Here is a 127,644-nt window from a genome sequence, read left to right on the forward strand (position 1 = left end):
TTCTCGTAAATTGTGTAGTGTTTGAATCAGTTTTTCGATATAATCGGGGTATGTTTTTAAATTGTCAATCGGTTTAATACTTGACGGCTGTCGAGCTTTCTTTCCGAAAACTAATTCGTATGGTGTAAATTTGGTTCCTTCGTGGATGCTAGTGTTGTAGGAAAACATTGCTTGTTGTAACCATTCGTCCCAATGTTTTTCTTTTGAAATATAATGTTTTAAATATTCAATTAAACCATAATGGCTTCTTTCTAGTGATCCATTTGATTGTGGATGGGATGAAGATGTTCTGTATGTTTTGATTTGGAAGGCTTTAGCTAATTTCTTCATTAATGATCCTGTGAAACATGTACCCTGATCTGTAAGTATGGCTTTTGGACTACCAAATTTGCATATAAAATGTTCTGTAAAAACTCTTGCTACTTCTTCACATGTGGTTGATACTAAGGGTATTGCAGCTGAGTATTTGGTCAAGTTATCCTGGATGGTAAGTATATAGCTGTTTCCTGTTGTAGTTATTGGCAATGGTCCTAATATATCTAAAGATACTTTGTCAAATGCATCAATAGGGGTGTCAGTGATGACCATAAGTTCCTTGTTCTTCATCCTTACTAATTTTACTTTTTGACAGCTAATGCAAGTTTTAATATAATCAGTGATTTCCTTTTTCATGTTCTTCCAATAATAATTATTTCTGATTCTGTGGTAAGTCTTCTTTATTCCTTTATGTCCTCCTACTGAGCTTTCATGGTTTTCTTTAATGATTTGTCTTCTTTCTTCTTTAGGTGGTGTGATTAAGGTTCCTTTACAGAGTGTGATGGAAATGTCTGAATCTGCAAAAGTTACTTGTAGGAGTTCATGTAATCCTTTTAGTTCAGGTATAGAACACTCTTGAATTTTTCTTTTATGGAATTTTTGGCAAAGTATTTTCAGTGTTTTAGGTAGGACTTCTCTTGAATGTGTTACTAGGCCAAATATTTCTTTGTTTTTCTTTTTTAGATGTATGATAGTTTCTTCTTGGTGAGGTATGTGTATCTTTATTTTCTCCTTTTGTAAAAATTCTCTTGATTGATTGTCTATTGGTTTCCCTTCTTCATTTAGGAATACAATCACAATCCCTTTCTTCATCCAGAGGTGGTCAGTTGTCTCTATTATCTTGGATGTGACTGGTAGGTTACTGATTACTCTTGGTTGTGTTATTTTATGTGTGGTAAGTTGATCCTCTTCTTTTATAATTTTAATGGGAGTTATTGGTGCTGTTGATGTACTATCTGAATCACTTTTATTTTCTTTCTTTTTCAGCTCTGAAAGTCCTTCTTTGGTTCCTGGAAATGCCTTTTTTGTTTCTGAAAATGCTTTTTTTTATTTCTGGAGATGCTTTTTTGGTTTCTGAGGATGCTTTTTTAATCCCTGAAGATGAATCTATTTTGGGTGGTTCTCTATATGTGTGTTTGGGTAGAGTTATTCCTTCTTCAAAATCTTCAATTTCATCACCAATCATTACTGGTTCATGTTTTCTTTTGAGTGGTTTAGGAGGTTCATAAATCAGTTTTTCTTTAGGTGGTTGATGAATTTCTACTGTGATTTTTTTCCCAATTTGTCTTCTCTTTTTAAATTGTTTGTTTGCAAAGCTTGATGTTTCTCTTCTTCTCTTCCTGAATTGTTGGTCTTGAAATTCATCAGTATCACAATATTCTGATTCGCTGGAGGTAGTATTTTCTTTAAGACGTTTTTTATTTGTTTGGTGTAGACTGCTGCTTGTTTCATGTGGTCTTTTGTAATGTTGTGTAATTTTTTCTTTTTTAATTTCTCTCACAGAATCAGAGGAAGTACCTATGTATCTCGCTGACGTATAGGATGCTGATGTGTTGTTTTTCTTCTTACAATACTTCTTTCAGATTCGGAAGAAATATCTCTTTGTCGTGTGGTGTGTTGATGCGACTGTTTTTTGATGGGTTTTTTTCTTCTTTTTGACTTCTCTGGAACCTGATGATGTTGTTGGTCTTGGTCTTGTAGGGTGTTGATGGGTTTCCTTTTTTTTTTTGTATTCCCTAGAATCGGATGCTGTCGATAGTCTAGGACGTGTTGGGTATTGATGCGTTTCCTTTTTCTTCCTTGTGCTCCCTAGAGTCGGATGTCGTCGATGATCTAGGACGTGTTGGGTATTGGTGCCATTCTTTTTTCCTTTTCATTATTTTTTTAGATCCTGTGGTTGATGTACTGCTTCTCGGACGAGTTGGATACTGATGCCATTGTTTTTTCTTCTTAATTTCTCTTGATTCAGTAGTTGAAGTAGTTGCTCTAGGTCTGGTTGCATATTGGTGCCATTGTTTCTTCTTTTTAACTTCTTTTGAATCCGTAGTAGAGTGTTTTCGTTTCGCTTGAATTGGTAATGTAACTTTAGGATTTCGGGATAGTGCATCAGCATTTATATTTTGTTTTCCGAGTTTATATTTGATCTCGTAATCGTATTCGCTTAATTTTAGTTTCCATCGCAATTAATCTTGATGCGCGTCTGTTAAATTATGCAGCCACGTTAATGGTTTGTGGTCAGTTATTAAATAAAATTTTCTTCCGTAAATATAGGGTCTAAAATGAGTTACGGCGTATACGACTGCCAATAGTTCTCTTTCTGTAGCAGAGTATTGGGTTTCTGCCTTGTTTAACACTCTTGAAGTATATGATACTGGTTGATCTTTTCCAATTTCGCCCTGGCTTAGTACTGCTCCAATGGCGATTCCAGATGCATCCGTAGTGATGTTGAAAGGTTGTGTGAAATCCGGATATTGAAGAATTGGTTCCTCGCATAATTTATCTCTGAGGATGATGAAAGCTTGTTGTTGCTGCTGTGTCCATTCGAATTTTCGTTCCTTTTTTGTTAAATCTGATAAAGGTTTAGCTATTTCTGAAAAATTTTTTATGAATCTTCTATAATATCCGCATAAACCAAGGAATTGCCTAATATTTTGTACTGTCTTTGGAACTGGAAACTCTTTGACCGCTTCTATTTTCTTCGGATCAGGTTTCACTCCATCTTCTGTAATAATGTGTCCCAAATAGGCTACTTCCTTTTTCAATAGCTTGCATTTTTCTGGCTGGAGATATAAATTTGCTTCTCTCAGTCTTGCCATAAGTCTGTTGAATTTTATTTCGTGTTCTTCTTTTGAGCTAGCATAAATTACTATATCGTCAATATACACGAATGCTTCGACCCCTTGTAGTCCATCCAGAACGTTGTTCATAAGCCTCTGGAATGAATCTGCAGCGTTCTTTAAACCAAATGGCATTCTTTTAAATTGGAAGTGTCCAAATGGCGTTGAAAAATGGGTATCTGGTGGAAGCTAGACTTTAAGTCGAATATTGAGAAGTATTTTGCGCTTCCCAAGTGATCTAAAATGTCGACTATGTTTGGCAAGGGATATGCGTCGCTAATGGTTTTTTCATTTAATTTTCTGAAGTCGATGACTAATCTCCGTGATTTGTTTCCTTGTGTATTTTCCTTTTTTGGAACTATCCAGATTGGAGAATTATAAGGTGATGATGAATGTTCGATGATATCCTTTTCTAATAATTCATTCACTTGTCTATTTACTTCTTGTTTTAATGCTTGCGGGTATCTATACTGTTTTATATTAACTGGAACTTCGTCATTTGTTTGGTATTTGATGGAAAAATTTGTTTGTTACTCCAAGTTCATCTTCGTTTAAATAGAATCTGTCAGCGTTGTTTGAAATTAAATTTTTTATGCTTGATTTTTCTTCTTTGTTTAAATGTTCCAGGCGAAGTGACGTAAATAGTGTAGTGATGCGTTTGGTATAGTCTGATGGTGCTTCTTCTTCTTCTTCTATTTTAATTTCTTCATATGGTTCTAATTGTACGGTAGGCATTTGGATTTTGATGTCTTCAGAAGAGACATTTGTTGCATGAAGGAAGGCTATGCCAGTTCTGTTTGTTACTACGGCGTGTATTTCAATTTTTGGTATAAAGCCTGTCTTTTCTTCCGTATTTTTTACTTTAATAGGTATTGTTGTCCTAGTCCTTGATAGTATTGTGATTAATGGTTTTTGGAATGGTATAATATAATTATTGACTATAAGCATAGATTTGGCGTAGTCAATGTTTGCTCCGCTATTTTCGAAGAATTCCGTTCCTAGTATTCCATCGTGCGCTATTGGAAGATCCTCCACAACATGGAATGTGGATTCTGTATCCAGCGCTTTTACTTCGATGTTCCTGAGTTGTAGTTTGTTGCGGTTGGTTTTTAATCTTCTCTTGATACGCTTTCTTTCTGCATTGCTCGATAGTATGGCCAATGTTTTGGCAATAAGCGCATATTGGAGGTTGCCTTCTCCAGTTTGCAGTGCCTTGGTACCAGTTATTAGGAGGTTGGTTTACCGGGGGTTGAAAAGTCGGATTTGCCAAAGGTTGATTTGCCGGATGTTGAAAAGCCGGTGGTTTTCCCGTTCCTTGACGTTGGTTTGTTGGATTCCGACCTATGTTTTGCCGCTGATTCACCGGGGTTTGGTTTTGTGGAACCCGGTTAGGTTGTATCGATTGATTTCTTTGTTGATTATAATTGTTGTAATTGTTATAGTTGCTATTGAAGTTGTTGTTATTGTTGTTGAATCAGCAATTTTGAATTGTGTGTCCCGGGCGCTGGCAATGCTGGCAATATCTGGGCTGCCATTGGATTGACAATACCTGCTGCCTTTGGAATGAACGGCTACTACAGGTGTTAGTACTGTGGCCGTACCCAAAACAGTTGCTGCATTGAACGGCCTGGGTATATCCCTCGGTTAATTTCATCCTCATCATATTTTCTTTGTATTCTGCTTCGCCTTTAATAGCTGCACTGATTGCTTCGTCCAAGGTGTCGAATTCGCAATTACGCATTCGACTGAAGATTTCTGGTTTTATCCCAGTCAAAAATGCTTTGACTGCATTGGCTTCTGCAGATACATTATACTGCTGCGTATGTTCAGGAACTTCGATTTCGTTGCAGTTCTGAATTTGCAGCGAAATACTGGAGACTCGGCTGCTATAGTCGACGACTGCTTCGTTCGGCATCTGAGCCAATTTCGACATGACTCCGTATAATTATATTGATGAGTAAAATGGAGCAAAACGTAATTTCAATGCCGTAATCAGCTGCTCGATAGTATTGTAGTCACCGCTCAGTACTACTCTCGAAGCTTGTCCATATAATTTATTTTTAATTAATTGGACTAGGCCGTATTTGGCGTTCGGTGAAATCATGCCCCTTGCATTAAGGCAATTCTTCGTGAATTGATATACAGAGATGTTGTGGCCATCGAAAGGTGGCACTATATCCGCTGCATCCCTTATGCTTATTGGTCGGTTGCCCTCGGCTGGTATGTTGGCTTCGTTATCCATGTTTGTTGGTTATTATTTATTAATATATATATTTTTTTTTTCTTCTTATTTTTTACGTATGTTTTTTCCTTTTTTTTTCTTATCTATATTTTTTTTCTTTTGTTTATTATATATATTTATAAAAAAAAAAATTTTTTTTTTATTTATTAGTATTTATTTAATTAATTATACCTATACTTATTTTCTAATCTGTTTCAAGAAAGGTATTAACGTCCGCTAAGAATTGTATTCTTTTACCACTCTGTCGAACAGAAAACTTGAATGACCCGAACTGTCATGAAGAATGACTCGACAGATTCTACCTGTTACAGTGACTCGACCTATCCCACCGCTGTCACCAAATTTATTCTATACTATACGTGTAACGTCCCGGAATTATTATCGCAAGTACGCTACTGCACCGACGCGTAGGGAGAGCGGTTCCCTTGCAAGAAGGCGACTCGTATAATGAAGGGATTATAGGTTCAGGTGGCATGCGGTAAAGGAGTAAAATCCAACGTTAATTCCTTTCTCAAAAAATAAATAATGAGTATGTTTATTCAAGAAAAATGATGTGTTTGTTTATAATATATATTGTCACGTCCTGTGACGCATTCTATATGCATATAAATAAACATAAGTTTCCTTAATTTTGGGATTGATTTCACAATTAAAATCAGTACAATATATGTATTGTCACGTCCTGCGACGCATTCTTGAAACTTCTATTTCATCACCCAAATTCTTCAAACTTCTATTGCACCGTTCAAATTCATCGTTCCGCAAATTCTGAGTGAGCAACTCAGCCGGGTCGTCGTATGGCGAGAACGCTGACGATCCGAACGAGGTGGTTCACCCGAATTGCCAAATCAAATGTCGACCTCATTCATCAATATAAAATAACGCGACCGGGCCCGCCCGCACGCAGTCAGTTTTTACCAATAGTTCTCGTAAGAAGTTCTCATAGGCGCAGATCTTATCAATGCATCTAAACGGTTCATCGACTTATCAATATAGTACGAACCGAAAGTATCGCGATCAGACTAGATCACTCAGACCATCTGTAAATCATTAAATCCGCGAAGATAATCCGCGAAGTACCGCTCAGAGTTCGATACTCTAGAATCTACACGACTCTGCTACGAAGCTCAGTACTTCGACAGAGCAAGGTTCCGGTAATATCAATAAATTAACTAAGTCTAGCGTTTATGACTCTGCTACGAAGCTCAGGGCTTCGACAGAGCAAGATTCTGTAAGACTCGATTGTAAACGTGCGTGAATCAAGAACTGTACCAGTAACGAATAAACATACATTGTGATCGGAAGTGCGTGATCTTCACTCGAAACATCTACCCTACCGTTCCAACACCTGGACGACACACCACCACAGGTTCCGTCCATAGATAGGTTCTACCCATCCAGCGAAAGGTAAGTGAGAACCTCTATCTACCTGACAACGCAGATCAAATTACATAAAGTACGCCGAGGACTCAGTGAGAGAGAGAACTCAGCGACTTTACAATATAAAAAAAAGGTAAGTAATTATTTGAATTATATAAAAGGTAAGTAATATAATATATAATGAATTAAGTAATATGATTTAGTTAATCAATGTATGTGCAAATGTTGCGCCCTGTTTTGAAATACAAGAAGAAAATAATTATATTAATTGAGTACAGTGAGTGCGCCCTGGATTAGAAAATACAAAAGAAAATAACAATCGTGTTTGTGCTAAAATGAAATACAATAAAAGAAAATTCAGATTATTAATCACAAAATAATTCGTCCTAAAATGAAATACAAAGGAAAATAAATTAATTAGTGAACGCGACTCTAGATACGATTATCAAAACTCTAAATCTATAACTTGAATTTATAATATAATATTATCTAAATGAATTGATCGATTGTCGGAAAATTGGCGAGGATCCGTTCCGACACTGTAGGAGCTAACTCGTTCGGCCGCAGTACGATTTCTGGGCAACTTAGCCGTCACTGATAGGCCGCATCCAAGGAGCTTCTGCTTTCGCTCGCTCGTTAAGCTTGGTTGCGAACCTGACACGTATGAGAACCGCTGCGAACCGGTGCGGTGGTTGAGCGCTCCGGGTCCGACGCGGAACCCTTGCCGCCTTGCCATCAAAAGAATCTATGCTACTGAATTCTAAGTAATAATCGTACCATAGACCCGTGTCAGACTACGATCAGAATCGAAGTGAAACAGCTCCGCGCGGCACGCTCGTATTTATACCAGAAATCTGCTGACGTAGCAGTTTTTTCTACACGTACTTTTGATACCGGAAGTGTTTCGACTTTGACCGGAGTGTACACTGAGTTGCATTGAACTTGTCGCAGTGAAGTTGGCTACAAATTCACTAACACATTCACGCTGCGTCGGTGAGCCGATGGCGAGATCGGTTACGTGACTCCGCGCGTTTCGCTATCTTTGTCTATACGTTATTGCTATCTCTCTCTATTCTGCGCTCTATTGCTATCTCTTTCTATGCGTTATTGCTATCTCTATCTATTATGCGCTCTGTGTCGATCTTTTATCGATGCGGTAGTTTTATCGACGCGACAATTATCGATGTTGTTACCGTCTTATTTTTGAATTTATTTTTGAGTTTTGATCTTTCCAAAGGCCGATGGAGAAGGAACAGTGGTTACCTTAATGATTGACTCTTGATACCTGATAAGATTTGACGTTTATTCAATAAGCTAGAATAAGTTGAGATCTTTTGAATATACAGATTAGAAACTATACTTTATCCCTGAGTTAAGGCGAGATTGCGAGGTTCTTAGAATACTACAAACGCAGTTGTGCTTACAATAATTAAATCTAGATCCGTTTATGTTTGAATTTGAATACACCCACCGAAGAACTTCACTAGAGTTGCTTGTAGATTTTGAAATAATAATATATGTTGAAAAACGCGCGATCGTTATCGGTTGCGCCCGTCTCTAACACTGAAGGTGAGAGTTTTTGTGTATGTATTTACTGGTGACTTGTTCTTCCGGGTCGCGAAACGCCGTCTTTGTGCTACGCCAACCGACGTATGATACAGGAAGTCTTGAGATATTGACTATTGCGTTTTATGGGCAGTGAAGTCAATGCTCAAAACAGGCTATATCATCGCAACCCAAATTGACAGTGCATGGATGGAAGGTACCCTATAATTGTGTAGGTTCCGGCGTCACTGCAATTGAATATACGTGTTCAAAGAGGGTATCTAACGTAGGTATCTGAGCGTAGGAGTAACTGCACAACTGACTTAAGGGCACAGACTCCTTGTACCATGACCTGTATGCGTGCGCTCACACAATCAACGGAAAGCATGCACGTATATGCCATGCGTGAGAGAGACACTCGATTTCGTAGATTTCGTTTTTTGTCTCGATAATTGCACAAATGAAATTTTCGCGGGTACAGCACCCACGGGTAGACTTCACCACAGGGTGGTCTGGTCCGTTTGAACGCTAATAAACACCATACGTTGAGAAAAATGATATTTTCGACACTGTAAGATTGAGACAGACGCTGTCGTAAGCAAACAACATGGCTGCCGAATGCTGCGTTCGGCTGCATTTTAGCAAATATTGGACGATTTAATGGTTTTTTCACCCATAGCACACCAGATCACCCTTCCTTGAACTAGCACAATGTCACTGAAATTCGATTTTTCACAATTTATCACTTCTGGAAGACGTAAAACGAAATTTACGATTTGCACGCATCAGACGTCAAATAGACGGAAGAATAGTTCACTGATTTTCCGACAGAGGCATTGATGGTATATTTGACCACGTTATCATCAGGGTCGATAAAAACAGAAATCAATCGATAGATGTAAATTCTAATTTGACATCACAAACGGCTACGTGAATATAGCCACAAGTAAGGCATAGTTGCCGCAACGTATTAGACTTCTGTCACGCTGTTCACACCTGTTACAATTTTAACCATCAGCACAATGAATCGGCTCGAGTCGAGAAAGAAGTCCGAGAATAAAACAATACATATATTAATGTGTGCAACCATAAATCTTTTTTATTCATATCTATAATCATGTTTTTTTATCAATGAAATTACAGAGATATGCCAGATAAATGAATTGTAAAACTTGCACATTTTGTAATATTTCGCATATTCTATATGCGAAAAGACATAGAAGGCGATATAAATGTGCTGTTTGTATTCCTATTTATGTATCTATCATTTACTGACGAGATTTTGATTCTTGCCGGGCATACAAAAGGACAGCGCGAACGAAAGAGAGACAGCAAGAACGAAATAATACACATAACGTACGCGACTATAAAACTTATAGGAATGAAAACTACAGGACATTAATAATGTCAACAGTTTCACTTCAAACTAATTTATTGACTAACTCTTACACTACACTTATACATTACAGTTACACCAACCCCAAACGCGTCTATAAATACAAAACAAAGAATCAGCGGCCGATGCTCGCCGGTGACAGCTGATCGCGCGGACGGCGTAATGCGTGTAAGTGCGAGTGAGAAAGCAAGCTGACGATAGCGATGGCTTGGCGAGACGGACTGTGTTTTGTCGCACGGAACATGCTTTTGACTTTCGCGAATATTCTCGCCCGCGGGTTCGTCGCGATCATTCGCCGAAGATTCGGTACAAAGGGAATAAGAAATAAGCAGATATGTAATAATTTAGATTCTTTATTATAATAATCAATTTAAAAATTAAAAATATAAAATATTTATCGACAAATAAAATTATTAAAAAATATTAAAAATTACACGCCGCCCGCCGCCTCTTCTGCCGCCCCGGCGTCCTCCTCTCTCACCACGACGGCCACTCCATCGCCCACCTGACGAGAACTTCGCGTCGCGAACAGTCACAAATACGTTGTTGTACAAATAAATACTCGTTGTTACAAGCGCCTTAGTCATTTCGTCTCCTGGTGTCACACCCCACAGTGTTGTTGGGTTGAAATAAATGGGATAAAGTGCATAATAAAAAAAAGTGTAATTATGTTTGTAAATCGCATTGTGTATGGGAATGTATAGTATATCTGTAAAAATAATAAATAATACATTTGATGGCGTTCCTGAGAATCAACACGTGTTCTCCACCTAACTCGACTTCAACAGCAACCGTAAGTGAAAATATAATGTACATAAATCGCAATTCAGCATTGTGCTTTTATTACCAATATAAAAACATAAAATAGTGTATTAAACTTACAATACAATTTATAATGGAAAATGAAGGAACATGTCTAGGAAAGGGACCGTTTAGTGATTGCGACGGAGGTATACATACGTCGTTGAATTCGTTTTGGCGAGTACATTACTAATTTGAGTATCATTATTTGTGGAAATTCATTTTTTTCGTGACTGTAAACTTTCAATAAAAAAATGAGGTTAAGTACACTTCGACAGATCTATGGGCAGAAATTGTACTTTATTACTCTACAAATATTTATTCCGAATCATCTAAATTATGCATATTTATATTTTCTCTGGAATCGAATGACATCTTTGCAATTTCTGTTAAGATTTCGTCGAACAAGACTGCATTTTCGCTTTTGACATTTTTTGTGAAAATATAATGGCTTAAATATCTCATAAAATTGTCCTTCTTGCTAGAAATAGAAAATATTAATAGCATTATAATTTATAAAAAAGACAATACATTAAAAAAATGCGAGTAAAGTTATAAATAATAACTGATAACATTCTGGTAGAAAATGTTTGGTATGTGCCGAGTGCTTCCTACAGTATTAATGCATGCATCTATTAGAGGATCTTTAAAATTTATGCTATGGTTTATTTTCAAATGTTTATATCCCCCTTTCTCTAAAATATTGTAAAGCTTTACAGCTATCGGATGTAATTGTCTTTGGGGACCTAATCCATTCCTTTATAATTCCTACTAGTGTGAATCTCTACTTTCAGCAGGCACTAAAAATACTTTGCTGCTCTCTCTCTCTCAGTGCCTCTAAACATCAGATGATCCCTCAACATAATGCCTTTTATGATATTTCCGTTTGCCGAATTTGGACTTGTCAATTTCTATAATTTTTCCTTCGCCAATTCCTACCAATCAGTTCATAAAAGTGATAACCAATCAATCATCACTTGTACAAAATATAACCATTGTTTCTATTCAGTTCCAATTCCCTTATAATATAACATTGGTCGTAGTTATACACAGGCATTAAAGTTAATTTTAATACTGTCTTGTAACTCACTTTAGTTTTTTAAAAAAACGTTCCTTTTTTCCTGATATTTTAACATTGCAAACTTTCTTCTTTTAGTTAGGAGTAGCAGATGCTGGAATAGTCAATGTGGAACGACAATTTGCATCTACTATTTTCATTGAATGTCCACATTATGGACAATTCATTTCTGTTTTAATTAGCATCATATTCTGTAGAAATTTGAATAATGAATTTTGATCCTGGCAAAATTCATGAACATTAATCAAATTCCATTTTTTTGGAATTATACATATGTTCAGTCATTGTGATTATGGAACTCGCTACAATCCACAAAGTACAAAAGATGAAAAAAAGTCAGCATTAGTAGTTTGAAACCAAAGGAAGACACATTCTTCATTTATTAATTATTTGAAATTCACTTTTCAAATTCCTGCAGAATAAAGTGTTAATAAAGTAAGAAATGAATTGTCCACAAAGTGGCAATGCTACAAAAATGAAAACCGAATCTCTCATACTTGTTGAAAGTAGGAATACTAATATTGCTACCATGAAAGTGCTAAAAATTTTAATTCAAATGTTAGTGCCAGCTGGCCATTAATATAACCTATCTTGACCTCATCTAATTTAACTTAACCTGCTGAATATGTAGTTCGTTTCCTAGGAATATGCTAATTCGAGCTAAGAAAAACGGAAAATGCTGCATAAGTGAAACTTATTCCATTTCTTAACAACACAGAAATGATTTTAATCATTAAAGTGCAATGAAAAATATTTATTATATTCTAGCAGAAATAATAAGTATTTACTATCTATGGTAATATGTAGACAATATTACTTTTTATATAACAAAGAGCTCGTTTTGTTCAGTTAACACATTATCCATCAGCCATAAATAAAATAGATAAGCACTATCACCTTACAACTTCACAGTAATTAAAGATAAAGCATTGTAATTCTTCTTTTTTATTTCTTCTTAATAGAAGTACATCTAACTTTCATTATTTTAACTGAGTTATATGTATGCAAATTTGTAATAAACAGAAAGTTAATAATTCATTTTCCATCAACAGCCCATGGTGTTGAAGAAACTATTAATAGGCTTCCTGTAGATAAAGTGTTAATGGAACAATGCATGTAGATCATATTATAACATCTTGTTTTTGCTTTAATTATCATATGGTAATAATAATACATGTAGGTCATTTATTACAGATAAAATAAATTATATGCTAATATGCTACGTTGTTTACGTCATAATCTTTATGACATTAACATATTTGCAAACGTAAATGAGAAACAAATGTTGCATGTATTAATGAAATTATAACAGTGTAAGGGATGTTAATAGTAATTTAATATTACCAACTTAAGAAACTGTATTTTGTTATTAATTAACATTATTCAATATCTGTTAAGAACAAAGTGTTCTGCATTAAAAACTAACATATATTATTGTTGCACAGTGGGTTGCGGAGAAGGTTTATTTTACACTCACTGTTGAATAACCTTTTTATAATGTTTTATTCTCAGTTTGCTTAATAATAAAATGTAACATAAGTTTGAACCTTTTTATGATATAATTAACTAAATAATAAATGATAGACTTTCTCTTTATGGGTAACGCTATTTCTAATCTCTCTTCTTATCCTTACTGTTCTCTAACGAATAACCGGAAGTACGTACGCGTGGGACTATCTTTACTATATAATTGGCGCTATTATTTGAATTTTGATTGTCTTATATTAACAATTATTATTAGTCAGGGATTTTAGTAACGATTCGCTTTTGCAAAGAAACACTCGTTTTCGGTTTTCGCACGTACACATTTTATTCTACATATACAGCCGCGGAGACAACAACCACGGTTAACACTCTTCACTCGTGGGGGTACTTAAAGACCCAAAACGTATATGATGTCACGCTTTTTTGTCTATATGTTTACATATTTACATTTGTACAGAGATGGCTGGATCAGTACGTCTGTGAAGCTGGCCCCTCATTATCAAAAACTTGAAAAATTGATAAGAGTTCTGAATGCCCCCTAAGAGTCATAGAGTTCTCTATCAGTTTTAAAAATAGTTCCGTCGGTTAAAGTATCGAAAATAGCATTTGAAAACTTTGAAGAGCTATAACTTTTTTGCTTTCAACTTTAGCATTTTGGTTGTTAAGGATGATTGATAGAACTGTTCGGGGGGCTACCAGAACTCTCAGCAAAATGGTCGATTACAACAAAAAAAATTTTTTTGTTAATTTTAGGGGTGAACAGTTCTGACAGCCTCCCGAAAAGTTCTATCGATAATTATTAACAGTCAAAGCGCTGCGATATGAAATAAAAAAGTTCCCGCTGCTCGAAGTTGCAGGATCGAAAATTATTTGTCCATAAGGGTGAAAATTTTTCTTGATAATTGACAATTCTGTTGAGAGCTCTGGTTGCCCCCCAAAGAGTTCTATCAATTATCCTTAACAACCAAAGTGCTAAAGTTAATAGCAGAAAGGTTATAGCTCTTCAAAGTTTTCAAATGCTATTTTCGATACTTTAATCGATGGAACTATTTTTAAAACTGATGGAGAACTCTAGGCCTCTTAGGGGAGTACATTCAGAACTCTTATCAATTTTTCAAATTTTTGATAATAAGGGGCCAGTTTCACAGAGGTTGGATCGGTATTAAACTGACGTCGGTAATCTGACATAATTCAAAACTAATATCTTTATTTTTAAAGTCACTAATTTCATCCAGAGGCATATGTTCTTCCAAATTTTTGGATAAAACAGATGGAATTTGGTAATTATTTAGATTATGGACGGTAACTCCGATTTCGATGATTTTTGAATATGTTGTAGAAATCAACATTTTGAACAACTTTCTCCTATACATATAACCGCCGCTCGGCCTTAGTTTTCGAGATATTTTCGAAAAACTGTCGAAACTAACACATTGAATTCTGGCCATCCATGTGCGTCCATGACAACGTACGCATTAGTATGGGATTGCCGCTTTTCTACTGTTTCTGCAGGCAACAGCACGGCGACCGATGACCAATATATACCTTGTGTACTTCTGCATTCATGATTTCAATGTATCGTAGCTATGATGGCAGCTGGGAATTTAATATAGCCTAACCTAACCCAATCTACTCTACCTAATGAGTGAATTAAGTTAGGTTGGGGTAAAGTGATATTCTGGTCGCCGTTAGGCGACCAGACGCACATACTGAGATTCAAAATCATGAAAATTAGTTAAATTTAATTTTTAAGCCCACCTGTTATTATATGAATATATATATTGGTGTCGGTCACCGTGCTGCTGCCTGCAAAAACAATAGGAAAGCGGCGATCGCACACTGACGCGTAAGAAGTACACGGACGCACACGAACAGGCAGAATTCAATGTATTAGTTTCGACAGTTTTTCGAAAATATCTCGAAAACTAACGCCGAGCGGCGGTTATATGTATAGGAAAAAGTTGTTCAAAATGTTGATTTCTACAACATATTCAAAAATCATCGAAATCGGAGTTACCGTCCGTAATTTAAATAATTACCAAGTTCGCTCGTATCCTTGCAAGGTCAGCGGTAGTACATTTATGGGATAGAGGTAGCTAACGAAACCTCCTATCTTATAAGTGTTGCCGTTTGTGATCATTTATGGAACAGTGGAAGCGTCCCGTTTGAGAATTAGCTACCTCCTATTCCATAAATGTACCAGTAACTCGAATCCGTCGTTCTTTGATGTTTCCGAACATAGAAAAGGATAGCGCAAGAAGGATAAAGAAAGAGAAAAAGACTCGCAAGTATAACATTTAACTCAATATTATATCACTAAATGTTGACCGATTTATATCGTGTTTAGCTTCATTTTAATCAGGAAAATCTCCCCCACATGATAGTGAAATCTTTATTAACAAAAAATATAAAATAAAAAATTTTATTCTGTGCATTAGTATGGTCACACTGACACGGGACATTTAAACGAAGGCAATAAATTCCGGTCTCATTCCCTCTTTCGTTTTTAGCTACTGACTCTTTCTACGTTCGACGGTGTCGGCAAACTACATATAATCAAATTCGAAAAACGATTCTCCTATTCCATAAGAGTTGCGGAGCGGACCCGTATAGTAACATTTATCGAGTTTTTACTGTACATCGTCGTGAGGAAGACGATTGCGTATTTTATTACTTACGGTAACGTAGAATCGTAAGCAATTTTCGCGGAAGTTAATAATTTCACTTTCTATTACACCGTTCTGTAATACCTCTTCCAAGTGCAGTTCACACTCAGTTCCAAGTTCTACTTCATTTAGTGGAACTTGGTTAGATTGGCAGGAGAAATCCATCTGCCTAACTAAATCTAAACGTTTAATTAGAGCAGGTTTCAAAAACCTGCACAAGAAAAATTGAAGCAGCCTCGCTGATGCAGGCTGCAATTCCGGGATCATAGTTTCTCTACCCTGGAAAGAGATATTATTGATATTTAAAATGATTAAGGTATACTAGTGGAACGCCCCGTAATCAGTTAAAATATAAATTTGACTTTGCCCACCACCCACCCCAAGCTATAATTCTATGATATTAAACCAAATGAAACTTTTAATTAAAAACTTCGTTGTAAACTACATTGTGTTGTAAAAATACATCAGTTTGATTTGTTAGAAAATTTGTTGCCCAGGATCCGCTATTATCTCACGAAAACTTTGACCCCTGCGCAGTAGTAAACCGTAAGAGATAGACATGCGCAGTAGATTTTTACAAAGAAAGTAATCAAAGAAAAAGTAGTCGAAGCACCCATAATGATGACGTAATTAGTTTTTATGTATCCTTTAAAAAGTGTCCCTTAATAAGGGTTTTACTGTACTATCATTGTAAGAGTACATATAATATTTTTCTGCCTTGTTTTCGAGCATGCGTACAACGTCTCAGCGTAACTCACGGACATGTTTGTGCGTTATAATATCATTCGAGAAAATAAAAATACCCTATCATAACAGGGTTATTGAATATTAATAAATAATTTTCAGCGACATTAGATTTTTCGGAAAACACCTGTTCTGTGAAGAATCTAATCAAATCGTCCCAAATTTCCAAAAATCGCTGAACGCACTGGTGCATCGCCAACCAGCGCGTGTCCGATAATTTCAGAACTTTCAGCGGGCAGTTCTGATAGCTTTCCTGAAACTGCCGGAAAATTGCAGCTCGTTTGGGGCTGCTATTTATAAAAGAAATCACACCCCGAAGCAATTTGAAGCATTCCTCTGGAAGTGTAGCGCAAGCAGCACTCGTTGCCAACGCTACCGAATGACATACGCAAGGGAGTGTAATTACATTACTGTTTTTTTCCAGCAATTTAGTTTTAAAAGAAGAATTCCTCCCCGTCATTACAGAAGCATTATCGGAACTAAGGGCCGCGATATTTTGCAGCGGAATTTGCGGAACTATCGGAAAGATTTGAAAATCTTTTCCGCTGAACAATCGCTGGCGTCCAGATGAATTAGTTGCAATAATTCTGTACGCACTACAAAACTACATGGCTCCACATACCTCACCGCTAAGGTAAGTCATTTATCGTTAGTCGAGTCCGACGTTTCGTCCTCGTGTATAGAAAATTTCAACGTTCGGTTTCCCGAACGCATAAAACATTATTGATAATTTGTGTACATTTTGTACGACCTACTCGTATTCTCTCTAACACCCCTAGCTCTTTTCCTATATCTTGCATAAGAGCAAGAAAATCTGTCGCGATAGATAATGCAACATTATGTTCCGCGAAGAATGCGGCATACCTAATTTCCGCGATCTTGACTTTGTCTTGAAGGGACGACGAAGGTACCGCACTTTGCTTCACTATCTCACATCCTAATTCCTCTGATGCCGAATATCCTACACTTAAATCTATCCTATCCACGCTACTTGAAATATTACTATTATGGAGCATTTGCTCCATATTACACTCCCTCGCAAAATTAGAGGAACACGCACTTTTTACGTAGAAATTATGCGAACTTCGAATGGACGTAACTTCGGTCCGAAAAGTTGTATTGAAGTGAGCAATATAGCAGGTAAAAGAGCAAATGGTCCTCTTTCGAAACCTGTTTGTGGAATTTTCAAATTTAGTAAAATTTTGAAGTTATGTAGCTTTGAAGAAATATTAACAGTAATTGTAATTTTTTCAATCGATTTTCTCTGTCTCTGTCGGCTCAGCAGAATTTTTTTTCTTAGCTGTAACAATTAGACAGGAAAGTCTGTTTCTTTAGCTTTAATTCCCTCTCTTCAAACACCTTGTGTGATTTTTTTTGACCGAGTTATTCAAGTTTAAAATAAACAAATCATTCTCAACTTTCATGACCTGTATTTCACGACCAGTTCCACTTACAGGAATTAAAAGAAATGCAAATTAAAGGTCAAACAGTCAGCTTCGACACTGTATTATTAGATATTGTTGCGCCGGGGAGTGGAGCTAGCACTTTCCATCGTAAAATAAATAGAGACGAAGCAAACTAGACTGTCTATATTTCGATTACAAAGGAGTTCTTAAGCAATAGATCCGTACAGGTCGGGTTCCCGAAACATTCTAATTATCAAAAGCCGCGCGGTTGTCTAAGAGACCTCAAGCATCCGATGACGTGTTTCCGCTCGAAACTTGGAATAGCTTCACATCGTGATTCGTTGACAGCTTCGGACGGAGCAGTCGATGGCTCTTTCGATACATCAAGAAGCAGTCGATGCATCGAAAGAGCGGAAACTTCTCATCGTCGCAACAATATCATAAGGAGACCCTTCCACCCTATTTATTTTTGCATTAATTGACATCATACAAATCTGCGAAATTGAAAGTTGCAAACAAAGCGCGATAAAACATTCAAATGATGGTATTCAAGTGGCACCATTTGATACCTTGAAGCAGAAACCATACCCTTTCAAATTCCGTCGGAATTTTTCGATTATTGCGATCTGGTGCAGTGATATTGCATTGTTATACATATATTATCATCGTACCCACTTTTTACATGTGCCGCCCGCAAATGCAGCCACTGGGCCCCAAAACTACCCAGACCGTACCGCGGCCCGCAACGCAGTTTTGTGCACTCGGCCCACCCAGGCCGCCGGTACGGTTGCGTTGGCCGCGACTGCGGTTTAGATTGGCCTGCCGCCGCAGCTGGCGGCATTCCCTAACGCGCTGCTGCTCCAACCGCCGCTGCTCCATTGATATGTATGTCTGGAAAAATAAATATTATGTTATTATATACGAACAATGAATAACAGAAATAACGTGCAAAGAGGAAAGTAAAGAAACTACTTAGGATATACCCAGCATGCTGCTCTTGTGCCGGCGGCTGCAGTTGCTGATGTACCGGCCGGTACTGCTGGAAAAATAAACATTATGTTATTATATATAAAGAATAAAGTGCAGAAATAACGTGCAAAGGAGGAAAGTAAAATAACTACTTACGATATACCCAGCATGCTGCTGCATATAATCTTTCATTTGCAGCATGTCTTGATGCAGCTGCAGCTGCTGCTGCGGCTGGAGTTGCGGCTGCGGCTGCGCCCCCAATGATTTTGCTTTTCTTTGTTCTAAAAAAACATTGATAATACACCGGAAAACAAAAATTGTCTCTGCACAAGTTATCGCGCAAAATTGAAACAGAATATGTACCTCAAATTGGACTAAATGACTTGATTAATTTACAAAGGTATGTACTTTTGTCGTTTTACAAAATTACAATTTTTCGAAATCGTGAAAAAAATAGTAAAAGTGTAGACGCGTGTCCGCGAGACAATGAAACAGACGACTATTCCAACGGTTTCTGTAACAATTGCTGCAGAAACCGTTGGAATAGTCGGCTGTTACATTGTCTCGCGGACACGCGTTTACAAAAGGCAATTTTAACTTTTTCATGTGAGCCTGTAATGAAAATTTAAAATATGACATTTCTAAATTTAAGTTGTTATGTGCATGCTGAAAATTACATGTAATTAATTTCTAAAAATCGTGACTTTTCATGTAAGAACGTGACTAGTTATGTTCTTAGATGAAAAGTCGCGATTCTCGGAAAAGTTAATTACTTGTAACTTCTAAATGCATTGACCGATCTCAATGAAATTTGTAGCATGCATATAACTCATTTGAATCTACGAAAGACATATTTTACATTTTCATTATAGGCTCACATAAAAAAGTTGAAAAATTACCCCTGAGTATTTTTTCTCACAGTTTGAACAAATTGGAAAGACAACAAAAGCACATATCTTGTACATTTTTGTATAGCTTCTCGAGAAACTTCAAGTCATTTGGTTCAATTTTAAATAAGGTATTCTGTTTGAAACGGTTAGGTAAAGATGAAAAGAAACAATTACTGCGATTTCGTAGATCCATTTTCGAAGTATAACTTGCAGCACGACCTCCCTCATTCGCAGGACGTATGGAACTGTCGCTACCAGTGAAATTTGGAAACGTCACAGCGTTGGCGTTTCGTTTTTGTTTCACACGTACGTAGCGCGTTGTTATGGCTCGCGTTGCGATGGCCCGCGTTGTCATCTACATACTTTTTTCTAACAATAAGACGTCTTCGCGGTAACGTAGAAGACATTATTGAAAACATTTCCAAGCATTTGTGAAAAAAATAAGCACAAATGGGAAATAAAAGAAATAGTAGTCGTCACAGGTTTGCGGGAAGTAAGAGGCTCTCCTTCAAAAGTAGTTGTAAAAAACTGTAAGTGTTTCACATTTATGCATTTCAAAAATTTGTATGAATTATCCTACAAATATTTCCAACTTTATGCGTTTTACCTTGCAGGCGACATAAACAACAGCAATCGTCGGCAACGACGATTCAAGATGCTGCAGTTTTCGAAGAGAGATCTTCTGTACCAGCGAAATGTGTAGAAAAAAATGTAAAGGGGGATAGTCAGACAGATATGTCAGACTATCTACACATTTGCAAATGTTATAATGAAGATCCGTTATTTTCCTCAAATAATCCTAAAGTTTGTAACGTTTTTGTCTTTTGCTACTTTTTACGAAGGAGAATGAACGCGAGTAGTACGAGCGTACGATTTCCCCTACGATTCTCAAGGAGTGGTTCGCGTTCGCTGCGCGTGCTCGAAGGCAGAAGGAACGGTGAAGTCAGTAATGAGACGTAGGTTGGCGGTGTAACAAAATACTAATTTATTCAAAAAAAATAATAGTGACTGGAGTATGGCAAAAGAGCCTATCACAGAATGGTGGAAGCACCGCAAATATTATGGCAGTTTACGCGCTTAATAATCAACGGAACGCAATTTCCATCTACTAGATGTTCAATCGACGCGCTTATCATAAAAATACAACATACATCGGACCTGACTAGATTGATCGTCAATAGTTCGTACCAAGCACGCAGATCGGATTTACACGAATCGGAAATATAATACAAGAATGGTAACGCAAAAAAAAATATTTTAACCAGTCGAGCGACTTTAACGCGACTCAAAAAAAAACTCAGTCTTCTTTTATACGGAAAAATGACTGGTTGAATAACGCACCTTAAGAACCGCGGAATAATTATTGTTGAATAAAATATAATCTAAGAAAATAGAAGGAAATATAACGCAAAGAAAAGATGTCAACCAGTCGAGCGACTTTAACGCGACTCAAAAAACTCAGTCTTCTTTTATACGGAAAAATGACTGGTTGAATAACGCTTTTTAAGAAAATATAAGAAAATATACGAAAATATAAAAGAATATACCAAAAATGACCAGAACGCAATACCGTGACTCTAATCGGAATGCGAAAGGTAATATACACGACGGTTACAAAATTTCGTCGGTCGTCTACGATTTAAACGGCTTTCACCAAGGACGAGTTATTGTTCGCTCGATTCGTCTTGAAAACATACACTGAAGTCACGACGCACGAAGGTCGCGTGATCGTGGAGCGCGTAGGCAAAAAAAAAGGAACGTTTAAATTTACTAACCGTACAGCGAAATATTAACTTTTACGCGCCTCTCAAATCGCAGAATGGCGAGCCAGTGGATTCCGAGGATACTTCCGGTCCAGCGAGGTTTTCACCTGCGAACCTCAGATCGACAGGGGCACTGACTTCACGATTTCACTCACAATCAAAGGATGAGAAGGTCGCGCACTAAGTCCCGACCCTCGACTCCTTTGCAGATTGAAATACGTGACTTTAAGAGTATCCGATAACCGTGGATTTGCCGGAATCCGTCAACGTTCTTCCTGTCGTACACGGCGTACTCAAGGAAGAAATTAAGACTGCCAAGAGCGAGATCATTGCAATGTAAAATTGCCAGAGCACAAGCAAAACGATGATGACTCGACTAGGTTTCCCTAGGAATCAACGATGTCTCGGATATGCCTGTGTAGAGCGATTTTTCGAGGGTGCTGAGTCCCAAGATAGAAGGCCACTACTAAATGAAAGGGAGATGTCCAAGCTCGGGCTCTAGTCACGACTTGCTGGATCGCAATCTTAAGACGGCTGTCTCTAGGAAGAGAGCTGTAGGCGAAAGCGTCCGTTCTGCTTGTCGTTTGGGACCAGAGTGTCGATCGATGGATCGACACTGAGCTCCTTCGATCCGGCGTTCGAAGGAGGGGATTCGCGCACGCGCTCCACTGAGACAAATAAGTAGGGATAGCACATACCATCGCTATAGTTCCGATCTCCCAAGAAAAATCTATACTACTTTGTACTGTACTATGTAACTGTACAAATGTACGGTTACAAGTTGTAGGGCGCATCTGAGATCACATTCTTCGCGAAAATACAGATGTAGGGCGCATCTCAAATCACGTCCTTCGTAAAAACGTTGAAACTGTCGTTGTACAATGCGAATCTACAAGTGTGAGACCCACTGTACAAAACGTCGCCTGGACGATACCGACGACAATCTCGTCGTAGACGTCGGACACGTTGATATAGGACGTATTTCGGAAAATGTGCCAGATGGCCGCCGTATTGTTGACGTACAGTTCTTCTGGAATGAAATACACAGAACGTTCGACAATCATGCGCGAGGTATTGAATGTCATATTCGCGATTGGAAAATGATCGGTACTCGCCAGCATGGGTGTCTCACACAGTTTTTCTTCAAGTGCCAAATGTACAATTACGAAGATACTATTTGGTCGGAACTTATGCATTCAGATATAATGAATGTAAATGAGGCTAAGACGACCGCGACTGTTACAGTCGGAATCGTCTATGCACAATTAGAAGAATTATGCGCTGCCCTGAACATGCCCTGCATGGCTGAAACGACGTACCGCAGGTACCGTGAAAAACTTGTAGATGAGTTTATGAAAAGCGCAATGCATACCATGCAGGCAGCAGGTGAAGAACAAAGACGATTAGCTTCTGAAAACAATGAAGTCGTCAACGGTATCCCATACATAACTGTCATAGCGGATGGTAGCTGGATGAAGAGGTCGTATGGTACGAATTATAATTCACTTTCCGGTGTTGGTGCCATTGTAGGTTCCCGCACAGGAAAAGTTCTGTTTATCGGCATACGCAATAAATACTGCACAATATGTGATATAGCGGAACGAAAAGCTACATCCCCAAAACATTATAAATGTTATAAAAACTATGATCGATATGCCAGTTCTAGCAGTATGGAAAGTGATGCTATTGCTGAAGGTTTCAAATGCAGCATTAAAATGCATGGCTTGATATATAGAACGGTTGTTGCTGATGGTGATAGCAACATCTATCATACTATTGTGAATAACAGACCTTACCGAGAGCAAAAAGTAACCGTTAGAAAAGTTGAGTGTACCAATCACTTACTTCGTAATTTATGTAAAAAGTTAAGACACGTTGCGGAGAAAACACAAACGAAGGGTCACAGAGATCGTTGCTTATTTCGTACCGAAATATAATAAAAAAAAATATTTTAAATATTCGTAGAGCTGTCGTTTTAGTAGTCAATGCGCGAAAACATGAAAAAGGGCCTCAGCATATCAAAGCTAGAGAACTTCAGAAGGACATTTTAAGTATTCCTAGCCATATATTTGGTGAGCACAAGGAGTGCAATAGCCGCAGCCATACATGTATGTGGGACGAAAACAGAGTTGAGAAAAATTACGTTCCATCTTTGAAATTATACGGTCTGTATACCGAAGTCGAGAAAGCCATACGATTCCTCAGCTGCTATTCGGATAGTTTGTTAATGAATGTGACAAACAATCCTGCAGAACCATTTAATTCAATTATCTGTAAAGAGATTGGTGGAAAACGTATTAATTTTGGTGCAAGAAGTTCCTACAATGCTAGAGTTACAGGAGCTGTTACGCAATACAATACGCAACAAGTACTTACAGAAATGCATAAGAACATGTGTAAAACCGTTCCACCACTAGTAAAGAGATTAGAGGAACGGCGGTAGAAAAAAGTGGCGAACACGAAAGAATTGCGAATGACCCATGGCAAGAGAAGGAAATTTAAGCCGATGCAAGGAACGGATAAATATTATGGTCCAAACTCGCAAAGACCAGATCTTCCGAGTGATATGCTGCTTCAACTTCGCAAGGAACATTTTGAAAAGCTTGCTGACAATGCAAAAAATCGTACACTAATAAAAACGAACACAAGAGAGTAAAACGATTCAGATTTATGGAGAACTTTAAAGGAGGAAATGCTAACTGCTTCGAATTTTGGAGCAGTATGTCGCATGAGACAAACAACGTCCTGCGCAGCAATGGTAAAAAACATTTTATATCCTCCATCTGTCGATACCGCTGCTATGAAATACGGCCGCGATAAAGAACACATTGCAAGAAAAGACGTAGCGAACGCAATGAAAACAAGAATTCGAACTTGTGGCTTGTTCATTGATCGCAACATTCCATACTTGGGTGCCTCTCCTGATGGACTTATCGACGATGACGGTTTAGTGGAACAGAAATGCCCACAATCTGCTGAGAATTTGACAGCGATAGACGCAATAGAAACAATACGTCACTTACGAAACATCTTCGATAAGAGAGATATACAAGAAATGAACAGAAAGCACCAGTATTTCTACCAAGTACAAGGTCAGTTGCATATAACGCAGCGGAAGTACTGTATTTTCGCTATCTGGACACCTAAAAGCATACATATGATCCGCGTGAATAGGGACGACGCGTTTTAGACAAATCATATGGAATCTTTCCTAACGCGTTTCTATGAAGAATGCATGTTTCCGGAAATATTGGACAGCCGCCACAATAGACACATGCTTATTAGAAATCCAGAATACATACTACGGGCAAAAGAAGACACCGCATCCATTCAAAAATGTAGCAGACAAATCGCAAAAAAGCGTACATACGAAAACATGACACAGAACAGTGTTGTAGCATCAAATATTACCGGTGAAGTAGTAACTAGCGAGTGTGTCATTGTCAGTCATTCAGACCAAGAAGAAAACTTCATAGATGATGATGTAGAATACTATATATTGGAGACTATTGTTTCTTCCGTAACTGACGTACAGAAAAATGTACTACCTGTGCAAAGTAAATTAAACGATGAATCGTTAGATCGATTTTTGCGAGTCGTCAGAGAAACTACTTCTTTTGAAACGCAAAGTGTCCTATACTTACAGTTTACAAAATTTATCAATCCCTGCTGTACTGACAAAAGCGTGCATATAATTGGAGGCAACTGTGCTGATCACTGGCGAAGTATCTATTTTGACGGCCACAAACTCCATGTATACGACAGTTTACCTGACAGTACATATGATAAGCTCGTAGAGGAAGAAAAAAAATATATTGCATTACGATTTCCTCATATTCGCAAAAAGGATATACTTTTTGAAAGAGTTCAAGCGCAACCGGATTGTTACAGTTGTGGTGTATACGCGGCGGCATACATCACTACCATAGTTTTGGGTGGAAACCCTTGCTCAGAAAACTATTTCCATGACGTACAACGCCTGAGACGTCACTTTGTGAATATTATTGAAAATAATATACTCTTGCCCTTCCCGACAGAATAAGAGAATAGTAATATATTATGCACTGTTGGAGCATAGGCTTATTAGCGAGGTCGTCAAGGCAATTAGTCCGACAATGCGTTAGTAAAAGTTTCATTGAGTAAAAGTCAAAAATAAAGAAGCATCTGTCACACCGATACGTTTCGGCTCCTAGCTTTGAATCCTTGGACCTCTCTCTTCTCCACTGTCTGTCCCTTTCTACGTTCGCGCCTGGCTCGCGCCGCATGTTAACACAGAGTTGACACCACTGTACATTTTTTCTTTACCTCTTCAATGTATATTATTTCATGTATATTACTTCCTGTAAAATGCTCTTTTTATTCACGGCCACCAGCAGCATAAAAATATGAAAGTACAGTAAAATCTTGGTTAGTGTATTTCAATCCGAACCGAATGCGAACTCGAATCGTGTATGTACAGAACACGTTTCTCGAGTGAATTCGGCTCGCGTTCGATGTGGTGACAGCCGAGAATCGAGGCAGAGTACAGTAAAACCTGGATAAATGCAACGAAAGAATGCTTGGATAAGTGCAACATTGCTATCCCCTCCACTTGGGGGGATCACCCTAGACAAACCGAGCCTCTCGACGAGAAAACCGTGTAATATGATCCGACCGTAATATCGGTGTGACTAATACTAATTGAACGATAAAACCTTTTTATTTTTAATTTTTTCTTAATGAAAGTTGTTCCGTACCGAGGAACACGTTACTGAGAATTTCGAAAGTTAGTTTATGACGGTTTCGCTACAGTAAAGCTATTTTTGAGTTAAGTATTTTCATATTGCCGGCAATCGTAGTTTACCTTTTTTTGTACAAGAATTTAGAGTCTAACGTCTACATCGTTCTCAATAGCTAAATTATGTCATAAACTGAGTCTTCCCGAAGGGTAAGTCGACAGCGGTCAACTAACGGTAATTGGCCTTCGAAGGTCAACCTGGACGAAAAAACTCGCGCTAAGGGCACACGGAAGGGCGGACACAAGTACCTGGGAACGCACTGATTGGCAAAACGACATTTTGTAAAAGCCAATCCAGACCTTTTCCCCCGAACCGGAAAACCGGGAAAGCGAAAAGGTGGGTTTCGAATCGTCTCCGAATGCACTTATCGATCAACATTAGACGCGTAAAGATCAACGATCAAACAACCAATTCTTTCGATTTAACGTTTAAAGAATTACGCCGCGACGACCGTGAAGCTAATATAGCACTTCGAACTTTACAAACTCGAACGGGAATAAAAATCCGCGCGGTCAGCCAGTGGCGCGTGTGACGTGCAACGTTCGATACGACACAAAAGTTTTACTAACGCATTTGTGAGATTTTTCTGATTAAAATGACACCAAACATGATATAGTTTGAATTATATTTATAAACAATAGTAATAGAATAAACAACATAGAATTGACACCACGACTGAATATAAATGATGTCGGCTGAATACAAAAGATGTGTACGGACACAGAATCGGCATGTCGGCTGAATACAAAACATGTGTACGAACGCAGAATTGACACCTCGCTTGGATAAATGCAACATTAAATGCCCAGAATCGACACCTCGCTTGGATAAATGCAACATTAAATGCCCAGAATCGACACCTCGCTTGGATAAATGCAACATTAAATGCCCAGAATCGCCACCTTGCCTGGATAAATGAAACCTTTGAAACCAGAGCCGACACCACGACTGGTTTTGTTTTCGACCTCTTTTGCTTTTCGCCAATCTTTAACATCAATTTTAGCAAGTAATTATAATTGAAACTACATCGTGTTTGGTTCCATTTTAATCAGAAAAATTTCACCAATGCGTTAGTAAAAGTTTCAATAAAAAAAAGTCAAAAATAAAAAAGTTTTATAGTTGAATTAGTATTAGTCACACCGATACGTTTCGGCTCTTTCCTTTCATCATCGGATCTCTCTTTTTCCGCCACTGTCTGTCCCTTTCTACGTTCACGCTTGGCTGGTCGTCGCGTGTAACCCGAGATTCGACACCTCGCTTGGATAAATGGAACCACTGGGTCCCAATCTTGGTTGCATTTATCCAGGCTTTACTGTACAGGAAAAAAAGCAAAATACCCGGATGCGTGTGAGACAATACTAACGCAATCAAAATTTTTGAACTTTTTAAATGAAAATGTTGCTATTTGTGAGATTTTTCTGATTAAAACAAGATCAAATATGACATAATTTGAATTATAATTATTTCTTTACTTATTTATATCTAAATAAGTAAAAATAATGCAAATTATATGGTGTTTGGTCTTATCTTAATCAATAGAACCTTACAATTACATTGGTGAAACTTTGATTTAGGAAAAATGAAAAATAAATAAGTTATTGTTGAATTAATATTGTCTCACTCAAATGTTTTTTCTCGGGCCCTTTAATTCTCGGACCTCTTTCTCTTTCGCTATTTGTCCTTTTCTACGTTCGCCAGCATTCAAGAACTCGCTCGAGCTATGTCGTTCTGCCAGCGTCACATTTTCGTTACCTATTCATCGAATATTTGGGCGTAACGCAAAATCAAGAGAGTCCAGTAAAAGTACACATTCTATACTGAAAGAATATACTAAGTTATCTGTCTAAAAAAATTTTAAGAAATCTGACAACAGATTTTTTTCGGGCTGCTTTTCTTAAGTAATCAGCATTTTACCAGTCTGCTGTATAGAATCGTGTGTTTTAGTTTGTAACAGAATAACTTAACGTTTCGCATAATAGAAATAATTAGATCGTACAAATAAAATAGGAACCAAATTTCAACCACATGGGTTATGCCGATATCCGACAGATCAGCGAAGTTAAGCCTACGTTGACTGCGGTTCACAGAAGATGGGTGAACGCCCGGTTTGCTGTGGTTTGTTTGAAATTAGCAAAATTAGCAAAGCAAGCCAAAGAGCAAAAAAAGGGAGAGGAAAAATAAAATTAAATTGATTGTGGTTGGGATTATTAAATCTTCGAGGAAGATTGAAGTATGCGAGAAATGTGATTGAAATTTGGTCGCTAAGAAATCGGACTTAAAATACTTCCAGACTTACGAAGAGAGAGGAGACAAAATTTTAAATTTAAATATAATGTATACTATCCTTGAAACAGAAAAAAAATCTATCAGTTCTGGAGGTCCGATTTTTTATAAAACACAATTTTATTTTTTATGTATCCTATACATTTATGAATGAATGTATGTACATATGTGATACGCACAGAAGTTATATTTTCAATTAAATGTTACTTCAACTATTACAATACTTAAAGGCGAGTATAATGCGTGGGAAAATTGGTTGGGTTAGGGTTAGGTTAGTTTATAAATAAATCTATAATCTTTTCAGGTTTGTTTCTTTTATTTATTTTTTATTTTTGAAAGATACAAAGGTACTAAAATTGTATTGTTCAAGTAATATTCAGTATATATCATGTGATGTTTGACAACCTTTGCAGCTGACCAACGCACGGACGATGTTTGACGGTCTTCTTCCATCCTATACATAAAAAAAATACAATTTAAATCTTGAATGTAATGATACATGTTAAAAATATATAAGTTGCTATAAACTTATCTTTTTTTCGTGCGCAGAAGCCGTGCCTGCTTCCTCGCTTCGTTGTGACCACCACGGTTGCTCAAACATGCACGCACACGCTGCTCCATATTTCTTGATATCTTCTCGCCGATGTTACGAGTGGATTTAATTTGGTTGAATGCATATTCAATCCGTCGTTTCAATTGTGGGACCGATGTAATTTCCCCACCTGAGCGATAAACGATGTCTTTCACGGCTCCCCAGAGGAAGAAATCCAGTGGTGTCAAATCCGGTGAACGGGGAGCTCACATATGGGAAGCAGGTCTTCGTCCTATCCACCGCGATCCAAACATTTGATTTAGAAACTGTTGCATCATTCGGCTGGAGTGCGGTGGAGCACCATTGTGCATAAAATAGGTTGAATTATGTTTTATTGAATCGCGCTGCGGTGGAGTTGCTACCCGCTTGCCTCACGCGGCTCGTCTTCTCGTACGCCGAGGTAGAACCGAACAGCGAACGAGACGACGACCAATCCTGGCCAGCCTGGGTAGCGCGACGAAGCTGGACGGAATCGGCTGCCAAAGGCAGAATGCGGTGCCGAGTAAGCTAGCGTTCGGAATCCCCGCGGAAGCACCGGCAGAGATTATGAACGCGCACTAGCTTGGTCATCCCGGGTCAACCACGGGACTGACGAGGCTAGACCCCTACGGACGCTGGACCTATGGGAGCTGCCAGGTCGTAGCGTAGTGCAATGCTACGGCTCGTTGGCCAGAGATCTTTTCGCCAGGTCAGCCATGGCGTCGACAGCTCTGGTGCTCCGGTCCGGACGTCCGAGGAGGTCCCCTCGGGGCCGAAGCCCCGAGGCAACTCATCGACCCGCGCATCGATCGGTCCTACTTATAGTCTAATCGCCCGGGAGTGGGGGTGCCGCCTCGGTGGGGGCCCGCGATGCGCGACGCCGATCCGCGGCTGTCGTCGCACTTTGCCGGTAATGATTTCATAGGATGCCGACGCCTGGACTAAGATCTTCCTAGTAGAAGAAAAGTTTTTAATTTTGCGCCGCCTCCGAAGAGGTTGAAATGTATTTAGTATACTATTTAACGAGTAAATAGATTTTATTAATAGCTGTTGGGTATTTGTATAAATGAAGTAGAAATTATTTCATACTTTTTAGTGCATTTCGAGGGCGGTTGTATTTTTTTTTTTAAATTATTTTATTGTATGCTAAATATGAATTAGTAAATCGTTGTTTCCTAGTAATAATTTTTCATACAATTTTGTAGTTGTACGATTTTAGGTATGAGCCGACTTTCGTACATGTCATTATAATTATTTATTTTCACCTAAATATATGACAAAATTCGGATTATTTTTTACATAAAAGCAGAGAGTAATTCACATGGAATATAATAACGTGTATTACAAAGCCATTAGGTTCATACAATTTAATTATCAAGCACAGTGAGAAGAGAATTACGGTGTACAATTTTGGCTGTGGCTCATTCTACGTTTCCCAACGCATGTTTCCATAACAACAATACATACTTCCCGGCTGTAGTGACACGCAACATTGCTATGATAATGTTTCATATAATAGAACATTAAAAACGGATGTTCTTCCGTTTAATTCTAAAGCTAATATAAAGTGTTACGTCCGGATTATTTTCAATAATCCGACCGTGGTTAACATTTATTTTCATTTTCTTTTTGATAGTGTTGAATAGTTTAATCGTATAATATACTGAATTTGTGTACCTCGTCGGTGCGCAGCACTTGGAGATAATCCCAGGCGAGGCACACAAAGGAGGCTGTAATTAGTTCTTTTCAAACAATAAGAGGTTAACCTTCCTTGGGACGATTGCCTTGTCGAAACTACGCAGCGACAAAAACTTCGAAAGTCGAAACCGTTTAGGGAGAGGTACCATAAACATCCTTCGCCGCGCGGTTAAGCAGTGCGACGCACTTGGAAATTTCCCAACTTAACCGTGCAACATAAAGAAGAATTTTCTTCTATTTTATTAGCTAGGTACCTCTCATACCTGCAAAGCATGCGTCAGCCGACCCTTCCACCAAAGAATGAATGCAATTAAGAACGAAAGCAATTGAAATCTAACGGAATGAAACTATTTGAATGATATTAGAATGCGAGGGTTTGCGTGACAACCGCTGTAGTTCGAAATCGTTCACGAATGTTCGAGACAAAGGTCGACCGAGTCTATAAACATCGTCGTTAAACGTTAAACGTAGAACGTTCGAATATACATAAATCGTCGAGATACGAATAAGAATGTTAATAACTAATAAGAGCGAAATGAATGTTAACTAAATGCGACACGCATGTATCCACAATTGTCGACGATTATAAAACACCGGCTGCATCTCGCGTAAACCGCTAAACAACAAAATTAACAGTACAATTAACGCATGAGTAATAATTAACGACATTCAACTAATGGTCATTCAAACTAGTAAACCAAATATTTTTAATAAAATGAAGACCTCTTTCGATACCGGAAATATCATGATAAAAGCCTCTTTAACTAGTAAATTCAAACAAATTAAGTCGTACCAGATTTCGAATATTCGAGAACTTTAGAATTGCGACGCATGAAATCCGTTGTAGCGTTAGAGGGGTAGAAAGAAATGGACAACCTTAGACGAAGGTAGTGTTGAAATATTGTTTAGGGTACTCTAGAATAATATTTCTATATTGTAAGCAAAAATGCCTAACGTTCAATTTAAACAAAGGCGATAGAAGGACGACCAGATGTGTCTGGATTTCGTCACCCAAGTCAAGGGACTGCATCGCCAGGCAGGGCCATAAACGCTTTTGTTTAGAAAAGCGGACCCCAGCTTTCTTATGGGAGTCGAGTCACTTGCAGTCAAAATCTAAGAAGCGTTAGATGTGTTTTTCCGTTCCGTTTAATAAAGTTAGTTTTTCTAAAGTAAAACTGTGTAATTTAATCTCCCATAATCCAATAGGTTATGGGCCCAGATTACGAATACAAACTAATTTTTTTTATTAAGAAACTGTAAAAAAAAACTGTATAATTAGTGTAAACAGTGTATTATAGTGTCTAGGCTAAATTGAAACAATTATTAGAAATTACGTCGGAAATTAAGCTATTATTAGTCTAGTGTATTATTTTTATTTTTATTTAGTGCGTAGTGATTTAGTGATTAAAAAAAAAATAAGTAAACGTATATAATAATAAATATGGAAAACTTGAAAGTGAAGAGGAACATTAAGCCTTTCGACGGTGAAAGGTATAGTGTGTGGAAGTTGAGAATACGCGCACTAATGAGTGAAATGGACGTAATCAAAGTGATTGATGAAAATGCTCCTGATATGTTGAATGTCGAGTGGATAAAGGCTGAGCGTGTGGCAAAAAATATTATTGTGGAATACTTATCAGATTCATTTTTGGGCTTTGCATCAACCGGTAGTACCGCGAAGGAGATTTTACAAAGTTTAGATACTATTTACGAGCGGAAAAGTCTAGCTACTCAATTAGCTTTACGTAAAAAATTACTAAGCTTAAAATTGCAAGGTGACATGCCATTGGTGAAGCATTTCACAATTTTTGATGATTTAATCACCGAATTATCAGCAGCGGGTGCGAAGTTAGAAGAAACTGATAAAGTTTCACATTTATTATTGACTCTTCCTGCGGCATATGATGGTGTGATCACGGCCATAGAAACATTATCCGAGGACAATTTAACAGTGGCTTTTGTTAAGACAAGGCTGCTCGATCATGAAGTAAAATTAAAAACTGAAAGTGCTTGTACGAGCACGAAGGTACTTAATGTACAAAATTTCAAAGGAGTTCAAAAATCATTTAAGAAGAACAATTATAATAAAAAACAGAAATTTTATAATAAAAAGGGGCCAGTTATGAAATGTCACCATTGTGGAAGACGAGGTCATAAGATAAAAGACTGTTTTTATCATAAAAGGAATGTGCAATATAATGAAGAGAAAACACGTACGGTTCAGACTGTGCAAATTGCAGAGCCAGGTTCTTCGAAAGAAAATTCGTCTGGTTTTGCATTTATGGCTGGAGACCATAAAGAGGAAGTGACTGACAAACTAACTTTTCTGCTGGATTCTGGTGCATCTGAGCACATAGTGAAAGATGATAAAGTGTTTTCTAGTTTCATCCTATTACAACCACCACTGAAGATTTCAGTGGCGAAGAATGGACATTACATTACAGCAACCAAAAAGGGATTGATCAAGGTGACCAGTAATATGGGAGTGGACGGAATACTTGAAGAAGTGCTCTATTGCCCCGAAGTACCATATAATTTACTGTCCGTGAGAAGAATGCAGCAGGCTGGATTAAGCGTTATTTTCAATGAGGAGGGAGTCACCGTAAGCAATAACGGTAAACCTGTGATGATTGGTAAGCCCTTAGAAAATTTAACTGCAATTCATTTTAAAGTTCATATAAAAAGGGTTAGTAATAAAATTATTCATGTTTACAATGTAGCTAGTAACAATTATGAACTGTGGCATAGGCGCTTAGGCCACATCGGTAAATCGAAATTTTTAAAATTGAGGAATAAACAAATGGTCGATGACATAGAATATATTAATAAAATTGTACCTACTGACAGTTTATGTGAAGCTTGTATAAATGGCAAACAAGCAAGACTATCATTTGAAAAGTCCAAGGATAAAAGTCATATAAAACGACCATTGTTTATTGTTCATACTGATGTTTGCGGTCCTATCACTCCATCTACTATTAATAATAAAAATTATTATGTATTATTTGTGGATGAGTTTACTCACTATTGCGTTACATATCTGATAACATACAAGTCAGATGTGTTTTCAGTCTTCCAAGACTTTGTTGCAAAAAGTGAGGCTCATTTTAATTTAAAGATTGTAAATTTGTATTGTGATAATGGAGGAGAATACTTATCAAATGAGATGAGAGACTATTGCGTGCAAAGAGGTATTAGTTTTCATTTAACAGTTCCACGAACCCCTCAATTGAATGGTGTTTCAGAACGAATGGTTAGAACAATAACAGAAAAGGCACGCACAATGATAAGTGGTGCTAGTTTAGATAAAGTATTTTGGGGTGAGGCAGTGCTCACTGCTACGAAGTTAATTAATTTAACCCCGACTAGAGCTTTAAATGTAAATAAAACACCATTCGAATTGTGGCATAGTAAGAAGCCTAAATTAAGGTATTTAAAGATTTTTGGTTCAACAGTCTATGTCCATAATAAAGTAAGAAAGACTAAATTTGATGAAAAGTCTTGGAAAGGAATATTAATGGGCTATGAACCGAATGGTTATAAAGTATGGGATGTGGAAAGTGAAAAATTTCTCGTAGTGAGAGATGTAATAGTAGATGAAACAAATTACTTGGAAACTCGACCAGTATTGAGACTTGAAAAGGTTAATGAAAACACTTATAACAAAACTGATGCATCTGACATACAGTCAAAATCAGTAGAAATAAGTGAAAAGTCTCATAAATCTGATAATGATAAATCAGATGTAGTGGAATCGAGTGCAAAAGTAAGTTCGGAAATAAAATCAGGTAATGAACTTGATAAATCTGTAACAGAAACAGATGCGCGCAATAAGTCTTCGTCTCAAAATGATAATGATAAAATACAAGAGAAATCTGAGCTTAGAAGAAGTGATAGGATTAAGCAGCGTCCGCCTATATCATATAGTGAAAATGACACACAATATGATCTTCTCATGTGTGCACAATCTTTCATTAATAAAATTCCCAATTCGTTTGAAGAAATTGAAAGTAGTAAAGATAAAGATAAATGGGAAGAAGCAATTAATGATGAAATAAATTCACTTTTGTTAAATAAAACTTGGACCTTAGTAGAGAAGCCTGAAAATATAAATATTGTCGACTGTAAATGGATATTTACTATCAAAAATAATGAACACGGAAATCCATCGAAATATAAGGCACGACTAGTTGCTCGTGGCTTTAGTCAGGAATATTTAATTGATTATAATGAAACATTTGCTCCAGTTGCAAGAATGGCTAGTTTTCGATTCATAGTTGCTTTTGCAAATCAATTTGATTTATTAATACACCATATGGATGTAAAAACTGCATTTTTAAATGGTGAATTGAAAGAGGAGATTTATATGAAAGTTCCTCAAGGAGTAAAAAGCAAAAGAAGGCAAGTTTGCAAATTGAATAAAGCCATATACGGTTTAAAACAGGCAGCAAGGTGCTGGTTTGAAGTATTTGAGAAAAGTCTTGTAGATAAGGGTTTCCGAAGTTCATCAGTCGATCGATATATTTATATTTTAGATAAAGGAAGTATATATAAAAATATATATGTTGTACTATATGTGGATGATCTTGTGATTGTTACTGCAAATATGGAAACAATGACCAATTTTAAAAGGTATTTAATGAATAAATTTAAAATGACCGACTTGAATACCATTAGTTTTTTCTTAGGAATAAAAGTTGAACGTAAAAATGATAGAATTACACTAGATCAAACTGGTTATATTAATAAAGTTTTTAGAAAAATTTAATATGCAAGAATGTAAGCCAGTTAGCACACCTTTGCCTAGTAAATTAGATTATTCAGCTTTAAATTCAGATGAGAAATATGAGGCACCGTGTAGAAATTTGATTGGGTGTTTAATGTACATAATGTTATGTACAAGACCCGATTTAAGTATTGCAATAAATATTTTAAGTAGATATACGAATAAAAATAATAAGGAACTTTGGCAACTTTTGAAACGGGTGTTAAGATATCTCAAAGGTTCGGCAAAGATTAAATTAAGTTACGTGAGAGGTAATTATGTAGAAATAATAAATGGTTATGTTGATTCTGATTGGGGAGGTCATGATGAGAGTGATAGAAAAAGTACGTCAGGGTATTTATTTCAATTATTTGAACGATGCACAATATGTTGGTCAACAAAGAGACAAGCATCGGTAGCTGCTTCATCTACTGAAGCAGAATACATGGCATTGTTTGAAGCTGTAAGAGAAGCGTTATGGCTAAAATCTCTAGCAGTTAGTATTAATATAGAAATTTCAAAGCCGATTTTAATATATGAAGATAATAACGGCTGTATCAGTATTGCAAATAATCCGAGCAATCACAAGAAATCGAAGCATATAGACATCAAATATCATTTTTCAAGAGAACAGATAGAGAAAAATGTTATTAAGCTTGAGTTTGTTTCCACAGAAAGTCAGGTAGCTGATGTGCTTACCAAACCACTACCTGCGCCCAAATTTATGGAGTTCAGGACAAGGATGGGTCTGGAGTGAAGGAATTAAATATATATAATGCATATTTAAAATAAAAAATAAAAAATAAAAAAAATTAAAAATTAAAAAATATAATGAAAATATTTGTAGCTTTAATTGATAAGTATTTGTTATGGTCTGATTAGGTTTTTCTGGGTTTCCCTAATCCTTTGCAACAAATGTTGGATCATGTGTAATTTCCCAGGGCACGGCAAGGAAAAGCATGTCTACTATATTATATTTGTATTAAGTATTAATATTAAAGTTTAGAATTAGTTTTCAATAAGTAAAGGTAGTACCTATTCGTTTATTGACTAAAACGTTTGACTCATTTTTGAGGGGGCGTGTTGAAATATTGTTTAGGGTACTCTAGAATAATATTTCTATATTGTAAGCAAAAATGCCTAACGTTCAATTTAAACAAAGGCGATAGAAGGACGACCAGATGTGTCTGGATTTCGTCACCCAAGTCAAGGGACTGCATCGCCAGGCAGGGCCATAAACGCTTTTGTTTAGAAAAGCGGACCCCAGCTTTCTTATGGGAGTCGAGTCACTTGCAGTCAAAATCTAAGAAGCGTTAGACGTGTTTTTCCGTTCCGTTTAATAAAGTTAGTTTTTCTAAAGTAAAACTGTGTAATTTAATCTCCCATAATCCAATAGGTAGAAGGAAAAACCAGGAAGTCATGAGGGAACTAGGAAGAGCGGCCAACTAGCCCAATACGCGCGGGATTTCCCCTCCGTCACGTGCCCCGATTTGCCAAATGATGTCCCCACTTTGGGCCCTTGATCGCGGGTCGAACCCTGAGACACGATCGCTAGACTGAGGCAAATCACTCTTCGTCGAAAAATCGTGAGGTACGTGACGGGGAGCCCGTGTTCGCGTCGAGCAATAGTTTTCGCGTGAAATTGTCGTAATTAGCTGACCGGTAAAGTCCTTGAAAAAGGCAGAGTGCCGGGAGATTGCGGTTCGCGTTTTCCGCGTAAAGGACTCATACGAATACGTTAAATTCTTTTCACACTTTTCAATGATCTATCTTTTCTCTTTTGTTTTTAAACCGTCCGCTAAATTAATTATTATTTTCCTTTTTTTTTTCCTTTCGCGTCGCGTCGTCTTTATAATACTTTTGTGCTCGTTTCGTACTTAATCGTTCCGTAATACCGTAATAAAGGCCGATCGCGAACGCGTAGTGCATTGACAGTTTTCCTCATCGTCTTCTTTGATTTCCAGATTTCTCAACGATACCAGCAAAGAAAGCGTTTATCAAAGCTATTATTAAATATCATTTCATCTTGTTTCCTGGTAAGTTGTCCATTTCCTTTTATCTAATACGACGAATCTGGACGTAGCGAGGCAAAACGGGCGATCTACGAAACCGCGTATTCTGGAAAGTTTCCCTCTAGATCGTTCCGTTCACAATAGAGACATAAGGTATCGAATATCTAATATATTTTGAAAATTCCGTTTCTCACACAAAAGAAGGCGGCCCCACGAAACCGTGATTCTGGTAGTTTACCCTCTGGGACCGTTCTTTCTTTTTGTTCGCGTTCAGTTCTGTATACGACATCGTCGCTCGAATCGTCGAATCGTTTAATCAAACATTAATTATTCCATAATCAATAGTCTCACTTTCATATAATCTAAACCTTTCTTAACAATGCATTTATTTTCCTTTGTATTTCAAACAGCTCGCATTTTCTGTTAACCAACCATTTATTGTCACGTTTACTTTTTTTGAGATTATATTTTTGTTACGCCTAAACTGTTTCGATTCATTTACGTTTTGAACCACTTCCTTTTTCCTTCATTTTCACGCCTACCATCTTCGTACAAATTCACACGAGGGGCCCGTATGGGACTAGAGCATTGACGAACCCAATTAAATTCTTAATTAACTATTAATCTATCTATCAACTCTTTTATTGTTCTAATCGCGAAGGATCTAACATCGTCTCGAGCGATTAGGACTGGTGGCAGCGCTAATACCGTTCTCAACCGCGTATCAGCCAACATAATAAAACGTAGTAAAACCCTCGTTTTCTGTTTTTCGGTTTTTTTTATTTTGTACGTCGCGCGCCGTCTCTCTCTCTCGCTCGCGACGTAACAAAAGTAATGGGTTTCTAATACAGGTAAGTCTCGATTAACCCTTTCGCGACGGGTACCGTCTATATACGGCAGTTACTTGGTGCATTACAGCGACTGACGCCAACTATATACGGCACAGATTGTGTTAATAAATATTATAGGTTTTGCACGAACAGTGCGTGCAATGGTACCATTCGCCGTCGCGAAAGGGTTAATGCTAGTTCACATAGTGCGATATTCGATTTAGTGCGATTCTTAAAATGATACCAGGTCGCATTTAATGCAAACAAAAATTCAGTTAATGCAAGACCTGCGAGACTTCTTTCGATTCAGACATGGATCGAAGCATGCAAGTTAACAGAGACTTGGATAAAATACTGCGGGTTTATCATCACATATACGAAGATATGAAAAAGCAGAATAAAGTTTAATCAACACTGTTAAAATACCTTAAAAAAGTAATAAACATGTTTATGCTATTATAATTTAATAATATACGTATGAAAGGTATATTTCAAAATTTGGATCGAGATTTATTACTCGCACTAATCGAGACCTACCTGTATTAGAACAATTCAACTGATCCGGATAAACGGAGTTTTAAGAGGGTCGTCCGGTATGTCGGTACGACTGAACTTCGGAATAGTTCCCACACCCGATTTTCTTTATCTTGATATACAGGGTGTCCGCGCTAAAGAGTGACAGGTGTTTTATTGCGTAACCTTTCATGACACGAAGAATTGTTTATATGGAAATTGCACGGTACAATGGGGCCTATGTTTTGGCGTGAACGAAAATTTATTTACATTATTAGTTTAAAAGATATGATGGTCAAGTTTCGTTTTTTAAATGGAAGTATATATTTTTTTTCAGATCATGTGATAATGCTTTTCAAGACGAATTTATTAAGCTTTAATGTATACACCCGATTTTAATTAGTTTTCAAGATATACGTTTACAAATTTCCCGATTTTCAGTAGAAAATCGGTTTGAGTGGCAAGTCGTAAAAGCGGCCCTATTGTTGCGCTAAGTGCCACAGCGGGGGTCTACGCTAGGAACGGCAAACCCAAAGAATAAGAAACCGCAACAATACAGTCGCTTCTGCGACTTGCTACTCACACCGTGACGTATAGGATCGTCGATGTAAATGTGAGATGAAGCCTGAAATGGAAAATGTTCGATATACGCGGCGGAAATACACGCGGAGAAACTACACGCGGCGGAAATACACGTGGAAAAACTATACGCGACGAAAAAAATACATTTGTAATTGTATACAATTTCAAAACTAACCCGCCAATACTACAAAAAAACCTATGACATCCTACTTTAAATCGTCACTATGTAAAGTTAACTGTTGGAAATTAATACTATCACTACGCGGTGTATACATAAAATCGGCGGTTTTCGCCCGTGGTACACCTCAGCCTGAGAAATTCTCGTACCTCTCGAAAGAGCTGGACTAAGGCGCCCTTTTGATGACGGAAAAAGAAATTGGAATTTCGAGATGTAATAAACAAAAAAATTAATACTGAAATCAGTTGATACCTGGTACGGTGGAACGATCTGACCTGAGTCACTCTCGTAACCCCGAAGGGCTGGACCAGATCGCCCGTTTTGCCAATTGATAAACGTCGTGATTGAAAAATGTAATTGAAACGACTTACCGTTATGCTGTACAATAAAATACAAGATAACTCGCTTGCTAAATTCGCTTTGTGTTCGCTCGATGATCTGGAACATCAAAGAAACGGTAAGATGTCGATCACTGCACTTGTCGCGGCGGAAACGGATTATTACGGACGAGTACGTCGAGGAAAGACAAACGAATATCGAATTACGAATTACGATTAATTACAGAAACAATCAATATATAATTTACGCGGAATGAAGTTAATACGAGAACTACGCGAGCAAACGATTTAAAATCAGAAAGAAAAGATAGAATTTTAGGTAGAAGGAAGATTTAACGTGCGCGTCTGTGAGTCCTTATTCAGAATTCCGATTATTTTAACTACCACGGCACTCTGCCTCGCTACGCGGAGGACTTTACCGCAGAGAGAATATCGCGAGCTTCCAAATAACTCTGTCTCTCGGACACACGGGTTCCCGATCACGTACTTACGATTGATCGATCAAGAGTGACAAATTTCGTGCGCGATCGATGGTCGAAGGGCCCGTCGCGCGAACATCGTCCTTGGGGGGGACGGTTTGGCGAATCGTAGTTCGTATTCGGAAGTGTCGCGTGCCCGGTGATTGACTAAGACGCGCGAGCTAGACGAAGATCCTTCATCCCCTTTCTTTGGTGTTCCTTCCGTTTCTAGTTCGTCGCCATGATAGTTTCAACGGTTTTCAGAAACTGCGCAGTATTTATCTTTATACGTATAATTAACTAATCGCATTGAATTGTAGTATGACTTTTGCATTGAATTAATTCATAACTATCGATTTGATTGAATTGTAGAATGAGGTTTAAAATTGAAATAGAGGTTTTGATAGAGGAAACCGTCATCCGTATATCATGATCAAAATTATTCACTTTCCTGATTTGCAATAAAGATAGTCTGATCTAATATGTTTAAAAGCGGACAATGCGCTTACGGTGGTTGTAATGCCGTGGCGAATTACGCATTTTACAACAATCTATCGTACATTAAAACTATCGCCTTGATGCAACAATTCTTAAACAATTCTAAATCTGGCGAACGTTCCTTTGTTCAAAATTTGCCGTTATCGCTAGGCAGTTCTTAGAATACAATAGTGTTTATTGCTTCGAACGACCCTTGATTTTCGAACGGCGGTCGAACGTTCGCGACGTTCGCTTTCGTAAGGCGACGCTTTGTGCAACAGAGTGAGAAAGAGGTTTCTAACTAAAGAGTTATTACGATTTTCCCGTTTTTACGCAGTTAGCAAGGGAGATTCCCGGAATGCGAAGCACTGGCTAACTGCGTAGCGCTGGTGTTATTGCTACGGCTCTCTCTCTCTCTCTCGAGCTAACCCAAGTTTTTGTGCGTATTACTGTCTTATGTTACAATGGCTGGCGACGATAGTTTCAAGGAGGGTCACGTAAACTATTGAAAAGAGGAAAATAGAAACGGCCTTTCCTCGTGTACCTCGCATGAGAAATTCTCGTAACCCTCGAAAGAGCTTGACAAGATACACGATTCCAGGGTAGAGCAGGTAAAGAAGAGAAAGCGATAGAGGAAGTCAAAAATAGAAAAGAATTAAACTCAAACTCTTCCTTGTACATCCCTGCATGAGGAATCCTCGTAACCTCGAAAGGCTTGACAAGAATATACAAGGTTAAGGAGGAATGAAAAGATTGACGAAGAAACCGAAACACCCGCCCGTACGCCCCTTACATGAGAAATTCTCGTAACCCAAAAGGCTTGATAAGGGACGCGAGGCGGATAAATTTTAAATTTTCCGCCGGGACGTAACACCGCAATCAAATCGTTATTGGAGGCATCGTTTGTTCTGGTATTTTTAATTTTGCGCCTGTAACGACCCGTTAAGAACACCCAGCACCTTTTTCATTTCGTTGTTGTTGTTATGATTTATTTTTGGTTTAAATATTGTACGAAATAGTTAAGTTAATTTTTACGTTTAATTGAATTTATAAAAAAGTAATTAGTTTGATTTGTATTATACTTCTTATAATAAATAAATTTCATTTAATTGATAATATAGTCTGATTGAATAAGTCGATAAGCGATAAGTCGATAAGCAATTAGTCGGTAAGTCGGTCGGTAAATAGATTATCGATAAATGATCGACAAACGAATGCATACGCGCCAGCGCAACCCCGATGATCTCGCGGTGGGGTGAGATTCTAGAGTAGGGTGACCGCGTAGACTAAGGAGCAGAGGTGCTCGGCCGTCACGTGATGGGGAATTCCAGAAATTCAGAGGAACCCTATAATAAAAAAAAACGCTAAGTCAGCAGAATCTGACTATAAATAGAGGCGTTCCACGCAGAGCCAGATCAGATCTTCCCTGGCTTCGGTCAGATGCAGACAATACTCTGGAAGTAGAGGAAAAGCTTGCGCTGAATTGCCTAGGCAACTATAGAGCGCGAGATTAGCTCTATCCTTCTCTTTCAGTAGCGACGTACGAGAGTTCGGATCTGTGGACACCCTACTCATGGTACGCAACGTGTTGAACACGTGCTAATACTAAGCCACACGTTCAAGTGTAAAGAGCTAGCGAAGAGCGGAGCTCCTTGAGCAGGCCTGTATTAGCATAGCTCTGGCTAGACCAGAAACCGATTGCGACCTGTAGGTATAGTCCGCTCGTGTCCGAAGGTATCATACAAGCTACTAGAATATAGTTTTCCAGTACTTAGTGTAACTTGGCAAATTGTACAGAGTATTGGCTGTATTCGAAGATCAAGTCGCGTTAATACTTACTAACCACTAATCATATATTTTCCACTGTATTTCATTATCTAGGGCGTACCTATTATAATTTCTTATTGTATTTCATATTATAGCCGTACCTATTGTTATACTTAATATTATACTTACTTAGAGCAATTATAGTTAATTTACTTACTTAAATAAAAGATAATTTTTAGTTTGATACATTAATGTTGGATTTCACTCCTTAACCGCACACCACACGAACCTATAATCCCAATTCTCATTCATACGAGTCGCCTTCTTGGGGAACCGCTCTCCCTATGCGTCGGTGCAGTGACGTACCTATCACTGGGTCGTTACACGCCGCCTCCGAAAACGTTGAAATGTATTTGGTATCCTATTTAACGATTAAGTAGATATTATTAATAGCTATGGAATACTGGTATAAATGAAATAGAAATTATTTCACACTTTTTAGTGGAACAGTATTTGTAGCATGCTGCAAGGTGGTTTACCGTTCTTATTGGATAATTACAACAACAATAGTTATTAACAATAACGAATACCATAAATGTTTGCAAGTGGGATCATCGTAGAAATATCTATTAGATGTGAAAGGTGTTACGGTCAATGTGTTCAACGTGGGCTTTTTGTAAAATGACCGGACATTGTGTAGATTGCACATTTTTTTGGGCAATGTATATAATGGGCAGGTGTTTCACAAATGGCCCGGATATTTTATATAATATCTACGGTTCGTTGACATTAAACTTATTACTATTATTATTATTATTATTATTATTAAAACCATATATAGATGTGATAGGTTAGAATAGGCCACACACTTAAATCCGGCCGCCGTGAAGCGGCACACAATGCCCTTGTCATTTTACAAAATGCCTACGTTAAACATATTGCCCGTTACAAACGGTTTCATCGCGATTGGTTCATTCCTTGCAAAGTAACACCAAGAAATAAGCTTTTCACTATAACAATAGTTATTAACAATAATAAATTCCATACATTTTCGGAAGCGAGCTCATCGCGGAAATATCTCCTACTAGATCGAAAAGCTTTCATCGCGATCGGTACATTTCTTCCAGAGTAGCGCTAAAGAATAGAAGTTTGCAATAACAATAGTTATTATATATGTACAGGTAGGTCTCGATTAGTGCGAGTAATAAATCACAGAAATTGTTCGCAATATTTGAATTCGTACTATTCGAATATTTGGAATATGGGAATTGGTTCTTAGTTAAAGAAAATATACGATTAAAATTTTGAAATATACCTTTCATACATATATTATTAAATTATAATAGCATAAACATGTTTAATATTTTAACAGTATTGATTGCACTTTCTTCTGCTTTTTCATATCTCCGTATATGTGATGATAAACCCGCAGTATTTTATCCAAGTCTCTGTTAACTTGTATGCTTCGATCCATGTCTGGATCGAAAAAAGCCTCGCAAACCTCGCATTAACTGAATTTTTGTTCATATTAAATGCGACCTGATATCATTTTAAAATTCGCACTAAACCGAATATCGCACTATGAGAACTAGCATTAATCGAGACTTACCTGTATACTGGTTTTTGGTCGATGCGATATGTGTATAGAAACAGTAGAGACAGGCGAGTGCATTCTGACCCATACACCGCCAGAGTAGGCGGTAGAATACACGTAGGCATACGTAGAATTCAATGTAGTAGTAACAATAGTTTTTCACGAATATCTCGGAAACTAAAGCTTTCCGATAATTATGCATAATAAAAAAGTTCTTCAGCATCATGCCCCCGACATCATATTAAAGGGTCATTGAAATCAATATATGTTGAGATTAGAAACTTTCTGTTTGTTGCAATAATAATCCTTGGCAATGAAAAAATGCAAAATGTTTTTTTAACGGTACCAATCGGGATTCATACTCTACAAGATGCAAAAGGTTTCGTTCCAATTGAGCCATCTGTTACGTCCCTAGGTATAACCCATTTTCGTCTTTCGCCATTCCAAGGAGGTCTTGCTCTGGAATCCGCGAAACATCAGCGTTTTTCGCCTAGCGACGCCCGCGATACGAAATCAGGGAACTCGCGGAATGCGATGGCGAAAACCCTTTGCTTGCAGGTTTTCGCAAGCAAAGAAGGTGACCTACTCCCCTTTTGGGAGTATAAGTTATCGGCGCAACGCAAGTATGGCAATTCCGTGATAGCGTAAAGCAGAGACGAAGTTCTGCTCGTTTGCAACCCGCGTTTTGGCTAAACTCGAAACCAGGAAGATCATCAACGACGTGCTCGGCCGACGGTTCAACACGAGTGTATCCCCGAGGTCTGACGTTCCAGGCCCATAATAAGACAAGCTCCAGGAGTGCACCCGTGTGCTGTGCAGGACCACCACCAACCGCTTGCATCTTCCAAGGTCGAGTCGTAGCCACGCGCCGCGAGTCTAGTGTTCCGTCGAATCTGCCTACTAAGTGTAAAGCGAGACCTCTTGTGTGAGTGACCGACGCGTGCAAGAGAAACATTTGCTGACAACACCCGAAGACAGCGATGGGTATGTAATATAAGCCAAATTGAAATACACTTACACATTCGAATAACCTCAATCGCGTATTTTGATCACCGGTCTCCCATTCTATACCCCTTATCTTTGAAAGGTAGGTCAAGGTGCGCCTTAGCGTTTTAAGCGGCAGAACCCGTATATAGTATTTAGTATATAATAAACGCCCCGCAAGACGGGACGTAACACATCCGTCTCGGAGTAATCGGCGAATATACATTAAGAAATAAGAGTCGTTAGGAATGAAAAAATGCAAAATATTTTTCTACGGGACCAATGGAGAGTTATTCTCTATAAGGTGCATAAAGTTCCGCTCCGATTGGTCCATCTATCTTTGAGTAATCGGTCAACATACGCCGAACGTACATGAAATAGTACGTTTTTTTGCAACAAAAACGGTTTGGAACGAAAAAATATAAAATGTTTTTTTTAACGGGACCAATCGGGGGACATGCTTTAGAAGGTGCAAAAGGTTTCGTTCCGTTTGGTCCATCCGTCTCGGAGTAATCGGCGAACAAATGCAGAACAAATAAAAATAGTTTTTTACCAATTTCTCGAAAACTAAAGCTTTAGGATAATTATGCATAATGAAAAAGATGATCCGAATCATGCCCCCGAAAATATATTAAAAGATCATTGAAATCATTCTATGTTGAGTTTAGAAACTTTTCGTTTTTTTACAATAAAAATCGTTCGAAATGAAAAACTATAAAATGTTTTTTTAACGGGACCAATCGAAAGACATACTCTACAAGATGCAAAAGGTTTCGTTCCGATTGGTCTATCCATCTCGGAGTAATCGGCGAACAAATCCAGAAAAAAAGAAAGAAAAAAAATATACTGATCGAATTGAGTATCCTCCTCCTTTTCGAAGTCGGATAAAAAAGTACAACGAATCCCATTCCCTTTCTAAAGCTTCAATATCGAAGTGACCTAATCTACGCGCGATCGCGACTACAGTGAATAAAGTTTTGTTTTTATCGCTACTCCTGAAAACGTTGGCATACGTGAAAGTAGTTAAATCCCATAAAAATACATTGTTGCGGGGAAGACGATTGCGTATTTCATTACTTACGGTAACGTAGAATCGTAAGCAATTTTCGCGGAAGTTAATAATTTCAGTTTCTATTATACCGTTCTGCAATGCCTCTTCCAAGTGTAGTTCACACTCAGTTCCAAGTTCCACTTCATATAGTGGAACTTGTTTAGATTGGCAGGAGAAATCCATCTGCCTAACTAAATCTAAATTAATTAGAGCAGGTTTCAAAACCCTCCACAAGAAAAATTGATGCAGCCTTGCTGATGCAGGCTGCAATTCCTGGATCATAGTTTCTCTACCCTGGAAAGAGGCATAGATATTTAAAACGTTTAACGTATACTCCAGAAAATAAAAGTACCCTTTAATAATAGGGTTATTGAATAATAATAAATAATTTTCAGCTACATTTGATTTTTCGGAAAATACCTGTTCTGTAAAAAATCTAATCAAGTCGTCCCAAATTTCCAAAAATCGCTGAACGCACTGGTGCATTGCCAACCAGCGCGTGTCCGACAGTTTCAGAACTTTCAACGGACAGGTCTGATAGCTTTCCTGAAACTGCCGGAAAATTGCAGTTCGTTTAGGGCTGCTATTTATAAAAGAAATCACACCCGAAGCAATTTGAAACATTCCTCTGGAAGTGTAGCGCAAGCAGCGCTCGTTGCCAACGCTACCGAATGACACACGCAAGGGAGTGCAATTACATTACCGTTTTTTTCTAGCAACTTCGTTTTAAAAGAAGAATTCCTCACTGTAATTACAAAAGCATTATCGCAACTAAGGGCCGCGATATTTTGCAGCGGAATTTGCATTTTCAGCATTTGATTTTCGAAAGATTTGAAAATCTTTCCCGCTGAACAATAGCTGCCATCCAGATGAATTAGTTGCTATAACTCTGTACGGACTACGAAATTACATGGCTCCACATACCTCACCGCTAAGGTAAGCCATTTATCATTAGTCGAGTCGGACGTTTCGTCCTCGTGTATAGAACATTTCGCGTTACGAATGCTATCTACAATGCGTTCGGGAAACCGAACGCATAAAACATTGTTAATTATCTAAGTACATTTTGTACGGCCTACTCTCATTCTCTGTAACACCACTCTCTTTCTAAAGCCATGCATAAGAGCAAGAAAATCTGATGCGATGGATAATGCAACATTATGTTCCGCAAAGAATGCGGCATACTTAATTTCCGCGATCTTGACTTTGTCTTCAAGGGACAACGAAGGAACTTCACTTTGTTTTACTATCTCACATCCTAATTCCTCTGATGCAGAATTTCCTACACTTAAATCTATCCTATCCACGCTACTTGAAATATTACTATTATGGAGTATTTGCTCCACATTAGGTACATGCACCTGTCTCGATAAATGCTTTCTTATTTCTGAAAGGCCGCAATCGAAGATTTTGTTGCAAGCCTTACAGAAAAATTTCGATTCATCTAAAGAAACTAGTTCCAACCATACCTTTAAAGAATCATCACTGTCCAACCAGTGCTGCTGAAATTTCCTATTATTTTTTTTGGCGGGTCTGCAATCCATTGTTGATACAATTACACCTGTTTCATGTTCACTGTTCAATAGATATATATATATATTTTTTTTTTTCTTTTCTTTTATTATTTTTTTTTTTTTTCGATATCATTTTACACCGCGAGGATGGTACCCATGATGTTCGCCCGGGTCATATCAACATCGCCTACCGGCGAACAGTCCGGTGGTACCGGGCGTACTTCCGACGCACTCTCCGGGAACTTTGGGAGTGGGATGAGGAGGCGATCCTGAACATCGCGCCATTGTTCCTGGAGCGGAGCTGAACCTATATTTTATAAAACTTTCTTTTAAAGGAAATAAATCATATATATTTTCCTTTACGTAGTGCATGTTTTGTTTCTCTCCGTTCCTTAGTTTTAGTAATAAAGAATTGTTTTAGTTTTAAAGGCGGGATTTGTTGTTCCATCTTGTTGTTGCGTTTCTGGTGAGTCTGCTATTTGCAGATCTGAGGGCCACGATGTTGGGGTGACGGTCGGTCGGTTCTGCATTTCGACGTCTTCCGGCGTAAATTGGCGGCGTCTGGGTTGGTTGTCGTTCCTGGTTCGTTTTCTGTAGTATCGGTATCCTATTGCCGCTATTATTATCGCAATAACAACGCTTATGGCTGATAATGAACCATAGGTGATGTGGGCTGTGTGGGTTAGAGCCCAGTGGTGTTGTGCTATATCCTGCGCTTGATTGTCTATTTCTTGCAAGGTTAGAAGGTTGTCTGGGTCTATATTGATAGGTGTGAATTTTGGCTGATTTTCTTGGAGTTTGGTCAGGATTTGAATATGGTGTGGGGTTAAATCTGGGATGAGGTTCGATATACTGAGGCCGAAGCTTGGTTTGAATGTGTAGTTGTATTTTTGGGTTTTTATTACGGATGCCATGATTCTGGTGTGATCGATGGTTGCCTCGCAGTGGCTTTGCAGCTGTATTATTCCTGCACCCTGTATTTGTTCGTAACCGGCCGATCTTTTATTGCATTTGATTTGGATTGCTTCTTTGTGTTGGATCGAAAATAGCCAGGTACTGGGAGCCTCCAGCTTCGTAATTTGGATGTTGTTTGCTGGAGCCGCTTTCACATTGCATTGTTTCCACTGTAGGTGTTCCGGACGCAAGATGAGGTCAATTTCACAGATATGACTTTGCTCATAGTTTTGGAGCGGGAGCGTGGTTTCACAGAGGAGTCTTCCATTAGGGTTTTTGCAGGTTTTGAGGTAGGTTTTGTCAGGGGAGAAAAAGGTAGTAGTAGTTTGGTCTATTGCAAGGAAGTCTGTTTGTGGTTGGATCATCAGAGGGGTGGAAGTATTTGCATTAAGTTGTTGGAAAGAAGGACAGGGATATAGGTGGTATAGTTCGTAGGAATTGAGTTCTAGGAGAGGAAAGTCTATCGTGATGATTACTCTTCCTTTTGCGTATACGGCACTCATTGTTGTCGTGCCCTGAAGTTGCTCCGATCTCAACTCTTCCATTGAGAGCGGGAATTCCAGATTTGTAGAAGTTTGGATGGTTTGGCATTCTGTGATTAATTGGTCCGGTGATAGGATCATCGGATGTAGGATTCCCAATTTTGCGAACATTACGGCGTCAGTCAGGGTCGATAGCATTAGTACGTATTCGTCCGTTTGACGGATCAATCGGGTTCCCCAGGAGGACATAGCTAGTTCTAATTCTAATTGGTCTTCTCTTTTACTAATTTCTGATGTTTTAGAGAGCATGTGTTCGATTCTAGTATTCATTGTGGTTGCCGATTTGGATAGAATGTTCAGCGTATTGTAGGCTTTTCGGAATTCGGATTTAATTACGCGAGTCTGATTATGAATTAAAGAAGTTATTTGTTCTTGGTCGTTATAAATTTTATCGACTTCACGGTTATAATATTCAACGTCGGTTTCGTCGAGAGTTCCGAACAAAGTTTTGCTGATCGAGCCGATGAACCCGAGAGGGACTCGTCTTACTCTAACCGCATTCTTTCCGAGCGCGTGTGCTAACAAATTTTCGTATCGTACTGCCTCCGCGAATTTTCTATCTAATTCTTCTTTCAGGGTGTCCGCGGGTCACGATGTTATGTTTTGGGTTTTGCACATGGTCTTCATGCGGTTTACTGCGAAGATGGTATCTGGGTGGCTGGTTAGAATTTCCGTTACATCCAGGGCTGTGAGTAGTCTCCACGTTGTCCGGAACGTGCGGATCGGGGCTAGTTTTTCGGGGTATAGTCCGGGGTTGCTCCTTAGTCGTGTAACGGAGTAGTAGCCTTCCATATGGTTTGCAGTCGCGAACTGGATCGAGGCGATGCTTAGTAGCAGGTACCAGGGGCCCATGTTGATTCGGTTGACCTATCTAGTAGTTTATAGGTATAGGTTAACCGTTAGTTTAGTTACTGGATTTCCTAAAATAGATACCCTTTTCGTTCAGATGGGCTCAAAAGGGGGAGGTTTGCAGGTGTTATCGGATTTGTTTTCAAAATTTGTCGAATGTGCGAGTTTTAATTTGTTAAGGTGTTTTGCGAATTTTCTTCCCCGTTCGTCCGTGAGGATTGTGTTGTTATTTTCCGTTATTTCACAGATTTTGAATGGGCAGATATAATGAGGGTCAAATTTACTAAGGCGCGGTTCTTTTAACACATAAACTTGATCATTGGGAGAGAATTCGACTTCTTTACTTTTCTTATCGTACTGTAATTTCGAGCGTTCTTTGCTTTGTGCCAGATTTTTCCTAGCTATTTGACGGATTTCTTCTAATCGTTGTACTAAATTTTGAATGTATACTGGATAGGTCAGGAGTTCTTCGCGAGTCATAGGAGTGAAAGGATCTCTTGCTAGCTGGCCGAAAACTACTTCGTAAGGCGTGAAATTTGTTGCCACGTGTGTCGATGTGTTATATGAATACGTTGCGAAAGGAAGAAGAATATCCCAGTCATGCTTGTTTTCTATAAAATGTTTTAGATATTCAATAAGTACATGGTGACTACGCTCAAGGGAACCGTTTGTTTGAGGCCTATAACCGGAGGTGGTAACGTGTTCAACATTAAAAGTTTTGGCTATTCCTTTAAGAACTTGATTAATAAACGACGTTCCGCGATCCGTGAGGATTGCCCGTGGCGCGCCGAACATTGCGATGAAGTAACGCGAGAAGGCGTCTGCTACGGTCTCAGCTCGGATGTCAGGTAATGGAATGGCCATGCAAAATTTTGAGAGTTGACATTGAAGCGTAAGAATGTGTCGATTTCCACTTGGCGTGAATGGAAGAGGTCCGACGGTGTCTAATGCTATCTTATCGAAAGGTCTGGCTAGCGTATCCGTATTGAGCATTGGTTCTCGTGTTTTGATCAATACTAATTTTTGTTCCTGGCAGCTTTTACAGGATCGGATGTAATCTTCCACATCTCGATGCATTCTAGGCCAGTCGAAAAGGTTCCGTATGCGTCGATATGTTTTAGTTACTCCTTTGTGACCTCCTATTAAACTTTCGTGATAGTGGCGAATGATATCTTCTCGATGGTCCTCTGGCGGAGTTTGTATTTCACCTGTACATATTGTCACGGTGATCGGTTCGTCTTGAAAGGTTTGGACAATTGTTGTTGTAATGTTTGAGCGTCCACTTTGTGCATCGTTTCTCCGCTCGTTGGAATGCGGAGATTATCTACTCCTTCTATTTTTGCTGCTAGTTTTAGAGCCTGCAGTAAATAAGACATCTGGTGTTGTTCGATAGTCTGGAAGAAGTATTTAGCGCCCACAACGCTAAAGATTCGCCTTTCTTCTGCTTGCGTAACGATTACGCGTCCTTCAGTTAGATTTTCGGTGAGCAGATTTGTTTCAGAGAGCATTCCTAGGGCTTTTAGTGTTCTGCAGTTGGGGCTGGTGAGAATTTTATCGGTAGGGATAAAGTGTGCGATATTACCAGTGCCCTCGGTGAGAGGAGCTTTAGAAATGACTATTTTGCATTGGATTACTTTAACCTGTGTTGGGCTGATGGTGACCTGTGGGTATGGCGCGTAAATATTGTCAATGTCTTTCCATTTGCGAGTAAATTTGGGAGTCGTAATGGTCGATTGCGGTATGTCTAATAATTCTGATGGGAATGGCAAGTCCCAGGAGATGCGTGTCGGTTGTCTGACGGTATCCGTTTGCGAGAGGTCGTACGAGGATGGTTCGTGTTCTGGATCAGCTTGGTCCTCGGATGGCTGTATAGGTTCCCGGGTGGAGAGAGATGACCCCCAAGATACGCGTTTTCTTGTTTTTGGGGTACTACTCGCCAGTGCCTCATGCTTTTGCTCCGTGGTGACGTTGTCATCCATCATGGTGGAGTTTGCATTGGCCTCGATCTCTTCCGGTTCTATATTTCCTACCGACTAATTGGAGATCGTTGGTTTTTGTTGTTGGGCAAGTTTTTGCTGTGTGGCCCGATTCGTCGCACAGTTGGCACGTAGGTGTTGGACAATCTTTTGTTGTATGATACCTGCTATTACAGATTTCGCAAAGTTCTGTAATTTTTGGGAATTTCGTGCAGGTGTTTGGTTCGTGACCGGTTCCTCCGCATTTATAACATGTCTCGTATTCGATTATAAATGGGCATTCGCTGACCGTGTGCCCCTTTATTTGGCAGTATTGGCAGTGCTTTCCCTTTACTTTGTTCATCTTACATGCATCTGTTGAATGTCCTGGAGTGTTGCAATGTTTGCAAATGAGTTCTATTTTCTTTTTGGCCAGTTTGCAGTTGTACGATATGTGATCCTTGCTTTTGCAATATACGCATACCGCGTTCTTGCAAAATAAGGCTTCATGATTTAGGTCTTGGCATATTTGACACATATATATTGCTGAGTTTGCGTCGTGTTTCCCGAGATTGTACAGTATGTTAGCCGGTTTGTTTCTCAATATGTCCTGTTTTCCTAACTTTGTTTCTACTTCGATTGCTTCCTTTATAAGGGCAGCTATATTGTCCTTTTGTTTTAGTTCTAATCTGATTTCTTGCCTTAGTCCGTTTTTAAAGCTTCTTTCTGCATCGGTTTTTATGGCTTTGTCGAATTCTTGTATAGCTTGCTGGGTTATACCTGCTTCTGTTTTCTTTAGTTCTTTGATCTGGATTACTAGTTCTTGTAGTCTGTTCCCGTAACTGAGCACTGTTTCGTCCGGTCTTTGCGTTAGTTCCGTTAATTTTCCATACAGGATGTGTATATTTTCAGTGGATGGAAATAGTATTCTTATTGCTGTGATAAAATCATTTAAGTTATCTAAGGGTGTATTTATTAATGCTTTGTATACTTCTCCTTTTAGTTTTACTTTCACAATTTGAATTAGGGCTGGTTCGTCTGTGGGTGTTATGGTGATTTTGGCGTGCTTTAATTTTTCTATGTATTCTGTGACTGACATATTTTTCCCGTCGAATTCGGGTACTAGGGTTGCTACGTATTTTAGAGGTAATCTTAGGGGTTGGATTTGAATTTGTTGGTCTGTCATTTTCTTTTTCGGACTTGCGCAGATGAGTGTTAAATTTCCTTCGCTATTCTCTCCGTCCAGATTTCCTATTAGGCTTGGTTGCTCTGTGATTCCTTCGATTTCGAGTAGGGATATGTCGTTTTTGTAGCTATTGTTTATTGTTTCGTTTAATGTTTCGGTATTATTTCTGTTATCCTGGGGACTTATTCGGATTAGTGGGGATGCGAAAATTCCTGTTTGTTTGTTATTATCGGCTTTGTTACTTGGATTAATTGTAAATCCTATATTCTTGTTTTGCCAGTTGGCACTTTCGTTTTTTGTTTGGTTAGTGTTTGTTCCGGATTCATAGCGCCATAATTTTAAAACCGTATAGTGTTCGACAACACCATCGCCTCGGCGTTGTCATCGGTCGATCGGTTTATAAAAACAACAACGTGGCGACAAAACGGGCTATTCGCTTGCTCTCATCACAACAAGCAGTACGTGACTCGCGACTAATTCGCAACATTATTCTTTACTAATTAAAGAATACTTATTTACTAACGTAATTATTAAAGGTGTCAATTTAATTCATCCAGCACTCCTTTTCCTTACAAAATTAACCGGCGTTCTTGCCTAGAGCAAAAATTAATACTCTACGCGCAACAAATGGTCCTTCGAGCCGGATTGTAAGGATATAAAGCAGTGCAGTGTCGCATAAAAACAATTTAATCGTGCGGTGAACATTAAAATTCGCGAAAGTGCAAAAATCTAAGCCGGATTAAATCGGCAGAACAAAGCATTTTGCACGTGTCGTTCGAACTTAACCGACATCGCGACCTCCGCCGGTAAACATTAGAGGACGTTCACGCGCTTCGCTTCGCGAAAACAGTGACGTGGTTATAACAGTTCACCTTGCTGGTACAGTACGTTTATTTGAAACACTTCACACCAAAACATTATGGATACATTAATCCGCGAAAATAAAGTGCATGCCCGGCTTATCAACAATGCACTTCTCAACTTTAAAAAACTGGGGAAGCAGAATCACACGCCTGCAGTGATTCGCAGCCGTATCAACCTGCTTAAGGATTACTGGGCCAAATTCCAATCCACGCAAATCCAGATCGAGGTTGCTGCATCGGAGGAGGACACCAGGGCGAATCCCTACTTCTCCAGCGACGTCTTCGGAGATACGGAGGCGGCCTTTCTCGCCGCCCTCGACGCTATGACGGCAGCCTTACCGACGGACTCCGAACCTGCAAGTAACTCATGTAATACGAGTACCGCTTCTTGTAATCGCGAAACTGCTCTGTCGGTCAAGCTTCCTCGGGTCGAATTGCCTAAATTCTCCGGGGACTATACGGAATGGGAGAATTTTCGAGACCTCTTTCAGTCTTTAGTCGGCTCAAATGACGCGTTACCGGAGGTGCAAAAGTTGCACTATCTTAAATTAAGTTTAATTGGTGAAGCGTCTCTTCTATTAAAGAACGTTTCCACTTCCGCGGCGAATTACGAGGCAGCGTGGAAACTATTGACCGACAGATACGCGAACGAACGCGCGCTCATAACCGCTCACCTGAAAATGTTGTTCGACTCACCCCCGATTGGATCCGCTGTCTTAAGCGATTTAAAAAGTTTACGCGATAGAACTCGCGCCGCTTTAACGGCCTTAAAAAATATGGCTCGTCCGGTCGAATACTGGGACGATGTTCTTGTTTTTCACTTTGTCCGCAAGTTGGACAAGGAATCCCATCGGGAGTGGGAGTTGCGCATGAGTAGTTGTTCTATGCGGATTCTAAATCACTGGCGTCAGCATTTTTTTTGCTGACTCAGCAGTAATTTGACACCATCAGCAGAAATATGATACCCCCCTCCCCACCCCCCTCTCCCCACCCCATAACCTTGAACTGAAATTTGACACCACCGTCAGCAGAAATATGATACGTCCTCGACAACCCCCACCCCGTAACCACCCCTCCCCCCATCCGCACCCACCCCATGACCTTGAACTGAAATTTGATACCACCGTCAGCAGAAATATGATACGTCCTCGACAACCCCCACCCCATAACCACCCCTCCCCCCACCCGCACCCACCCCATGACCTTGAACTGAAATTTGATACCACCGTCAGCAGAAATATGATACGTCCTCGACAACCCCCACCCCATAACCACCCCTCCCCCCACCCGCACCCACCCCATGACCTTGAACTAAAATTAGACGCCACCGTCAGCAGAAATATGATACGTCCTGACTTTGAACTGAAATTTGACACCCCATGACAACCCCCACCCCCACCCCATGACCTTGAACTGAAATTTTACACCACCGTCGGCAGAAATATAACACCCTACCCCCACCCTCCGTGACCTTGAACTGTTTGTTCTTATCGGAAGACCACTTTTTCTACGTCTTGGAAATGATTTTTTCTACGTCTTGGAAATGAGTTTTTTGTTGACGCAGCAAATCTGACACTGCAATTCGTGACTATAGAAGGTAGGGGGTTTGCTAAAGTTTCAAGCACACGCAAAACCAAATTGACCATCACCGCAAGCGCATCGTTCGCGAGATTGTATTGTGAAAAGTGAAATATGTATTCTCAAAGTTTCAAAGAGTTTTTTTGCCAAAGGAAGCGCCCCGCAAGTTCTACTCAAGAAGAAGAGGCACGCAAAAAAATGACAACACATCAGAATGACGTGAAGTAAGTGTTCGAAACACATTTCATTTAACGCTGTCGGTATTTGTTCTAATAACATACTTAAACGGTATTTATTTGTTCTAGAATCGCACCGCAATTATCATGCAGAATTTTGGGCCGAAAATATCCATTGACGGATTCCTGTACAAAGTATTTGGAAATCGGCATAAATATACTTGGCGACAATTTCTACCCGCAACTCGTATTATCAGACAGCCGAAACAACCGCCTGGAGCTGAGCATAGTCACATGGTCGCTGATAGTAGCCGAAGCAGACAACGTATGCAGCTTCTTTGACGATTCAAAAGATACACGCGACAGTATTAATTTTAATAATATAAGTGTTGAATTTGGAGTGCTATATGGTGAAAAAGTAATTAAATTGATTAGCAATGATATGTGTATGTGCATGATGAAAAAAACATTTGAGAAAATGGTAATTTTAAATGATTGTATAGTTGAAATGCATAATGCATTATATGATAATCTGTATTCGGTGGAACAAAAATTTAAAGAGTTTGTTGCATTAGTTCGGGGATACGGAGATGTAAAAGTGCTTGCAGAGGTTGTGCGGCATATCAAAGAAACTGATATTTATGATCCAAATTCAATTATTGATTGCGAATTAGTAGCTTTAGGTATTCAGGCAATAATAACAGCCGCATCAGCAGCATCTTAACAGAGAAAAAAGGATTATGTTACAAATTATGTTACAAATTATACTTTAATAAATCATAATGTATTGCATCATTTACAACTTCTCTCTCTACCTATATAAACCCAAACATCCCAGGAAAAAATTTCACTTCCTATACGATAGTCGTACGATGTGCATATGCACATTTGATCTTCGAATTAGCACAAAAAGAATTCGCACCAGATTGGAAAACACTTTTGTCTGCGCGCGTTGCTGGAATATTGTTAGCCAAAGAGTTAGCCAAAGAAGAAAGTAATGGCACCGCGGAAAAGTAACAAGAAGAAGAAGACGAAATTGCGCAAACTTCCAGTTGCAAAACGTGGGGGATTTCTTCCAGCACTTGTACCTATTTTTGCAGGCCTTTCAGCTTTGGGCACGGTGGCCGGCGGTGCAGCAGGTATCGCCAAGGCAGTCAACGATGCATCTGCAGCACGGAAAACACTGGAGGAAGTGAAACGGCACAATCGTGTTATGGAAGGACATGGACTTTACCTTGCACCATATAAACGGGGAAAAGGAATTAAAGAAAAAAAAAAAAAGAAGCGCTTCGGCAAACTGTAACGCTTCCACAGGACGCAATGACAAATGTGCAATTATATAACTTTGCACGAAAGTTGAACTTTCCATACTTTCGAGGCGTTTTCATGCGTACAAATTTGCCCTCTAAATCGTTCTTAAACGAATGCAGTATCGTGAATTTAGATAAATCGGAAGGTCCTGGTACACACTGGGTAGCTTACGTAAAGCGAGGTAATTGTGTTAAATATTTCGACTCTTTTGGAAATCTGAGGCCACCGACAGAGTTAATAAACTACTTCGGAAACCATGCAACGATTTTATACAATCACGCGCAGTATCAAAAATTCAATACGAGTGTATGCGGACAACTCTGCTTGCATTTTTTAGCCGGAAATGTATAAAATAGCTTCGATGCACATAGTCTTCACAGTTGCAAAGATGTCGTTGACGTTTACGTTAAGCGGAAAAAATTCTGTGCTTAGCACTAATTACTTTCCACCTATAGACTTGAAGGATGATAATTACGAACTCGGACTCGTTGATTTTCAAGCTTTCAACACAATACCGAACGTTGACTTTACAAACAATAAATTTTACTTTGATGCCGATGGTGAGATCACGATACCGGATGGTTCGTACGAACTCGAAGCGCTAAATAAATACATGCAAGAGAAAATAATGGACAAGACAAAAATCATTTTATTTCGTACAAATAACAGCACTTTGAAAAGTGAAATATATAGTGATTATACAATTGATTTTACCAAACCAAATAATATTGGATCGCTTCTCGGGTTTTCTACATATCGCATATTACCGCCGGGGCAATGGCACGAGTCGGATATACCGGTAAATATTATGAAAGTAAATGTGCTGAGGATCGAATGTAATATTACAACTGGTGCATATAGCAACGGTCAATGTGTTCATACCATTCATGAGTTTTCACCGCGCGTGCCGCCAGGATATAAAATTTCGGAAAGTCCTACGAACGTCATTTATCTTCCAGTTATCGTGAGAGCCATTGATCACCTTAGTATACGCATTACCGATCAAAACAATAATCTGATAAATTTCCGTGGAGAAGAAGTGACAGTGAGGCTTCACATTAGGCGGTGTAAAAAATAACATGAATATAAACATAATCGATGGCCTGTTGAACGGCTCGAACGGCTCGAATGGCCCGCGAACGGCTCGAACGGCCCGCGAACGGCTCGTTGAACGGCTCAAACGGCTTGCCGTTGCACGGCTCGAACGGCTTGAACGGCCCGCGAACGGCCCGCTGAACGGCTCGAACGGCTTTCCGTTGAACGGCTCGAACGGCTCGAACGGCCCGTTGAACGGCTCGAACGGCTCGCTGAACGGCTCGAACGGCTTTCCGTTGAACGGCTCGAACGGCTCGAACGGCCCGCTGAACGGCTCGAACGGCTTTCCGTTGAACGGCTCGAACGGCTCGAACGGCCCGTTGAACGGCTCGAACGGCCCGCTGAACGGCTCGAACGGCTCGTTGAACGGCTCGAACGGCTCACTGAACGGCTCGAACGGCCCACTGAACGGCTCGAACGGTCCGCTGAACGGCTCGAACAGCTCGAATGGCATGCTGAACATTTTACGACAGCCGCAGTAAGGATAATGATGTAAAAACGATGACAATTATACAATCATTCAGTAGAGGAAATATATCCAAATCGGACACACCGCAAGAGCACACCGTTGAACGCTCCGACGACGCGGTCGTTTAATATACGTTAAATATCCATTCATTTAATAGCCTTTCAAGAGAACAAGCAGCACTTATGCCAAACATTACTAGAAATAATGCTGTTGTACACAGATGCTAAAACTCAACCGATCAACAATCCGCCGAATGCATTATTGGGCGCCCCGTTGAACGAGTTGCTAAAAGGATCGTTAGAAAATGGATGGAACCAGAACTTCAATCACAAACGCACAAACTGTACTTGCTGCAGCAATTGCCACGGTTACAGGAATGATAATCATGTATTAAACGGTGATGACTCTTTACAATCATTTAGTAAGGACAATATCTCCAAACTGAACACATCGCAAGATTTGAGCGACAAAAACGCGCAATTTCTGCAATCGTTGGGTTTTGTGATTAAGAAACGAAAATGATGGATCCATTGAACATTGCTAGTTTACCGATTTCTGATAATCGAATTACAAAGATCGAATTACATAGTTACAGCCCATACGCCAACACAACGTTCGGAAACAATGATGAAATACGAATTCCCATTCAACAACAAGATTTGTACACGTTTCCTAGTGAGAGTTACCTTTACGTCGAAGGAAAACTCATTCTCAACGATGACAATGTTGCAGGAACTTCAGTTGGACTAGAAATGAATTGCGCCGCATTTATGTTTGATGAAATTCGATATGAATTAAACGGCGTGGAGATTGATCGTTGTAAAAACGTTGGAATAACAACTATGATAAAAAATGGAGTATCGTTGACAACGACAAGATCGAAAATGCTTGAAAACGCTGGCTGGATAGACATACCCAATGCAGGAGGCTACTTTGACTTTTGTGTTCCTCTAAATATGCTGCTCGGTTTCTGCGAAGATTACAAACGAATAGTGATTAATGCGTATCATGAATTAATTCTGATTCGGTCGCGAGACGACAAAAACGCTATTTTTGGAACAGATGGTGCAAAATACACGCTGCAACTATACAAAGTACAGTGGAGGATGCCACATGTCACGCTCGAAGAAAGGCACAAACTTTCATTGTTGCGCATCCTTGAAAACGGTCAAACGATAATTATGAGTTACCGTTCCTGGGACTTATACGAGTATCCAATGTTACAAGCAACCACTAAACATACATGGAGCATTAAAGCAGCTACGCAATTAGAAAAACCACGATATGTAATATTTGCATTACAAACGGATAAAAAAAATAGGCTCAATAGACATATCACCAAATTTGATGACTGCAAACTCACCAATTTTCGATTGTATTTAAATTCGGATTCATATCCGTATGACAATTTGAATCTTGACTTTAATAAAAATAGATACTCTGTCCTTTACGACATGTATGCAAAATTCAGAAAGTCATATTACGGAGCAATGTGCAGTAATGGTGATGACGGAGCTCTATACGATAAAATACTCTTTTTTGGCTACGGCCCATTCGTTGTCATTGATTGCTCGCATCAGAACGAATCGATAAAAAGCGCTACAATCGATGTAAGAATCGATTTTGAGTGTAGTGAAAACGTTCCTGAAAATACTAGCGCTTACTGTTTGATCATTCACGATCGTATCGTGCAGTACAATCCACTGACCAATGTAGTGCGCAAACTCTCTTAAGTGGAAGAGGGTTTATATGAGATTATTCCACAGCAAAACCAGTCATTTTTCGCTACAAATTCAACTAATCAAAATGAACGTACCAACATTCGTGGACATTCAAGGCTTCAAAAGCGATACGAACGAGTTATTCGTAAAGGAACTTGCAATCTTCCAGAATGGGAATCGTGTACAATGTTTCATCTTTGCGCCTCCATTTGCTAAGAGAAAATTGTCGAAAGCAGAATTAAGACAAATAAAATGGTTGACGCAAAATCATCATGGTTTTGAGTGGGACGATGGTACCGTGCCGTATTCACGCCTTCAAGAGTGTGCCGCTTCGTGTTTGAAAGATAGTATTCATGGATCTGTATACGTCAAGAGCATTGAGAAAGAAAAATGGCTGAAGAAACTTTATCCTTCAGTCAGTCCAATCAATATAGAGGTTTTGAACAAAGATGACGATCTACCGAATTTGCCAACCAAGAGCCGGCATATTCAGGATGGATGGATGGATAAACATATGGCATGCATCGCGCACAACGGAGCATGTGCTATGAGAAACGTATCGATATTAAAAGAATGGTGGTTAAAAAAAAGGAAGGAGGAAGATGAAGAGCTGTGTATGGAACATTATAACCGGCCGGGGGATGACACGCACATAGATGGACCTCCACCGAAAAAGAAAAATTGTTACATTTGTCTTAAAACACGAAACATTTAATATCATTTATTAATTTTGTTCATTACTGTAAAATAATAAAATCTATTTAGTAAAAATATACTTTATGCGTCTTAATGTTGTTTTACCTAGAACGATTGTATGTGTAACGTTTATGTTTCATATTCCAATGTAGGAGATACAAAGGAATGTTCTTCTATTTCAAAGACACGAGGGAGTAGGGCGAAATCTATGTTTACATGCAGACACGTGTCGATGTGCAATCTGGCACAGATAGAGAGAGCATCGCCGAGACAGACTTTTGGTCACGTTGTTGCTTGGATGCGTATTTGATGGCTCGGTCACGAATTGCATTCCGCGTGCCCGCCACCACCGCGTGCCCGCCAACGCCGCGCGCTGCCGCGGCCGCCGCCGCCCCGCCGCGGACAAAAAGGGTTAATCGCGGTTAAAGCGCGTTATCGCCGCGGAGAAAAAGGGTTAATCGCGGTTAAAGCGCGTTATCGCCGCGGAGAAAAAGGGTTAATCGCGATTAAAGCTCGTCTATGGCCGCGGCTAAAGCGCGTTCACGACGCGGGCAAGCAGCTTTTCCACAACCTATAAAGAGGCTGAATCATTAAATATATGGTTATTATATAGACGATATGCGTTTCGCAAAGCAGCCCCTGTCTATCATTATTCTCGATGTAGACGAGAGGACAACACGCATGGACGATCGTCGGCAACGACACGGACCCCTCTTGCCGAATACGATACGTGGTATAATTTGCGGTCCATCGAACTGCGGTAAAACGAACGTCGTAATCAGTCTGATCGAGAGCCCGAACGGTGTAAGATTCAATAACGTATATGTATACTCAAAATCATTGCAACAACCAAAGTACAAATATCTTGAACGAATTTTGACAAATGTTCCTGAAATCGGATACTTTTCATTTTCAAATAATACCGAAGTCGTGCCACCGAACGAGGCGCTGCCCGATTCGGTGTTTATATTCGATGACGTTGCATGCGACAAGCAAGACGTGATAAGAGAATATTTCGCTATGGGCAGGCACTCGCGCGTGGACTGTTTTTATCTCTGTCAGACTTACGCGAGAATACCGAAACACCTAATTCGCGACAATGCCAACCTTTTGATCGTGTTCAAACAAGATGGCACGAATCTACGCCACATTTATAATGATCATGTAAATACAGATATGTCGTACGAAAATTTTTGTAAATTGTGCACACAGTGTTGGGAACAGAAGTATGGTTTCGTAATAATCGACAAGGATAGCTCGATGGAACGTGGTCGTTACAGAAAAGGATTTAACGAATTTGCCGTTTTCTGAAACATTTAGTCCTTCGATAGAACGCTTAGCGAGTAGACGTCTTCTCTTTGCAATGGATAATAGTAATAATAAAGAATCGAGTAAAGTTGCGAATGCTATAGCTAAAACAAGCGATGCTATACGCAAAAAACGCAGAGCTCTCAAATCGGAGAGCATCGACGAAGAGAGAGTCATCGAAAAACGATTGAGACCCGTGGTAGAACCGCTGGAACGAATTATCGAGAATATGTCCGCGGAATTGCCACATTCAGACACGATCGATATAAAATCCGAGTCGACATTCCCAACTTTGAATATTAAAGAACCACAAAAATTGACGTCAACTCCTTTTCTTAACCCTCAAAGCACACAAACTGCAAGAGCACGCATTTATTCCGAACCTGGCACATCTTCGAATGAACGGTCGGTGGATGTGACGAAAGATCGCCCCGATTTTCATCGTGAAGAATCGATACATGCCGTTGATACGTACGGCGACAGCGACGAGAATCTTAATGTTTCTATGCAGCGAATTTTGGACAAGCCTAGTGAAAAACGTCGCCAGTTCACGCCAGAAGACATCGAGATGCAGAACCGATCGACCGCCACCCCAAACAACGTTGCCCTCAGATCTACAGATAGCAGAGCTACCAGAAGCACAACAAAACGGAACAATGAACCCCGGCTTCAAAACCAAAACAATCCTGTACTACTACTAAAACTAAAGAACGGGATCAGAAGGCTTAAGAAAAAAATAAAAATAAAAATAAAAACACGCACCACATAGAAGAAGAAAATATATATATGATTTATTTTTTTTTTTTTGCACAAGTTTTTTTTTGTTCCTTAAAAGAATTTATCTTTATATTATTTATATAAAAAATTTATCCCTCCTCTCCAAATAGGGGTGCAAGGTTCAGGATGTTATCTTCATCCCACTTCCATAGTTCTTGGAGGGTCTGTCGAAAATAGGCCCGGTACCACCGGACGGCCTTCCGGTATGCAAGGTTAATATGCCCCGTGTAAACGACGTGTGTACCATCTTCACGCTGAAAAAGGGCATCACAAGAAAACGGAATAATAAATCAAAAACAAAAAAGAAAAAAGAATGATGTCAGGACTACTCACCCAAGATCTGAATACGTCTTTCTTGTATCGTGATAGATCCATATTACGCGCCAAAGTTTCTTTTAAAGTAATTGCAACACCCAACCGACCAGTTTATATACCACCAAGCCCCCACCAGGTTTGCCAGGAGCATAGCGACGATTAGTTCTACGTCGACAATTTTTCAACGTGGAGAACCGTCTTACCGACGCTGGTCTCAGATTATAACAATAGAAGGCATCGTACGATTAGAATGTGTCCCGTCGACGTAACACCGGAACACGCGGACAAACTCTTATCGTCCGTATATTCTAACATAAAGAATGCAGCTCCAGCCAAGTACAAGGGCGATGATCACGTGCGAGTTGAGAAAACATCTCCCTCCAAACTCTAAGACCTGAGATGAGTAAGAACTCCGGTCTCTCTCTCATGAAATTGCAAGGTTTGCATGAGCTCGAAACCCTACAGGCTTATAAAGATACTTGGAAATTAATAATATTTTACTCGTGGAGCAAAGAATAAATTATGTTTTTACGAATAATTATTTATTTTATAATGTCCCCAAGGCAATGTTCTTGTGGATTGTGGAATTATGAATCGTTTATCATCGTAGGGACTAAGCACCTTCTTTTCTTCACAAATAGAATATACATTGTGCAATTTTGAACGAATACATCTCTGTTCACGATGCACTTCTAAACGATCATACAAGCAACGTACAGTATAGACTCGTTATAAGCTAAAAAGATCTGTACGATATTTGCAAAGAAACCATCCCCACCACTGGGGGGTATACCCCTCGAGACGTCACGAAGCTCGCTCGCCGAGTAGCGTAACATGATCTTGGATCAGATATCGGTGAGGCAACACTAATGCAACAACCTAACTTTGCTATTTTTCATTTTTTTTTATAGAACTTTTTCCATGATATTTCTGACATTTTTCTAATTAAAATGATACCAAACACGATATAATTCGGACCATATTTACCATGTAAACTAGTTACAACCAAACGCACGGGACCGGACTTTTGCCTATAATGTGTAGTTCCACTATTGTTTGATGTTAGCCGACTGCTTCGAACGTAGAAAAGAACCTTGAGTGCAAAAGAGGACGGAGCGAAAACAAACCGTTCTATGTCGATGAGGCAAATTGACTTTGTTATTTTTCATTTTTTTTTTTATAAAACTTTTCATGATATTTCTGACATTTTTCTCATTAAAATGATACCAAACACGATATAATTCGGACCATACTTACCGTGTATATTTGTTCGGTCCGATGCAAAACACAATGTGCGAGGATTTCGAAAGACAGTTCCGTGCGTTTGGTTGTAACTAGTTTACACGGTAAATATGGTCCGAATTATATCGTGTTTGGTATCATTTTAATTACAAAAATGTCAGAAATATCATGGAAAAAGTTTTATAGAAAAAAAATGATAAATAACAAACTTACGTTGTTGCATTAGTGTTGCCTCACTGACATAGAACGGTTTGTTTTCGCTCCGTCCTCTTTTTCACTCGCTGTCCTTTTCTACGTTCGAAGCAGTCGGCAAATATCAAACAATGGTGGAACTACACGTTATAAGCAAAAGTCCGGTCCCGAGCGTTTTGCTTATAACGAGTCTATACTGTATATAATCATCGAAGGAAATAGTTTTCCTAACTACGTTACTTTTGACGCCCTTCACTTTTTTCGTGTCCCGTTTGCCCTCTACGCGCAAAGCATACATTTTCGACCGAAGTCCGACAAACTCAGTCATTATACACCCATTATTTTCATCCTTCATTAATCCTGGTACTTTTTTATTTACTCGTGGCATACTGTAAACATTGTCCTCGGTATAGTCGCTCGTGTCAAACCGATGTATATCGCGTTTCATTACATCGTATATGTCATCACATTCCAGTTCGTATATAAGACTGTCTGTGTCTGTGTATAATATTTTACAAAGATGTTTAAATTTCGGCCAAACATAATCATGATGGAATTCGTACAAACGTGTTTTTGATATATCCAGAATGCACATACCAACATAAATGGGTTTTCTAAATTTAATTTCCAACTTTCGCATCTCTATTGCAACCAAATGTTCCGAAAATATTGATCTGCTATGAAAATTTGGTTTTGCTATCAGGGCCTCAGCCCCGTATCTGCCTTCCCATTTTGTAACTAATTTAACGTCTACATGATTTCTAACGTTCTCCATAGTTTTACCAAAGACTGCATTATTCATTAATTTAAATAAGTTCTTTTCAAAATCATTTTTAGCTACAGTTCTAAGTTGTGTGTTTAAATTAATGTATTCGCGAAGCCATGGAGATTGTTTAAATTCTAAAACGCGATGAATTACAGAAACTTTTAAGCCATGATTTATGCATTGTTGAAGATTGCCGTAATGGATGATGTAACGTTGCTTATCCTGAACTGTAGCGAGTAGTTTCTCATGTTTGGCATTAGGAGGCTTCTCGCGTATTGGGCAAAAAGGTAAATCTGCGTGCTTATCGTGTAATTCTAGCGGGTATTTCAAATCGACTTCCAAAATATATCCAATGTTCGAATTTTCGGATATTGCATGAATGTTAAAAGTTTTAATTTCATTATCGTCTAACCACTTAAACTCGCCGTAAGGTAGATACTGCGACATTGCCCATCCATACAAATTATTAACGTCGAAATATACTAAATATCGCGATGGTTCTTCGGAATTTTACGAATCCATGTATTTATTATTGGCCTTTGCATATCGATTAGAACATTGACTTAAACCACCGCGTATGCCGCGCTCTATGAAAAGTAGCATATCGATATCTGTCAATAATTCTAATTCGATACGCGTGTGCTTCAGCATTGCATCCCACGTAAAACCAGGTAAAGTATAGTAATATGCAGGATCCAATTTGTAACTTCTCAAACAGCTGCTACGAAAATTTTCAAAAATGTCGGCCAATAATAAAACGTCTGTTTTTAGATATAAATCGCTATATTCGCCAAGTGTTTTTATATTAAAACTGCACCAGACTTTTATCGCGTGGTCATAATCCTGCTGTGAAACGGCACAGTCGCTTAGTTGATTATAAAATTTGTCACATGTCGGCAATGTCGTCTCGTTCAGTTTCATGTACTCGGTAACATAATCGTATGGAAAGATGCCTTTTCGTGTAAGCAAATCAAATCTTATCTCGTTCAAAAAATTAAATTGTGACCGTAAAATCGTCATATCGTCTTTCCCTAAATATGAACTCAATTTATCTAAACTTGAATTTAAAAATTTGAATGAATCTATAAATCGAAGCGAAATTTTGTAACGTTTTAAATTCGTTGAAAATGAAATATATTTTTCTTTTGTAATTGGCAAGACTGATGTCGAGCCTTCGATAATCGTTACCAATTCTTTTATTACAAAATGGGCATCGTATCCCGATAAGTTATGAAACACTATTGGTATGAAACGTTTATTTTTATAATTTAAATTACATCCCTGATGAGCAGGTCCTCGGTAACGACCAGTGAAATGGCAATGATCTCGAACTTTTATTTCGTCGATGTCGAACGGTTTTTCGCAAATATAACAATGCGTCGCATTCATATAATTTTCTCTTTCATCATCCGTCAAATTTGTCATGGGCACAATCGTATTAAATAATGGTGCAATTTTTCTTACAAGGTTCTCAAGTTCATTCACGAACCATTCCGCACAGTCAGGACCCCGATACGCGCGATACTCACACACCGATGCGTTGTACGAACAGTGAAAATAATATCCCACACTGTATGCTTCGTGCTGCTGGTATGCATTGCAGTGTCCTTGATTGATGTTACTGTTAATCTTCTTAAGCATGCATTCGAAATCGGCGTACACGATGAATGGATGACGTTCTCGGTGACAAAAATTATCAAACTTTATTATTTTATCCTCACTCGATGGTAGAATGATTGCGCAATCGTTCATCTTCATGCAGTCCTTCGTATGTTTCAATAACTTTTCTTCCACATAAAAGTAATGAAGGCATCTGCATATAAACAAAGTAACTGCATTAGTACAAAAGAACAAACGCATACACTAAAATAGATGGTAATGGCGTGATACAAACCTGTCACAAATATAAGTTTTACTCTTATGTGCACTGAGCTGGTTTGAAACAAGCCGGGAAAGATTTTTAATCCATGCAAAGTGGCGCACATTACGGTTGGGCGTTTCAAGCATCAGCAGGTTAACGTGACGAAATCTTTTGTTAGTGGTGAGTTGGAGCGGAGCACACCTTTTCACACTCATGTCCCAGAAATAAACGTTTATCGAAACATCGTTTTGGCGCTCAAATTTTGGTATTTGATTAAGTGTTATTGGAAATGCGATGCCCTCCAAATTTAAAACGGTGTCATAGTTGGGATACGATGATGGCCGATTTGCATTCACATGGGCGGGATATAATGCTGCAACTATCGATCTGACAAAACATGTATCATCGTCAACTTCCACATTTACTACCGCTCTTTTGTCCATGATTGTTTTTGGTATGTCGGTGTAACAACCAACATGCATCGGATTGCATTTATTGATATTTAACATCAAATGCAGAATTTTCGATATTGCCCAACCACTATCCCGTTCCTGAAATTCTTCCATCAGTGTTAAAGTTGAGTTCACAACGTATTTGTCATACCAATCGTTCAAGTTTGATGTAGAAAATAATTGTTTATTTCTCACACTGAAACTTTTCACATCAGTTTTATTATTAGCGGTAAACTCCCCATACAACACCGTATTCACTTTTATGCATGAATGATTTTGGAAAACTTCCGCTAGACGTTGGAATACTATTTTTCTAGCATCTTCCAAAAAGTTTCGTGGTTCAATATGCTCGGTGTTGATTATAATTCCTGTAGTTATCCGGTTATGGAAAGCTGATTCTACATCCTCCCAGATAAGAGATGATGATGATGCATGTGCACTGTCCCAGATAAGAGATGATGATGATGCATGTGATTCAGCATCTGTTCTCCTTTGACCTTCGCCTATTTTTACAGATCCGTGTAACTCTGCTCTTAACGATTTAAATCTCGCTATCCTGGCTGTTAAACTATTTTTCAAACCAGTTGATAAGTCCTTTTCCAGTTGCAATCGCTCTATCATTAAATCAATGCATTGATTGCATTGCACCAGACATGCGTTTCGGTCGTCGTTACTACTTATGGCTGCAATACGTTGTGTCAAAAGTTGTTCTATACAAGCAAGTTCGTTTAGTAATATTGCCTTTTGACCACTAGGATGATCATTGTCACGATACAATATTCTGCGCAAGGCGTCGATTCTTTCTTTGTATGCTTCTATGTCTCGCCATCCTTCGACTGATAAATCGTCTCCCATTTGTAATCGTTCGTCTATCAATTCGATGCACTGATCACATCGCATCAAGCAATCGCAACGCTCATCTTCAGTATTGATGTTTATCGCCCGCTGCGCCAATAATTTGGTGATGCGTTCGAGTTCCTGCAGTAACGTGGCCTCCATTTCTCTTTTCCACAAACGCGTTAAGTATCCTTGCACTTCTAATTGTCAAACTACATATGACACACATTGCCAATTTTCTCCCATTTTATTAAAGTGGGGCTATCATTGACGAAAGTGTTTAATTGCTGTTCACTCTGCAGCGTCAACAAAAAAACCGCATTTCCAAGACGTAGAAAAATTCGTTCAAGGTCATGAGCAAAACCTTTACCTTCTATAGTCGCGAATTGCAGCGTCAGATTTGCTGCGCCAACAAAAAATCTCATTTCCACTTGGGGGCCTTGTGCCGTCTTCCGATAAGACAAAAATAGTTCAAGGTCATGGGGTGGGGGTGGGGGTTGTCATGGGGTGTCAAATTTCAGTTCAAGGTCAGGACGTATCATATTTCTGCTGACGGTGGCGCCTAATTTTAGTTCAAGGTCATGGGGTGGGGTGGAGGGGTGGGTTATGGAGTGGGTGCGGGTGGGGGGAGGGGTGGTTATGGGGTGGGGGTTGTCGAGGACGTATCATATTTCTGCTGACGGTGGTGTCAAATTTCAGTTCAAGGTCATGGGGGGTGGGGAGAGGGGAGGGGAGGGGTGGTTATGGGGTGGGGGTTGTCGAGGACGTATCATATTTCTGCTGACGGTGGTGTCAAATTTCAGTTCAAGGTCATGGGGTGGGGAGAGGGGGCGGGGAGGAGGGGTGTCATATTTCTGCTGATGGTGTCAAATTACTGCTGAGTCAGCAAAAAAAATGCTGACGCCAGTGATTTAGAATCCGCATAGAACAACTACTCGCATGGGAGAAGAGGAATTGTTCCCATCCCTCGCGGATTGGGAGGCGTTCCTCAATGTGCGAATTCGCACTCTGGAATCGTTGGCGTCATCCCGCGGAGAAGGATACAGCGCCTGTAAAAACAAATCAGCGCCTATTAAAACCGTGAAAGCGCATTTGAACGCGGCGGAAACGAAATGCGTCGCGTGCGGCGCCGATCACGCGTTGTTTAGATGTGACGTGTTCCGTGGGCAATCCGTCGAACAACGATCATCACTCGCGCGCGAACATCATCGATGTTTTAATTGTTTACAAAAAGGGCATCTTCCGGCCGCCTGTCCTAGCAAACGCGCTTGTTCGATATGTAAAGGCAAACATCACACTCTTTTGCATTCCGAGCGAAAGGGTTCGAAGACGTCGTCCGTAAGCAAAGGTCGCGAATCGACCTCTCACGCGGATTCAGAATCAGGTCAACATTCGGCGCAACCTACATACGTAGCGGATAATAACATAGAAGACACGACGATGTCGACTTCGGTAAACACGCACTTCGGTACGTCGCGTCATGAAAAAAAGGTCGTTCTCGCTACAGCTTGGATCAAAGTCGGTACTCGTGAAGGCCGACAAGCGACATTACGCGCTTTAATTGATCCAGGGTCGGAAGCAACGTTCATTCGTGAGAATGTTGCAAACGCGTTGCGCGCTAATCGCCAACACGTCCAAGCTTCCGTCTCCGGTATTGGGGCCGGGACGTCGGCCACGGTCCGCGCCTCCGCGAACGTCACAATTGAACCGTGCCACGGAAAAGGGCCCGTCATTCCAGTGCGCGCTCTTATTCTAAAACGGCTCACTAATTACCGCTCAAACTCAATAGACGCCTTGAGTAAATGGATACACTTACGTGGTCTGGAGTGGGCCGATCCTCTCACGAATAATAAAGCACCCGTGGACCTTATAATCGGCGCGGATAATTATGGTGCGATCTTGCTCGACGGTCTTCGAAAGGGCCTTCCCTCAGAACCCGTCGCGCAGAAAACGATTTTCGGTTGGGTGTTGACCGGTCCCGCTCGGTCCACTGAGTCTCATGCGATGCAACTCCACGTGCACTACGGCGACCTTAACACAGAAATAAACAATACGTTAAGGAAGTTTTGGGAGGTGGAAGCGCCTCCACCGGTAATGTTCCTCTCCGAAGAGGACAAACAATGTGAAGATCACTTTCGGCGGACTCACTCACGTAAACCTGACGGGAAATACGTAGCGCGATTGCCGTTTAAATCAGAGCCTCCCATCGATATCGGGGCTTCAAAAGGAATCGCGGTAGCCTCCTTTTATAGATTGGAGAAACGGCTCGCCAAAGACGCGGAACAAGCTACGGCTTATCACTCTTTTCTGGAGGAATACCTGCGGCTCGGTCACATGCGGGAATTTCTTGAATCAGACCCTCCTTTGGAGCAAAAGGTCTATTTGTCGCATCATCCGGTCATTCGTCAAGACAGTAGTACGACAAAATTGAGAGTGGTTTTTAACGCGTCGATGCCCACGTCGAACGGGTCTACGCTAAACGATCATTTACTGGTTGGTCCGAAATTGCAAGCTGCCCTCGCGGTCACGATTTTACGATGGCGCATGTATCAGTTCGTGTTCGCGGCAGATATCGCGAAAATGTTCCGGCAAATCTGGATTGACCATCGTGACATCGCCTACCAGTTGACCGTTTGGCGCGCTAAACCCGACGATCAGCTTAAAACCTATGAATTACTTACCGTGACATACGGGACGGCCCCAGCGCCCTTTCTCGCGAATCGGGTCATCAAACAACTCGCGCTGGATGAGGGGACTAATTTTCCTCTCGCGGCTCCTATCCTGAATGAGCATCTCTACGTTGATGACGCGCTTTTCGGGGCCGATGATCGAGTGCTGGCTCGTCAAACACGGCAGCAGGTAACGGATGCCCTCAGACGCGGAGGTTTCCATCTAAGAAAGTGGTCAAGCAATTGTCCACAGTTATTAACGGAGATCTCCCACGCTGATCACGAGCTGGCCTCGAGCCGCTTATTTCAAGATGCCGAGGGATTAAAGATGCTAGGAATCCGCTGGCTACCTAAATCGGACGAATTTCGATTTCAATTTAAGTTCGACTCCGCTAGTACGGCGAATCCGACTAAGCGCGTGGTTTTATCGAATATCGCGCGAATCTTTGACCCATTGGGGTGGATTTCTCCCGTCGTCATCGTGGCCAAGATCTTCATGCAAAGGTTATGGGTGGCCAAGTTAGACTGGGACGAATCTCTACCTTGCGAATTGACCAACCAATGGCGCGAATATTCCGCGGAGCTCAAAGATTTACCAAAAGTAACCCTTCCGCGCTGGATTAGGATGGGAAATGCTACAATCGCGTACGAAATACACGGGTTTGCAGACGCTTCGCAAGACGCCTATGCGGCGGTAATTTATTTGCGAACAATCTCCATCGCGGACGAGGTTGCGTTACATTTACTTATGGCGAAGACAAAGGTAGCACCGTTGAAACCACTCACAATTCCGCGGTTAGAATTATGCGCGTGCGTCCTAATGACGCGATTGATCGAGCAGGTTCAGGCTACATTAAAACTCGATAACGTACCGGTCTACGGTTGGACTGATTCCACCGTTGCATTAGCTTGGATACATAGACATCCGAGTCAATTAAAAACGTTTACGGCACACCGCGTCGCGGAAATACAAAGCCGAGCGCCGAATGCTTCTTGGCGACACGTACCAACCGGTTGTAATCCCGCCGATTGTGCGTCCCGCGGGTTGTCGGTGAAACTACTGCTTCACCACCCCCTTTGGTGGCACGGTCCTGCCTGGCTGGCGCAAACTCCTAATGAGTGGCCAGAATTTAGGCCTGTCGTCTCGAGGGAAGCTGAGGCTGAAATCAAAAACCAGATCAATGCATTGCATGTGGAGTCGGAGACTGAGTGGGATCTGCCTACACGCACATCCTCGTGGCAAAAACTCCTCCGAATTACCGCGTACGTCACGCGTTTCATTTCGCGAGTTAAAACGGGGAAACACGACCATCAAGATACGGTCGTCACTACCAACGAACTCGTCGCGTCGCGGAAATTCTGGGTTCAACAAGTTCAAGCGCGTTCATTTCGCAACGAAATAAAGGCCTTGAAAAAGAGCGAGTCTCTTGCTAAATCGAGTCCACTATTTCGACTGAACCCCTTTTTGGATGAAGATGGTACTATTCGTGTTGGCGGGCGGTTGCGCAACTCCGACCTTATGGAACGGTTTCCGATAGTTTTACCGGTGCATAGAGTCACAGAACTCATTATAGCAGATTGCCACGCGAACACGTTACACGGAGGCATTCAACTAACGTTAAGCGTTTTGCGACGAACTTACTGGGTTATTAACGCGCGGCGCCTGGTGAAAAGTCACATATATAAGTGTATTAGATGCGTGCGTTGGCGCGCAGCCACAGTTCGTCAGCAAATGAGTGACTTACCTACAGCTAGGGTCACTCCAGCTCGGCCGTTTGCTCATTGCGGAGTGGACTATGCGGGACCATTCTCCGCCCTCGCGCACCGCGGACGCGGGCAAAAGGCGCACAAGGTGTACATCGCATTGTTTATTTGCCTATCCACGCGGGCGATCCATCTGGAGTTGGTGCGCGACTACTCCACCGCGGCGTTTTTAGCGGCATTTAACCGATTCACTGCTCGTCGCGGCCTACCTACAAAGTTATACAGCGATAACGGAACGAATTTCCAAGGCGCAAATAAAGAGTTAAAAGCGGCTTTTAAACTAGTTACTGCCGATTCTCACCTTCGTGCGCTGTTTGCTGCAGATCACATCACGTGGCATTTCATTCCTCCCTCCTCGCCTCATTTTGGGGGAATCTGGGAAGCGGGCGTCAAGAGCGTCAAGACGCACTTGCGACGCATGTTGTGCGATCGTACGCCCACATGTGAGGAGTTCAATACACTCCTCTGTCAAATCGAGGCCTGTTTAAACTCTCGTCCTTTAACTCCATTGAAGGACGACCTCGAGTCCTGCGAGGCCCTCACACCCGGGCATTTTCTAGTGGGCGGTGTGCTCAAGGTCCCTCCTGCGCCGTCTGTAATAGACATTGCCGAAAACCGATTATCGCGCTGGCAATGGGTGCAACAACTCACCGAAAAATTCTGGAAAGCATGGGCTCACGAATATCTGCAATCGTTACAAGCTCGCTCGAAGTGGTGTAGTCGCGCCACTAACCTTAAAATCGGGGACTTGGTACTGCTGAAGAGCTCCACGCTTCCTCCGGGCAAATGGGACCTCGGTCGGGTGACCAAATGTCACCCTGGTAAGGACGGCCTCGTGCGAGTAGTCAGTATCAAGACCGCACGATCGGAATATACCCGTCCTGTAGTTAACCTATGCAAACTACCGATTAGTTCATAAGATTTAGTTTAAGGCAATGTATCATATATTCTACCATGTACATTCACAACGTTCTTTATGCGTATATTTATCGCTTACGCACGTATGTTCGATGTAAAAAATTCGGTTCATTACCTACCTTAATAAGAACTACGCAGCCTGGCACGACACGTTAATGGAACGTGCTCGTCACTACGCTTCATTCACGGCGTAGAACCGTGACGTCATTCGTCGCGGTCTCACGGCGCCGCGAGGCGGGCGGTATGTTCCGGATTCATAGCGCCATAATTTTAAAACCGTATAGTGTTCGACAACACCATCGCCTCGGCGTTGTCATCGGTCGATCGGTTTATAAAAACAACAACGTGGCGACAAAACGGGCTATTCGCTTGCTCTCATCACAACAAGCAGTACGTGACTCGCGACTAATTCGCAACATTATTCTTTACTAATTAAAGAATACTTATTTACTAACGTAATTATTAAAGGTGTCAATTTAATTCATCCAGCACTCCTTTTCCTTACAAAATTAACCGGCGTTCTTGCCTAGAGCAAAAATTAATACTCTACGCGCAACAGTGTTTATTGCTAGATTTTTAACGTTCTTTGTTTTGGGTGTTGCACCTAGATTTGTGTTCGCGTTTGACACCTCGGCTGTGACTTCTGGTGTGAAGTCAAATGTTCTTCGTTCTGTTGGTGAACGCGGTGTTTTACGGCTTTGTAAAAAAGCTGATGCGTAATTACGATCTTCTACGATACTTTTAAGTTCAGGATTTTCTTGTGTCCTGCTTCTTGTTAATCTATTTCCGTCCGTAGTATTTTTGTTATCCGTTGGTTTAAAATTTTTATTATTCATTTGAAATTTTCATTATTTGTGATTATTTACGGAGTAAGTGAGTTCGTTTTATGTCTAAGTATTTCTTTATGTATGCTTTGTAGCAGTATTTCAATAAATTGCTTGTGTTGTATATAAAATTGATTCGAAAGTGAATGACTTGGATTGTTCTAAAGTTGCAGACAAAGATTTATATTCTCTAGCTAGATTTTTTTTTTTGAATTTACCCTATATTACAGGTTAGTAGCGTTCGTTGGCGTTCGATTCGTACCGGAACCACTGTAAAGTCGCGGAGTTCTCTCTCTCACAGAGTCCTCGGCGTACTTTATGTAATTTGATCTACGTTGTCAGGTAGATAGAGGTTCTCACTTACCTTTCGCTGGATTGGTAGAACCTATCTATGGACGGAACCTGGGGTGGTGTGTCGTCCAAGTGTTGGAGCGGTAGGGTAGATGTTCGAATGAAGATCACGCACTTTCGATCACAATGAATGTTTATTCGTTACTGGTACAGTCTTTCGATTCGTTAGCGCTTTTACAATTGAAGGTTACGGAGCCTTGCTCTGTCGAAGTACTGTGCTTCGTAGCAGAGTTATATAGGTTTAGACTTATTTAATTAATCGAGTTACCGGAATCTTGCTCTGTCGAAGCACTGAGCTTTCGTAGCAGAGTCGTGTAGATTTTTGAGGATCAAACTCGGAACGGTACTTCGCGGATTATATTCGCGGATTTTAGTACTTGTACTTGAATTGAATTTCGAACTGCGCCTATGAGAACTTCTTACGAGAACTATTGGTAAAATTGACTGCGTGCGGGCGGGCCCGATCGCGTTATTTTATATTGGTGAATGAGGTCGACATTTGATTTGGCAATTCGGGTGAACCACCTCGTTCGGATCGTCAGCGTTCTCGCCGTACGACGACCCGGCTGAGTTGCTCACTCAGAATTTGCGGAACGATGAATTTGGATGGTGCAATAGAAGTTTAAAGAATTTGGGTGATGAAATAGAAGTTTCAAGAATGCGTCGCAGGACGTGACAATACACATATTGTACTGATTTTAATTGTGAAATCAATCACAAAATTAAGGAAACTTATGTTTATTTACGTGCATATAGAATGCGTCACAGGACGTGACAAACTTTTACATAAACAGCTTTTTCCTATCTCTTACCAAATTCAAGATATAACCCATCAGAAATTGCACGATGTATCCTGTATATTTTTATTAATTAAAAAACATTTATTTAAAGAAGTTAATAACTTTTTCTAAAAAATTTCTCAGATTGCACGTTCCTTCGGTTCTTTAGAGTAGGCATATATTTTTCAGCAGCGAGGGGTGCTACGGTGCGCTATATAAAATCCACGCGTTCAGTCAGTCAGAATTTATCGGAGTAGGACAATTCTATCATTTGGGTTGAAAGAAGGATAGCACGATCACCGTACATCTCACTCTAAACACGCGCCAATGTTTCGCTTTCGTTCTTCAGGCGTATCAGCGCGATGCCTTTGGCGAGATGAGCGTTTGAATGTGTTTGTAAAAATACTTGAGGCGCTGTTGCCTTCCTAGATCGTGTTGCGCGCCCGCTAGCTGAGAATTAAACCTTTCAAGTTCGTACCAGACCACGCAAGTGGCTCCACCAGGCCCAACGAAAAAACTGCTGTAATACCGACGACCCGAATCAGAGAGGTCACGTGCCGTGTCTACTCCCTTAAACAACCCTTGATTTCGAACGTTGGCGACGTTTGTTTTCGCAAGGGTTCTCATTCCTTTCTTTCATTGCCCAAAAACATTAGTATTCGTCCACTCTTTCATACCATCATTTCGTTCATACAATAATGATCCTTGTTGGACCGGCTGGCGCATTGTGCGAAAGAGAGAGAAAGAGCGTCCTACAAAAGAAGTTATTACGGTTTTCTTATTTCTACGCAGTTAACCGGTGAAATTCCCGTAATGCGAAGCACTGACTAACTGCATAGCCCTGGTGTTTACGCTAACGTCTCTATCTCTCTCGAGCGAACTCGAGTTTTTGTGCGTTGAAATACTATTACTATGGTTGAGCGACGATAGCTTCAAGGAGGGGTACAAATATTATTGACAGCTATTATTATAAAACTATTATAAACTCAAACTCTCCCTTGTACATCCTCACACAGAGGTGACTCTCATAACCCGAAGGCTTGATGAGAGTGCACAAGGTCGAGGAGGAATGAAAAAGGTTGGCGGAAAAGAAAAACATCCCTCTCACGCCACTTACATGAGAAATTCTCGTAACCCAAAGGGCTTGATAAGGGACGCAAGGCGGATAAATTTTCATTTTCCGCCGGGGCGTAACAAGAGAACATGTACGAGTCGCCTCGGTATTAGTACAGAGAATTAATTCGTCACTAATATTCGAAATTATAAAAGATTTCCATGCATCCAAAGGGGTGAATATTTGACCTTTTCTTTTTGGCCCTGGAGTAAAACGTATTATATTGTATCGGAGAAACCCCTCTGTGAACGCAGCATAACGAAGATTGTCGCGAAAATACTTCGCTGGTGCGCCGTTACCGATAGCGGCAGCACCTCTCGGGCCCTCTTTGTTAGCGCGGTCTCCTCTTTTCGCAGGAACCGGCACGCTCGACGCCATTACCGGTTTCCTTCTTGGATGATCGCTGAACGCGTGTATGTACTGTGCGTTGCAGCTAAGTTGCCGTCCAATCAAATTCGTTGACTTGCCTCCAGTCACACGTATTATGTATATTAGCTGAGGCCTTTACATCTACAAATCTATCGCGTGACGAACGTCGCCACGGACAGACATTGAAACAGAATGAGATAAAGCGATAGCGAGCGGCGAGTTGACTGCATTGGCGTAGAGGTAGATTCGGGATATACATTACTAAAAAGAAACAGAAAAGTTTTTACACTTGCCGTAGTATCATTTCCATAAATTTTATGTAATAATAATTTTTGTTTAATAATAATAATGTTCACATAGTTAAAGTAAATTTTGTTTTTTGTATATGTATTTAGAAAATTTACAAGTATAAAAAATGTTTATATTTGAAAAAAGTAATTGTCTTACCTAAACATCTGAGCTACTACTTTCACTTTCATCTTCGTCGCTATCTTCGGAAGTGGTGTCTAATATTTATAATCCTAAATTTTCTATTGTTTCTTTTGTTAAATTGTCTTTGGTCCAATAATTATTTTCAATTGTTTCAATATGTTTACAATTCTATAACGACCCAATTATAGGTACGTCACTGCACCGACGTATAGGGAGAGCGGTTCCCCAAGAAGGCGACTCGTATGAACGAAATTTGGGATTATAGGTTCGTGTGGTGTGCGGTTAAGGAGTGAAATCCAACATTAATGTATCAAACTAAAATTATTTTATTCAAGTAAGTAAACTAACTATGATTGTTCTGAGTATAACAATAGGTGCGGCTAGAATATGAAATACAATAAGAAATTATAATAAGTACGTCCTAGATAGTAAAATACAGTAGAAAATATATGATTAGTAATTAGTAAGTAATAATAACGCGACTTAATCTTCGAATACAGCCAACACTCTGTACAATTTGCCAAATTACACTAAGTACTGGAAACTATATTCCAGTGGCTTGTACGATACCTTCAGACACGAGCGGACTTTACCTACAGGTCGCAATCGGTTTCTGGTCTAGCCAGAGCTATGCTAATACAGGCCTGCTCAAGGAGCTCCGCTCCTCGCTAGCTCTTTACACTTGAGTATGTGTCTCACTATTAGCACGTGTTCAACACGTTGCGTACCATGAGTAGGGTGTCCACAGATCTGAACTCTCGTACGTCACCACTGAAAGAGAAGGACAAAGCTAATCTCGCGCTCTATAGTTGCCAAAGCAATTCAGCGCAAGCTTTCCTCTACTTCCAGAGTGCTGTCGGCATCTGACCGAAGTCAGGGAAGATCTGATCTGACTCTGCGTGGAACGCCTCTATTTATAGTCAGATTCTGCTGACTTAGCGCTTTCTTTTATTATAGGGTTCCTCTAGATTTCTGGAATTCCCCATCACGTGACGGCCGAGCACCCCTGCTCCTTAATCTACGTGATCGCCCTACTCTAGAATTTAACCCCACCGCGAGATCATCGGGGTTGCGCTGGCGCGTATGCATTTGTTTGTCGATCATTTATCGATAATCGACTTACCGACCGACTTACCGACTAAACGCTTATCGACTTATTAAATTAGACTATATTATCGATTAATGAAAATTATTTATTATAAGAAATATAATATAATACAAATTAAACTAAATACTTTTTTTTTATAAACTTAACTAAATATAAAAAAAAAATTAAATTAACCATTTTGTACAAAATTTGAACTAAAAATAAATTATAATAATAAAAAAGTGAAACGAAAAAGTGCTGGGTCTTCTTAGCGGGACGTTACAATTCTTTTCCCAGTCATCTGTTGTTATGGTAGCTATGGCTCCTTCTGTTAAACTGTGCAATTCGCTGAATGTTAATGTTGAGGGATTTTTCTCCCGTATTTTTCTTTTAATATGTGCCCAGATTAGTTCTATGGAGTTTAGTTCACACATATAGGGTGGCAATCTTAAAATATCATGTCCATTAGATTTAATTATTTCGTCTATTTTATATGTTTTCTCAGGTTTTCTGTGACGTTCTATTAATTGCGATAACTCATACTTGGTCATCGACTCTGAATGTATCACATCATTTCTAATGAACCAATCTATCATTTCCGATTTTCTTGCATATTTCGATGGTGGCTTATTTATTTGGGTGGAGTGATACGGAGCATTATCCATAATGATGACACTCTTCTCCGGTAAGTTGGGCAGTAATTTTTCGGTTATCCATTTTTCAAAATTGGCAGTGTTCATTTGGCCATGGTAATCGCCAGTGGTGCTTCTGGACTTAAAAATTGAGCCTGCATTTGGCACAAATCCATTGTTTCCACCAGCATGGATAATTATGAGCCGGTGGGAAGAACTTGCACTTTTTATAACTCCCAACATGTCGTCACTCTGCCAATATTTGGAGAAACACAACGTATCATCTACCCACGTTTCATCAATATAAACTATGTTTCGTCCTATCGATCTGTAGTGCGCAACAGCTCTCAAATATTTCTCTCTCCAGCTTTTGATGTTCGGTTTTTCTATTAGGACTTTCCTGATGCTATTACTTTTTTTTCCATTTGAATCCCATATTTTTTAATAGTCGGTAGAGAGAGTATACTGACCATGGAAAATGAATTTTTTCGCGAATGGCGATCAAGAGCTTAGGACCAGTGGGTATACATTTCTTTTTAACGTAGAAGTCAGTTATTATACCTCTAATGACAGCTCTGTTCTCCTGAGAGCAATACAACTCCGTGGTCCTTTTTTGCTTTTTTCCTGGCGATGGTAAATTTTCCTCCTCGGAAGAACTCTCATTTCGAATCCTGCTGATTGTCCTCACTGATAGTCCTGTATAATCAGCAGCACGAATTGCAGGTTTGTCAATAGGGTGAAGGAATTCCCCTTTTGTTGCTTCCTCCTCACATTTTGTTATAAGTTTTTTTACCATAGTGCGCGCTTCACTATGGATTATTTGTCCTTTTTTATGACTAGCCATTATTCTAACAAAAGTACTTAAACACTTAACTAAACACTACACTAAAACCGAAAATTGTCATTGTACTTTAACACTAAACTTATCAGTACACTTATAGTATTTTACACTAAATGGTACTAACGATAACTTATAATAAAAACGGAAATGAAAACAAAAAGCTCAGAAAAACGATCAACGATGTGCACATACAGACTGCTCTGGGAAAACTGTTACTTGGAGCATTGGAAAAATCTTTTTGGAGCCGTTGTTTATGGTTTCCACTCCTTCGTCGTGCAATAAAGTGCATCGCACGAAGGCATCTGAAGAACATCAGTTGTCTTTGCCTACCAAAGTGCGACCCATGGGACCCTTCTGCAGCAGATAGGACACTTGCGAAAGAAAAGTTTGGGACGGCAACGCGACATTCTAATCTCTAACCTTGTGTGACTGGCATACCCTTGTAATCGTTTTCACGTGAATCCTAATAAGATAACTCTCTGATTTTTAAGACTGTAAACTGTAGAGTTTGGTTCTAGGCTAACATAAACTTCGGATATGGTTTCGAACAAAACTGCACATTATTTCACTAGGTAATCTTCTAACACAGGTTTTGAATAAACCATAGATATTCAAGAAAAAAGAATAAATCAGGATAAATCATTTTTAAATAAAAAGAAAACTATTTGTCTTAATAATAGGTATATTTAAGAAAAAATAACATATGTTTTAATAATATAACATAATAATAATACATTATTACAAATACATTAATAATTTGAAAAAAATTGCAGTCTGGGAACATGTATATAGAAAATATAAATTTCCTCCGCGAATATGGAAATTTTACGCCTATGCAATCTGGCCGCTCACTTCTCAAGTTACGGGCTCCTGGAGGGGATTAGGTGGAGCGAACGCACAGTCCCCTTGCCCCGCTGTCGGTTCAGTTTGTCGGTGCTCGGCAACTTAGCTGCAACACACAGTACACGCGGCGGAAATACACGCGGAGAAACTACACGCGGCGGAAATACACGTGGAAAAGTATACGCGACGAAAAAAATACATTTGTAATTATATACAATTTCAAAACTGGACCCGCCAATACTACAAAAAAACCTATGACATCCTACTCTAAATCGTCACTATGTAAAGTTAACTGTTGGAAATTAATACTATCACTACGCGGTGTATACAAATTTGAACCTACCATCAATTCTACATGCCTGTCGTCAACAAACATTGTGCGACTGCATTCCTTCCTAGCTTTGAGCGCTGTGCGCACTACTGTTATATATCAGGGTGTCTGGCAGGCTTAGTAGAAATAATATACTACGGTATTCCTTTTCGATGTATTTATATATATCTTTATTCGCTTTCTGAATTACACACTTCCTTTCTCTAGCAAGGCCAGTCCTATAATGGACGGCTAGTTTTTCCCACCAGCGCCGCGCGCTCTACGCCTAGAACTATATATGTAGAAATAGAAAGGCGACTATGAGGGAGCAATCGTTCTGTACTCCTACAACTACACATATAGAATTTAGTAAATCGCTGCCTACCTTATTTCTCTTTCTATTTTTCACGTCAGGCAACATGAAGAAAATTCTTTCCGATTCCGCATTAGAATGCGGAAGACATCGAACTACATTTAAGGGGGTAGACACGGCACGTGACCTCTCCGATTCGGGACGTCGCACAGCGTTACTAGTAGCGATGCTAGCTGGACAAAACCTTTTTTATGTCTATTAATACAAAGTGTGGCTTTAATAAATTAATATACTTATTTTTTAATCTATACAGTATTTAATAAGAAATTTTATAAAACAATAAACATATTTATGTTGAATGAAAAATTTATCAATCTTCATTGCTTACGGAACTACACTCTTCATCGGTACTTATTGAAACTGTATTTTCATTAGAAATATGAAGTAATAAATCATTATTTAGTTTTAGTAAATTTCTAACTTTGAAAGGTATCGTGTTAATCTTTTTTTTGTGGCTTACTCTATAACTATTTACAAGGGGTCAGACGTAATCAACAACATTGTTAACAAATCTGTATTTGTTGCAGTACGTGACATTTTGCGTGAATGTCTTTCCCGAAATCTTCTGCAGTCTTTATTTCTAGCTTCCTGAGCCTCTTCAGAAAGCTGGCCAATGGGTATAATACAACTATTAATAATATCGGAACTATGAAAAAATAATTTGTGTAATGTTACGGGCATGAAATACCACGAATATAATTTTAAATAAATATTTTTTGTCTCTAAACAGAAAGATTTAAATTTTTCTATATCAATGACATGGCTTGAAGATATCGCTTGTAAAATTGTGCTTAGATTTTCAATTAATTCATGATTAATGCCCGTGATTTGTGAAGTTATGAAAGATATTTTTAAAAAATCGTCTTGCCAAATTTCCATCGTTTGTGGAACCATAACCCGGCTTTGGTTTGTCTACTATGACACCCATCTGTTCTTTAAATTTTTTTTGAATTTCGACCTTCCTCAGTTGTATTAAAGATTTTTCAATTTCGCCTCTAATTTGCCACTTTTTTAGACTTAATCTATAACTTATATGCAATAAGCATTCATAACTTCTTATCCTTACATGCAAGGGTGATATACCGAAACTATAATTAGCAATATTGTTATTAATATCGGTAGGTTCATTGTTTAAGTTTTTTGGCGTTGCACCACATATGTAGCACTTTTGACTCGATGAAGTGTTTGTTACTACGTTACAAATTTATCATTGTTAATAATAGCGTATATTTTATTTCCAAACTTTGTCCTTCAATTACTAAACGTTTCGGGCATAAATTATCAATCTGATTTTGAATTGCACGAACTTCGGTCTCTATCAATTCAGTTGATTCTTTTTTAAATATAAATTTTATTGGGCGACAAAATCGTGTTGAAGAACAAGATGGGTTTTCCCAAATAGTGCCTATTTCATTATTTAATTTTATTGGCACAAATGAAATAAGAAATAGGAATTCATCAGAACTTTCAGGTGATTGAAATTTTTGTTTATAAGTACTGTGACCACTACTTCCATCACAGCCCGATTTACAAATAAAATTTAAATTTCTTTGGTTTCTAAAAATTGATTTTTCAGCTAATGACAGTCGATGTACCCAATGATCCAAAGCTTCCTGAAGAGGTATTTCTGCACTAACTTCTGTTACTGTATAATTTAATGGCAGACATGCCTTTTTAGATTGTCTTATACTATAATAGGACGGATAGAGGTCGTGCCCTAATGCAATAGCATTTTTTTGCATAAGATTATATGTAAAATACGTTTGTTTTGTGTCGACATAAAAAGCTAAAGCTTCATCCCCTGACATTGATCGTTGACAATGTTGTTGATCTGTCTGCTTCCGTAGTTTTTTCATTTCCGTGGAAACACGTTTTGGAGACTTTGACAATTGGGCCAATACGGTTGCTACGTTACGGTCGCCTTTGGCACGCATTGACATTTCTGCTGCAAACATTAGTTTTTCTGCAGAGTGGGTTGTTGTTAAGTCATGAAGTCTTCGTTTCTTGGATTTTGTTGAAATTTCCACGAAAGGTTTTTGAGGCCTTCCTGTAGATACTCTCGACGTAGATGGTACAACAAAATCATCTTTTAACCCTTTCGGTACGGAGGAGCTGGCCACGGTTATACATTCACTGGACGAGAAAGTTTTCCGCGAGAGTGATTACACTGTACGGCAGTGTAAGCCGCAAAAGGGGACTTGAACCAACTTTTAAATAAAATATTCAAAACATTTACGACATAAGCATACATACCAATTTCTTTACACTAGCTTGTTCCGTGGATGCCGACTTTAGGCGGCGATAGTACCCAAAGAATGTATCGTGGATGCCGACTATAGGCGGCGATAGTACCGAAAGGGTGAAATAACCGTTGAAGATTATAAAATCTTCAGCTTGAAGCCATGATTCTATACACGTATTTATACAATTCATTAAGACGATCGTCCTTTCGAAAATTCCTCCAAACGTCAAAAAATTCAAATCGTGAAATAGCGATCTGTGTCACTAAAAATATTAATATTATATATATTTGCACATTTCTGCATACTAAAATTTATGTGCAGAAATAGTTTAAGGTATACTCTAATACTCTTAATAAGAATTTCTGTGTTTATTGGCGATTATTATATACCTTAACCTTATTGAATATTGCAAACATAACAATAATATTAAATATAATTTTCGGAATTAATTAAAATGATTTAACGTACTTTCGTTGTAAGTTTCCATTATAGGACTTCTATTTAAACTAAAAGAAACTGAATACAAAACGTATTTTGATAATATTCCTTGATATTAATATTTGTTTCGAGGGGAGCGAGGGAAGCCGGGGAGAGTCCGTACACACAAAAAAAATACACAAAAAAAAAATGTACGAGATAGTCTAGACGTAATCAGTTTATTAAAATAACCGTAATTGAGGAGACACAAATCAGGTGGAAGAAGGCCGGTACAGTAAAACCTGGATAAATTCAACCAAGATTGGGACCCAGTGGTTGCGTTTACCTAAGCGCGGAGTCGAATCTCAGGTTACACGCGACGACCAGCCAAGCGTGAACGTAGAAAGGGACAGACAGTGGTGGAAAGAGAGAGGTCCGATGATCAAAGGAATGAGCCGAAACGTATCGGTGTGACTAATACTAATTGAATCAGAAAACTTTTTTATTTTTGACTTTTTTTTAGTGAAACTTTTACTAGCGCATGGTGAGATTTTTGTGATTAAAGTGGTACCAAACACGATGTAGTTTCAATTATAATTACTTGCTAAAATTGATGTTAAAAGTTGGCGAAAAGCAAGAGAGATCGAAATCAAAACCAATCGCGGTGTCGACTCTGGTTTCAAAGGTTTCATTTATCCTGGCGAGGTATCGATTCTGGGCATTTAATGTTTCATTTATTCAAGCGAGGAGTCGATTCTGAGTACGTACACATGTTTTCTATTCAGCCGACATGCCGATTCTGTGTCCGTACATGGTTTTTATTCAGCCGACATGCCGATTCTGAGTACGTACACATCTTTTGTATTCAGCCGACATCATTTATATTCAGTCGTGGTGTCAATTCTATGTTGTTTATTCTATTACTATTGTTTATAAATATAATTCAAACTATATCGTGTTTGGTATCATTTTAATCAGAAAAATCTCACAAATGCGTTAGTAAAAGTTTCATTGAGAAAAAGTTAAAAATAAAAAAGTTTTATCGTTGAATTAGTATTAGTCACACCAATATTACGGTCGGATCATATTACACGGTTTCCTCGTCGAGCGGCTCGGTTCGCCTAGGGGGATCCCCCCAAGTGGAGGGGATAGCGATGTTGCACTTATCCAAGCATTGTTTCGTTGCATTTATCCAGGTTTTTTGTACACCGTGCGCGGTTCGCGCGGATCAAAAGTACAATCGTATATGCTCGGCCTTTCACTCCCAATTAACACTAGTCACAACCGTTCAGCGAGGAGATCGAGGGGGCGCGGGTAACCCGTAACAGACTCAAAGGGGTTCGAATCACGAGGTCGAGGTATCCGTTTCGAATGTTCCACAACACGTGGCGTTGTCTAGAGATCCGAAAGAAAATATAAGCGAGGTCACACACCGATCTCGGCGGCACGAGGTAACATCGGAGTATGCTTCTTACACAACAAATGCTAACGAGACTCAAAAATGCACAAAATGTACGGAGCGCGATGTCAACGTGATCGTTTACCAAAACGCAATATGGCTGCGCGGCACGCGTCGCTCCTTCCCGAAATTTAGTTCGCGAAAAAGAACGCGTGGCGGCCGCACCTCCCGGACGGGCCCCGCGTGACGAGGCGTTTATACGCGCGTTCACGCAACAATATTAAATTAGAGCTCGTAAAAGCTGTCAAGTTAAAAACATTAGAATGTGCTGCTTAATCTGGTAACTACTTTCTGTAGGTAAAAGATTTGGGAGCAATACTGACAAAGAAATATCGATATTCTTATTGTTTAAACATTTCTTCATATAATAAGCATTTATATTTTATGAAATTATGTTACGAGTTTTGTCCAATTAATTACCCTGTAGTCGCGACACTGTGCGTCGGTATTACAGTTGTTTTTTCGTTGGGCCTGGTGGAGCCACTTGCGTAGTCTGGTACGAACTTGAAAGGTTTAATTCTCAGCTATCGTGCGCACAACACGATCTAGGAAGGCAACAGCGCCTCAAGTATTTTTACAAACACATTCAAACGCTCATCTCGCCAGAGGCATCGCGACAATATGGCTGAAGAACAAAATCGAAACATTGACGCGTGTTTAGAGTGAGATGTACGGTGATCATGCTATCCTTCTTTGAACCTAAATGATAGAATTGTCCCGCTCCGATAAATTCTGACTAACTGAACGCGTGGATTTTATATAGCGCACCGTAGCACCCCTCGCTGCTGAAAAATATATGCCTACTCTGAAGAACTGAAGGAACGTGCAATCTGAGAATTTTTTTAGAAAAAGTTATTAGCTTCTTTAAATAAATGTTTTTTAATTCATAAAAGCATACAGAGTGCGTCATGCAATTTCTGACGGGTTATATCTTGAATTTGGTAAGAGATAGGAAAAAGCAGTTTATGTCTATTTTTCTGTGATTTCATTTTCTCCGTGAATGCAACGATGCACTCAAAAAATGCAAATCCACTTTTTATTTAAATGGAATTGCATTTTTTTTTTTACTTGTGTCAACTCCTTGAAACATTCTGCATAAAAAAGTACTATGGTACTATTAGAACTAATAAATGGAGGGACCTCGCGTCTACATATACAGTAAAAGCTGATTATATGCAACAGAGATTGGGAACCAGACGTTGCATACATCCAGCCGAGATGTCGAATCTCGAATTAGATACGACGACCAGCCAAGCATGAACGTAGAAAGGGACAGACAGTAGAGGAGAGAGAGAGAGATCTGATGATCAAAGGAAAGAGCCGAAACGTATCGGTGTGACTAATACTAATTCAGTTATAAAACCTTTTTATTTTTGACTTTTTTTTACTGAAACTTCTACTAGCGCATTGGTGAAATTTTTCTGATTAAAATGATACCAAACACGATATAGTTTGAATGGGGCGAGGTTATGGGGCGCTGTGAAAAATCCAGGCGGGCCGCGGTCAAAACTTAGCGAAAAGGGACAATCTCAACATTCAGAATGAGAGAAGGACAGCACGACTGTAGTACGTCTCATTCAGCGTTCGGGCGATATTGCTGTTTTCGCTTGTCTTCGCAGCACAGTTCGAGTGACGTAATCAAACTAACGCTTGATTCTGACTACGATTCCAAATCGGCAGCCTTTCTACTTAGATGCCACCTTATAACTACTAGCTGAACTAAATTTGTCACGTGACTTGCTCTGTAGTATCCAGATAATGGCGGAACTTGTTTTTGGGAATGCTTTTACGGGAATACACTTTTCGGCCTCATATGAGAAGATTTTGATCTAAATAACGGTTCATTCGAAAGAGGAAGGTTCAATGCAGGGCGGTCTGGTCACCGTTTGAGTCACGGAACTGTTTTAGTGACCTAAAAAATACTTGGAATCTGCGGATGTATTTTGTCGATTTTTCCTCTACTTTGGACACTCATATTATTAGATATCAACACAATCGCGTTGAACCATGACCAGACCGCCCTGCATTGGACCTTCCTCTTTCGAATGAGCCCTTACCCAGCCCTAAATCTTCTCATATAAGGACGAAAAGTGTATTCCCGTAAACCCCTGTTTAGGCCCATTTTTGCCGGTAATGTCACCTTGCAGCATTACCCGTGTCTACCCCCTTAAGGGACAGCGAGGTGACATTACCGGCAAAAACGGGCCTATTAATGGGTTTACGGGAATCGGTTATTTGTCCTTATATGAGAACACATAGGGCTGGGTGAGGGCTCATTCGAAAGAGGAAGGTCCAATGCAGGGCGGTCAACTCATGGTTTAACGAGATTATGTCCATATTTAATAATATCAGTGTCGAAAGTGGACGAAAAAATCGACAAAATGCAGTTGCGGAATCGAAGCATTTTTAGGCCACTAAAACAGTTCTGTGACTCAAACGGTGAGTTGACCGCCCTGCATTGAACCTTCCTCTTTCGAATGAGCCCTCACCCAGCTCACGATCTTCTCATATAAGGACGAATAACCGATTCCCGCAAAAGCATTCCCAAAGACGAGTTCCGCCATTATCTGGATACTACAGAGCAAGTCACGTGACAAATTTAGTTCAGCTAGTGGTTAGGAGATGGCGCCTACTCAGGATGACTGCCACCGTGGAATCATAGGAAAACCGAAGCGTTTGCTTGATACATATGTCACAGTAAAAACGTGATGCAGGCAATGTATCCATTTTCGTAAGATTGTAGGTTAGGTTATATGTATGTTAGGGACGGCTTATTTTATAGGTCATCGGTTATTTGAAATCACTGTGGAATTTATATTGTCATTATATGGCAATATTATTTAAAATAAAAAAAGAGAGATTAGAACTTTTTTACTAATACTGGTATTATTCATTTACTGATACCATATTTTCAAAGTGTGGAAGTTAGACCTAATCTTTCAAATTATTCCTCTTATTATTATTCTTTTTTATTCTACTGACTATTCTATAAAACATATAGTAAACGTATATGTATGTATACAGGGTGTCCCAGAACTGGGGTAGGAACGGAAGAGGGATGATTGGTGAGGTCATTCTAAACAACTTTTGCTTTGCTAAAATGTTGGTTAAGGCTTCGTTTTCGAGTTATTAACGAAAAACACTGGCCAATCAGAGCGCGCCGTTAGCGCGGGCCGAACCGCGAGAGTGTTGGGTATGTTCCGCGCGGTCGTGATCAAGTGCCGAGGCACTACGTCGGTATGATAGGATTCGTTGAGTAGAAGTTGCATCGGATAATGAATAAAAAAAGAAAAGAATAATTGTATCGAATTATTGATTACTCATGAACAACGAATCCTATTACACCGACGTGGTGCCTCGGCACTTGATCACGACCGCGCGGAACATACCCAACACTCTCGTGGTTCGGCCCGCGCTAACGGCGCGCTCTGATTGGCCAGTGTTTTTCGATAATAACTCGAAAACGAAGCTTTAACCAACATTTTGGCAAAGGAAAAAGTTGTTTAGAATGACCTCACCAATCATCCCTCTTCCGTTCCTACCCCAGTTCTGGGACACCCTGTATAAATATGCGTCTGTCATGTATGTTTATTAAAACTGAAAAGTTTACAATCAAAAGAAGGGTGGGCTGACGAATGATGAAAAACACTTTATTCTTTATTTCATTTTATTTATTTCGTATTATTGAAAAAAAAATATATGTATCATTTAAAAATCAATAATTGTTTGGCACTTCCGCCTCTTCCTCCTCTTCCACCTCTTCCTCCTTGTCCTCTTCCTCCTCTTGCCGCCCTTGATTTTCCTCCATACATCTTCTCCCTCTGCTTTCTTTTTAATTCCTTTATCTGTAATACGAAAAATAAATATAAATCTTACGTTCATTACAATTCATAAGTTTCATTGAAACAGTATACTCATGCAAATACTGACCTACACTAATCGATCGTAACTCATACATACTGAAATTGTTCCAACTCACGTGCAATTAAACTGTTCAGGCATTATCGCAGCATGATAAAGTACATGGCAAAATTTATACATTTTTTAAAGTGTACAGAATTAAAACATTAGGATCATAATTCTGCAACTATATTACATACCAACATGTCTCAAGCCCTGTTTCAGTCGGAAGAAGTCAAATTTATATGAACACCAAAAGTGTAATAGTCGTATATTTATGATTATAACCAAAACTGATCTCGGTATTTTAACATGCTAAACTGGAAAAAGTCTATACATCTTGCCAAGTACTTTATTATATTGCTATAATGCCTAGACGTTTTCACACTTTCATAACAATACAACAAATGCGTAAATCTACGTACCTCTCTTTTATATTGAGCTACGAGCTCTTTAAAAAAACTGCAATTGCCGCAGTTCGATGAACCGGAACTAAGTGCTGACCGGCTCCGGTCACGCGGTGGAGTTCTCCTCCGCGACGTACCACGGGACCGGCTCCGGTCCCGTCGGGGGGACCTTGACGGGTTTCGGGAGCGACTCCGGTCCCGAGATGGAGTCCGCCTTCCTGATGACTTTTGGGACCGGCTCCGGTCCCGTCGGTCCCGTGATGGACTTCGGTCACCGCTTAGTCCTCCAGTATTTTCGGGATGACCCATCGTCGGGCCTTCTTTGGTACTCATCTAAAAACGAGTGACAATGAAGAAACAGTGAAAATATTGGATGTAATTTGAAAGGGAAGTAAAAAAGTACACGTTTATGAAGTTTGTACATTGTGGTATAATATAGGCTTCTTTTAGTCGAAATTTAGCACAGTTACGGAATCTGTACATTTCTAAATGCTGGAATTTGTACTTTTGAGGTTCAGAAATTGTTTAATTTTCATCACTTGTCTTCAGTTTTAACTAAAGAAAACCTATATTTTACCTCAATGTATACGCCTTTTATAGACATATCGCGGGTAAATTATAACATAACTTTCTTATTCCACGTGAAAATAAATACACGAATCTTTGAGCGTAAGAAATACACGTACACTCAAATAATCACAGTTGATAATACTTTTGCACAAAAAAATACAACAATACTATGACGGTAATGAAACTTTATCCGGAATATGTCTAAATACACTTTTGGGTTCAAAGTAAAATGTAGAAGTGTGTCAGTTATTATGAAAGTGGCGTCAGTTGAAATAAAAAAAAAAATCGAACTTTACATTTCTTATGTATCAGGTTCATATAATACGTAATAAATTCGCTAAATCAACAATATGTATCCATGCCTCAACTCATGATACGATAAAAGATAACATCACTTTTAACAAAAAATACAACCCACTACAAAATGCAGTAACAAGTATGAAAAAAATAAATGAAATTTAATAAACGGAAAATTTAGAATTCGACCACTTTCATATTACCGGCACATAGCGAAAAAAACTGGGGTAGTAAGCGTCAATATACTTACGATGTTGACTTTGTGACGGTCACTGTTTTTCTGACGATCCAGCCCTTGCTGTCCTCAAGGGTCGACAGGGCCCAAATTGCCTTTCTCACTCACTGCATATTTTGTATTTCACTTGCACCAAGGACAGAGGGATACGTCAGCGGCCCGCGTGAAAATTCGAATGCGCAAAGGTTTGAAAACGTGTGGCGTACCCGCGCATACTTGCGGGGTGTTCCTTCGCCGTTAGCAAGTGGAAAAGGATAACTGTAGAACGAAATATGAATGCATTTATGGATTCTACGTATCAAAAACTACTAAAGAGCAAGAAAAAAGGGCAATAATTTTATGTCCCTGGAATCAAAGTTCAGCCAATTATATAGCTATATATATCCTACAATCCTATTTACAATTTGAATATTTTCCAATTACTACAAACGGTTCATCTAAAAATATTTTTCAACAAAAAAAAAACCGACTTCGAAATACACTAAAAAGTGTAAAATAATTTCTATATCATTTATACCAGTATTCCACAGCTGTTCATAAATTCTACTTCATCATTAAATAGGATACTAAATACATTTCAACCTTTTCGGAGGCGGCGCAAAATGCAAAACTTTTCCTCTACTAGGAAGATCCTAGTTCAGGCGACGGTAACCTGTAACAAATGACCCATTTCATAATTTGAAGTAAACAATATTGAACGGGAATCAACATACCCATTGCGGATTAAGTATAGTGCAGTTCACGAGAAACCATACTTAACTCACGCAGGTTACTAGGTCTAGGGACATGTTTAATAACGCGTGTGATTTCCCTGTACAGCTTGCTTTTTACTGTACGATGATATAATTGTTTCTTTGAAAAAAAAATAATAGGAATTTCATTGTATCGTGTATCTGTACCATATCATCATCGGTTATCAGTTGTCGTACGTCATATATTTCTGTCCGCTATTTATTTGACTGGAAAGTAAGAAGCAAGGTGTAGAGGATAATCACACACGTTATTAAAAATCTCCCTAGACCTATTGAGCGAGTGAAGTGTGGTCTGTCGTGAATAGCAGTACATACATCAGAAGTGGTACCAACTTCTGATACAATCGTTGTAATTACAAATGTTTTGTGCCGTGTCTATAACGTTTGGAATTGTATTTCTTACGACTGATGAATTACCAATTTGCCATACCGCAATGGAATCGTTATTAGCAGGATCGTATATTCTGGTATTTATAATTTTGCGCCGCCTCCGAAAAGGTTGAAATGTATTTAGTATCCTATTTAATGATGAAGTAGAATTTATGAATAGCTGTGGAATACTGGTATAAATGATATAGAAATTATTTTACACTTTTTAGTGCATTTCGAAGTCGGTTTTTTTTTGTTGAAAAATATTTTATTTCACTGTTTTTAGTGGTACGTTTAGTATTTGTAGGATGTCGTAAGGAAATAAAAGAAAACAATCTAAAATATATTTTTATTTGTTTTTATTTGTGAAATATTTGATAAGAAAAGAAGTAACAAAAAAATTAGAATATAAAAATGCAAATGAGAATGATGATAAAAAAAATTAAAATGGTGATAAAATAAAATAAAAAAATTAAAACGAATGAGAAATAAGAAATGAAATAAAAATAAAAAAAGAAAGTATAATAAATAAGGAATTAAATGTGAAATAAACTATAGAAAGAGAAATTTAAAATAAACTAAAATAATATTTGTTGATGGCGCCGCCCCTTCCGCCACCCATTCCGGCACCCATGCCGCCACCCCTCCCTCCCCGCGGCCATCTCCCGCGATTTTGGCGGCGTCTAACGCCAGCAGCCGTTCCTCTCTCTGTAACGTAAAATTGTACATGTTAATATAGGTCACCCATTTTAGAATAATTTTTTATATTACTTGAGACGGAAATGTGTTAATAATTTTTTCGCTTATATCTGCGAAACTCACTTCGCCGCGGCTTCACATCCGCCTCAGTTTCGTCCGGGTGCTGCGGCGGTTGCTGGTGCTGCGGCTGTGGTTGTTGTTGCGGCGTTTGTTGCTGCTGCGGCGGTTGTTGCTGGTGCAGCATTTGCTGTTGCTGCAGCTGTTGCTGTAGCACCGCAACCTCCCTGTCCCTCTCCTGCTGCCGCGTCTGCATGTGCTGCAGCTGTTGCTGCAGCTGCAGCAATGCGTTCATAATTTCGTTTTCTGAAACACAAAGGAGGTATGTAACATGCATGTTTTTGAATCATGCAGTATATTACTTTTTCACTGAAGTTGGAATTATACTTACGTTCATTTGTTTCAACGTTCATGTCGGTCATATTTCTGTGAGAAAAAAAGAATGTTTTTTTTGAATAAAAAGAAAATAATCCGTTGGCATTTGTGGATGAAGTTCGTAAAAGTAATCACCCCTATTTCTTTAAAATTCAGTAATCTTACGTCTTTTATACGCTGATTACGAATATCGTAGACAATGCTATCGAACAGTGTTTACGAGCTGTGAACGGTTACATGTAATTTTTGAATATATGATATCGGAATGAATATGATAGTGAAATTTGGCGACAACTTGATTTTCATTGTAAATAAAAAAAAATTAAATTTGTTTACGTTAATGTCACTGAATACAACTCCTTCTCAGAAACGGAAGCAGTACTGCCGCAAAACAGCAAATCCTAATATCCTGAAGTAATTGACTAAACGTATGTACGTTTATCTTGTCGCGTCGCCGCCACAATAATTTGTAACTAATAATGTTGTTGAAAGAATTTCTTATTTTTCGCGTAAGCGGTGCCGGCCGCGTTAGGATGGCCCAATAGTCGCCAATTTTTCACTATGATATTCGTAATCAGTGTATCAACGAACGTAAGAATCTTTTTATTGTTTAAATCCAAAAAATGGGGGCTGAGTGGTTTTCCGAACTACACCCAACGAAACCACGAACCATTAACGATGAAATTAATATATGTTATATGCATAATATATATTATATAAAGAAATGAAATATTGCTTGTTATTTGGTACTTACGTCTGAACAGCAGCTCGTTCGGATTGAAAATGAACAAAATCTGTGTCTTCTAAAGGAAAACAGTTGATGGGGCACATTCCATGATCACATACACAAACAATTTTCGCTGTTGCGTCGTATAGATGCACAAATATCATCTAGTTCCTACATTGTTAGAAGTTTGGCGACTGCTTCGAACGTAAAGAACGACAGCGATTGAATCAGAGGACGGAGCGAAAACAATCGACTGTATATCTGTAGAACAATACTAATGCAACGATGCAAGTTTTTTATTTATAATTTTTTGGGTTTAAAAGTGTTATGAACAGCTTTGTGATAATTTTCTGATGAAAATAAGACCAAACTGGAAGTAAATCGGACTAGTTTTTGTATTAATCAGTTTCAATTGATGAGGTGAATCATTACTAGCCAATGAAAGTAAAATTAAACCGAATTATGTCGTGTTGGTACTCATTTTAATCGGAATAACCTGAAGAATTCATTGATACTATTTTTTGGAAGATAAGACAAAAATTATTGAAAATGTAATGTTCTTTACTGGTTGGTGATATGTTTTACTCGCGGCATCCCTTTGGAATGCATCTATCTCGTTTTCTCGCGTAATACGTATTTTCTTTCCTTTTTTATGACGGATCCGAAGCTCTGCTGGGTTCCAGGAAATTGGCAGTAAGGCAATGTCAAGCAATTTTATCGGCCAGCGTAGGGGAAATGAGGGATCCGTTGCACACGTCGCCGCTTTCTTAATTTTTTATACCAGCCAATTCAGTAGATGTAGGTGTTTCGACCAATAATATATTACGGCTGCAAGTCGTGTGAGCAAAGGCGGGGCACGAGCGATTCTACCCAAATTTTTTGCGACGGCCAAGTTACGAACGGCGAACAGCAGTCAGTTTCAATTAATACCTTGCAACGGTGCTTTGCATTGAATTTTTTTTCAATATATTCTGTTGTAAGGTAAATTGTAACAACTATTTTTTTTTTGTTTTTTTTTTTTACATTTATTTTGTAATAATTTATAAATAAAGAAGAGGGTCCAATTTTGCTTTCAGTAAGTAATTGTATTTGGAAACAAACGGACCAAGTCTGCTTGAAGCGACTTATTTATATAAAAGAAGTGTGCTTGAAGCGACTAATTGTTAAAAGAAGTCTGCTATAAGGGAGCATAAAAGAAGTCTGCTTTAAGCGACTGATTGTTAAAACAAGTCTGCTTTAAGCGACTGATCGATAAAACAAGTCCGCTGTACGCGACTGATTGATAAAACAGGTCTGCTTTAAGCGAGTAATTGTGAAAATAAAAAAAGCGCAGCAAATCCTTTCTTTCAATCCTTCATCTTCACTGAAACCAGGTAGGTGTGCTATATGAAAGTATGGGTAGACGTACAAAAAGTGCATCCCGTATGAGACAGAGTCGTGCTAATGAATCAGATGATGCCAAACAATTACGTCTTTCAAAAAAACGTCAAAGAACCGCAGAGGCACGGCGTCAAGAAAGTATTGATGAACGCCGTGCGAGATTGTCTGCACAGCGGAAATATGCTGTTTCGAAATTATCGCGCGAAACGGTCGATGAAAAAAAACGTCGGCTAAGCATAATTTCTCATCGTTTAAAGAACGAATCTGCCGAGCAACGGTCATGTCGTATCGAATTAATCCGCAGGCGTTTAGCGAACGAATCTGCCGAGGAACGATCACGCCGATTCCGATTAATCCGCAGACGTTTAGCGAACGAATCTGCGGAGGAACGATCACGGCGTTTCCGATTAATCCGCAGACGTTTAGCGAACGAATCTGCCGAGGCACGATCACGCCGATTCTGATTAATCCGTAGGCGTTTAGCGAACGAATCTGCCGAGGAACGATCACGCCGTTTCCGATTAATCCGCAGACGTTTAGCGAACGAATCTGCTGAGGCACGATCACGCCGATTCCGATTAATCCGTAGGCGTTTAGCGAACGAATCTACTGAGGAACGTTCGCAACGTCTAATGGTTATGAGAAATCGTACGCGAGAAGTACTACTAAGTGAACGTACCGAATCACGAAATATGCGTTTAAGGAATATGCGTGAACTAGCGAAAAATCGAAGAAAAGAACTTCTCCTTCAGGTAGACAACTTTAAATCGACTATTAATATTTTTGCTGATGTACCATGTGCAGTGTGTTACAAGACTTTATATCCGCAGCAACGTTACGCTTTGCACGCGCAGCCTTTGTCTGGTCTAATTCCTGCAAATTTAATACAATCGGAGAAGATGACAACATGTTCTCGTTGCCTACATCATCTTAAAAAATACAAAGTTCCATCTCAGGCATTCTGGAATAAAATGGAACTAATGTCTGTACCTCAGGAGATAGCAGATTTATCGGAAATCGAGAAACAAATGTTGTGCCGAATAGTACCGTTTCTTAAAATCATGAAAATTCAAAATCGCTTCAGTCAGGATTGGTGCAAAGGTCAGGTAGTCCTATTTGCCCGCGATGTGTTCGAAGTAGCCGAGCAACTTCCACTTAGATTAAACGAAACCGGTATAATGATTGTAGTGGAAAGCCTCGAAAATTTTGAGCGACAAAGACAATTTGAAATAGACGTTGGCAAACTTCGAGTAGCTTTACAATGGCTATTACAAAATAATGCTTTGTACAAAGATGTGCGACCATGTTTTTCTAATATTAGCAATAACATTTTGGAAATAGCTGATGTCGTTGAAGAGCCTTGTATTGTAAGAAACGAAACGGAAGTTGCAGAAAGAAATTCTGAATCAAACAGTAGATTTGTGAATGTTGGACAGAATGTAGGTATTTTACGAGGCTCGTGCCATCAAGCTAGCGATCGCTTCAGTATTGAATCTCGCGGTAAGCAATGTACTGGCATAGCTGCAGTTGCTTGTGTTGCATTTCATTTGCTCGACCCTAGTACGTGGTGTACTAGTGATGTCGATTATATACTTTTAGTTGGAGATAAATATTACCGTGATTGCATTGAAGCGCGAAGTAATCCTGACCCCAGAGAAGTCAATGTAGACTATTTAGCTGTTACCGAATTATTGCCACACATATCATTTAATAACAACAGAGTCAATATTAACATTGGCTATGAAATGGCTGTAAATGGTCATATTGATATTGATAACGGCGATGAAGGATTTCCAAATTTAAAGAATGCTTTGATTACGTTTTTCCAACAGTATACGTACGGAATTCTTACTGCCAATTTTACATCAGTAGCTGTATCATGCGGTAACCAGTCGGAGGCTACCTACTATTGGTTGTTTGATTCCCATGCAAGAGGTCCAAAAGGATATAAAGCATCGTCACGGGGCGTCTCATGCTGTATGAAATGTACTAATATTGATGATTTACACATTATCTTGCGTCGTAATTTATATGCTAAAGGAGGCAATAGCAATGTGGTAAATATCTATTCACTAACACCTCTAACAATAGCACCCGAAAGGAATAGATCTGCTGAAATAGAAAGGATACAACAACCATCTGTTGCGACCGCTCGTAGAGAATCCGGCGCAACAAAAATTATTTTCGCCACAAGCATGTTACGTTCGACTGACGAAGATGTTCCCAACATCGACAGTATCGTCTCTGTCAGTAATAATAATAATAACGCAGAAAATGACCCGATAAACCTTGCGAATATGGACGACGCGTTTTGGACAAATCATATGGAACCTTTCCTAATGCGTTTCTACGAAGAATGCTTCCGGAAATATTGGACAGCCGCCACAATAGACACATGCCTATTAGAAATCCAGAATACATACTACGCTCAAAAGAAGACGCATCTATTCAAAAATCTAACAGAAAAATCGCAAAAAAGCATAAATATGAAAACATGACACAGAACAGTGTTGAAGCATGAAATATGACTGTTGAAGCAGTAACTAGGGACTGTGTCATTGTCAGTCGTTCAGTCCAGGAAGAAAACTGCACAGATGATGCTGTACGATACTATATATTAGAGACTGCTGTTTGTTCCGTAACTGACGTAAAGAAAAATGTACTACCTGTGCAAAATAAATTAAACGAAGAATCGTTACATCGGTTTTTACGTGTCGTCAGAGAAACTACTCTTTTTGAAACGCAAAGTGTCCTATATTTACAGTTTACAAAATTTATCAATCCCTGCCGTAGTGTCAAAAGCGTACAAATAATTGGAGGCAACTGTTCTGATCACTGGCGAAGTATCTATTTCAACGGCCGCAAACTCCATGTATACGATAGTTTACCTGGCAGTGCATGTGAGAAGCTCGTAGAGGACGAAAAAAAATATATTGCGTTACGATTTCCTCATATTCGCAAAAAGGATATACTTTTTGAAAGAGTTCAGGCGCAACCGGATTGTTATAGTTGTGGTGTATACGCGGCGGCATACATCACTACTATAGTTTTGGGTGGAAACCCTTGCTTAGAAAACTATTCCCATCACATACAGCGGCTGAGATGTCACTTCGTGAATATTATTGAAAATAATATACTCTCGCCCTTCCCGATAGAATAAGATAGTAATAAGATAGTGCAGGGGAAGAGGTTTTAGTGGGTGGTATATCACCCCTTCTGGGTGGTATGAGTCCCACACTGCTCGAGCTTTCCCTTAGCCGAAGAGTGCGAAAGGGAATGTCTTGGGCGTACGTAAACGTATTTCCTCTTCCATATCATATTTTTTTAACCACAAAAATCTCTCCAATGCGCTAGTAAAAGTTTCAATGAGAAAAAGTCAAAAATAAAAAAGTTTTATCATGCAATTAGGATTAGTAACACCGATACGTTTCGGTTCCTCGCTTTGAATCCTTGGGCCTCTCTCTTCTCCACTATCTGTTCCTTTCTATGTTCACGCTTGGCTCGCTCCGCATGTAAACACAGAACCTATACCTCGGCTGGATAAATGCAACCGAGATTGGGACACAGTGGAGTCCCTACCGGGGAAGACGGCCACGGGGAGGAAGAAGAGCCGGCAGGGGTCGCGCTAACAATTATTTTATATCATTTTCATAATTAATCGATTAAATAAATCATCCATTTAAAAAAAATCATTGTTAGTATGTATAATCTGCCTTCCTATTCTAGTTAGTATGTATTTTAATTTTATTTAGTTATGTAAGTTACATTTTCATATATTGTAACGTGGTGACACCCGTGCCCCCCTCCCCCGTTACAATCGCTGCGCTTCTCCCCACCTAAAGATAACCCTTAACCCTTCCCTTACCTTACCCCTTTCTCCCTGCCCACCGGTGCCGGGCCGATGGAGGCGACGGACAGAAACAACGAGGACCATCCCCAACAGGAGCTACGAGGCCGGCGACAGACCCTCAACCCTTCGAGAAGGAAAAAGCAACGCGGGACTTCGGAAAACAAAACGAAGCTGCCCAAATGATATCAAAACGCCCACCCGGAGCCATCAGTCGCCGAGCCCGAAGACTTTAGTTCACCCATCACCGCAGGAAGTCCGTCAGCCCCATCGACCCTGATCACCGGCAGATCGACAATCGATAATCGATCTATCCCGTTGCCGGAAGAGGCCCCTTCTTAGTCCCATCCCCTCCCCAAAAACCATCCCGCGACGGTCTCGTCGTCGCAGCAGCGAGAGCGAACCATCATTGAGCCTTAGGCTAAAAGAGCGAACGGATATAGAGAGCGAAAGTGTAGAAAGCGATTATCGAGAGCAGCGAGAGTGTGTAAGAGGTTTTGGGTGAGTTCCTTTCGATACTAATTGTAAAGAGTAAGTTCGAGGCAACGGCAATCTTCGCCCGCGTACATTCGCGTCCGCGTATTGTTCCGATTCTTCGAAGATTTCTACGTTTTGCGAAAACCCCCTTGTCCGACCCTTATTACTCCCGTCTGCAGCAATCCTCCTACGCGTAACGTATACGAGCTTTCCTGTGGGCGCTTTTCCTTACCCTGAGATCTCTCCCAGCCCCAGAAATATTGTACGGACGTAAGTGCCACGAGTCCCATCCCCTGTAACGACCCCAATTCTATCCCCTTTTCCTTTTCGATTTCGATTGCCACGAGACGTGGCTGGCGCCCAACATATGGTACTTCCGATTAATACTCGTAGTAAGATAAAGTATAGAGTGCACCCACGTAAAACGGGTCACAATATATATAGATAATCCAAATTAACATTAATTTTTCACGCGAAGTTAATGCCTTTTTGTTTTTTGTTTTGACTCAACCTTCTTATCGTTCGTTACGTCACTTCCGCTCTCGACATTTTTTTGTAATTTCAGAAAACACAAAAATGTGTTTTGTGTTAAACGCGGAACCATTGAAGAAGTAAATCAATTAAATCATTTTGCTTAAATGCGTTGTAAAATTATTTTAACCCTGCATCTTATCAAACATATGTTACGCCCCGGCGGAAAATTTGAAATTTATCCGCCTTGCGTCGCTTATCAAACCCTTTGGGGTTACGAGGATTTCTCATGTAAGGGGAGTGAGGTGGGTGTTTCACTTTTCCGCCAATCTTTTCCATTCCTCCTCGACCTTGTGCATTCTTGTCAAGCCTTTCGGGGTTACGAGAATTTCTCATGCAGGGATGTACAAGGGAGAGTTTGAGTTTAATGTTTTTCTATTTTTGACTTCTTCTATAACTTTCTCTTCTTTAACTTGTCACGTCCGGGTTATCTTTTTCATAACCCGAACTTGCGTTTCCCGTCCGGTGTGCTACACTTGGAAGAAATTCCCCTACGGGAGGCGCAAGGAACGGCATCTTCATTTTTCCTATTCTCGCTATCTTGTTCGCGCTCCTCCTAACTTGTGTCTCCTCGCCGAGTGCGCTGCACTTGAAAGTATTCCACGCGAGGAGTACAAAGAAAGGGGTTTGAGATTAAAATAATAATTCTTCTTTTTCTCTTATTATACAATAATTGTTGCCGAAATCGTCGCTTGAATCACCTCGAATCATACCGTATTATATCGAATTAAAAATCCAAACAAATCAAATAGCTCACTTGCTAACTTCTATTACAAATTTTATGTCATATTTCAACTCAATAGATCTCACTTTTATATTTTTCTTGCCATTACATATATTTCATTTGTTCTTTTCATGTATTTCAAACAGTTCGTACTTTCTGTTAACTAAACCATTTTTATTGTTATACTTATTTTTCTGAAATTATACTTTTGTTACTCTTAATCAGTTTCTATTTAATTTACGTTCAAACAAATTTCCTTCCTACACAATCACGCCTACCATCTTTGCACAAATTCACACGAGGGGCCCGTATGGGACCAGAGCATTGACGAACCCAGCAGTAAATCTAATATCGAATTTTACTGACTTTTTAACCGACTTCGAAAAGGAGGAGGTTACTCAATTCGATCAGTATGTATTTTTTTTTTTTTTTTTGTGTGTTCACCGATTACTCCGAGATGGATGTACCAATCGGAACGAAACCTTTTACATCTTGTAGGGTATGTCTTCCGGTTGGTCCCATTAAAAAAAAATTTTTCATTTTTTCATTGTTATTGCAAAATACGAGAAGTTTTTAATCTCAACATAGTACGATTTCAATGACCCTTTAATATGTTGTCGGGGGCATGATTATGAACAACTTTCTCATTATGCATAATTATCGAAAAGCTTTAGTTTACGAGATATTGGTGCAAAACTATTGTTACTACTACATTGAATTGTACGTATGTCTACGTGTCTCTACCGGTGTATGAGTTACCATGCAGTCGCCGATTCTCTACTGTTTCTATACACATATCGCGTCGACCGAAATCCAGTATGCATATACGTATAATAATGACTATTGTTATTGCAAAATCCGATTCTATACTGCTAATCTATAAGGAATACACCGATTGCGATGAAACTTTTCACATCTCGTACGTCTTTCCACCATAATTTTATTTGCAAAAAATGTATGTAACTTCTTATTGTTAATAACTATCGTTATTGCAAAAAAACCTATTCTTTAGGGTTATTCTGCAAGGAGTGTAGCGAGCGCGATTTTTCAAACTTGTCCCTGCAAGTAAACTTCGTTAGTTTTTTTACTAATTGGTCGCTAATAATAAAACAAATAAACAAAAGGCTTGGCTTGCTTCTTCACATATCACGCGCTGGGAGCTGATTTGGACTATTTCTTTGCAAAAGTAACTGTCGCAATCTTTGCATTTCTGCGAGTGCTCTCTCGTCATGAGGTTTAACGAGGACTTTGTTTGGTGCTAAATCAGATAAAACTAGACCATCTAAACTTTTCACACGACTAAGTGCAACGTAAATTTGGCCTTTTGCAAAATTCCTTTTGCCAAGATCAATTACAGCTTTGTTCAATGTAGTCCCTTGTAATTTGTGCACCGTTACTGCCCAACTTAGAATAAGTGGTAACATTCTGCGCTCGACGTCTCCAAATCCTTTTGTCGCTTGAAACGTTGCTGAAACTGGAGATATTGGAATGTTACCATCAATATCTTTGAATCTATTTCCAATGGATTCGTCGTCAAATTTTATAAGTACTGAATCCGGCAATTCTCCCTGTTCTAGTTGATCTCTTCGAAGTGCCGGCCATGTAAATTTCTTTACTATTCCCATTGCGCCGTTTATCAAAACATCAGAAATTGATAGGTTTCGTCGCAGCATAATTCGCGATCCCTCAGTTAATGTTATTGTATGTAATAGTCCGCCACAATTATTTACATTTACAGGTATGACATTTTATGGGGGCCTTTTTCCATATGTAGCTGCCTCACGGGACTCAGCTATTGAATCAATGACGTACATTCGACGTGATTTTGCTAATTCATCTGTCATTTTTCTGTTATATTCATCCACTAATTTTATCGTTGGGAATATTCTTACTGCTGCACCATCCTCAAACTCTCCGGTTAGGGGAACTCTTCTTCGTTCGCATAGTATTTGTAGTTGAGAAGTTGTCACTTCTCCAAACCGAAGGTTATTCAGTAAGTCGATAAACTCAACGTCATCTCTTTGTCGCATATTAATGGTGAGTTCGCAGAATGAAAATTGGTGCCATAAATTAATTTCTGCAGTACACCAATGTGGCTGTTCAAAACACCAGTGTCCTTTTACTGGGGGCAACTGCATGATATCGCCGGAGAGAAGTACATTTACGCCGCCAAATAGATTATCATTGCTTTTGAATTCTTGCAATCTTAAATGAATTATTCGCAAATTCTCATAAGATACCATTGATATCGCGTCGATAATCAACCACCTTGTATGACGCCACTTTCGTCTCTCCTGTTCGAGCCTCTGTCCTGTCAGTCGTCGATAGGTCATTGCAGTACCTTTTTCAATAGGCAACGAGAACAAGGAATGCAGAGTTTTTCCGAATATTTGATGGGCAGCGACGCCAGTCAAAGAAGCTACTTCAATGAAAGATGGTTTTATCATCGTATCAACTGTAGGATTATAGTAGCGTTTAACGTGTTCAACAAGTAACTTTAAAATAAACGACTTGCCACTACCAGCTCCTCTGGTAATAAAAAGCAATATTTGTTCGGTATTTTTATCATCATTTTTTTTAATATCTTTCTCAATTACTGCGGAAACTGATTTTAATAAGTCTTTCTGTTGAATATTAAGACTTCGAATACTATTACGGAACACGTCTTCTGGCATTGCAATTGTTTCTTGCTGTTGATCTTCATATAAATCACCTTGATCATAATATATTGTTTCGTCGGCATGAATTCCGACTGGATCTCTTAAATGTTCATTAGTTTCTTCTTCATGTACAATATTCAAAGCAACAGCCTGGGCGAGCGCCGCTTCAATAATTTGCTCTGCGTGAGTAAATTGTTCGACGGTTGCGTTACCCATCATAGGTTTCAACTCGTGTTGCCGTCGAAGAAAACATTGTTCTGAAGATTCGTTTTCGAACATAAGTGTACTTTCATCACGAAATGGAATGTGACACACTATTAAGTTATAGAAGTATCCTTCTCTATCACTGTTCAGGGTATAATATCGGTGGCGGAGTACAGCTGGTTTATTTCTTATTCGCATTCGGGTATTGTCCTTTAATTTTATAAATTTCGACCTTGATATTTCTTCATCGTCATTTCTAAGTTCTGCGTCTCCATCCTCTTCTGTCCACATACCACTGGAAACTGTTTCATATCGGACAGCAAATTCAGCTAAGCTCAAATCCTCTACATTGTCTGGTCTCTTTACGTAACGATCGAATATGTTATTGAAAAATGATGTTTCATATTCTTCGAATCGCAAAATTCTATATCTCTGCTCAGGCCGACAGCTATTTATAAATACAGCTTTTCGCGAGCTCATTTTCAGAGGCAAATGACATAACCGATAAGCATATTCTGGAGCACTAACCACACGTTGAGACAGAATTGCCATAGATACCGAAAATAGTTGATCCCGGACGGTTCCGCTCCGGCGTTTCGCTCGTAAAATGGCTTCTTTAATAGTATTTCCTGTGTTCTGCGGCTCGCATTTACTTACGTATTCAGCAATATAATATGCGACAGCTGTAACATTTCCGCATGGTTGAATATCCATGTTTGCTTCCCAAAGCTTTAAAAGAGTTGGGTTGTAATTATTCACCATAATTTCATTTTCTCTTCTCTTCAGTACGCAGAAACGTCCATTATTCGCAAGTGTGTCATCTGGACCTAAGCACATCGTTCTTTCACTTATCGGTCTGGGGAATCCAAAACGACAACAACGATTATTACGATCTTTGTAACATGTAGCAGAATGTTTATGAATTTGGACTTTTTGAACTATGTCCCTCATATCTTCATTTTCTGCTTCCAATGAACAAGATACAACTTTCTCAATAACGTTGCGGCCTTCGTTGGTAAGGAAATCAGGTACGTTTGCACACCAAAGATGCATGTGCAATTGTGGACTTCCCCTGTTCTGAAATTCTATTCTATGCCAAAAATCGATAACAACGCCACCTAAGCAATCGGAGTTTCTTAAATACTGCATTAACGCGTTTACACGTAACGTAAATTGTCTTGCAATAACTACAGGATATCTCTGAACCAACTTTAGTCGATCTGCAAAAGTTAGGTTTTCAAATTCGGTAATGGGGCGACCATCGGATAGTAGTAATGCTTTCAACATATCTGGCCAGTTCAGATCATTGCAAGAGAACGTAGCAAACCATGTGGGCGGTCCAAGACTTCGGACCATGGCGATTAATTCAGAACAGCACCGTTTCCAGTATGATGCCGATCCTCTTATGTTTCTCATCGTGAGGTGCTTATTATCTACTAATCCCTGTGGAGTATGTTCCCCTTGGAGCATTCTACATGATACTGAAACGCTAGCTTTTGCGCGGTAGTATTCAACAACAGATAATGCGAAGAACAAATAATCTGTTCGTTGGAATCGTTTGTCATTGCTCAGAATACGCGCTTGGAAGTAATCCAGTGGTGTAATTGAGATGTCTCGATGCTCTCCGAATCCATTTTTACCATCCGGAAACAGGAAGAACCAACACAGTTCCTCCATCCTTCTCTCCCTTTCTAGGTTCAGAGGAGGCACTGTTTTTCTATGTATATTCGCAAGGTTTATCGGGTCATTTTCTGCGTTATTATTATTATTACTGACAGAGACGATACTGTCGATGTTGGGAACATCTTCGTCAGTCGAACGTAACATGCTTGTGGCGAAAATAATTTTTGTTGCGCCGGATTCTCTACGAGCGGTCGCAACAGATGGTTGTTGTATCCTTTCTATTTCAGCAGATCTATTCCTTTCGGGTGCTATTGTTAGAGGTGTTAGTGAATAGATATTTACCACATTGCTATTGCCTCCTTTAGCATATAAATTACGACGCAAGATGATGTGTAAATCATCAATATTAGTACATTTCATACAGCATGAGACGCCCCGTGACGATGCTTTATATCCTTTTGGACCTCTTGCATGGGAATCAAACAACCAATAGTAGGTAGCCTCCGACTGGTTACCGCATGATACAGCTACTGATGTAAAATTGGCAGTAAGAATTCCGTACGTATACTGTTGGAAAAACGTAATCAAAGCATTCTTTAAATTTGGAAATCCTTCATCGCCGTTATCAATATCAATATGACCATTTACAGCCATTTCATAGCCAATGTTAATATTGACTCTGTTGTTATTAAATGATATGTGTGGCAATAATTCGGTAACAGCTAAATAGTCTACATTGACTTCTCTGGGGTCAGGATTACTTCGCGCTTCAATGCAATCACGGTAATATTTATCTCCAACTAAAAGTATATAATCGACATCACTAGTACACCACGTACTAGGGTCGAGCAAATGAAATGCAACACAAGCAACTGCAGCTATGCCAGTACATTGCTTACCGCGAGATTCAATACTGAAGCGATCGCTAGCTTGATGGCACGAGCCTCGTAAAATACCTACATTCTGTCCAACATTCACAAATCTACTGTTTGATTCAGAATTTCTTTCTGCAACTTCCGTTTCGTTTCTTACAATACAAGGCTCTTCAACGACATCAGCTATTTCCAAAATGTTATTGCTAATATTAGAAAAACATGGTCGCACATCTTTGTACAAAGCATTATTTTGTAATAGCCATTGTAAAGCTACTCGAAGTTTGCCAACGTCTATTTCAAATTGTCTTTGTCGCTCAAAATTTTCGAGGCTTTCCACTACAATCATTATACCGGTTTCGTTTAATCTAAGTGGAAGTTGCTCGGCTACTTCGAACACATCGCGGGCAAATAGGACTACCTGACCTTTGCACCAATCCTGACTGAAGCGATTTTGAATTTTCATGATTTTAAGAAACGGTACTATTCGGCACAACATTTGTTTCTCGATTTCCGATAAATCTGCTATCTCCTGAGGTACAGACATTAGTTCCATTTTATTCCAGAATGCCTGAGATGGAACTTTGTATTTTTTAAGATGATGTAGGCAACGAGAACATGTTGTCATCTTCTCCGATTGTATTAAATTTGCAGGAATTAGACCAGACAAAGGCTGCGCGTGCAAAGCGTAACGTTGCTGCGGATATAAAGTCTTGTAACACACTGCACATGGTACATCAGCAAAAATATTAATAGTCGATTTAAAGTTGTCTACCTGAAGGAGAAGTTCTTTTCTTCGATTTTTCGCTAGTTCACGCATATTCCTTAAACGCATATTTCGTGATTCGGTACGTTCACTTAGTAGTACTTCTCGCGTACGATTTCTCATAACCATTAGACGTTGCGAACGTTCCTCAGTAGATTCGTTCGCTAAACGCCTACGGATTAATCGGAATCGGCGTGATCGTGCCTCAGCAGATTCGTTCGCTAAACGTCTGCGGATTAATCGGAAACGGCGTGATCGTTCCTCGGCAGATTCGTTCGCTAAACGCCTACGGATTAATCAGAATCGGCGTGATCGTGCCTCGGCAGATTCGTTCGCTAAACGTCTGCGGATTAATCGGAAACGCCGTGATCGTTCCTCCGCAGATTCGTTCGCTAAACGTCTGCGGATTAATCGGAATCGGCGTGATCGTGCCTCGGCAGATTCGTTCGATAAACGTCTGCGGATTAATCGGAATCGGCGTGATCGTTCCTCGGCAGATTCGTTCGCTAAACGCCTGCGGATTAATTCGATACGACATGACCGTTGCTCGGCAGATTCATTCTTTAAACGATGAGAAATTATGCTTAGCCGACGTTTTTTTTCATCGACCGTTTCGCGCGATAATTTCGAAACAGCATATTTCCGCTGTGCAGACAATCTCGCACGGCGTTCATCAATACTTTCTTGACGCCGTGCCTCTGCGGTTCTTTGACGTTTTTTTGAAAGACGTAATTGTTTGGCATCATCTGATTCATTAGCACGACTCTGTCTCATACGGGATGCACTTTTTGTACGTCTACCCATACTTTCATATAGCACACCTACCTGGTTTCAGTGAAGATGAAGGATTGAAAGAAAGGATTTGCTGCGCTTTTTTTATTTTCACAATTACTCGCTTAAAGCAGACCTGTTTTATCAATCAGTCGCGTACAGCGGACTTGTTTTATCGATCAGTCGCTTAAAGCAGACTTGTTTTAACAATCAGTCGCTTAAAGCAGACTTCTTTTATGCTCCCTTATAGCAGACTTCTTTTAACAATTAGTCGCTTCAAGCACACTTCTTTTATATAAATAAGTCGCTTCAAGCAGACTTGGTCCGTTTGTTTCCAAATACAATTACTTACTGAAAGCAAAATTGGACCCTCTTCTTTATTTATAAATTATTACAAAATAAATGTAAAAAAAAAAAACAAAAAAAAAATAGTTGTTACAATTTACCTTACAACAGAATATATTGAAAAAAAATTCAATGCAAAGCACCGTTGCAAGGTATTAATTGAAACTGACTGCTGTTCGCCGTTCGTAACTTGGCCGTCGCAAAAAATTTGGGTAGAATTGCTCGTGCCCCGCCTTTGCTCACACGACTTGCAGCCGTAATATATTATTGGTCGAAACACCTACATCTACTGAATTGGCTGGTATAAAAAATTAAGAAAGCGGCGACGTGTGCAACGGATCCCTCATTTCCCCTACGCTGGCCGATAAAATTGCTTGACATTGCCTTACTGCCAATTTCCTGGAACCCAGCAGAGCTTCGGATCCGTCATAAAAAAGGAAAGAAAATACGTATTACGCGAGAAAACGAGATAGATGCATTCCAAAGGGATGCCGCGAGTAAAACATATCACCAACCAGTAAAGAACATTACATTTTCAATAATTTTTGTCTTATCTTCCAAAAAATAGTATCAATGAATTGTTCAGGTTATTCCGATTAAAATGAGTACCAACACGACATAATTCGGTTTAATTTTACTTTCATTGGCTAGTAATGATTCACCTCATCAATTGAAACTGATTAATACAAAAACTAGTCCGATTTACTTCCAGTTTGGTCTTATTTTCATCAGAAAATTATCACAAAGCTGTTCATAACACTTTTAAACCCAAAAAATTATAAATAAAAAACTTGCACCGTTGCATTAGTATTGTTCTACAGATATACAGTCGATTGTTTTCGCTCCGTCCTCTGATTCAATCGCTGTCGTTCTTTACGTTCGAAGCAGTCGCCAAACTTCTAACAATGTAGGAACTAGATGATATTTGTGCATCTATACGACGCAACAGCGAAAATTGTTTGTGTATGTGATCATGGAATGTGCCCCATCAACTGTTTTCCTTTAGAAGACACAGATTTTGTTCATTTTCAATCCGAACGAGCTGCTGTTCAGACGTAAGTACCAAATAACAAGCAATATTTCATTTCTTTATATAATATATATTATGCATATAACATATATTAATTTCATCGTTAATGGTTCGTGGTTTCGTTGGGTGTAGTTCGGAAAACCACTCAGCCCCCATTTTTTGGATTTAAACAATAAAAAGATTCTTACGTTCGTTGATACACTGATTACGAATATCATAGCGAAAAATTGGCGACTATTGGGCCATCCTAACGCGGCCGGCACCGCTTACGCGAAAAATAAGAAATTCTTTCAACAACATTATTAGTTACAAATTATTGTGGCGGCGACGCGACAAGATAAACGTACATACGTTTAGTCAATTACTTCAGGATATTAGGATTTGCTGTTTTGCGGCAGTACTGCTTCCGTTTCTGAGAAGGAGTTGTATTCAGTGACATTAACGTAAACAAATTTAATTTTTTTTTATTTACAATGAAAATCAAGTTGTCGCCAAATTTCACTATCATATTCATTCCGATATCATATATTCAAAAATTACATGTAACCGTTCACAGCTCGTAAACACTGTTCGATAGCATTGTCTACGATATTCGTAATCAGCGTATAAAAGACGTAAGATTACTGAATTTTAAAGAAATAGGGGTGATTACTTTTACGAACTTCATCCACAAATGCCAACGGATTATTTTCTTTTTATTCAAAAAAAACATTCTTTTTTTCTCACAGAAATATGACCGACATGAACGTTGAAACAAATGAACGTAAGTATAATTCCAACTTCAGTGAAAAAGTAATATACTGCATGATTCAAAAACATGCATGTTACATACCTCCTTTTTGTTTCAGAAAACGAAATTATGAACGCATTGCTGCAGCTGCAGCAACAGCTGCAGCACATGCAGACGCGGCAGCAGGAGAAGGACAGGGGGGTTGCGGTGCTACAGCAACAGCTGCAGCAACAGCAAATGCTGCAGCAGCAACAACCGCCGCAGCAGCAACAAACGCCGCAACAACAACCACAGCCGCAGCACCCGGACGAAACTGAGGCAGATGTGAAGCCGCGGCGAAGTGAGTTTCGCAGATATAAGCGAAAAAATTATTAACACATTTCCGTCTCAAGTAATATAAAAAATTATTCTAAAATGGGTGACCTATATTAACATGTTCAATTTTACGGTACAGAGAGAGGAACGGCTGCTGGCGTTAGACGCCGCCAAAATCGCGGGAGATGGCCGCGGGGTGGGAGGGGTGGCGGCAGGGGTGCCGGAATGGGTGGCGGAAGGGGCGGCGCCATCAACAAATATTATTTTAGTTTATTTTAAATTTCTCTTTCTATAGTTTATTTCACATTTAATTCCTTATTTATTATACTTTCTTTTTTTATTTTTATTTCATTTCTTATTTCTCATTCTTTTTAATTTTTTTATTTTATTTTATCACCATTTTAATTTTTTTTATCATCATTCTCATTTGCATTTTTATATTCTAATTTTTTTTTTTTACTTCTCTTCTTATCAAATATTTCACAAATAAAAACAAATAAAAATATATTTTAGATTGTTTTCTTTTATTTCCTTACGACATCCTACAAATACTAAACGTACCACTAAAAACAGTGAAATAAAATATTTTTCAACAAAAAAAAAACCGACTTCGAAATGCACTAAAAAGTGTAAAATAATTTCTGTATCATTTATACCAGTATTCCACAGCTATTCATAAATTCTACTTCATCATTAAATAGGATACTAAATACATTTCAACCTTTTCGGAGGCGGCGCAAAATTATAAATACCAGAATATACGATCCTGCTAATAACGATTCCATTGCGGTATGGCAAAATTGGTAATTCATCAGTCGTAAGAAATACAATTCCAAACGTTATAGACACGGCACAAAACATTTGTAATTACAACGATTGTATCAGAAGTTGGTACCACTTCTGATGTATGTACTGCTATTCACGACAGACCACACTTCACTCGCTCAATAGGTCTAGGGAGATTTTTAATAACGTGTGTGATTATCCTCTACACCTTGCTTCTTACTTTCCAGTCAAATAAATAGCGGACAGAAATATATGACGTACGACAACTGATAACCGATGATGATATGGTACAGATACACGATACAATGAAATTCCTATTATTTTTTTTTCAAAGAAACAATTATATCATCGTACAGTAAAAAGCAAGCTGTACAGGGAAATCACACGCGTTATTAAACATGTCCCTAGACCTAGTAACCTGCGTGAGTTAAGTATGGTTTCTCGTGAACTGCACTATACTTAATCCGCAATGGGTATGTTGATTCCCGTTCAATATTGTTTACTTCAAATTATGAAATGGGTCATTTGTTACAGGTTACCGTCGCCTGAACTAGGATCTTCCTAGTAGAGGAAAAGTTTTGCATTTTGCACCGCCTCCGAAAAGGTTGAAATGTATTTAGTATCCTATTTAATGATGAAGTAGAATTTATGAATAGCTGTGGAATACTGGTATAAATGATATAGAAATTATTTTACACTTTTTAGTGTATTTCGAAGTCGGTTTTTTTTTTGTTGAAAAATATTTTATAATTGTTCTAATCATAGAGGACGATCGCGCAAGTGATCGTCATAAGTGGTTAGGACTGCTGGCAGCGCTAATACCCTTCTCACCCGCGCATTAACCTCAAAAATTGATAATACAAACAACCCATTAATAATCTTTTTTTTTAATTTTGTACGTCGCGCGCCGTATCTCGCTCGCGACGTAACAAAATTTTGGTGGCAGCGGTGGGATACTCTTCAATGCTCGTTCGTTCAATTTGTGCAGTTAGGAAGTGTTTGAATTTTCAAAGTGTCAATTTCAAAATTATTCTAATTGATTCGAGCCACGAGTGCGGTAAATACGGGAAAAGTTACGAATACAGATACCCCCTTTTGCCACACTTCGCTACGCACTGTGCCTATATATATATATATTATTCATTATTGCATATCTATTTACGGTATTGTAACGACCTGCTAAGAAGACCCAGCACTTTTTGTTTTATAATTTTTATTATTATAATCAATTTTTAGTTTAAAGTTATACAAATGTGTTAATTTAATTTTTATTATCTCAGCTAAAGCGTTTAATTTAATTTGTATATATTTTTGTAAGAATAAATAATTTTCATTTCAAACTTCAAAAGATAATTTGGTCTACTCAATGAGTCGGTAAACGTTTAGTCGGTAAGTCAGTCGGTAAGTCGGATTATCGATAAATGATGTACATCCAAATGCATATGCGTCAGCGCAACCCCGATGATCTAGCGGTGGGTGGAGATTCTAGAGTAGGGAGACCGCGTAGATTAGGAAGTAGGGGTGCTTGAGAGACACGTGATGGGGAATTCCAGAAGTCGAAAGGAATTCTATGCAGAAAAAAAACGCTAAGTCAGCAGAATCTGACTATAAATAGAGGCGTTCCACGCGGTGTCAGAACAGATCATCTACGACTTCGATCGAATACAGACAGCACTCTGGTAGTAGAGGAAAGCTCTACGCTGAATTGCTTAGGCAACGATAGAGCGCAAGAGTAAGCTTGATCCTTCTCTTTCAGTGGTGACGTGCGAGACTTCAGATCTGTGGACACCCTACTCATGGTACGCAACGTGTTAACCAGGTGTTTGTACTAAGCCAATACTCAAGTATAAAGAGCTAGCGAGGAGCGGAGCTCCCTGAAACGGCCTGTATCAACATAGCTCTGGCTAATCCAGAAACCGATTGCGACCTGTAGGCAAAGTCCGCTCGTGTCTGAGGGTACCGTACAAGCCACTGAAGTACAGTTTCCAATACTTAGCGTAGTTGGTGATTGTACAGTGTTGGCTGTATCCGTAGATTAAGGCGCGTACTATTTTTAATACTAACTACTAATTATATATTTTTCATTGTATTTTCTAATCTAGGGCGTACTAATTATAATTTCTCATTATATTTCATATTCTAACCGCACATATTGTTATACTAACGTTATTATTATATATTATACTCAGAACTAGCATATTCAGTTATAAATTACTTACCTATTTGAATAAATCTTTAGTCTAGCACATTAATGTTTGGATTTTACTCCTCAACCGCACACCACGCGAACCTATAATCCCTAATACATTCATACGAGTCGCCTTCTTGGGGAACCGCTCGGCGTCGGGGCAGTGACGTACCTATCTCTGGGTCGTTACAGTATTATATTTTGTGTTACAATTTATATATTTATTGTGTATTTCATTTATGTGTGTTATGTGTGATAATTGTTCATTGAAACTATAATTGATCTGATTTAATTATTAATATCTTTAATTAACTGTATTTTGTCATATTAATTTATTCGTTATTTATTTATTATTTAAAAGTTCCATTTTGCAAGATTTATTGATTTGTCGGTTTATCGATTTGATTTCTGATAATTTATCACTTATTGTCGGACTAACTGTCCGATTAATGAACAATTATCACGTAAATTGAATATTATATGTTATATTGATTTTTGTGTAATTTTCATATATATATTGTGTATATTCTTGCATTTCGCGTACAATTGAACACATTTTTGCATATTTTTGAATATTTGCATATTTTGTCAAAATGCCAAATCCGACTGAGGCAGGGCCCAGCAAAAGCACGGGCATTGCAAGCTTATTAGACGGAACTAATACCGGGGAGGGTAACGAATCGGTTTTCACAGCTTCGGTAATAGAAGTATCGCCGTCCAGCAGGCCGTTCAACATGTACCGGTTTTTGACAGGAAAAACATCCGACTAAGAGATTTTCTTGCAGAAGTAGAATTTAATGCGGGAAGTCTCCCGACAACGTCGACGCGTAGTTTTGTACAACTCGTAATCTCTAAATTAAGAGGGGAAGCTCGCGACAGCGTGTAAGGACTAAAATTTGAAACCGTTTCGGAATTGGTGAAACACTTGAAACGTCGATTCACATCGGATAGAACGTATAATGATTTCTATTTCAAAATCGCCAATATTCGGATGTACCGAGACGAATCCGTCTACGCGTATTATGACCGAATTCGAGCTTTATTGGTCGGGATAGAGGATTTCATTAAGATCGAATACAGAGGCCGACCATCCGATATCATGGAGCCCGTAACGACCACCGCGTTAAATGCATTTCTTCGCGGTCTACCGGATGAAATAGGTCGAGCCGTGGAAGCGCGAGACCCGAAAAAGTTAGTAGACGCATTAGATATCGCTCTGAAAGTAGAAACGCGCCTAGAAGATAGACCATCCACATCGTACGATCTCCATCGTCCATCTTACGAACGCGATTACCGTGGAAATGACGATTACGACTACCGACCGCGTTATAATGATAGTCCAAATAGGAATCGAAGTTACGCGTACCCCAGGTATAGTTCGCCCATTCGATCTATGGAAACGTCGCGTAACACGTCATATCCGCGCGATATAACACCGAGTCCTGTCAGAATATTACACAGGAAAGAATCGACTACAGAGGAGCGAACGTGCCCGTGTTGCGCGCATCCTCAACATATGCATACGAGACCGAGTATGCAAACGGATGATAAACGGGAAACGTCCCCTGCAAAAACGCGTGATTCGCGGTCGCGTACACCACCTTCACGCGAGCCGACGGCTGGACCACAGTATAGGAAAGAACAGTAGGCTTACTCCGTGTCGGCACCTTTGATCTCATAACCAATAGATCGCCATATTGCTGGTTGTGCGCGGGCTCTAATTTGAAAAGCACTCGGTACAATCAAAAAGAAATTTCGTAATAGAATACCATAAAAAGACTATTAAATATCTACATTTAATTAAAATACACATTTTATTGAAATCTCTGTACAATACAATTATTATATACAACAATTATTCAATTAATAAAGTCCTAATAAATTATATACAAATGTATAATGTATACAGCATATCTTAGAAATTAATAAACAACCCATAGAGCGGTAATATTTTGATAAAACAATGATGATAATAATAATAATGTTTATATCTAAAATGTACAAGAAACGTTGGATAAATATCATTTGACAGATATAAAATATAGGGAGTCCCAGAACGCCTGTTACTGCTGTCACTGCTTGCACTTTGGCACCCTTTGAAGGAACAATGGTATCCACCTCTTTCACTCATATTTTATATCTCTGTATCAAATTTACTGAATTTTATCGCAACAGGAATGTTTTAAAAGTAACCGTAATATCGGTGTGACTAATACTAATTAAACGATAAAACTTTTTTATTTTTAACTTTTTCTTAATGAAACTTTTACTAACGCATTTGTGAGATTTTTCTGATTAAAATGGTACCAAACACGATATGATTTGAATTATATTTATTTATTAAAATAATAATAAAACTGTAATAATAGCAAAGTACTAAACTGGTCGATGGCTTCATAAACTTATTGTTGCCACGGTTCAGTTCAGAATATTTCTAAGTAGCGGAACTAATTTGACTGCAAATTAGGTGCTTTATGATGTTAGGAACTGCCCGTGATTTCCATGAAACCGAACAGTTTCTTCCTATTGAAAATTAAAGTAATTTACAAGCTAACAGTAATAACAGAATGATAATAGAATAAATAAACAATAATAATAAAATAAACAATATAGAATTAACATCTCGGCTACATATGCATAAGGCAGGCCATACACCAAAGATACATTAAACACGCAACATGCAACATGCAACACGTTGCATGTTGTGTACGAACGTAGAATAGGTATCGCAGCACGGTACAAACGATTTGTACGAACGTAGAATAGGTAACGCGACACGGTACAAAAGATTTGTACGGACACAGAATAGAATCGATACCAAGACTGGATATATGCAACGTTTAAATGCCCAGAATCGACACCTCGGCTGGATATATGCAACATTAAATGACCAGAATCGACACCTCGGCTGGATATATGCAACGTTTGAAACCCGAGTCGACACCGCAACCGGTTTTCATTTCCAATCGTCCTTTGCTTTTCGCCAACTTTTAACATCAATGTTAGCAAGTAATAATAATTCAAACTATATAGTGTTTGGTACCACTTTAATGACAAAGATCTCACCAATGCGCTAGTACAAGTTTCATTAAAAAAAAGTCAAAAATAAAAAAGATTTTTGATTCAATTAGTATTAGTCACACCGATACGTTTCGGCTCCTTCCTTTGATCATCGGACCTCTCTCTTTCCGCCACTGTCTGTCCTTTTTTACGTTCACGTTTGGCTGCTCGTCGCGTGTAACCCGAGATTCGACACCTCGACTGGATATATGCAACGTCTGGGTCCCAATGTTTGTTGCATATATACAGCTTTTACTGTAATACTTTCTCAGTCTGGTACATTTGCTTCGAAATAAGCAACTCGCTCCGGATGATACTGACATACTGGGATATGTATTAAACAACAATATACAAAATATACAAAACTCCTTGTCGATGCGCCAGTAAAAAAGAGTTTTACAACGTATTTCAATTTTCTTTATTTCTTCAAGAGTGGCATTTAAAACATTTTTTCGTATATTATGTCACATCCGGGTTACTTTCTTCATAACCCGACCTTGCGTTTTCCGTCCGGTGCGTAGCACTTGGAAGAGATTCCCCTACGGGAGGCGCAAGGAAGGGCCTTTCCTAATTTATTTTCCTCGTTCACTTGTTCGCGCTCCTCCGATCTTGTGTTCTTCCGTCGGGTACGTGTGCACTTGGAAGTGATTCCTCATGGAGAACACAAGAAAGGGGTTTGAGATTAAAATCATAATTCTTTCTTTTTCTTTTCTCTTATTAGCTTCAATAGTTCAATCGTTAATATACCAAGTTTGTGTACCTCGCCAGTGCGGCGTCTGTGAAGTTAGCACCTCATTTTCAAAAAACAAAACTTTTAGCAACAGTTCTATTTGCACCCGCAATAGTTCTACAGTTCCTGATAGGTTTCAGAAATAGTTCCGGCGAAAAACCTAAAAAAATAACATTTTGAAAATGTGAGGTGCCAACTTCGCGTGGCACCGCATCATGAGAAAAATGTTACTTAAATCATCGTATTTTATAGTTTTCAAATAGTTCTACAGTTCCTGATAGGTTTTAGCAATAGTTCCGACAGCGAAATATTAAAAAAACAATGTCTAATCTCGCAACTGGCACCTCAAATTTCCATTAAAATGGCCAGAACTTTTTTGTTTTTGATTTTACGTCTTCGGGCCATAATAACTTCCGATAGTACTCTCCGGGGTGTAAATGGAACTCTCATCAGAACTTTGGATTTTTCAAAAAATTTCATTTTTGGACTTGGGAACTAGAAAGTTAAAGTGGCCAGAACTTTTTTGTTTTTATAGGTGATCCGTATTTTTCAGAGCGTGGGACCACGTTGATTTCAAGGAAGGAATTTGTTATATTAATTTGAGTTGTCTCCAAAAGATAGACTATCGTAAAGACATCGAAGACCGTTTCTGCGTTCGACTAGAGTATTTTCTGAATGCATATGCATATCGAAACACATTCGGCCGATATAGGAAAAAAAAGGAAATTTTGAATGAAAAAACCCTTAAGGGGTAACTTTGGCATTGTTGAAGATTTTTCAAATCTCCTTGTTGGTGCTGTTTTCTAATCGGAAGTTATTATGGCCCGAAGATGTAAAATCAAAAACAAAAAAGTTCTGGCCACTTTAACTTTCTAGTACCCAAGTCCAAAAATGAAATTTTTTGAAAAATCCAAAATTCTGATGAGAGTTCCATTTGCACCCCGGAGAGTACTATCGGAAGTTATTATGGCCCGAAGACGTGAAATCAAAAACAAAAAAGTTCTGGCCACTTTAACTTTCTAGTTCCCAAGTCCAAAAATGAAATTTTTTGAAAAATCCAAAGTTCTGATGAGAGTTCCATTTGCACCCCGGATAGTACTATCGGAAGATATTATGGCCCGAAGACGTAAAATCAAAAACAAAAAAGTTCTGGCCATTTTAATGGAAATTTGAGGTGCCAGTTGCGAGATTAGACATTGTTTTTTTAATATTTCGCTGTCGGAACTATTGCTAAAACCTATCAGGAACTGTAGAACTATTTGAAAACTATAAAATACGATGATTTAAGTAACATTTTTCTCATGATGCGGTGCCACGCGAAGTTGGCACCTCATATTTTCAAAATGTTATTTTTTTAGGTTTTTCGCCGGAACTATTTCTGAAACCTATCAGGAACTGTGGAACTATTGCGGGTGCAAATAGAACTGTTGCTAAAAGTTTTGTTTTTTGAAAATGAGGTGCTAACTTCACAGACGCGCCAGTGCGTAGCACTTGGAGATAACCCCAGGCGAGGCACACAAAGGAGGCTATATTTAGTTCTTTCAAATAATACGAGTCAACCTTTCCTTGGGATGATTGCCTAGTCGAAACTGCGTAGCACAAAAACTTCGAAAGTCAAAACCGTTTAGGGAGAGGTATCATAAACATCCTCCACCGCGCGGTTAAGCAGTGCAACGCACTTGGAAATTTCCTAACTTAACCGTGCAACATAAAGAAGAATTTTGTTCTATCCTGCTAGCGAGGTACCTCTCATGCCTGCGAAGCATGCGTCAACCGACCCTTCCACAAGGAATGAATGCAATTAAGTACAAAGCGATTGGTATGAAACGGAATGAAACTGTTTGAATGATTATGGAATGCGAGAGTTTGCGTGACAACCGCTGTAGTTTGAAACTGTTCAAGAACGTTCGAGACAAAGGTCGACCGAGACAATAAACATCGTCAACGAACTACTGCTAAACGTTAAACGTAGAACGTTTCGAATATACGTAAACCGTGGAAATTACGAAAATCGTTAAAAACTAATATGTGCGGGACGAATGTCAACTAAATGCAACACGCATGTATCCGCGGTTTGACGATGATTATAAAACATCGATTGCCGTTTTACGCAAACCGCCAAAACACGAATAAGAACGGAATAATTCATATTATTCAATTAATAGTCATTCAACATAGTAAATTAACAGCTATCATTATTTAAACCTTTTCGATACCGGGAATATTAGCTAGAAAAGCCTCTTTGGTTAGCAAATTTGAATAAAATCAAGTCGTAATAGATTTCGAATATTCCAGAAACTTTAGAATTGCGACGCATGGAATTCGCGTAGCGTTAGAGGGGTAGAAAGAAATGGACAACGTTAGACGAAGGCAGAAAGAAAGGTCAAGAAGGGATGAGGAAACTAGGAAGAACGGCCAACTAACCCAATACGCACGAGATTTCCCCTCCGACACGTACCCTGATTTGCCAAATGATGTCCCCACTTTGGGCCCATGATCGCGGGTCGAACCCTGAGACACGATCGCTTGACTGAGGCAAATCACTCTTCGTCGAAAAATCGTGAGGTACGTGACGGGGAGCCCGTGTTCGCGTCGAGCAATAGTTTACGCGTGAAAATCGTAGTAATTAGCTGACCGGTAAAGTCCTTGAAAAAGGCAGAATGCCGGGAGATTGCGGTTGGCGTTTTCCGCGTTAAAGACTCTTGCGAATACATTAAATTTCATACTTTTCAATTACTATCCTTTTCTCTTTCGTTTTTAAATCGCTCGCTAAATTAATTATTCTTCTTTTCGCATCGCGTCGTTTTTGCAATCAGTTTTCGTACTCGTTTCGTAAATAATCGTTCCGTAACACCGTACTAAAAGGCCGATCGCGAACGCGTAGTGCAAGTGACAGTTTTCTCATCTCTTCTTTGACTTCCAGATTTCTAGACAACACCAGCGATCATTAAGCAAATCCAAAATTGTATCATATACTGTAATACCTCGAGCTTGGTAAGTTGTCCATTTCATTTCTATCCAATACGACGAATCTGGATTTAGTGAGGCAAAACGGACGATCTACGGAACCGCGTGTTCTGGAAAATTTCCCACTGGATCGTTCCGCTCAACACAGCGATTTAAGGTATCGAACATTAATATTTCCAAATAAAATTCCGATCGTATTCAAAGAAGACGGGCCCACGAAACCGTAGTTTTGGTAATTTCCCCCTGGGACCGTTCTTTCTCTTTTCGCGTATAATCGTTCACAGAACATCGTCGCTCGAATCATCGAATCAAAATTTTAATTAACCAATAATCAATAGCCCATTCGTTACTGGATTCATTCTCAAATCAATAGATTTCATTTTCATATAACTTTATACTTTTTTTTATAATACATATATATTTTATTTACTTCTTTTGTATTTCGTACTTCCTGTCAACTAACTATTTCTATTGTTGTACTTATTTTTCCGAAATTATATTTTTGTTACACCTAACCAGTTTAATTCATTTGCGTTTCAAAAACACTTCCTTTCCTTCACATTCACGCCTACCATCTTCACACAAATTCATACGAGGGGCCCGTATGGGACCAGAGCATTGACGGACTCAATTAATCTACTAATTAATCTATCAATTAATCCTACTAATTCTTTTATTGTTCTAATCGTAAACAAGCGATTAGGACTGGTGGCAGCGCTAATACCGTTCTCAACCGCGTATTAACTACTCGAAAAGTTAAAGAAATAACAACATAAAATCTAAACATAATACCTGTTCTTTCTTTTCTTCTCTTTCCTCTTCTTTTTATTTTGTATGTCGCGCGCCGTATCTCGCTCGCGACGTACCATTTAAGTATAAAATATACAGGATTGCCTCGTAATAAGCAACACGCTCGGGTCTGGCCTGTTGCTTATTACGGATCAGGTAGGCTATTCGGCTCGACTTTGTTCTCGAGCGCATCGAGGGGGAACGCGTAGAAAAAACAGGGGGGTTCGGTGTCGCGGCAAACTATAAAGTGATCGATCGAGCAGCGGTGTTATTCTTCGGAGAAGGATAGAACATAACATGCTTTCTTATTTTAGCAGTAGTAAAATCGGATGAATGGAATATGTAGTAAAATCGCACGAATGGAACACGCTCCAATTCCTAATTCGTGTCCCACTTTCTCTTATTTTTTGACAATTATTTTAATATTAACATATACCCACATATGTATGTATTGTGTTGTTATTGCTATTATAGTTAATAAGTTATAAATAATACATAGGATACAGTTTTGATTTGAAATAAGCAACTGTTTTCAAGTAGGTAATATAAATGAAAACGTAATGCTGGAAAACATGTTTCAAAAATATCTGTTGCGCAGCAGGCTTTTCCGAAGCGTAGTGCGACTTGGCGGGAATGGTCTTTTTTCGAAATTTGGCAACACAGGAACGTTTTCCAGGGCCCGAGGTCCCTGGCGTGACTGACCGCGGGTCGTTTCATCCTGTGTCGAGGACCCTTTTGGAGAACTCAGGGTTTATGACCTTATAGTTTCCTGTAACAACAGTGACATGGCCTTTAACGTGGACACGTCATTTCTTTTTCGGAAAAACCGAGGGGTCTTTACCTGAAACGGGACACAAAATTTGTACCTACAATTCTCAGTTTGGTCAGTCTTTTGACAACCGTTGAGCGAACAGTGCGAAAAGTCAGTGTGAACAGTGAGATTAGAGTTTCCATTAATCATGGCAGAAAACCAGAATAAGAAAAGGGTTTTCCTAACTATTCAAGAAAGAATGACAATTGCGGAACAGTTACAGCAGGGAGTGATCATTACATTTTTAACTCGAAAATACGGAGTTTCGCGAGATGTAATATATCGCATTCGTCGCGAGTGCACCCGATTGTCTACTTTTGGAAACCGAGGAGGCCGTGTTTTGCAGCACAAGAATCGAAGAGTGTCTTCGAATGAAATTCTCGAAAATCGATTATATGCATGGTTCTTGGAGCAGCGAACAATGGGAAATCCATTGACGGATTTATTATTGCAAGAGAAGGCAATCGAACTGTGTAATGAACACGGTGCAGTGTTGTTTGCCGGAAGCAGAGGATGGTTGCGTAATTTTAAGAATCGATATGGAATTCGGTTAGTCCGTGCTCACGGAGAAAAGGCAAGCGCAGATGATGAAAGTGCAGAAAGGTTTGTAAATGATTTTACAAAACGAATTGAAGAAGAGGGGATTAATTTGTCTCATATATATAATATGGACGAAACGGCACTGCTTTGGAAGGCTGTTCCATCAAAGAGCTTGATAAGCAGGGAGGAAGGACAATTGGCAGGAAAAAAACTTAAAAAAGATAGAGTGTCTATTGGACTATGTTCCAATGCAGATGGGACCCATAAACTTCAGCCAATTTTTATTCACAAATTCAGAAATCCACGAGCACTGAAGAATTGCACACAATTACCTGTGTTTTATAAATCTCAACGGCAAGCGTGGATGAATGGAGATATTTTTAAAGAATGGTATGAACATCATTTTAAACCTAGTGTTCAGCAATACCAGTTACAAAGTGGGACAGTTGGGAAAACAATATTAGTTTTGGATAATTGTTCAAGCCACAAAGTAACTGAAATCGATCCAAATTTCGAACTGGTATATTTACCACCAAATACCACGTCCCTCATCCAACCAATGGATCAGGGAGTAATTGCAAAATTAAAAACTGTATATCGGCATAAAATACTACGTTGTATTTTGCAATACGAACATGGTATACAGGAGTTTCATACAAAACATAATATTAAAGAGTGCATTTATATTCTCTCCGAATCATGGCTGGACATTACATCTGTAAATATAAAAAATAGTTGGAATAAAATTCTAGCAAGGGATCCCAACGAAAAAGAAGATGATGCAGCAAATGTGGTAAATATTTCTATACATTCAGAAATAAGTGATATGATACAGGCCATAACTGGCGAAGATAATAATCGCGAAGAGTGTATAGCAATATTGAGACACTTAGATGAAGAAGAAATAATTGACGAAAACGATGGAGAAGAAAATAGAGTAGAAGAAGAAGACGAAGAAAATCAAGAAGAGCCAGACCAACGTTACACACAAGTAGTAGAAAGAAACGAAAAAGAAGCAGAAGAAGACGCGACAGAAGTAGAAACATCAGATAATTCCGAATTGAATTTAATAGAAAAAAAGAAGAAGGATCTGAATTTGCTTGAAGAAATTATAAACAGATATGCTAATGATAATGAAGGAATATTATTAATGGGAGAAGCAATGAGAAAGTTCTTAGAAAATGAAACGCCACAGATAAAGAAAAATCATCCTTGACAACTGTAATATAGATAAGTTCATTTAACTGATTTCAACATGATGTACATACAATAGTCCATCAATAGTTTCGGAGAATATGTATGTACATTCTTCACTCACAGTAGAATCACTAATGTCAGAGTGAGAAAACATTACACATGTCCTATTTTCCTTCTACCAGGCTGTTCATTCGACCGCGAAGATTTATGGCTTCTCCGCTTTCACGGACCTCTCGTTCGTTCTCGGATCTCTCGCTCTGCGGGCGACTTCAAACAAAGAAGAGGGGATAGAGATTTGCTTATTTCAAGCCAGGAAACTGTTGCTTATTACGGATCAAGACTGTATAGCAATATATTTAAGTATATCAATAATTTAGGGAACATTTTGAATATCTGTAAATACATGTCCTGTGTATTATTTAAAACCTATAAACTGAAACAGCAATAATTATATAACATTCGTACACAGATGTGTACTAATATTAAAATAATCGTCAAAAGAAATAAGAGGGAATGTAACACGCAATTAGTAAATTGGAGCATGTTTCGTTCATGTGATTCTACATGCCTTCGGAACCGCATAGTGCGAGAATGAGAGGGCATGCTATATTCTATCCGGTTTATGATTTGCCGCAACCTCGGATCTCTCATTCGTTTCTCGCGTTCTCTATCGACCCGTTTCGAGAACAAAGTCAAGCCGAATAGCAACCTGCTTCGAAATAAGCAACTGTTCGGTCCCGAGTCACTTGCTTATTTCGAGGCAATACTGTAATTACTTGCTAAAATTGATGTTAAAAGTTGGCGAAAAGCAAAGGAGGATTGGAAATGAAAACCGGTTGCGGTGTCGGCTCGGCTTTCAAACATTGCATATATTCAGCCGAGGTGTCGATTCTGGGCATTTAATATTGCCTATATCCAGTCGAGGTGTCGATTCTGCGTCCGTACACATCGTTTGTATTCAGCCGCGATACTTATTCTACGTACGTACAGAAACTCGAGATAGAAAAACTCGGTTCGACCGAGGAGAGGTATAAACAGCGTTCGCTGCGCGGTTAGCCAGTGCTTTGCATTATAGGGGTCTCCTCAGACTAACTGCGCAAAAGCGTAAAGATCAATTTATTTCTGAAATTATAACCGATACTCTCCTCTTTTTCACGCGTGGACGCCAGTCGGTCCCTAACCCGATCACGTGTATGAATTGACTGCTGGAATGAGAACGCAAAGTAATCTAGCTTGTTGAATATTTGTATGAATGCGAGAGCGAGGAATGAGAACCCTTGCAGGCAAACGTTAGCAAGCGTTCGAGGACTGTTTAGAGGCGAAGGGTCGTACGGGGCAATAAAAGTCTTTGTATCGAATACCGAGAATTTGCCTGAAACCGAAAACCTAACGGTAATTTTTGAATGGCGAGAACGTTCTCGAATCAACTACGTCGCAAATGTAATAACGAATATTCGATTAATAATGGAAAACTGTCGTTATTGGAAAATTGCAATGGAACACCGAATGCCTTATATCGAGCGTACCGGCGCAATTCGTATTGTTGATCGATTTCTTACGAACATAATGATTATGGGAAGGACAATTGTTAATTAAGAAACCATGTGATCACCGGTTCCATTATTCATACGCAATAGTACTACGGATGTTATAATTACTTGCGAATTTATCGTTTAGCAGGTCCGATTTAACTATTAATAGATATTCGCATCATTGCTGTCTAAGATACGAAATTATCGAAAGCGTGGAACAATCCAGAAATACTACGGCGTAGAAACACCGAAAAGCCGTTAGACGGAGAAAGAACACCAAGAAAGAGAGAAAGCGTGATCTGGAGGAATTTAGCTGGCACGCGCGCTCGACCAATAGAAACGCACGCGACGTCGTCGTTACGCGCTGTGATTTGCCGAAATGTCCCCTCGCAGGACATCATCATCGCTACGGGCCCTTCCGGCTAGGATCGCGATCAATTCTGATCACTCTTCGTCGAACAATCGAGTAAGTCGTGACGGGAGCCCGTGCGTCTAGAGATAGAGTTGTCGATTGTACTTCGTGTAATTTAGCTGCGCGGCAAGTCCTACGAATTAGGCAGAGTGTCGCGAGGGTGAAATTCCGGATACGCGGCAAAGACTCAGAGACGCGCACGTTAAACTCATTTCATACTATTAATATTCTATCGTTTCTCTTTCTTTTAATCCGTTTGATCGCGTAATTTTCATATTAAACTCATCCCGTTTATTATACTATTTTCAAAAATTGTAATTGTCTTGCGTTACGTCTATTGAATTTTCATTTGCAATAAACGGCAACCGGGTGCGCGACAAGTGCTAGTGCGACATCCACCTCTCATCTTTCTTGGTGTTCCAGATCTTACAGCGATTATTCAACGACTACATAGCGAACCACAAGCGATTTTTATCGTACATTATATTCTACAGCCTCACGGTAAGCCTGTTCTGTACTAATTTGTCGAGCACGGCATTATTATTGAATTTCGTCAAGGCAAAACGGGCGATCTATTAAGCCTACGGGTTGTAAGAGTCTCTTCATTTTAGATCGCCTCGTTTCCCACATTCAGGTACCGATTATAATTTATTCGCTATATTAATATTCCGAATTTTGAACCATCGCGAATTTGCGTGTGACGATTGTTTCGACTACGATACTTTATCAGGGACGACCTGTAAAGCCCTTTCGGGGGTTGTAAGAACCTCTTCATTCAGGTCGTTACCTTGCGGATAGAAACCGCCAAAAACCTATTTTCCTATTAAATTTAGTCGAGGCAGTCGTCTTACATTAAAAATTACATTTCCAAATCCGTTTATAATTATATTACAAAGTCTCATTGTAAACCAAAGGTTAAATATCTTTTCCGTTTTCAGTCACATTTATATAAAACAATAGGTTAAGCATCTTTACCCTTGTAAATCAGTATTGTTTTAATTGAATTCATCTAATAGCAATTATCAGTATTTAAACAGAATTATTCAGTATAGTCATTTGGAATTCAGTTATCTGTTAGCTTCAATAGTTATTTTGAATTAAATTTACTTTCTTTTTGCACACTAAACTGTATCAACATTTCTTTCAATTTCCTGTTGTGGGGAAGGCGTTAAATTTATTACACTTTTTAATATGAAAAACAGGTTTATTAGCTATCACAATTCTTTCATACGTTTTTTCTTATGACGCAATACATCTCACGACACACTCACGCATCTCTCTATCAATCCTGCCAAAACATTCATTCCTGCCAACCACTCACTTCTGCCAATCACTCACTCCTGCCAATCATCCATTACCAACCCAATCATTCTTCTCTCATTCAAATATAAAAACAAACCTCACACCTGTATCATTGTATTATTTCAAATCCACGCACCCCAACACAAAGTTTCAAGGAGGGACCCGTATGGGACTCAGAACACTGACG

General features: G+C 39.2%; 1 protein-coding gene and 1 long non-coding RNA gene across 2 annotated transcripts; one reads left to right on the forward strand and one right to left on the reverse strand.

Annotated features, from left to right (window-relative positions):
• The first annotated feature begins 9,948 nt into the window (after window positions 1-9,948).
• LOC117611091 (uncharacterized) lies at window positions 9,949-111,624 on the forward strand. The gene is made up of 3 exons (XR_013062533.1): window positions 9,949-10,508; window positions 16,914-17,123; window positions 110,947-111,624. It is a non-coding gene; the product is annotated as an uncharacterized LOC117611091 (long non-coding RNA).
• LOC117611090 (uncharacterized) lies at window positions 92,522-94,591 on the reverse strand. Its single transcript, XM_076689564.1, has 4 exons — window positions 94,158-94,591; window positions 93,833-94,072; window positions 93,590-93,718; window positions 92,522-92,541 (listed from the first exon to the last, which is right to left on the reverse strand). The coding sequence occupies exons 1-4, from the start codon at window positions 94,186-94,188 to the stop codon at window positions 92,522-92,524; spliced, it is 420 nt and encodes a 139-aa protein (XP_076545679.1). The 5' UTR covers window positions 94,189-94,591.
• Window positions 111,625-127,644: the final 16,020 nt, after the last annotated feature.

This window comes from Osmia lignaria, chromosome 8, assembly GCF_051020975.1.
Source record: "Osmia lignaria lignaria isolate PbOS001 chromosome 8, iyOsmLign1, whole genome shotgun sequence".
Classification (NCBI taxonomy): domain Eukaryota; kingdom Metazoa; phylum Arthropoda; class Insecta; order Hymenoptera; family Megachilidae; genus Osmia; species Osmia lignaria.

Excerpts from the sequence above, each read along its gene's own strand:
- LOC117611090 (XM_076689564.1), bottom strand. The coding sequence starts at position 94,188 with ATGACCGACATGAACGTTGAAACAAATGAAC. Across the intron at positions 94,073-94,157 it reads GAACGTTGAAACAAATGAAC|AAAACGAAATTATGAACGCA; the intron begins GTAAGTATAATT and ends TTTGTGTTTCAG. Across the intron at positions 93,719-93,832 it reads GGATGTGAAGCCGCGGCGAA|AGAGAGGAACGGCTGCTGGC; the intron begins GTGAGTTTCGCA and ends TTTACGTTACAG.